General features: G+C 46.4%; 1 protein-coding gene across 2 annotated transcripts; it reads right to left on the reverse strand.

Annotated features, from left to right (window-relative positions):
- Positions 1–47,007: 47,007 nt before the first annotated feature.
- Positions 47,008–102,772, reverse strand: KCNJ3 (potassium inwardly rectifying channel subfamily J member 3). 2 transcript variants are annotated; one of them, XM_037398318.1, is made up of 3 exons: positions 101,974–102,772; positions 95,654–95,870; positions 47,008–51,339 (listed from the first exon to the last, which is right to left on the reverse strand). In XM_037398318.1, exons 1-3 carry the CDS (start codon positions 102,649–102,651, stop codon positions 50,756–50,758), a joined length of 1,479 nt encoding a protein of 492 aa, XP_037254215.1. In that variant the 5' UTR covers positions 102,652–102,772; the 3' UTR covers positions 47,008–50,755. The 2 variants fall into 2 exon arrangements, with proteins under 2 accessions (XP_037254215.1, XP_037254216.1); XM_037398319.1 differs by lacking the exon at positions 47,008–51,339 and adding an exon at positions 86,116–87,059.
- Between the last annotated feature and the right edge of the window lie 19,124 nt (positions 102,773–121,896).

Genomic DNA, 121,896 nt, shown 5'->3' on the forward strand with positions numbered 1-121,896 from the left:
TTGTCTAATTGCTCTGGTGCACAGCCAGGTCACAGCCCATGCACTGTGGATGGGGGCTCTGTTGTCTGTAGCCAGTTGTTTTGGAGTTAATTTATTGTTTGTGAAGCAAGTAGTGAGTGTTTGTCTTCTCCTGTGTGCTTGTGGTGATGCAGCCTCATTTTCTCCCCTTTATTAGGGAATGTTGTTTAAGTCTGGAAGTGTATGAACACAGAGGAAAAAGTTTAACTTATAAACTTCAGCAGGCTGGCATTAATGGAATAAATAAGTCTATTTGTAGGCAGTTTTCAGTACATGTTTCTAAAAGTTTAATCTTCTGTGAAAGTGTTTTTTTGTGGGCTGTCTGCATATGTACATACGTGAACAAACTGACACACACACATACAGCCCTAGGTCTGGGCACAGCCTTCTGCAAAGTGGCATTTCAGTCTCCACAAACAAGAACGGACATTTCCAGAACTGCTTTTTCCTGCTCTCTTCCTTCTTCAGGATTTTTTTTTTTTGGGGGGGTGGGACGACACACACACGATGACACACCAAACCATCAAGAAAAACTACTTCAAACCCCTTGGTTAATCTACTAAGTTTTAAAGTAGTAGTTAAAGGCATTATTGCTGCTCTCGGGATGTTTTTCATAAAATCTGTTGTACCTTGTATTTCCTTGCTTCCGCTGTGGTACTTGTTTGGCAAAGTCTTGAGCAAAGATTTAAGGGTGATTTTTATAACTTTTTACTAACTACAGTGTTTCCTCAGGGTGTTGGCAGGCCAGTCCATAACTGACAACCTCTGAAGCAATTCATTGAAAGGTAGCAGAGATGAGCATTTTTCTCTGCCTACAGGATTAAAAAATAAAAAAAGATCTTTTCCTAAAAATAATAATAAAAAAAACCCCAACAAATAAAATTCTGGACCAATATTTTTTAACTGATGAATGGTTACAGGAGGTTACCAGCTGGCAAATTCCACAACAGGTTTCCCTTAGCAGAATAGAGATTCAGCAGCACTTGCTGTTATGTTGCATTTTGGATAAGGTGAGACTTGTTCATAGTAATGTAGTTTGCAATGTGTAGTTACACCTAGCATTGTAGGTTGGCGGGGGGGGGGGGGGGGGGGGCATCAGAAAAAGGCAATTCTGCAATTTTCCATTAGAGTTCAAGGCTTTGGGTGGTTTGAAGAAAATATAAATGTATTCAGTGTTTTGCTTTTCCACCTTTAAAATGCAAAAATGTTGGCTGAACCAAAGTTCCACCTACAGCAATGCTCAGAAGGCTTTGACCCATGGGCAGCTCAGGAATTCCATCCCCCTTGATCTCTGTACATCCCTAATACTGACAGTGTTTCTAAGGGTTTTTCTTCATAAATGTGAATTATTTTTTCTTACCTGTTACCAAGTGCCATCTGTCCAAAGCCAGTCTAGGTGGGGTGCTTGCGCATTTGTCACTTCTCCCCCTCAGATTTCAGCTGGAATAAAGTGGCACCTGATATGGTGTTAACTTTGTGTTGAGAAACAACTGTTCCCAAGCTGTGTGGAGTTGAAGGCAAGAAATAATTCAGGACTGGGGGTGCCCAGCAGGTCCATCGCTGCAGGACAGCTGCCTTTGCAGGGGCTGCAGCCTCTGTACCCGCTGAGCTGCTGGTTCATGCTGAGGTTTTGCCTCTGTATTTCTCCTGCGATGGAAAAAGCTATTCCCATCTCCCAACAATAGTCCTAATGCCAAACTTGACATTTTGCCTGACAAAGCCTGGTGATTAGGGGACTTGTTTGGGAGAGCTGGCCCCTTTTGGATGTCTCTAATTGCACCGGGGAAGCAATTGTAATGACCAAAATATCTCTTCCCCAGTCCGAGAATACTGCTTGGCAGTCGCTCTCCAAAGAAGTGACTCATCTCTGCGCTGTAAGAATAGCTTTTTGATGTTTTTCTATTTTCAGTTGCCAACACTGATGTAACTTTTATAGAAATGTGTTATTAAGAATTACCAAATGTAAAGATTTTTTTTCCCCAGAAAATAAAAATTCCTCCCTGTAGGAAAGTTCATTTACTACAAGTCTTCCCTTGGTCTTTGAGCTGACTGGAAAGAGTACTTACACTTGTGTGTGTGCCTTTCTTAATTTTTTTTTTCTTGCTCTTAACAGTTTACTGAATTATTTGCATTATAGTATTATGTTCTATATTATAAGAATGCTGCAAGTGGTGAAGGTGGATGTGAGTGGAGCCCATCCCAGCATAATATGTGATGCTGTAGCACTCGCACATTGCTCTTGGCAGGCATTTACACGTGAGGCACAAGGAGCTTGGGGACTGCCGACTGCAAATGTTTTCTGCCCCTGAGCCAGGAAATATCTGAGTAAGCAGGCTGACTCCCATCAGCCAGACCCCTACAGGTGAATGTCCCTTTTCTTTCCTTATTTTTTTTCCCCGCCTGTTTCATGATGTGTGAAAAAAATGTGTGTGGCAGCTCCCAAGCTGCCAAACCTACTCATGGCCTGGGCAGGTGATGACCATCAAAAGGGGATGAAATCAGAGCCATCTGTGTGCTTTAAAGACATGTTTGCATGTGGGGGAGTGATACAGACTATAGCGTGAGCATGCAGAATTCCTGTCTGATAGCACTGCTGTGTTCAGGGAGGTGTTGCTGGAAGCTCTTCCAGCACAATTTTGAAGAACTGTGTTTTGAGATTCTTGAGTTTATTTAATGTTGTGTTCATGAACTGGTTTGGGTGTGTTGACTTTATTTGGTCCCTGACCTTCAGGATTTGCATCCTACTCTAGCCGCACAAAACCCCATGGCGTGCAACAATCTCCAAAACTGCACCCGTGAGCTTGTTGTGGCACAGCTGCAGGTACCCATGGGACTGGCTGGGAAGCTGAGGCTGGCACTGGGGAAAATCTGGCCCAGTTTTTTACTTGGGAGCAGAGCCTGACCCCCTGCTGGCTGCAGCCCCCTTCCAGGGAGCTGTAGGGAGCGATCAGGGCCCCCCTGAGCCCCCTCCTCTCCAGGCTGAACCCCCCAGCTCCCTCAGCCACCCCCCACCAGGCTCGTGCCCCAGCCCCCTGCCCGGCTCCGGCCCATCAGTGTCCCTCCTGCAGCAAGGGGCCAAAACTGACCCCAGGGTTTGAGATGCAGCCGCACCAGTGCTGAGCGGGGGGGGGGGCATCACTGCCCTGGTCCTGATGGCCACACTGTTTCTGACACAAGCCAGGATGCTGCTGGCCTTCTTGGCAACCTGGGCACACTGCTGGCTCATGCTCAGCCCCCTGCCCACCACCACCACGCCTACCCCCCAGGCCCTTCCCTGCCGGGCAGCTCCCAGCCCCCTGCCCCCCGCCCGCAGCGCTGCCTGGGGCTGGTGTGCCCCCCGTGCAGGACCCGGCACTAAGCCCTGTTGAACCTCCTGCAGCTGGCCTCAGCCATCGGCCCAGCCTGCCCAGCCCCCTGCCCTCCGGCACATCAACACCCCCCAGCCCGGTGTTGTCTGCAAACTGGTCGAGGGTGCCCTCGATCCTATCAATATCGATATAGATGCTATCGATAAAGATACTGAATAGAACATGCTTGGTGCTGAGCCCTGGTGAACACCGCTTGTGACCAGCCACCAGCAGGACGTAGTCCTGTTCACCACCACTCTTTGGGTTCAGCCATCAGCCTGCTTGTCACCCAGCGCAGAGTGCACCCATCCCAGCCATGTGCAGCCAGTCTTTCCAGGAGAATGCTGTGGCAGACTGTCAAGGGATCTACTAAATTCTAGCTAGGCAGATCCAGCCTTTCCCTCATCCACTGAGTGAGTCACCTTGTCATAGAAGGCCATCAGGTTCCTCAAGCACGACCTGCCTTTAATAATCCTGCTGGGCCTGATATCCTGGTTGTCCTGTACATGCCACATGATGGCACTCAGAATGATCTGCACCATGAAATGATTGTGCTGAATGAGATGTGGAATCCTGAAAGTTGGTACAGATGGTGAACCTTTGCGTGTAAGAAGGAGGTAAGATTTAGCTGTAGCGTTCTGCTAACAAAATACACAAAGCCATTGTATGGCTGCTTGCAGTGAGACTTGGGGCTGTTTTTCAGAGTTTGAATGTTATTTTTAAGTACTCTTCAATACATCTGAGCCCTCCCCTACAGAGCATGTGAACTTCCACGGATGATACATCCACCCTGTAAATTACTGTGTCATGACTGCTGCATTCATATTTCACCTGTTTTCACCGTCTGAGTGTTTGCTGCTTTAGGATTATGATGTGTTTATGTTCTCACAAGAGGGATTTTGACCACCCGCTGCTGATCCTGAATTTGATGCAGAAATACCCTTACGCAAAACAAAGCCCCCAGGAAAATAAAGTGGCAATTCTCAGACTTCTTCAAATTGGTGTCATTTAGCATGCAGGCCAGAAGTACTTCCAAAGGAAAACAAATATTATAACTAAAGGGTAAAGATTATATATTTTGGTTTGAAAATATAATTACAATAATTATGTAAATAATAAAATTAATTAAGAAATTTCTCCCGATCCAGAGGTCCTTGGAAATTCAGCTATAAAACACAACACAGCAGCAGGTGCAGTTTGACATTAACAGGTAACTACAGCTAAGCGTGGCAAAGGTTGCTTTCCACCTAGGTTGATTTATTTTTCGAGGCAAAGCGTGTAGTCATCTCGTCTGTGCCCATGCCTCCCTGGGACCTTGCAATGCAATGCCTCAAGCATAGCAGACAGAGGGAGAAGTATTTGGAAACACATCTATGTCATGAGGACATTGCATCTCCCTTCACTGAATGGAGGAGGATGGGCAGTGGGGAAGTGACAGGGTGTCCCTGAAGCCCTTTTATTTCTTATAAATAAGAATTTTTTAAAAGAATACTTTAAAAAAAACTTAATTATTTTTTTTTTTAAGATCACAAACAAAAAAACCCAACCCATGACCACCATGGCTCTGCCTGGACCATTGGCAATGGCATGCTGGGGCTGTCTGCACTGGGAGGTGAGGGCGTGAGGGGGCTGGTGCCCCCTGCCCACCCAGCTGAGCCACAGGGCTGTGCCCAGACCCCACCGAGGTATTGCTCCGGCACAATGAGTCAAAGTGGTGGGTAAAGCTGACTGTGTTCGGGCTGTAGGAAATGCATAATGACAGACCCCAAAGCTGCGTTACATTCCCACATAGAGAGTAAACGCTGTTCAATTTTTATTCATGTGTTTTCCTCTTTTTTTTTTTTTTTTTTTTTTTCTCCTTCTTTCCACAGACGCTATGCAGAGGTATTTTAATAAAAATCTCAGTGGGGAGAGGTGAGGGTTTGGTGGCTGCATTCAGATCTTTCAGTATTCTGTACTTGCTGTGGCTGCTCCCAGCACCCAGACCAGTAGGAAATAGGGTGAATGTGGGGGTCCTCCAGCCCCTAGGAGCTTTGTATGGGAGGGTGGCAGGACAGTAAGTCAAAGGAGAAACAGAGTATTTCTTTGGGTTTTCTCTTCCTAATAGGTAAATTGAAGGTGTACCTGTATTTCAAGTGTGATTCTGACACCCTTTTCCCTTATCCAGGGTCTAAGGGACTATTGGAATGATAATTGCTGTTATTTTTCTCTAATCTGTTAGAGTACGGAGTGATTTCTACAGGGAAAAGTAAGTAGACTATGCTTCTTCAGTTGAGAAAATGACAGAAAAAGCACCTGAAATGAGTAAGTGGGATATAAAATGGTCAGTGTTGTAGAGAAGGCAATAATACGAGAAACAGAAGACACAAAATTCATATGAAGCCCAAGGGAAGATGTGGAGGAAGAATAGGTTATTTCATCTTCTCTAATGAGGTTGTGAAACTCATTGCCCCAGCAAATTTGTTTGAAAGCCAGATTTTATAAATTATTTAAAATTAATAAAAAGCAGACAAATTGACGTTGCTTAGCCTCAGTATTTGAGCTCCTGGTGAAGTTCTCGGGACAGCAGGAGGCTCTATATTTAGGAAGGGCTAATGGGAAGTAAACCTTTAGTTGGCTTTATGTACTGATGGGAACAAAACCCGGAGTTTGACTTGATTCTAGCTTTTTATTTATTTTCGCAAAGGCCAAACCTGAGTGGAAATATGTTCCATAGTGTTGGAACAACTTTCAGGAAAGGCAAATGACTAACCTGTAAACAGAGCATGGATGAACTCCCTGGGATGACACAGTGTGGTTGGTACCACTTGAGCTGATGCTGGAGGTGTATGGGGAGTCCCCTGCAGTGGTAGGGGATGGCAAGTATTGAGATGTCCTTGCAGGACCTATGCATTGAACTTGCTTTATGGTTTATATGTGCCCTAGGTATTCCTTTCAGGTTGGGACCTTCTTGGGAAGGTCCTGCTGCTTTTACGTGGTAGTCATAATTAAAATGAAAAAAGCTAATCATTTTTTGGGGGGAAAACACGCATGTTAGTTGAAGCTCTAATTGAGAGCAGTATTGACTACTGCTTTAAATCTTATTAGTGTATTAGCACCTGGGAAAATAATATTTTTTCTTCTTTAGTTTCTGGGCTTGTGGGTATTCATAAAGCAAATTTTAACTGTTGACAAAAATTAAATGTTGCATTGATATATATGTGTGGCCTAGCAGAAAATGCAAAACATGAACATTGAAAGAGTCCAAGGAGATAAACAGAGCTATCTGTGCAAGATCTCTGGGATATGGAATTACACATGGGACTTTTAAATTTTACTTTACTAGCAAATCTGAGTAACTTTAATGTATGGCCTGCACCTTGAATAAGAGGTGTTATTGCTGATAACTCCTGTACTTTTAGAGCTGTTCCTTCTTTCTCCTGCCCCAGAGCTGTACATGTGGTCTTTTCCTGCCTGTCACCTCAAAGGTGACATGGTGGTGGTCCCCAGGCCCACAGGCTGCCCACTGCAATGGCCTGGGAGATGCTGCATGGCCGCAGAAGGCTGAGGAGCATTTTCCTTTTGCTAAACGCTTTGACTATGCAAACTTGACCATTTATTTTTATAACACTGTCCCAGTACTGCCTTGTTTTCATCTATAGTGCTCAGGGCTGCTGCAGTGATGGGAGCTGAAGTCCCTGCCATATAAACGTCACTCCAGGCAAGCTCCCTAACTGGCATTTGGGCTAGGTGTTATTAAGAACAGTTTTCACACACACACACAAAAAAAAATCTGGATTCTAGTGAAGTGCACAAATACAGGAATTGCACCACATGCAAAATATGCCCCTGTAGAAAGGAGCACAATCCACTGCGGTACTTCACATTAATGGAACATTAAACACCATCCTTTCCATGCAAGGTTGTTTCTATGGCAACTGGACACGATTGCTGGGACCATGTCTGTCTCTGCTCCGTGCACCCATGGTGGGAATTCTGTTCTTCCCCCCATTTAAAAGGCAGCGTGTTGCAGTCAGTGCAAAGGGTGGTGGTAACCTTGGAGCTACAGAGCCTTTCTCTCACATGCTCTGCCCATTTACTTCTGAGAGAATTGCATGGGTTCTGGATACAAAAACTTGCACTCCCATCATGGGCCTGCAGTTACTCATGTGACTGAGGTCTCTATTGCACCTTGCCATGATCCTTCCCCCTGGTGCCAGAAAGCCCCAGTCCCTCCAGCTGCAGACCTCAGTCGCTCTGGCCACCACTGCCCATGCCAGCCTTCAGCATGCCCTGAGCTCATTTAGACAAATCAAGACCAAAATGCTTGCAATATCCTGGCGTGTTCCCCTCTGTTCACCACATGGTTTTGCTTTTGTTTTCAAGACTGGTTCAAAATAGTTTGGAAAAATCTGTTGATTGCAGGTGACAGGGCTGGACTTGGAGCTGGTGGTCCTCATTCAAAAGGGAAAAGTAGAAATGCTTATTAAATGGCAAGGTCCTGATGATTAGATTGAACTAATTGGTGAGTGCTATATCCATGATGGGCAGTAAATACAAAATCGTATCATTTTATTGTCTATTACAGAAAGAGTATTTCATGAGGTTTTGACAGTGTAACACTGCCACAATAACACCAACTGCTGTTCCAGGTGCATTGTGCCTTTTTATCACTTTTTTTTTTTAACAATAATGATACAGATTATGTATACAACAACGCTTCCTTTTAAGAACTTGGCAACAGAAAAAAAAATCCTTCCCTACTTTCTGTAACTTTTGAAATGTACTTTAATCAGGATTACTGAAGTACTGCATACAAAATACAGCACATCCCTAACAAGAAATTATAGATGTGGAACGATGCTTTGACAAATCACTGCTCCCCTTTCTCAGAGGACTGAAGCATATGCATGGTGTGTAGCTATAACCAGTTTTCCCTACGGTGCATACTTTATGGTCTTGAAATGGAATGTGAATTACCTGCAAATATCTAATGAGCCTCAGCCCATGATAGGAAAAAAAGCAGGGCAAATAAATCTTTCCCAAATAGTGTGATTTAAGTGCCTCCTGGAATAGGGAGCTTTCATACAGCTGGCAAAGTTCAAAGTGTGTTCATATATACTTCAGCTTCTGTGCCAGTTTGTAGCTCAAATTATTCGTGCTACCTGCTGTGGCTTGGGTTCTAAAGGTGGAGCTTGACTTTGGGTGGCTTTTTTCTTTTTAATGCCAGATGTAAAGATTTTTTAGGTAGTTTGGGTTTTTTCCTCTCTCTCTCTTTTTTTTTTTCTTTTTTTTTTTTGAGGTAAATGCATTTCCATTAGTGGTTGCACCCAGTGATACTCTCCAATTAAATTAAGCCTACTCCATCCCTTGGCTGTCATAATGGGGAAGCTAGTCCTTGATTGCAGGGGGAGCTGCCTCTTGCCTTGCGGGACAGGGGGACAAGCAGGAGAGTGGACATGGGACACAGTGCCCAGCTCTGCCCAGAGAAGCAGGAGCCCAGGGGCACAGCCCTTAGGTTATGCAACCTCTTTATCAACAGTTATTCACTGATTAGACTCAGCTGTAAACTCAATCTCAGTGGATTACAATTATCCAGCATATTTAGTGCTGCCTACTGTCCTGGTGCCTTGTCCTTTTTTCCTCTTTTTATAAACGTTTATAAACATCTGTCTGAATCAAGACAGACCTGTCTCTATAGAAACAGATTCTGGGCTTTTCTGCAGTCATTTCTTAAGTGTTTCGTTTAATAAATGTTCTGAAATTTGAAGGTGGGGGAAGATATAATGAGGAACAGGGAATGATTGGTTATGAAGATATCAAATCGTGAATGAAGGGGGTGTTTTACCCTAACGGAGGGAGGAAAGGGGAAGAAAAATTATGGTGGGTTATATATATTTCATCAACATTTTAAAATACATGGAAGAATGGAAGTACTTAAATGACTTTTTAACCAACAGCAGCCATCTCAAATAACCAAAGTTTAATGGAAGGTAAATACAAATTTTAAAAAGTATCAGTCACTGACAGATTTATCTCTGTGCTGTCGGTGTTTTCCTCCCCCTGAAGACAATAGTTCAATGTTTCTTTGGTTAAAGCCTCCACTCTGTTTATTGTACCTTATGGTGTTTGGAGAACTATCGGTCACAGGTTTCCTGCCCAATTCCCAGCAGGCGCTGTGGTCCATTTCCATACAGACTTCACTTCCACCTCGGGGGGAGCACCTACCAAACATGGATTTTCCTTGGGGAAACTGAGGGAAACTCGGAGCATCCCCCCTCTCTGCAAAGGGGGGCTGGAGGGGGAGATCCACGGGGGCTGGGGATCAGAGGGCTCCATCCTCTGTGGGACCCCAGCTGGGCTGTCCCTGCCCATCTCACTGGCCCCAGCACCCATGGTTCCACCCAGCCATTGCATCTCCTTGGAAAATACTTGACTAGAGCCTTATTTATTCTTCCTTTGAGCAGATGCCATGCAGATGCCATATAAACATCCATGTCTTCGGTTTAAGTTCCTAGGATATTATTCAAAAGGGTGAATTGGCTACATTTTGTTTTAGACTGATCTTTTTAGTGCATGCTTTTAGTGAGTGATAGCAATCCTAATAAATGCTTGTACAGTCTATACTTTCAAAATACCCTGAAAAAAAAAATTAATGCACTATTCTAGCTATGACATTAGCAGGTACCGTGTGGGCAGTTGATTTACAGAAACAGTATCCCTCTCTTTAATAGCATAATGAAAAATGAAGTAAAAAATACAACGTTTTTACTGCTGCAAATGACTAATTTTAAAAAGCCTTTATATGCTATGTTGTCTTCTGCAGAAAACAAGCTCTTATTGGAAAACTTTACGTTGTTGACAATAATGTCTAAGATAAACTGAGTGGTAAATATTTAAAGCATTCATATAAAGTTCACTGTAGAAACTAATTTCAGCTTAAAGTTATGCCATGTGGTCTGTTTTATTTGGAGTCATGTAAGTGCCTGGTCCTCGCTGGGCTCTTCAGTAAGAGGTGGATCCAAAATACCTCATGGGAGCAGAAACACTTCATCCTTCCCGGGGTCAGGAACAAAGCGGCCGTTTGCCTTTAGGTTTGGCTCTGCTGGACTCCATGAGGAGCCAGTGCTGCCTTTCCCTGTGGAGTGACGTGCCAGCCCGTGTGCCTGCTGACTGCCTTGGGCTGATGTCCCTCTTGCTCAAAATGCTTCTTGGGGAGGTGAAATGAAAAGAGAGGGAGAGGGAACAATCCCGGTATCAATAAAAAAAAGAGTTCCAATTAGAAACTGGGTGGGGGGAACGAACCTCTCCACATATTGCTTCTGAGGGCTTTTTAAAGATGATTCTAGAGAAGTCTGAAGACAATTCAGAAAATAGCAAGCCTAGGAACTCCAAAACCTTCCCAACCTTGTAGGGCTCTGAATGACACGCATGCAGCAGTCTGAAAGTACTTGGTCTGAGCTATTTCTCAAATCACGGTTATTATCCCAGGGATGTGAGCTGCTAATGTGGCCATCAAAGCCTGTTTGGAGGAGGCTGAAGGTCCTCTCTGGCACTGCCTGACCTGCTGGCTGGGCAAGCGCCAGCCCCTGGGAGCTGCAGGCTGTCGTGGCCCAGCCAGCACCTCTGCCTGGCTTTGGCTGCCTCATCGTGCCCTCCTGAGAGCTGTAATTTCTCTTTAAATAAGTGAGCTCATACAGAATGTACTGTATGTTTTGACATGAATTTTTTTGTCTTAGAAAATGTATGCATCTCGGAATAATTTACCAAGAGGAATTTACCTTTGCTATCAAACTTGCACCTGTACTTTAGTCCTGAAATTATCTAGCTCATAGCCATTGCACCGCCTCGTACTTGTCTGCAGAACTGAAAAGCTTTTCTCCTCCTGTGAGCTCTTTACATTTCCTTGGATGAAATCTGGGAAGCTTTCACAACAAAGCCTGTTTTTCTGAGCTTAGAAATCATTCTGGTAGCTTCCTTCTGGCACCCCTTTAGATACATCATCTTTTGCTATAAGCCAAAAGACCTGCAAACTATTTCACTTCAAAAATCTGATCTTATTCTCTATTAATGAGTGCTGTCATCCTGTTTTTCTTTGTAGCCTCTCTGAGACTGGCTCAGACTCTGGTGAAAACCTGCTGAGGCATTGCCTGTAATTGCTTCTGTCTGATTTTGAACATTCCAGGGGTTTTTAACTTCATATATTTTGGTTTTATATTTTAACATAAAAGTAGTTGCTAATGGTTAATACTCCCACTTTTTCTCTCTGATTTGCTGGCAAGCTTCAGTAGATTAGACTCACAACCAGCACCACACTGAGATGATCTTTAAGGTCCCTTCCCACCCAAACCATTCTATGATTTTTGCAGTGCCATGGTTGATCTGGTCTAATTTCCCCAACAGCTCTAGCTCAGCAGCTCAGTAACAAGTCCTCAGCAAAAAAGCCTCTTCTTAAATGGCTAGACATTTGTATAACAGGAGGAGGTTTTATTCATAGATAATGGTGCCATCAGTGTACTAGCTTGCCGCTGCACATGATAGGATTGCATCAGCCAAATAACACCCCCGTCCAAGAACGCTCTTGGTGTCCAGAGGATCTGCTGTCCTCTTTGGACACCCACTGGCTGTTAAGCCTCTGCCTCTGAAATGGATGCTGAAAGTTACCCAGGTGTCCTCTCCTACCCTGTCTGGTATTTGTAGAAATCACCAGACTTGCTCCTATGCTGATTAGCTAATGGTAGCCAGATATTGATGTCCAACTGAATGGAGTATTAACCATGTTGGTTATTATGGAACTCTAGTTTACTCTAGTTTATTTTACTACATGGTACTGAATGGTTTTTTTTTTTCATTTAAAACAAAAAGTACATTTCCATAATAAACTGATTTCTTATTGGCCAATTATTTTCTTAGCTGTTACAGAAAACATTAACACCTCTTTAGCTGTGGTGTGGTTTTCTTTTTTTTTCTTTTTTTTCTTTTTTTTTTTTTGTATTGTTCTCTGGAGTGTACCTTGTTTCTCACATTTTGTAATGGGCTTTATACGTGCTGGGATTTTGTTCACAGGCCCTATAAAATTTCTCCAGGGATGATGGCACTGATAATATAATTCAAGGATAACACAATGTAGTTTGCTTAAACTGTCTAGTTTGCTAAGAAATGACAAGTATGAATTTTTCAAAGTAACTTCCAAAAGACCAGTCTTTGAACTAAAGCCTTGCCCTGGACTTTCACGACATGGTATCTCCTTCAAATTTTGGCAGTTCCAGCCTGAAATGACTCTGGGCAGGTGCCTCTGGCTTTGTAAGTTGACACATATGACTTGGGGCATTTGCTTCCTCTGAAATACTTCAGTGCTTTGCTGTCTTCAGAGAATTAAAGACTTGTTTCTCCTGATAGTCCAGTCTATTTTGGGGAAGATGCTGCTCTTCAGCTGCCACCTCCTTATAGGCTCAGATCTTTTAAAAAAACAGTTACCCCCATAAAGACTCTCCAGAAGGGAGGTCTCTACCTTGAATTTATAATGCATCTAAACACAGGTTATCATATGCAAAATGGCATGAACTCTACCTTAGAGCAGGTTTCTAAATAGCCTTAACTTCAAGCTGGGCTCTTAATTGTGAGCGTGTAATTCTGGTTGCTCAGAGGTCGTACACCAGCTGTCAGACGGTGCTGTCTGACTGCAAAGGTAATCAAGGGAAATACTGGGAGAGCTGCAGGCGGTTAGTTTTATACTCTAATTACTGTCCTCTCTGCTGGTTTTCTTCATAACCCTTGTGATGGCTGCTGTTTCCATCAACTGCGCATCCTGCAGATTTTTCTATATCCTCTGCTGCAAGCAGAACTTCAACAGAAACTTCCGAGACTGCTGTAGCCAGAGCTACGCTAGTCTTTTGGCACGACAGCCAAAATAAAAATGCGGTCAACTCATCTTAGCAAAAGCAAGATTTGGTTTTGGTTTTTTTTTTCCTTTTAAAAATATCACTTTTTCTAAATGTCTAGTCCATACAGAAAATAGCATTCATGGGATTTCTTTTGCATCCGTCTCAATGGTGGAGAGCCTCCCATCCAAGTAATTCGCGCCTGTTTTTCACATCTAGAATGTAATGGCAACTGCAGATCTGAATGAGGTTCTCTCTGCATCTCTCATGGAGGTCAGAGCTTTTCTGTCTAAATTAATTTTTCAAATATGCATTTTAAAAGGAAGCACTCAATTTTTGTTTGACATTTGCAGGGTCTGTTAGAACTTGCACACAAACGTTGCCTTCCCTGAAGGACACAAATTTTATTTGTATGCTTCTAATAGAGCTTGAAATGACAAGTAAATAGGCTTTGGCCTCATATACATTAGCATCTTTTAATATTCCAGACATTACCATATAATAGCTTCATAAAATTATTCCAATTACATCTAATTTGTGCAACTGGAGCAAGCAGAGTAGATGCAAATGACCAATAAAGCAGAAGATTTAAGATCATTCTTCAAAGTGGTGGATCTCATGCAGTCAAGTCCTTCAATGATGCGTTACTTGCAGATGGAAAAAGACGAGTGGTTAATGTCAGCTTTACTCCTCATGGCTCCTTAGACAGCAGGAACAGGTAAAGGGAAAAAAATAAATAAGTCTTCTAAGAGGCTGCTTTAGTAATTATTCTTTCTACCAAAATGTATAGACTGTCCCTGAAAACTTGGATTCTGTTGTATCCCATAAATAATAATAGGGGATAAGACACATTAATGTGCCATGTAAATGAGGGAAAAGAAAATTCACAACAGAGATCTTTGCAGCTGGTAATGGGAAGTCCAAAATGTACATCACCGTTTAAATATTTACTGCAGATGTGAACCAGGGCACCGCCAATGACAAATATCCCACCAAGCTCGCTCGGGTTCCCAAAGGAGGCTGTAATAGGCCACATGCAGGAAACTCCAGCTCATAAAGTATCTATGACAAAATCTTAGGTCTTGAACTTTCTAGGTAACAGACCTACTTTTAGCAATAAAACTCCTTTAAATTTGGTTTTACTGAGGAATTGTACTCAAGTTCCCTTGTGACACTTGGCCATGCCAGGGTCAGGGAAAAGCCCCATGCCTGTTCTGCCCTGAGAACTGAAGCAATTAAGATGTCCTGGGGAAACTGTAGAGAAAAACCTTTTAACTAGAAAAAGTATATGTATTTTTAACAAATATTCTATTCCGGCCAACCAGATCAATTCCCAGTTACACCTCCACACTCCAAATATGACTCACATAAAAACCCACAATTAACTCCTTACTCTGCTCAAACCTTGTGTTCTTGCCTGGGTTCAAAAGCTGTTAAATAGGGAAATCTCTAATGTCAATGCTGGATGGAAGCGCACTGAAAAACAGTGAAGGCGAGCAAGTGCTTGCCAGGTTTGTAACAGCTCCCTTGAGGTCAAGCCTATGTTTCTGGTGGGTAAAAACACAAATGCTTGAGAAGCTTTGTTAAACTAAAATTTTAGAGAATAACCTCTTTGGCCCTCTGTGCCCTGCTGTCTGTTCTGCTGGCTGCCTGCTCTGCCTGCAGTCTGGCTGCTTAAATGGGGTGTGGAGGGAAAGAAGGAGCTCAAGGAGATCAGAAATCAGGGATGCTGAGCACTGGAGACCACAGATGCAAGATCACCGCCGAGAAGCCTTCCTTAACATCAGCCGTCATGATTAAACAAGAAGTTTTTGAGGTACCTCTAGGATGACATGGAAAGGGTGGTCAGGCACTGGGACAGGCCGCCCAGGGGGTGGTGGGGTCACCATCCCTGGGAGTATTTAAAAAGACATGTAGACATGGCACTGAGCGACATGGTTTAGCAGTGGGCTTGGCAGCGCTTGGTGAATGGTTGGACTTCATGGTCTTAAAGGTCTTCTCCCGCCTAAATGATTTTAACCACCCAGCTTGGCACTGCTGCCTTGTAAACATAATCATAGATAGTGGAGTAGAGGAAAACCAGCTCCAGAGACCTGGAGAGCTACTGGGAGTGCTTTCTCAGGCACAAGGAGTCACAAAAGCAATGCTGTGGTTATGCTTCTAAGTGTTTACCCCAGGTAGGAGGCTCCCCCCAGCAGCATCACTGGCAAAGCCCAGGGCCCCTTGTCCCACTGATACCCACCCAGGAAAACATTTTTAGGGTTTATTGAGGAGTTTTCTTTCCCTAATCCACAAATACAGGCTTTCTAAACTCCTCTGAAGCTTACGCTTAAATTTCAGTATGAAACTCACTGCAAGGAATATCATCTTGTACGTGTAGAAGTTTGCATGTGGGAATATTGCATTAATTTTTTCCTTGTTACAATGAGAGTTGCTTTTAAGCTATAAGAATAAAAGAAACTTAGACACAAGTATTTATTTTTTTCAGCTCTATGTGGTCATATTTCAGAAGAGCTATCAGTGTTGCATGGTTGTGTTCTGTTACAGAGAAGTGGAATTTTACACCTGTAAATGCAACACCATGGGTTAACTCACTGTGTCTTTTTCAGGTATAATTATTTTCACTGAAGTAACTAATACTGAAAGCATAGTGAAATTTTTTGTGATGCTAATTGTGAAATAGTTCCGTTGCTTGCATACGTGTGCTTTATATTGGAAGCGTATTAAAACACATAACAAAAGGGGAAAAGAAGAATGTCCCAGGGTGGTCTCCTCCAACCCAAGAGCACATAATCCCTTGAGATTTGCTATTAGAGTAAAACCAATGCCCCGTGCAAATTTAATATTTGCGTCTACACATGAATTTCCACTTCTCTTGTTCGGCAGCTGTGTGTGGATTTGGGATGTATGGCTCAGCTTTGTCCAGATAGCCACAGCTGAGCCTCTCCAGGGGAAAATGCAGAGGGGTCATCCTGCAAGGGGAGAGCTTCGGTAGCGCAGAGTATGAAAGGTGGTAAAAGCAGTGAGGCTGTTTCTTATGCTGAATGGATTTGCAAAAGCAGATGTCTGAATTGCATATCTAATGATTATGAACAGAAAAAGTCTTTTCAGCAGAAATATGGCTGCTTCCTTCCTGTGCTCATCATTGGGTGCAATTAGAATCTATTCTGATCAATACTAGATATGCTTGGTATATTCAGAGATTTAGGTTAAATTGCTTTTATTACAGCTGGACCACATTCCATTTCATTAGGTTGTGCTGCTGAATCTTTACCTGGAATAACTTTGTTGCCTATATGTTCATACATAAAACTATATAAATATTTCTTTATAATGCAGGACTGCAACGCCAAGGAATGGATTTTATGTCCTTCAGAGCTCTGTAGAGTAAATAAACAGCAAAACCAAGTTTTCACTATTTAACTGATGTACAAAATGAAGTCACGATCTCGTTATAGCCGGTGGCCAGCGCGTTCCCTGGCAACCAGCCTTAACCTCTTCCCTAACGATATTTCTTGCAGTTGATTTTGAGGAGCAGAGCAAGTGCTGGTGCATGATGCGCTGCTGGGGAGGGTGCCCTGCACCACGGCCAGCTCTGTTGACTCCTGGTCATCATGTTCCACAGCTCCAGAGCTTCAGACCTGTCTTTCTGTGTTTAGCACAAGAGGTAATCCAATTAAACAACACAAGGCATTTATCACTCAGCTCAATTATGATGTGAATCTGCAAAGAATCCAATTAAAATCTCAGGATGAATTAAACAGACCTTGTCTATTGTCTGGTCTGGTACCTGCCTTTCCTTGCAGAAGCAGCACCCGTCAGCCCTTGCTGCCCTGAGCGGTGTTCGGCTGTGCCACCACACCGGGTAGTCCTCAAGGCAATGCCATCTTCCCAGCAGGACCAAAGGGCTGGCCAGCATTTGGGATGGTCATCTGAGTTTGGGGGGAATGGGATGGAGAATGAAAAAGATGTTCCAACCTAGGAAAGATACCCAGGCATGAGTAATAGTGTTAACGGTGTCCTCAGCTCGTTAGCTGTGTTGTATGGCAGCTGACCTCTCAGTAACAAGGACAGTAATCTGCATTTTCCACTATTTCTTTTCAAGAGCTATTAACCAAGCCAGTAATGAAGCCTGTCTGTCTTAACACCTGCACATGGCATTAAAATCTTGCTCAAATCCCAATTACTGCCCTCCGTGCTCTCGGCACTTTTCCCAGCTGCACCCATGCCCCTCGAGGACGTGGGCCCATGTGGTTTTTGCAGCATGTCCAGCCATAGTCTCCATGTCAGACCTTTTATTTGTGCTCCTCTGAACGATCCATCCTCACTGCACAACTTCCTTGGGAGAAGCTTGCACTAACGTCTCTGCTTTTTCCAAGAGCTTTCATTCCTAATTGACCAGCATGAATTTTTAAAGAGTGTTTTTCTTCTGTCTCCTGTTGCCTGAGCAGCATCTACACTAGCACAGATGGTCCCACCAGGGTCCTTTCAAGTTGTGGCAAAATTCCGAAGGATTTTATGGTAAAAAACTTTGTAATGAATTTTAGGGAGTCAGAGGGAAGAGGGAACTGAGAAAAGGAGCCGCACAGGCTTTCCCTCCCACCCCACTGCCCATGGGCAAGCCCCACCACGGCTCCCCTGCCCCTGCGGCTGCTCGCTGGCTCCTGCATGCTGCCATCTCTCTCCCCTGCACTGTGTTTTGGGGACCAGCAAAGAAAATGTCTAACTTTAGCATTTTACTTGCATGCTTCCAGAATCCAAGTCCTCATAAAACCAGCTTATATACTTAGAGTGAAAGCCATCACCAAGATTTCTATTTATATAGTGAGAATGATTATAAATGAGTAACAGTAACTCTGCTGTTTTGGGGGGATCTGGGGCTTGTCTTTGATATTTATCATGAAGTTAAAAAAAATATATTATCACAACAAGCACAAGTGGAAGCTTTTCTGTACAAAAAAGCATGACTTTTACCTTTCCTTAGAATTTCCTGAATGCTGGCTGCCTTTAATGTCCCCATTGCCAGGGGCAATGGATGCTCTGCTCTGGCAGTTTTGCCCATGAAGGTTGGGAACTGGCTGAGGTTGGGGTGGCTTCTCTGTGCAGCAGTGATCTTCCACCACTGCAGGAGCTTTTGTGTTTGGCACCCTTGTGTTTTCTGGTGATGTATTTCATAGTAGAATAAATTAATAATAATAATTTAAAAAAGCAGTATCCACCTAGCCCTTAACCATCAGCATAAAGAATACTTGGTTTACATGGAGAAATTCAACATGGAGTTGGTGCAAACTGAGCAAAGTCTGACTGTGGGGCTGGCAGGGTCCTCTTTCTCCCCCAGAACGCTGGTGAGATTTCGGTCTGGGGACAGCAAGCAGGTCTGCAGTAGGAGCTGGGGGTTGCATTGAAGGACAAGGGAAATAAGTTTGCAACTGGCCTGAGCACAGTGAGCATGGCAAGGCTTAGGGATTTGTGGAATATCTATTATTTGGATCAAAAGGGAGTGTTTAACTCCAGGTAGCGGCTGGGGTCTAGTGGCAGATCCCGTGAGGGGTGGTGAGCATGTGCAGGGGTTGTGTCTGGCCCTGGCTCGGGGCTGCGGGTCCCTGCTCAGCCCCAGCTCCAACCCTCCTAGCAAGCCTGCTCAGTGACTCCCACCCCACACCTGCGGCTTGACATTTTATTGTAAATAAAAGTAAATTAGGCCAGTGCAATATTAGCCCTGAGCTATGCTTGTAAAATGGTTTTAGTCTTTTTAGTCTCTTAGAAATAACAATGACAGAAAAGCATTCTCTAAAACGTGCTTCAGACTTCTCAAACAATCAAGTACAACCAGTGCAGTAAATGGACTGTAGTTTTATGTTGCCCCTATATTATTTTCTTTTTCCTGCAGTCACCAGAAGGCTGTGTCTCGTAGTGTTCTGGTTTGCTAATTAATTTTGCGGAGAGGACAGGTACAGTGGGTTGATCAGTCCATCTCCCTGTGTGCCAACCTGACCCCATGCAGTCTGCCAAAACCACTTCACCAGGGAGCTTTTTGTGCAAGAGATTGAACCAAAAAGGAGAAAACGTCACAGATACTTTATACTTCAGGACTGGCTTCATTATTTTTGACCTGTGTATTACTAAATTTGGGAGAAGGAAAACAGTCAAATTCGATGTGTTTTGAGTTCTTGATTATGCTGTTTCAGGAGAAAGGACTCGTTATAGGAGCAGACTGTTGGAAATGGCACAATCGAAAAAGGAAAACTAAGTGTGTGAGAGAAAGCTATCATCACTGCAACCTACAGTAAGGAGAAGGAGATAACGGCTGCAGTGTGCTCTGGGGAAATGTGAAGGTATGTGTTGAATGGAAATCAGAAGATTTGTTGAAAGTTATAGTTCTTTGCTGTTGCTTGTTTGGGAATATGAATAATGCAGTCTTCAGAGCCTTTTTTATAAATGACAAAACATATTCTGGGATGAAGTAAAGGGAGAGACCGTGGACATACCCGTGGACAAACACCAGCAAAAATGGCAGGGGTCTGAGGAGCTGGGGTGGGGAGGTAGGGTGTGTGTCAGCCAGGAGAGGAGGGGGCTCAGGGGGGTCCTGATCGCTCCCTACAGCTCCCTGGAAGGGGGCTGCAGCCAGGGGGGTCGGGCTCTGCTCCCAGGTAACAAGCGACAGGACCAGAGGGAACAGCCTCAAGTGCACCAGGGCAGGTTTGGATGGGATTTTAGGGGAAGTTTCTTCACAGAAAAAGTGGCGAAGAATTAGAACAGGCTGCCCAGGGAATGGCGGAGTCACCATCTCTGGGGATATTTAAAAGACGTGTAGATATGGTGCTGAGGGACATGGTTTAGTGGTGGGCTTGACAGTGCTGGGTGAACGGTCGGACTCAATGACCTTAAAGGTCTTTTCCAACTTCAATGATTCTCTGACTGCCTGAGGTCCCTCCTTGCCAGGGAGCAGTCTGCCTACACAGCCCATCCCCCTGGTGCCATGAGCATGCTCGGATTAGCAGCATGGGACGCTTTATGGCTTTCTTAGAGGAAAAAAATATAATTTTGTGTATACATGCAAATACTCAAATTCAAATACATTCCCACTCCTGCTGGCTTGCAGGTCCCTGTAGGGTGATAACCTTCCCTCACCTTCTTGCCACTCCTTTTCCTGGGCAGTGGTTCATGTTAGCTGCTCCATGCCACAATGCTGTGCCGTGGGGTTTCCTTGTCTCTCAGAAGTCATAAAATTGTTTTCTGGGGTGGCACTTTGGAGTAAGCAGCCCTGGGACCCCATCTCCTGCTCTTCTGGGTCCCAAGCTTTTATCCATCATCCTAACTTTAGTCTCGAAGTGCAAGAGGTGTTTGGCATGACCCATCCCTGATGCGATCGCACAACCAGCCCTTTCTTCCCTTCTCTCCTTCAGTTCATCAGATGAATCCCCATTTATTTTGCCTCTGTCTCACTCATACTGCTCATTATCTGGAACACATCATTACAATAACAATCATTCACTTTTCTTGGATTTAATGTGAAATAACATGGAGGCCACTCTCTCACTTTAATCTTGAATTCTTTGATCTGAGTTAGATACAGTGCTACAATTTAACGAGTTTTTGTATATGCCATGTCCCTTTTTATTTCAGTACATAAATATATTTCAGAGTGTATATAACCTGAATTGTTACCCACAGATGTAAGACCCAGTCAGGGACCTTCACTCAAACAAGTTTCTTTTAGCTAACATGAACTTTTTGTCCAGGTGAGGGCTTCAGATTTCAACTACAAAACATCAGGCTCCAACATTGTCCATTTTCTAAATGCTGACATTCTTCAGCAAGAACAGGAGCCATCTGTGCGGTGTGAGGTTCACAGTGCCACAAGGTAACAAAGCAATGTGTGGGTTTAAAAATATTATTAACTGTTGTTACCTGGTGGCCTTGCCTGTGCTGTGTACGAGGAGGAAACCGGCAGTAACTCCCTTCCAGTCCTGCTTGCTCTCGCTGCCAGATAAGCCTGATTAGGCTGCAACACACTCTGAGGAGGTAGTTCCCCCCTATAAATGCAGTTTAGGATGCTGAGGGTCAGGGTAACAGCACTGCTAGGGAGAAAAAGGAAAGAAAAGAATGAAAATACAACCCCAGAGCTGATCCACTCTGGGGAGGGTTCCTGTGATGATGTGGGAATATACTTTTTAAAGGAAAGAACACCCGTGTCCCTGCATTTTTATGTGACTAGGTGCTTGCAGATGCTGGATAGTATGGCTGCCTTGAACACAATGTTTATATGTTGAGCAAATGCAATAAAGGTTTATTTAAAATACCTCAATGCCACTTCTGTCCAAACAGATCAATTTAATGGTTATTTAGTCGAAACAAATTCAATCTGGCACAACAGAAACAGCAGCAGGAGAATCTAAATATAGCTGCCGCAGGAGCAGGCCCTGGTGTGTCATTTTTTTCCAACTGCCATGTTGTTTTTTAATGGGGCAAGAGGCATAAAGGAGCTGGATTGCACCCACAGCCTCCCCACCAGCACACCTGGCGTGTTCAGAGTTGGAGAGGAGTAGACCTGGTAAGAAAAAGATAAATCATGGCTGTAATACAAAGACAATCTGTCCTGGAAGAACTGATCAACCTAAATGTATATAGGGGATATAGGAAGCAACCTAGATGTATCCCCTAGATGTAGGGGATAAAGGAAACCTGCATAAAATGGAATGATCAAGTAGTTGCATAAAAGACAGGAAGATGTTCTTAAATGCTAGATTTCTGATTTTTTGTAGTATTTGTAGTTTAGTTGCTGTAAATACTTTTATAACATAGGGACACTTCAGGTAAGCAAAGCATATTAGCTAAGTAACCAAGCAAGGGGTATCAGAGGAGCACGTGCCTGTGTCTGGTGGGTGCTGGCAGCCAGGGGAGCAGCACATCCCTGGCCTTTCCCAGTTCCTCTGTCCTCTGACAGGTGGGTGGCAGCCACCCTGGCTCTGCTTACCCCTCCCAGGTCGATGGGTGGCTCTTCACATAGGACACATCTGCAGTCATGGAACAGATGTTTCCCTGCTTTTCTTCTTTCCAAGGGGCTTTCTGCATGCACAGAACCAGGCAGCAGGATGGTGCTGGGGGTGACTGTGCCATCTCCTGCATTGGGTTCTCAGTTTCTGCACTCAAAGTTCTTTCTGTGAAATGCTTAAACCACCTCTGATGCTCCAAACTGCCATAGGATGCAGCCAGGAGCAAATTGCCAGCAGTGTCACCTCCAGACTCTCTGAAAAGGTGGTGCTGGGGGGTGAGAAATGCCAGCGTTTTTCTCAGCAGTTCAGGCAATTGTGTTGATCATATTTATTCCCATCTGAGAGCACAAACTCCTCCTTGTTCCTGCCTCTGCCCTGGACCTGCTGGGAGCCCAAGCTGGTAAGGGAAAGACAGCTGCAAGAATAAAAGGCACAATTTCTGTCTTTCTGAGCATCCCAGCCTGCACACAGAGGGACCTATCCTGCAACAGAAGCACTTGGTCTGCAGGTCCAGCAGAGCCCCGAAAAAGTTGGCAGTTTCAGACCATTAAACTAAATTAATTTTGTATTATCATTACTAAGTTACCTGTTGGAAGAAGAATTCTCCCTTCTTTGTGAAGGACAGATTTTATTTCTGCCAAAACATTTGCAGCTCAATGAATAGAATTAATCTATAATTTGGCAGTTAATATGTCCGCAAGCTCTCATGAAAGAAAAAAAGCTTATTAAACTTAATCGGGTTTTAGGTTTTCATTATTTCTGCTCTAATAAACACAGGAAACCATACTGCAGGAATGCAAAGGCTGAGCACGCTTCCAAGGGGAGGGTTGTGAGGGCTCCACAAGCCCAGAATGAGGGGTGATCCCTGCGTGGCTGGGATGGCTTCCCCTTGACATGGGGTTACTGCAGGCAGCTCAGTACAACCCCTTCACCTTTTCTGCTGTGCACATACACACACACACAAACACACACACATATATATGTTTTTATATATATAAAAAATTCCCTGACATCATTATGCTAGTAAAAAGAATGTATTTTATGTGTATTATATATATAAAACTATAATGTTAATAGTATAAATTAAATATAAATATATGTTTATATTCTCCCCCGTGAGGGTGGCGAGGCGGTGGGCCAGGCTGCCCAGAGCAGCTGTGGGTGCCCCATCCCTGGCAGTGCTCCAGGCCAGGCTGGATGGGGCTGGGAGCAGCCTGGGCTGGGGGGTGTCCCTGCCCGGGGCAGGGCTGGGATCTGGGTGGGCTTTAAGGTCCCTCCCAAACCAAACCGATCTGTGATTCATTCGGTATAAATGTTGATGCTGTTTACTAGCATTGCTCCTTTCCCAGGTAACTGTTGATATTCAGGACCTTGCTAATTAATCTCACAGTCAGAGCTGAAATTAATGGTGCAGAGTTAGACATTTTAAATTCTCTCTCTCTTAGTTGTTTTTTTTTACCTAGACACCTAATTTGTTACTCTAAGGTGAGATATTTGGGCCTGTGCTGGGGCTCTGCTGTGACACTTCTTTGGAGGTGCTGGGCTGGGTCTGCAGGGGCACTGATGCAGTAAGGAGTGGTTCATCCCAGGAGGGATGCGATGGCCCTGTGCTAATGCAGAAGAGCCTGTTCTGAAAAGACTGGAAAAACTATGATATCATTTTTTAAAAAAGTAATTTGCAACCAATGAGTAATTTTAAAAGCAATCCTCTCCATGGCAACCCTCCTGGATGGATTCAGTGCCGGGTGCTGGTGGCCTGTTGCCCCTGCAGTGCTTAACATCTAGTCCTGCCCTGCAGTCCTGGGGGAGCTGCCGCATCCCAGCCCCCCACCCACAGCCATGGTCAGAGCTGCCTGGGAGCCCACGCTCGCTCCTTCACATTTAAAAGGATAATTTTGTTCCTTCTCTACTACCTGTAGTATTAAGATCTGATTGTGTCGATATATTCATTTAGAGTCACTTCTCACAATGACCTCCTGGAGCATAGACTGAACGTTGTTAGTGATAGCTGTGATTTACAGGTCTTGGGCACCTACACAGAGGTATAGGGTAGAGATGATCAGGGGTTTGAGCTCGGCAAATCTTTTCTCTCCCTCCTGCACCGATGTGCTTTCACATCTGTGGTCTTTTCTTGCTGAGTAAATTGTTAGCGAACATCTTGTTCTGGATTGTTTGTCTTTTCATGTTCAAAGTATCTTTTTGAACAAAGATGAAACAACAACAACAAAAGGCCGCTTTTGTGTCATGCATGAAATCATTATTTAAATGCCAAAAAGGATTCTTAAAGAATTTGGCTTATATATGTGAAGTACTGGTAGGAAATACATGTAATGAAGCATATTTAAAAATGACAATTTGAAACAAGTGTCTGCAGATAATAAATAAAACCAAAGCTACCAGGATGCTGAGGGAAAACCAAAGATGGTAGGAACATGTGAGCATATTTGATTATAGAAAAAAGTTACAGTTACATTTTAAAGTTATTTTATACTTGGATGCTTTTGGACAAGGTTCTGTTACTTTAAATCTGGAACATCAGTCTGGATGCTTGAATTGTCATGGTTAGTCTGTTCTTACCGTTGACCGCTTTCCAAGCATCTTGCGCAACACCAGCCCTAGGTATGGTGAATATCTGCCCCATCTACTGACCATGATGGTCTCAAATGGTTGTTAGTGTAGGTGTGAGGCGGGCTGTGCTGTATCACCAAAACACCTGGATGTTTTGAGGAAGCAGTGTAATTTAGTGGCTGTTGGTATGTGGTGTTGCTCAGCCAGAAATATCTTTAATTGTAGTGGGTGAATCTGGTATGGAAAAAGATAATAGAAATATATTCTGGTGTTTACTATGAAAAAATAATCAAAATTGATATTTCCATATAATTACTTAGAGTAATCTATTGGCAGCATGATACTAAAGTATAGGACTATTGGGCATGAGAAAGAGCAATAATGTGAGTGCATAAGCAGCAATTATGGGCACACATTTTCATGGCATTGAGACGTTGAGAGCTGCTGGTCTGCCCCTCATCTTATCCACCGTTATCTGGAGGAGTTATCAACAGCATGCAGAATGCTGTGGGAGGATCTAGTTACAGGACAACTATAAAGGAGCCTCAAGTATACACCTTCTTCTTTTCCTGCTGTATTATTTAGGTTGGCAGTCCTGCCACTGGGAGAAGTTTCCACCTCAATATTCGGCCAGGAGATCTGTGGATCCTCTACTGACCGTGTGGCTGTGATTTCGTGAAGAAAACCCTACTGGGCGTGCATCACGGCTGGGCTGTGCTCCCCGGATGGCTGCTGCTGCCATTGCTAGGATGTTTCTAGAGGAAACCTTTTGGATGTCCTCACATAAAGAAAGGTTTGGAGTCATCCATGTACCGATAAAAATTGAAATAAATGAAAAAAAGCAGTGATTAGTCCTTGAATCACTGTCGAGTGACACTGGCCTCCCAGGCTGTAGATCAGGGTGTCCAAGCAGAGGTGGGGCTGGGGGCGTGTGTGCCAGGGGGTTTGAGGAAGACCATCTTTTGGAGGGGGTGCTCTGGAAGTTGTTATCATTGTAGGCATTGCTCCTCCTGGTAGGGTTCTGGCAGAGAAAAAGTTGGCTTAGACTCAGGAAAACCTGCTTAGGCATTGAACATCATAAAATGATTATAAAATATCTACACATAATCCCACATTGTATCTATGGGATTTTGTAGCTATGGTATATGTAGATATAAATGCCATCGTGTATGTGTGTTACATAACCAAGTGCACACAGTTATTAATTAAAAGGCAATGTATGGCTTTAAATGGATTTTTACATTGATCTTCCTCCATTATAGAGAAATCAGAGAAAGTATGAGATTTTATCGCTGACTTTAGATAACAAAAATATATTGTTTGGATGATCTACTGCTGAAAGAGGAACATATTACCTAACACTAGAATTATGAGGGACATACTTTCAGGGGGAGCGGTGCTGGCAGAGTCCGGGAAATGGTGCAAGTACCCAGCTCCTGCAAAAGCAGGGTTTTCAGAAGACAGAATGTTTCTGCTTTCCTGCAAAAAGTGCCGTTACACAGCTTTGTTTAGCTCTCTGCTGGAGAGGTCCCTCCCTACAGCAGCTGTCCTGCCAGAGAGCTGCTGGCAGGGCACAGCCCCAGAGCTGCCATGGTGGAACCCATGGGTGCAAATGCTGTTAGGAGCCACCAAATACCACTTTTAGGGTTGTGTCTTGCAGTCCTTCTCAGTGTGATTCTGCATGAACTTGCTGTGGCTGCAGTTTTCCCACCATTAACCCTTGGAGTTAAGATTTTTGTAACAAGTTGCCTTTACATTGTGTTGCAAACCTGATGGGTGAGCGGGAGCAATCTGGCAAGTCACGGAGGCAGTGGATGGCATGATGATCCCACTAGGATGGACAAAAAACACAGATTGGCCTCACTGGCCACAGGCTGGTTTCTAGCCCGGAGTTGTCTTTGGAGTCATGTTAAATTAATATATATCCTTGTGCTTTGCCTCAACGTAATTCTTACATAACGCTCCTCATTCATCCACTGTCCATCATCAGGCTTGGCTATTAAATTTAACAGTGTATTTACCAGCTGTTTTAATTTCTACCCTCATACCACATGTTTTCACATTGGATCACTTTCCTGCTAACAAAAGGCACAGGGAATATGTGTTAGCCCCATGCTTTTGGAGATAATTTACTGAGGGATGTTAGGCAGCTGCTGATGCTGCTGATTAATGTCTTCCTCTGAAAGAGAAATAAAATTGTTCGTGCACAGTGATAGCAAAGGATTGCAGGAGCTGTAATGGGTTTGTGATACAAATGTGTACAGAAATGGTGAAATAGGGTTCTGAGGAAAAGCCTGTTGTGAAGAGAAATGTTCAACAGCCGCCTTTCACACCATGCGTCTGAAGCTTGTGAGCCGTTCTCTAAGCTCTTTAGACATCCTGCAGAACTATCTTCCCATGGGAGACACAGTGTTCCCAATTAAATCCCTCAGAAAAAAAAAAAAAAAAGAAAAAAAAAAGAAAGACTTGTGCTTTTTGGAGCAGTTTCCATTTGAAAGTAACGCACATTTTCCACATTCTTTGTGTACATCCACATTTCAGACAGTTACACAGCTTTTCCACTGTGTTGACAGGATATAAAACTGCTCTGTGGTTGTTGCAAGTTCAAGCCAGATGCTACAGCATGTGCCAGAGACCCAGCCGTTCGAGGGGCATCGTGTCCCCTGGAGTCCCCCAAAATGCTGCAGCTTGCATTTGCCTGCCTCCCTGCAGTTCAGACATTTTCCACAAGATTTTTTTTATTGTTTTTTGATGATAGTCTAGGTATTTTCCTATCAGATTTACCCAGAAAAAATTATCACTGATGTCAGCTCAAGAGTTTTATATATAAATATATATTTTATATATATATATATATATATAAAATGTAATCATGTCGGGGGTTTGAGTATTACATGGGAAGCTGATCTAATGATTCCCTACAGTTATACTACGGCTTTCTTTTTTTTTCTTCTTTTTTTTTTTTAAGACCAGGAATGCTAATTGAAGTCAGCAAGTAGCTAACTGCAGCCAGCAATCCAGTACTTCTGTCCTACCCAGTGCAGCATGGAAGTCGCTCGGTGTCCTGGCCAGCCCCATGTTTCTCCACAACTAGTGTGGGTTAATTAGTAGGGGGAAAACTGCTTGGTCCTGGGTGCAACCTGTTACCCAGCCCGTCCGTAGGACGGGGCTGCGTGCTGTTATTTCACTACCAGGACAGGCAGATAGCCTATTAGTCTTCGAACATAATGGAATATTACAGAAATAATTACGTTGATGGGTGTTTGCACAGGCTCAGTGCAGTGCCTTGGTTCACTACTCAACAAAGTGGGAGAAACTACTCCAGCTGGGAACTGAGAGGTATAAAACTAACTTAGGACCCCTGGCTCTGTGCCTCTCGTGCTCTTCCCTCCCCATCTCCCATGGCTGCAGAGGGAACCTGGGGAAATTAATCTCTTTTCCTTTTTTTTTTTATTTTTCCTTCTCTTTTTTATAATCTTCCTCTCTATTTGTCCAAATATTCTATTCTTTTAGTTTTTTTCTGTCTGCTGAATGTGACAAACTGGTCGTATTTCACAAACTCAAACAAATGAGAATTCGTAGGGGTCAAATATATTCAGGAATACCTCCATACTTTTTGGTTTTTTTCTATTTAATTTTACTTTGAATTTAATTTTCAGAATATTCTTTTTTCAAAAAAATAAGTAGTGGTAAGTGACTGTAAAATCAAGAAAGGCAGGCATCAGTTGTGGGAAGCAGCAAGAAGCGAGTACGTTCTGGCCAACGCTCACAGAAGGGGCTGGGAATTTGGGGCGCTGCTGGGCCAGGAGCATCTTCAGGCCTCTTATTGCAGGAGATGGGGTAAGAAAAAAAACAAAAGCCCACATGGACAGTGACGGCTCCTCCCCTTCCTAAAAGAAACATGAAGGTTTTCTGCTCTTTATATCCCAAATTAATGCCAGGCAAGCAGGGATTTTTGTTCCTGTCTCTCCCCTCTCCCTCCCCTCCATCACTCCAGCAGTTTGTGTCTCTCCCCGCAGTGGGGTTAATTATGGGAGGCTGGGGGGAGGAAGCATTGCCAGGGAACAGCTGAGAAATCAGACTTGTGCACCTCACACCTGTGACACTTTGCTCTCCTAGCTAATTAAAAAAAGGTGATATCATTTTGGCGGTGGCATGTGGGTGAATGTGGCACACAGGCCTCTAACTCATCTGTTTCTTCTTTTTTTTTGCTAATCAATTGTAGCATGAGCTTTTAAAAAAGCAAAGATTTTCCTGTAAAAGTCAATGATCAGAGAGATTTCATTTCCATTTGTTTAGTAAGTTATTTTAAACAATCTTCCCTTGGATAATCTATCTCTCCTGGTAGTGCCTCGGTGGGGTATTCTTTTCCCCAGGACCAGACCAGGGGTTGAATTCCCATCATACAGAACATCTCCCATCCCTACCCAGACTGGAGTGCACCTCCTCTACCACCTCCCATGTCTTGTTTCCTGAAATTATCCTAATTTTTCCTAAACTTCTCAGCTGTGTGTGAACCCCCTGGGACACAGCTGGGCTTAGGGAAGGAGTCCACAGCAGGATGAACGCTCTGTTTTCTGTAGCTTGGGAGACATTTATGTTGAGCCTGAAAATGTGTGTCCCTCTGTCGGTCCAGATGTGCAGAAATCTGAGGGCAACTGGGAAGGACATGACATGTGGGGTACTGCTTGCAAAAGAAAAAAGGAGCAATTTGCTATTAGTTATTTAGTATTTGGTGATTTGGTATTATGATATTCAGAGTCACAATGACATTGTTTTAATCCTGCTCCCAGTCCTCAATTATAAAAGGAAAAGTTGGAAGCTGAAGATAGTTTTGAACAGGCTGAATTTGGATTCCAAGCATGTGGGGTTTAAGAGAAAATTCTGCCCAAAATGACCAACACTTCCCTGTGGGCTCCTAGCGTTGCCACTGGAGCTCTCCTCTCTATTGAGCCACGTGGATCCTGCTGTTTTTCATGCCAGCAACTCCCATCAGAAATTCAAAATCAGTATGTAAATCATGAAAGCATGCTGAAGCTCCAGCTGATGAACCTGGTGTGATAGGCACCTGCTGCAGGCTACTGAGCCTGTCCCCAGCAAGCCTCTCCAGTGATGATATTAACTGTACTGGTACACCTCTGAAGTAAATATTAAAAATATTTTTATATTTTAAAAAAATGACAAAACACCACCTGATACTGTAACAGTGGAGAGAGGATGCCTGGTGACACCACGAAGTACAGCAGAGCTGGAAGGCGGCACTGGTTAATTCAGTGTTGCAGTGATGCGGGCTGGCTGTTGGAGACGTCCCTGTGCCCTGCCAAGGGACAGCGAGCACCTGTCCTGCACCCATCCCCAGCCTCGGGTGCTGCACCCCTCTCCCCTGGCAAGAACCACTCCTGGCCCTGCAGAAGCCAGGGCAAAACTGTATTTGGCAGGGGTGGGGAGCGTGTATGTCAGTGATACACCTTTATCTTCCAGTAGAACCAGTTATTTCAGGCTGAAATCCTATGTGTTTATGCAGCTGACCTCCTGGGTTTATACTGGGGGATTCTTTTTGATCATGTTATATCATATATATATATATATATATATATATGAAAACCCATAAGTATATCTATATATAACTATGTAGATCTATTTTTTATATATGTACAAATAGATATTTTCTAGATATATTTAAAGGCTTGCTAATCTACATGTGCCTCACACCATTTTATTCCTTTGCATAGGAGGTTATATTTTTGTTTATGTATCTTGCCCTGTGATATTCACTGACACTATTTCAGCTAATGAAAAGATCGTTAAGCATAAGGTTATTGCACTTCAGAAGCTTGAGGAATTCAGCTGCTATCAGTGCTACAGTGATAATTCAAATTGTGAACAAATCCCTTTATGTAGGCTTATTATTACTCCAATTAATATTATTTTGCAGGGGAGTTTGTTTCTAATAAATAAAAATGTGATTAAAAATACTATGTCAGGAGGGTGTAGCGAGGTTTAGTGAAAAATCCATCTCTCCAGGTGTACACGTTTATGGATGCCTGGACTGACAGCTGCTCCTCCCTGACACTGTTTAGTTATTCTGGTGGCTTCACTGCAGACAGTCAAAGCCTGAGATATTTTAATGTAAGTACCTGAAGTCTTTTCACTATTAACTCCTGCCACGAGTAGGGTTTCTGCAGCTAACCACCTGTGAAATGTGGACCCACGGTGCCTGCAGCTCCCTGGGACATGCTGAAGGCCCCCTGGGGCTCCACAGTGCTACTGGAAAGCCGGAGGAGCGTGCACTAACTGGGAGTGAGTTATTCCCAGCTACTCTCTGGGTGGGAAGGATGCATTCCTTTGCGTTCCTAGCACAGATATTTCATCTTACTGTGCTCAGCCCTGACCTCTGCCAGCTCAGAAGCTGGTGCTGCACAGGTCGCCTTTCCCTGTTGGGGCTGGCTGCGAGCTGCTGCTGGGAGAACTGGGTGAAACAGGCGGGTGCTGGAGGCTGGGGGCTCGGCCGCCCTCTGCACCGTGCCAGGGCCACGTGAGCACCCTCCCTGCAAAGAGACTAACACAAAACCAAACAGCACAGGTGCTTGTGAATGAAAAAGGGAGAGCGATGAAGGGAGACGTGGCACTTAACGTGAACAGTAACTAGAAATCCCATTTGAGATTATTGCCTTTCTCCACTTGAATCCATAGCTACATACCTGCGGCAGGTGCATAGCTTTTGACATGATTTTAGGATACAAAACTGGAGGCACTGCTTCTTCATAAGATCTCATAGGAATTGTTGTCATGCCTAAAAAAAACATTTTGCTTGCTGGAATCTTTCTGGAATATAGCATTTGCCTGTTTATAATGTACTGACTTCTAAACTGGTGACAAAAAGAGAATTTCACAGATTATGGTCTGATTGGTGATTGACCCCAGTAAGCTTCAGGCAGAATTACTTTTTCTTTGTTTTTTTATTGCTCAGTGTCCAAATTTTCCTGTGGCTGAAGTGAACTTACAGCCAAAGCAAACAGATGGAGGTGCTGTGTCCCCCACTGCTGAGGCCTGATTCAGCAGAAATCTGGATGAACCCAGCACCAAAACTTTTGCTGCTGCAGTCACCTTGGGTCCATTGATTTTTTTTTATTTTTTTTTTTTTATTTTTTTTTTTTACAATTTTCAGCTATTCCGTTATTAAACCTGAGTCCTCAACGCCAGGCCAGCAGGCTGTGGCCTGGGCTGTGCCAGGCTGGGGGTGCTGTCTACGCTCTGATGTCCCTGTACGCACATCCTTGGAAGGGTCAACATCTTGTGAGTGACACAACATTCACAGCCCAGTCCCAATGAAACCAGGGATGGTGCTCTTCCAATTAACATTTAAAATTTAGAATAACGAATAAACCTTGAGAAATTGTTTTTTCAGCTCTCCTATCTCCATCGTTATTTTGCATAGCAAAGAGTAACAGCCAGGGAACCTGGGAAGATAATTAATGATGTTATTTTTTCCCCTTTCTCCCATAGGAAAGGAAATTTCCTGTACTGTGCGTAGGACTGTTCTTTGGCTGAATCAGTGTGAATGTAGTCTCAGTGAGGCTATATATAATCCATTCCTATGCTAACTTCAAGCTCTAAAAGATGGGAATGACATTTAAAAGGGAGCAATAACAGCAGCTGCTGCCGTGTGGGGCGTTACCCCTCCTCAGCCTGGTGTGTTGCATGGGGCTTCGAGAGCGATGCTGGCTGGGGAGAACCTGCTGCGCCAGGGAGGCTGGGCAGAGGGGGGGTCCCTTGGCAGGGTGAGGGGCCACCAGCCCACTCAAAGCATTGCACCCGCCTGCTCTGCTAGGCTGTGTGTTTGCTCTTTTCTCAGGGTTTCCTTTTGTGGTTTCTCCAAGGTCAGTTGTAATGCAAAATCTACCATAAAGCTTTTTTCTTAAATATAATTGTAGATGCATGTAATATATGTTTTTGAAATAGCAGTACTGATGGTTTTTTGCTCTCTTTCTATGCACATACCCATGAATATAGACTGACATGTTCACAGATGCCCATTTAGTATGTGCAGATACAATATAAATGCACATAAATATATTCCAAAACTTCTGTGGTTCTTCCTAAGGAAATGTAACCCACCTTTAAGATGTAGAGCTTTGTGTTCTTTAAATTTGTATAGCTGCTTTTTAAAATTTTAATTAACAGATTAGAAAGTAAGGTGAATAATAATGCCAAAGTAAAATAGCTGTAGATTAACACAGGGCATTTTAAGTGTGCTATTTTTGAATCTTTAAAAAGTCTGTCTTACAAAGCAATTAACATTGTTTTCATGTACGTGTTACAATTATGCAGGCTTTCCCTGATTGTATAATATGTGTTTCTTGATAGGATTCACAGCCAGGGTTTGTAAGAGCAGGGTTCCCTAGAATGTCCAGTGTGTTATTTATGAATGTACAAAACCATCCTTGCTTCTAGGGTGAGTTTGCACAATGGCAAATTAGAATCACAGGACGGTTTGGGTTGGAAGTGACCTTAAAGCCCACCCAGTTCCCAGCCCTGCCCCGGGCAGGGACCCCCCCAGCCCAGGCTGCTCCCAGCCCCATCCAGCCTGGCCTGGAGCACTGCCAGGGATGGGGCATCTCCATCCAACCAGTCTTCGGATTTTTTGTTTTCTTTTGATTCAGCAAAACTCTGTCCTCACCGTTTCTGGTTCAAGGTGCAGTGAGGTGCAATAACGCGTGTTGAGACTGGCCTTGATTGTCTGCACGCCAAGGCTGAGTGTGAGCTGGGTGTTGGGGGACAGCATGCATGGTGGGACAGACAGAGCAACTGGTGGGTTTCCACTAGGTGCTCTCCTGGCCTTTTGGGGTGCAACAAGACAGGGGTCCTTTGTAGTCTGCCAAGACCAGGCTTGGTCCTGCTGGAAGTCCTCTGGGAGGGCTGGGGGACTGGAAAGCTGCAGAAAGGTGTGCTGATGCATCCCTGTACTGGTCCTCTCACCACTTCAGAGGACAAACAGAGATCTTGGGGAAGCCCAGCAGCTTTATCTGTCATGTTTAAGAGAAGGGAAAGGGTTCTAGGCCACAAAGAGCCTCAAAAACAGCTCCCTCACACTAGCTAAGAGCAAAGATTTCAGTGTAGCCAGGTCTGGTTTATGCAACTAAATATAAAACTAAACTACAAAATAACTAGCACATTATTTCCCCATGGAAAGCCCAAGTCTTCTTGGCTTAAGTGTTTGTCCAGTGCCCTCAGGATATTTCCCCTTTGCTCTCTTCCCCATGGTGTTCCCCCATGCAGTCCAGATTGCCAGGTCCCTTCCAGGAGCTGCTCATGGGGCTGAAGACTAAAAAGTGACAATCCCAGTGACAATTCGTTGTCTAGTGGTAAAAAAATTGAGGTATGACATTTTATTATTATTAAATACCCCAAAGTCTCAACAGCATTACCTCTTCAGGGCTGGGGGTAGTGAGGAGTGGGGATGCTCACATCCCCAAGGGGCAGCCGGGGGCTTGTTCCCTAGCTGAGCTCAGTTTACTCTTAAAACAATTCTATGTCCAAAATGTTTGCTAAAGCAGCCATTACTTAAAAGTTGCATATTTTGCCAAAAAGGATGATTTTAGGTAAAACATTTATCAGAAATATTTTCAAACGCTTATCAAATTGGTTCTGAACACACGGGTGAACTGAAAAACTGTTAAGATTTTGGTAAAGGAATGTTGGTTATAAGATGGTTTGTGGTAACAGTTTTGACAGACACATCGGTAGAAACACAAAATGAATACTGAAAGATCATCCAAGTTGCAAACTTACAAACCAGCAACATGGTTGAAATTTTCCAGTCATTTAAAAAATAAAATTTAAAAAAATCAATGGAATACTCTGTGGGCTGCTGAGCTGCTGGACTGGAGGCCACACTCACCCTCCCCAAGGCACTGCGCATCCCCTGAGGATGCCCCAGGCAAATGCCTGGGACAGGGGGACTCTGTGGCTGCTGCCACCTCTTCCATCTCCGCTGCAGTGCTCTGGGTGCAGGGCACTGGTGGCAGCATCTCGGGGCTGCTTGTTGAAGCTGCTGGCTGAAGCCTTGGCTGGTCGTCAAATTTGATGAGCTGCAGTGGGGTTTATTATGATTGCTGTTTCTTTCAGTTCTCCACATTAAGTCTTTTAAGGACTGCATACACTTCTCAAAAGCCCACATTTTATACAATTTCATCTTTTGATACTTCTCAAAAGATATACACTATATACACCTTATATCTTGTAGGGTCCAAATTGTTTCAGTAAATAGGTTTGACATGACTTTCATGCTGCCACCCCCCAAAACAGTTTTTAAAAGGCTGGCTTGCCATTTTCAAGGATGGGTCAAGGAATGGAAAAATGAAAGAATAAAGAAAAGCCAGCAAAGCCCCTCACCCCAAGCCTCCCACCAAACCAACGCTTAATGCTGTTTACACATCCCAGCAGTCAAGCTGGTGCTCTGGCAGGCTCAGCAGCGATAGGTAGGGTTTCTAATGATAATGTAAATGAACAAAATCTCCAGTGAGATGGTGAGGTGCAAGTCAGAGCAGCCACACCACAGCAATGCTGCTCTTGCTGCAGCAGGATCCTTATGGGCACCCCTGGGACCTGGAAATCCAAGCCCCAGATGAACTCAGCCATGATTCAGGGGTGCTTGGGTGTGCCAATAAAACAAATACACTTTGGTGATTTTTTACAGCAGTAGCAAATCCTTAATAAGATGTGTGATGTTATAAAATTCTCTGGATTTACAGGGAAGTGGGGATGATTAGTGTGCTCAGAGTGCACCCCCAACCACTGTTTTGGAAGAATGGTTACAGAAAAACCATTCCTTAATCCTGGTCTCCCCTGGAAACCCCGGGAAGCTTTTTATTCACGGATACCTGCGGGACCAGGGCGGGTAATCTCCTTTTTGTTACTGCTCTGCGCTGAATAATTAATCTCTAAACGCAAAATGGAAAACACTGGGGATAAAAAGGGGAGCTGTTACCATGGCACCACAGGATGGGCTGGCTCCATCCTTTCCCACGCAGCCGCCAGCACCCGGGCGGCTTGTCTCAGCAGTGGCTCAAGGCCGGAGGCAGCTCCAGGTTCCAGGTGGCAGAGTCTCTGCCTGCCCGCTGCCGGGGGCTCCCGAGCCCCCTGTGCCCCCTGCATGGCTGTACGGCTGGCCAGCACCCCCAGACCTGCTGGGGTACCCGAGCGTGGCGGGGTTGGTGCTGGGGGCATGCAGCCCTGGCCGGTGCCTTGCAGCGAGCAGGAGCTGGGATGCAGTCGGCAGCCCTCTCCTGGTTACACAGCTGGAAAAAAAATTGGAAATTAAGCCTTAAAAGCCGCTGCGAGGTCTGACATTTGAATTTCTCTTCTTCCCCTTCTGCTTTGGACCAGTTGAAGGTTTGTGCCTAATTGCTGCGCTTCATGCTGTCAAAGGCAGGGTGCCAGTGCTGTGAGAGGATAAATTCGCATCCATAAATAAGGGATGTGTGCTAAAATTCTCTACTATTAATAAAGTACATTACACCAGTCTCTTAGATGCTGTAGTGCGTAGGTCGTACATACATAGCTAACGAATTGTACTCCTACTTTTCCATAAGCACATGTACTGTGCTTATTGCTTATTGCTCCTGCACTATGCCTTTAAAAAAATCCATCTGGTATATTAGCATTTCTTCTAATTAATGTCAGCTCTAATCACAGCCACCTACATAGAAACACAAAATACTGGGAAAAGCTCTTTTACAAATAGTGACAACATTTCAAATTGGCCTGGCTGCACATAGCAATGCACCCAACAATTTTATTGAGAGCATAAAAAACTAAAGTACGTGTAATGTTTCATCAAATGTGAAATAGTTGCTACCCCTTTCCCAGCACACAGGCAAGGATGAAAATAAGAAAACTGTACACAGGTTTTAGGAAGGCTAATAAGGATTCATTAGTGTTTATTACATATTGATTACTTTTACCAGACGTGTTCTGAATACTTGATTTGTAAATGATAATATTAACTTAAAAGGTCTTAACAAAACAGTTGTTGGAAGTATCTACGTATGACTGAAAAATATACGTCTATAGGTTTGGGGCCTGGAAAGGATCTCAGAGATCAGGTGCCGAGCACGTGCCGAAAATGCTGCCCCGATCTCTGCACTGAGCCTAGACCTGCTTCTATTAAGAAGAGATGAGCCTGAATTTAAATACCTGGGGTCAGACTGATGCTGTGCCTAGCAATGCTTTTTCTCTACTGGCCCCCTTGAAACTTCCCAGTTTGGTGGCTGTTCCACCAAAACATGAAGACACAAGCAAGACACAAACAGACCATAATAAAGGTAAGGCAGAGAAAGGTCTGATCAAAACAGTTAAGGCTATTGGTCAGAATAAACATTTTTTTTCCATCCCCAAGTCAGATTATATAGGTGTGTGCACGTACATGCATGTGTGTTTATATTCTACTTCCATAAATGATGATGTTGTTGTGTATATATAGGACAAGAGGTAACGGCTTCAACACCACGGGGTCGGGGGGAGGTTTAGATTGGATATTAGGAAAAAATTTTTCACTAATAGGTTTGTCCAGCACTGGCACAGGCTGCCCAGGGGGTGGTGGAGTCCCCATCCCTGGAGGGATTTAAAAGACGTGTAGATGTGGCGCTTGGGGACATGGTTCAGTGGTGGGCTGGGCAGCGCTGCGTAGATGGTTGGGCTCGATGGTCTTAAAGGTCTTTTTTGACCTCAGTGATTCTATGGTTCTATGATATATGAGTAGATATAGGACATTTCTCATTACAGCAGCTTGTTGCTTATTTATACTTACTGTTAACATCAAAACTTTCCAAAGCAAAGCACTTCATTGAAACAAATAAACATTAAATTGTACCTTTTAAAGACTGACTAAATGTTACACATGCCAAGAAACCTGTGCCTCTCATCTGCTCTATGTGGGCTCTTTGGCAAGCATACCCTTGGTGAGAAATACTCCATTTGAAGTGGAGCTCATCTTTGTACCTAACTCCAGGTAAGCACAGACACTCCTCACTGAAATAGTGAGCTCTCCTGCTCCCTAAAAATGTAGTTTTCCAGTCACTCCATGATTTTAATACTTTGGGGACTGAGTAATCATATGATTCACATTTCTATTATTTATTTCTTATTTCTACAAGTGAAGCAAACGGTAAGCTAGCATTTGGAAGTGTAGCACATTTAAATATTTCAATTCTACCTCAATCCAAAGGGCAATCCTCCTGAGTGCTAGGCTGAGGTTTCTCCTTCCAGGAAAGAATTATCTAAACATGCATTTGAAATACTAAAGATTTAGGAGAGGTGTGATGATATCCGCTGTGGCTGCCAGTTGTGATGTGAATCATAAGAGGATAGGAGGATAATAATTCGGTTTTTCCACCAGCAAAACTTGCATTCCAAGATTTTAGATAACATTAAGAACAACTGCAGTTCCCAGTGGTGTTTAACAGGGGTATAAGGATTTAATAGTATTTCCATTTTAAAATCTTCTGACTCCATACACAATGTAGAAAGCTCTCTGGATGGATGCGCAGCTCCCACTGGCAGCGCCGGCCTTGGCATATTGATGTGGGAGCCAAACTGGAAATGGCAGATTTCAGATGCAAGGACGAAAGGGAACTATTTCAGAAAATGCATGCCTTTTTTAATTTCAACACCACCCCTCCTCCCACTCCCCCCAAATAATGTTAAAGCTTTTAAAACTCATGTCTGCATCGGCTTCCTTTCTTATTACTATGTAGGGCATCTATGGATTTTCCAGTTTCCTATCTGCCTGTGACAATAGGATATTTCTGGCTCTAGAAGACCAAAATTGAAAAACATCTTTTTTTCTTCCCCTCCCCCCCCAAGTAATTCCTATGTCGCTGGCATCAGGCTGGTGGTTATTATTAACTGTGCTGGTACAACCTGTAACTTTCTTGTGCAGTTTTGCCACAGTGATTTTTCATGGGCTAAAGCCTGTGATCTTGTCTATAGGTCTCAGCTGATGATCCACGGGGAATTAGATGCTGCATTTTTACCATTGATAACGGAGACCTTGCCGAAAACAGGCAGCTGAAGGCAGCCAGGACCACAACACATTTATTCCAGTCTATCACCATAGAAACAGATAATCCACAAATGGTCCATTTCTACAAAACCAGTTTGCAATATGGAGCAGTAAGCAGGCTGCCTTATTAAACAGCGTTTCGCACCCTGTGTTGAATGCACCTGAGAGGTAAAAGTCTGGAAAAAGGTGTTTACACATATAACTGGCTCTGACACCTATGTATAGGTGATGCAGGGTGTGCACCCAGGCAGGCCAGATGTGTGATGGACCAGGTGGATTTTACTTCCATTAATTATCCACTGGTGACAAGAGGGACAAAGAAAATCCCTGGGATGATCCCGTATATGAATTTTCTACATATGAGACCCAAGAAACTCACGGAGGAGAGTGGCTGTCATGTCCCAGGGCCAGTTCAGATCCTGGTCCAGGCACATTCTGCTCTTCCCAGAGCTTGGTGTGTCACTGAAAGCTTTGCTCACGTTTTACCCAGATGTTGCAAAACTGTGGAGCCTGATAGAAGGCATTCTTCAGGAGGAAAGTTCATCGGGTAGGGAAGAAGGGACCTTCGCAGCCTGCACTGTCTTGTTTAACCTGTAATACAGCTGCTTGCAGCCTTATTAAAAAGTGTAAAAAAAAGAGAAAAGGAAAGTCTAAAGCAGGAAGAAGTTGCAAAATTAAGTTACAAAATCTTTTCCTCTGCTTTAGAGAAACATTTTGCAGTGAATAAATAAGATGAAAGAAAAGATGCTCTGCAGGAGCACCAGGGGTTTGCACGGTGGCAGCCAGGCTGCAGGACACCCCGTCTCCAGTGTGGCTGATGGGATTTTGGAATGATGGCTTGTAGTGTGCTCGTTCCATGCCAAAGCAGCTGTGGGAACCTCGGGCTGGAAGAGCAAAGCTCCTGGCTGGGGTTAGACTGGATGGGGTGGGCAGCATGCCCCAAGGCAGAGCCTGGGGAAACGTTGTCTCCCTCTCCATCCTGAAGAACTGTGATTTTTCCTATGATTTTTTATATACTAGCTCCTAAAAACTTGGAAACAAAGTTCAGCTCTCATAAAAAATATCCTATATATATAACTTTTATTTCTGGACTCTTTAGAAGCAGTCTGTATGCTCCAAACTACTTAAAAGGCACTGAAGCAGAGAGCTACAAAATGTAATTCAAGTTTCCATCTCTTAAATCCCTTCCATTTTAATACGAAGATAAAGTATTTATGGAAGCAGCAGCAACCTGACTCCCAACGGCAGTTGGCCTAACCAGGCTAACTGAACTTTTTACGATTGCAATAATTGCATTAATATTTGCTTATTTGTATAAAAGTAAGGCGGTTCACTGGAGACACCCATGCCAGCATGTCCTGCCAGAGCAGAAGGCCTGACCGCTGCTTAAATCCTTCCCTCCTATGGACCCTGTGCAAATATTTTTTATTTCATTGTAAAAAAAAGGTCTTAATGAAATAGAATATATTTTGTGCTCTGCACCCTGCCTGGGATTGCTCACCCGCAATCCAATGGCAAATAGACCACAAAACTGAACCCCACCATTAGAACACACTAACCTGGTGCACTGGTGTCTCCACTGTCAAAGGAGGTAACAAGGAAAATGTAAAAATATCTTTTTTTTCCCACTTAAATATGACAATTGCTAATCCCCAGAGCAAGGAGTTTTATGCAAATCCACCATCACCACCCCTGCAAAAAAACCCAAAAAACCAAAAAAGCCCAACAACAAACCAAACAAACAAAAAAAATGAACAACACACCCCCCCCCCCTCCAACAACCGAAGGGCTATCAATGAGCAGATTGCACAGCATTTAAAACAAAACTAGAAGGGTATTTTTCAGTTTAAGCTGGAGCTGGCAGGCAGTCAGCACTTCCTTCACCTTGGGGGTGATCCCTGCCATTCCATTTACCCAGGACTCTCCTTTTTTTTTTTTTTTTTTTTTTTTTTTAATTTCAGATTTATCTTTTTGACTACAAACTCATTTACTGACTTATTCAAATAGTTTTCTTTTTAACCACTCAATAACCAAATACCGTAAAGCCTTAAGTCACTGGCATTCCCAATGTGCCTCTGCAGAAGGACGCGAATGGCTTATAAGCTTATTACCGTGCAGGGGTTTTAAGCCCAAGGCAGAATGATGTGCAATGCCAGAAAGCACCCAAGCACTTCCAACTCACTTACTACTGGAAAGAAAAGGCAGCCTGAGTAAAGAGGACAGGGACGGACAGCTAAATCAGCATTCTTTTTTTGCACATCCAGTTATTTATAGGATAAGATTCTGAGGTCTAGATTTAAGAAGACAATAAATTGTCTTCACAAAACCTAGACCTACAAGCACTTAAGAACATTCTTCTGCTATTGTCTTTCTGCTCCATTAACTTTGGCACTGACGTATCGGAGCAGTATCTGACATTTCTTACAGAGTGTGCCATTTCCTTAGCATAGATTTCCTGAGGGCTAAGTAAACTAAGTATGTATGCACAAGGAAAAATATAATATAAAATACATAAATTATGCAATAGTATTAAGGTATCGGTATGGAGGCCCCGTGGCCTAGTCGAATATTGTGTGTGTGCAGAATTGTAAATGACTGCTTATAAAATATTTGCACCATGCAGGACCTGCAGCGCAGCTGACACGAGACCCTGATTTTATAACAGATATTTTAGGAATATGATATAAAAATTAAGAATAGGTCTTGTCGAAGGAACTGTTATTTCTTGCTTTTTTAATATTAAATTATAAATTATGCATTAGGAAGGTGCCATTGAGTTCTTTGAATGTTTATCAATAACATTCAGCATACATTTTAAATTGTATTTTGTGTCCCTTATGAAGTGATACCCCTTCCATGAACCCAGAAGAGCAAAGCTGAGCGCTGCCAGCGCTGCCAGGTGAGATCTCCATTCCTCTGTGGGAATGAGAATGGGTTCCCCCCCAAGAAGGGAGGAGGGAGCCTTTCCTTGAGGAATGCAGCTGGTGTTTGTACCCTTGTGGCATCACTATATATTGATAACTAAGGCAATGCAACTGTTGGTATTAGGACACTTTTACTGAACCTGAAGTAAAAGGTGCTTGAGCTGTGTGTCGAACAGAGTAATCGAAAATAGATTTGGTATATGGACATAGAGGTGGCCGCGCTTCCTAGGGGGTAAGTATTTGTGATGGCTTTTATCTGTGATATTGCAATGCTGGCTATACTAGACAGCTTCTTCGAAAATGAGCAAAAACTACATTTATACTAGCCACCATATGAAATGGGTACTTTTATGCACTGTGGTTTTGCACTTGTGTGTACATTTAGAGTACATATGACCTGAGTATCCATATGCTCCATACCTGAGTATCCACGTGCTCCCAAAGAGCTTCAGCAGCCCTCGTTAAAGCCCCCAGTTCCCCTGAGCTCCCGGCAAATCCCCAGGGAGCTTATGGGGTAAAGCTACTTGTCATGTGTTGTCCAGCCACAGCCCAGTATTAAAAATAATAAATTTTTATTTTACTGTCTCGAGCTCTAGTGAGAATGAGCTGAAGGGTGCTGCTTTTTGACTTTCGGAAGCAGGGAAAACCAGGTAAACTTGAAGCTGCAGGGAGCCCGTGCAATGTTGCTTCCTTGCCTTGCAGTGTTTAACTGCTGCTCCACGCGCGCACCCTGCCTGGCTCTCCCCTGCTGCATACCATCAAAAGTCAGTTAAAGAGAAATCAATTATCTTCACTTAGAGCTTTTCATTCACTTATACCACTGGGAATGGCTGAAGCAGAATAAATTACTATATTCCTGTAAAGATCAATGGGAAATTATATTTATGTGCTCTTTGGATGCACATTTGTATTTTAGGATTGGGTAATCTCATTACTGAGGCTGTAAGATTTGAACAAATTTGGTAGAAAGATGGATGAGACAGACGTGTTTATGAGATTTTTTTGGTTTTGAACTCGTCTCTTGCGATGCTTTTGGCACCGGTACTGCTGCTGTGACACTTCACGCCACGTTGATGCCATTTTTACCCTCTGTGTCCCATGGAGGTGACAGAACCATTGCGTTGCGTCACCTTCACTTGCAGCTACCCTGCCTGGAGCCTCTGTCAGCAGACTGGGGGCGTTCTGCGGCCAGTTCAGAGCATGCGTGCAGCAAACATTGCACTTACAGTGCTCTATTAAAGCAATGTGGTTCAGGAGTCTAAAGGCATGGTTAAACTGTAATGATAGTCTGAAAAAAACATACCTACATTGACTCTTTAGCACTCCACACTTGCTTTCAAATTGTCTCAATGTACAGGCATTGCCATTTTTTTTCTTATTAGCATGGAGAATTTTGTGACTAAAAGAACAAGGTATTATCAAATAATATATTAAGCAAATACGTTGAGAGTTTTACCCAATTTGCATAAAATGAAAAATATAAATTCATAATGAATTAATCAAAAGAACAAAATACTTTGTTTTATTATCTCAAAGGGAAGCTTTTCTAATTTATTTTAAAACTAAATTAATTTTGTTATAAAGTGTGGATTTATCAATATTGTCAATCAGTATATTTCATATAGCTCCTTCCTGGAGTGGGGCATAAGGTCATGTTTATATTCATCCTGAGCATCATCCCAGCCTAGGATGTAATTTTGTCCCTATTTTGGGACATGCGTTAATTTGGCTTTTCTTTTCTTTGTTACTGACAAAGGTTCCTAGAACGCTTAAGGAAACAATGCCTGGAGCCTTACCAGGAAAAATTTGGAGGATGCCAAGAGAAAAGTCTCCGCAGGTTACTCCAACAGCGAGTGATGATGCCGTGCCCGCGCTCTCCCTCGCTTTCTCTCTTTCGCACACTCGTCCATCTGTCATGAGTTTTCCTTCGCATGCAGTCGGTGTGGAACAAGTCCAAAGACCTGATTCCTGAGGCAATGCCCAAAAAGCTTATGTAAACCTACAAACACTTTAGAAAGAAATACACGTAAAAGTTTGGAGAGTGAAAATGGGGAATAAATCTGAATTACCAAACAGTAATCTTGACTGCTGTTACCTATAGTATTATGGATACACAGATGTCACAGATACACAGATGTCACAGATTATGTGTTTTCTTAGGAATGTATATGTAATTATTATGTGCACACTGTGTACTTACTTACCTGAACGTTGCCTTACCTGGATAAACGGACCAAGCTCTGCTGAGCCCACGGCATTTGCAATCACCAGCATGTCTCATCCTCACGTCATGCTCATGCTGTTCCTCAGACCTCCACCAGCTTGGCAAAGCCAGTCACTGGGGTGAGCGGAGATGGGCACTGGAACACAGCTGCTGCGTGGGGCTGCGCTGACACCGCCAAGTGCCGGTGGGGCTCGCCACCTGAGCTGGCAAGCAGTTTCAAAGACAAATGGCATAACTGGTTGTCATGTGTGATGTTCTGCTTGCTTCTTATTAGCGTCCCCCATTCGACAGGAGGAAAGTGATGGTAGCCTCAGTGGTTTCATTGAGTTGCCCAATTGTCATGACCGTAAGCTGGGCTTAGTAACGAGAAAATGCTCATGGCATTGGGGTTATCTCCATTCATCATTTGGTGATGCCCTTCGTCCACGAGTATTACGAATAGACCTGTTGGCTTTGGGGGGGACACTGCATGGTAACAGTACTTGGGTCTAGACAGGTCTGCCCTGCCCAGGGAGATGCAGGTGTCTATTCCTGGTGTGGGTCCCTGATGGATGAAGCAGAGAAGTCTCAGCCAGTGGATGTCTATAGTCAAACACCTGTAGCTTTGAAACGGGAGAACCCTATTTCCCTGCCTTGCTCATAAAGAAGGGCAGCCAGGTGGGAGTGACAAGATGCCTGACAGTCCCCAGCCCATACCAGCCCATCATTGTCCCTCAGCCGTGGGTGGGTGGGTGGGCTGTACAGCATGCGCGATGCTAACTGAGCACATCCCCTGCTGGGTCTCAGACCACATCCTCAGCAGCAAAACTCATGGGTGCTGCAACAGCAGAGGCAGTTGGGATAGACCACCCTCTCTCTCCCTGTGGCTTTGGGGCCAGCTCTGTCCGCAAACCTGCTTGCCCTCCCAGAAGCAGCTCACCTGGGCTCCAGAGGTTAAAAGAAGCAGCTCGATGCTGTGCCCAGGCATCACCCAGCACGCTGCAGTGGCGGGGGCTGGGGGGGTCATACACAGCCGAGCACAGCAGTGAGGGCCTCCCAGCCTCTGATTGATGAGGCACAGATGTTTGTCTTGGGAATAATAATTCAAGTGGATTTCTGCAGCAATCAGAGAGTGCTTGGAAGTGGTGTAAACAGATTAACAAAACCAGTATTGCACTTAGGCTAAATAGCACTTATAACCATAGAAAAATTAGGCTGCCATAAAAGGATGAGTTCTCTCTGTCTGTGCCCCTCTTTTTCCCTTCCACACTCTTTCCCTTCCCCCCTTCCCCTTTTTGTAACATGGAAATGTGAGCATCATAACTGTAAATCACCTCCATTCCATGGGGGGTGGGGGTGGGGGGTGTAACTATTTATCACACGTGAATACCGCACTGCCCTTCCTGCTCCCGCTCAGTCACAGGGCGGCTGGTGTGAGCTGCAGCGCCGTCAGGAGCCACCTGTCACCCCCACCTAATGCTTTAAAAAAATATATGGATGCAGCTGCCTTCAGTAGTGACCTGATCCATAAATCCTGCCCGTGCTGGGGTTCGTAGCTCAAACCACTGGTGGGGCCAGGGCTGCTGCTGGGCTGCCTGGGCAGCAAATTCCCCCACTTCCCCAGCAATGTGCCCCACATTCTTCCTTGCTGTGGCAGCGTAAAGCCCTCACACTTGATTTAGAGGTTTTTAAATTCTCCTCGTTTACCCTGACACAGGATGAGAACGTATTTCCTCTTGAGCTCGTATACCAGGGATGCTTCTCTCTCCTTGTCACCCGTCCTCCCTGGCAGACATGTTTCCTAGGTAGGTATTTAAAACCTACCTCCAGTTTCATTGTCCTATCTCCCAGTAAATACCGCAAACTCACTTGTTTCAGCCACGGCTGAGGAGATGAGCTCAAACGCATTCTGCGCCTGATGCTGCGGGGTGACTGATACAGCCCCACGTGGCGTGTCTCCATTCTGCCACACGTGGTAACTCAATTACACCAAGCGCAGTTTGCAGCCCAATTACACCTCAGCTTGCAGCGGTTTTAACACAGGGAGCAACAGGATGGCTCCTCAATTCCCCAAGGATGCTCCTTGCAAGCCAGGATCTCCGCTAGCTGATACAGGTATTCCTGGGTGACCCCAGTTATGCTGTACCAAGGGATGTGGAAATAACCCCAAGAATAAAACTCTGAGCAGAAACCAGGTGTGTAGGCAAAGAAACCTCCAACTTTTACTATCTCATCACTTCTAACCGTATGGAAAAAAAAAAATACAGGGGCGATTTATGGTGGACCAGCAATATAAGGTCAGGACTCAGAGCAAGGCGAGTGGTTAACGGGTTAAAAAATAATGTGGTTATGCTCTAGTAACCTTCACCCAGCAGCCTCTTGGGGGGAAGAAGTTAAAACCTCAACTCTCAACACACACCTTTTGTCATCCTTTTATTGTGTTAGAACAGAACATATGTTGCTCACCCTCAGAGGTGATGCCCAGCCACTAACAGGACAATTTATAGTAAAAAGCAGAGAGGAAGGTCTGGTCTCCTAATGGGGAGAGATTTGATAGCCTCTATTGATTTCTGGAGAATTAATTCCTGGGGCTGGATGGGGGAGGTAATGATAAAAATTCCCAGTTCTCTATGCAAGGGGAAGGAGAGCTCCCCAGCTGCTGTGCTACAGACGAAATAGTGTTTCATAAATTCAGGTAAAGTTCAAAAATTCAGCAGGAGATGGGCACATCGGGGCTGCCCGTGGGTGTTCTGCACGTACCTCAGGCTCTGCTCTCAGCTGTCCTTCAGGAAGGAGCTGGCGGACTCCTGACTCGGTGTTTCTGGGCTGGGCTCGGCCAGACCACCTCCAAGGACCCTGAAAACGCAGCTCAGCTAAACTCAGGTTTTATTTCTGCTGCTTTTAAGATCAGTCAAGAGCTTGGCCATTTGCATACACTAAATGTGAAATCAGGAGCCCTTAAACAGCTTGAATACAAAGTCATTTATTAAAGTGATAAAAAGTGGACAGGACAAAAGACAAACACATTTAAACCAAACAATTTTTGAAAGTTTAATATAGCTTTAGATAAAACTGAGCTTGCAGTATTAATGAATACAAGAGTTTGTTATTTTGTATAATTCAAATAAACTTGTACATTTATACAGTTATAGACTGCATGCCAGAAAATGCATTTAGTTTATTCTAATCTGAATATGTACAATTTACAATATAATTCAAGCATAAATTCAGCAGTAGAGAACACAGACCGGCTGTGCAATCAGTTACTTTGTCTTAGCACAAGCGTTAGGGCTGGGCTAAAATATCAATTAGGGGGGGAAAAAACTGGCCACACCAATAAAAATGAAATATTAACCAGAAGTAACTTCCTAAAATAAATAACTAAAGGAAGTTATCATCCACATTTGTACTTTCACTCTTATTAATGAGACACATACATTGTCATCTTAACATATGTAACACACCGCAATACAAGCCACAAGCCTCAGAAATCTTGCACCCATCAAGGATGGGTGCATATTTTGATTTTAAAAAATCAAACTTTTCAGTTAATCGTAACTTAGTATTTTCTATGGCATTACTTTAATAAAAGCCAGGCTACTTCTCCAGGGTTTCACACACTTTTGCATGTTTTATACAAGCTACTGAGTAAGCTGCAGCTGCTCAGACTGCCAGCTACAGCACTTTGCCCTGTCACCTATTTTAAGTTCAATCTGTAGAACACATTCACACTGCTCGTACTTAATTCACTCTTGTACACAGACTCAATCCAAAGTTTCCCAAACAAAAACGCCACTTGGCTCTCCCGAAGGCAGGACTTTGCAGCTGCTGAGCAGCCACCTGCCCCACGCCAGGCACGAGAAGTCCAGCACCTTCCCTGCAGCTCTTGGGAGGGAAGATGCTGGTGGCCCCAGGGCACGGCTGGTGAAACAGCATTGCTCCTAGGCTGGGGGCACGGCACATTTACTTTTCCATAAAGAAAAGTCAACAGGACCATGAGCCACCCCCCATGCTGATGGCAGGAGAACTCAGCAAAGATGGGGAACCCCCCAAGGGACCCCCACCTTGCACCTGCACTTCCCTACCAGAGCCACAAAAATGCAGGCAGCACAGGGCAAGATATGGAGTGCAGCAGAATAGAAAGAAAAGGAAAGGGAAGGGAAAAAGGAGAGGAAAGGGGAGAGGAGAAGGAGAAGGAGAAAGGGAAGAAGAAGGAGGAGAGAGAAGGAGAAGGAGAAGGAGAAAAAGGAGAAGGAGAGGATATTTTCAGTTGGAAGGGATCTACAGTGACCACCTAGTTCAAGTACAGTGTCACAAGAGCGCAGCCGGTTGGCTGGGTCACACTCCGGCAGCATCCCGGCGAGGAGGCAGTGGTCCCCCATCCACCCCAAACAAACCAAAGGAGGTTTGAGGAGAGGTCAAGCTGCTGGAGACCATTCTTTCAAAACCAGAGCAATCTGCTCAAGCCTATTGGCAAGACTCATCACTCGGCTGTGCCGCTGGCCAAATGTTTACCACGCCAATTAATGTTCTGGCTCTCTGGTTTGGACTTGGTGGCATTTTTACTGTTGACTTGTACATGGCTATTTTTGCTGTCAGTCAAGGACTGGTAGAAGAGTTACGTGTGGTACAAAAGTCTGCAGTATTTTACAAGACAACCTGAGGAAGTGTTAGCAAAGAGGGGAAAAGAAGTCCGGATTTTATCTTGCCACATCAGCAATCCACTCACCGCATGTGTAGAGCACTGGATTGGCGCACATAGGGAGCAATGCATGACCTTCCCTTCAACAATAACGTGCGGAGAATTGAAGTATAGACAAAGGTGTAAAAAGCATGCAATGCCACTCAAAAATCATGATAAACAATGAAAAGAAACTTTGGAAGTTAGTATAAAGTCCTTGGGTGTGCAACTGACCAGTCATACATTGCAACTTCCAGTGAAAGCCCTGAGCCACAGCGGTGTCCGAGCCAACCCTCCAGCTGTGCTGTTTCTAAGTTCTTATTCCATGCCAGCGTTTATAACAAAACCATTTTTTTTTCCTCAAAGATTGCCATATCTGTTGTTATTAGTCATGTATCAAGCACCAACATTCGTGCAGGATGGTCCAGAGCCCACGAGTCAGAAGTGCCCATCCATGACTGAAGCTATGCATGCATCTCCTGACCCACACGTGTCCATGCCTGGGACCACGTGGCTGTGGTCTCAAGGGTTTTACATGCAGACAATATCATGCAGAGTCCTTTTCCTGGTCGCTGTTGGTGGTGGCTTTCGTACCCAGCTCTCTGTCAATGCTGCTCATCACTCCATCTCGCCTAGACCTCCTCCTCCTCCAAGAAGGAGCCTCTGGGAAGCCATCGTGACCTGGCCCCCAAATACAGACCCCAGACTAGAAGTGTCCCTGGGCATCGCAGCAGCCTCCAGCTTTTTGTGGAGGGTCCAGAGCAGTGCGGGATGCTCCAGCACCGCAAGCCATGACGATAGGGGCACCCGCACAACACCCAGCCCTCCTGGCTCGACCCCGCTGGAGCAAAACCAGATGGATAAAGGAAAACCCAAACACAAGCACAGAAGGATATCAAACCAAACATTTATACAAAGTATTACTCATTTTGAAACCCACAGGGTCAACTTCAGTTAAGAACATCTTTAAACATCATTTTCACCATAGCAAAAGCAGTAAGGAGTGATGCCACCGGCAGCGCAGCCAGCAGCAGGTGTGTCCTGTGCCCACCCAGGCTTGGGACTTGCCGCAACTTCGCACAGCTCCGGCTGCAAGGTCATGGCTCACGCAACCATCATCTGCATCGCTACCGGCCCAACTGGGCCGTCAAAGCAAGAGGGAGTGAAATCCGGGCACTGCGGAATTAGGGGGAATGATGACTCTGCCTTGGGATGCAGTTCATCAGGAATAAATGCCTGCTTGGCTTCATGGAGACATTCAGCTGTTTTGATGTTTAGCTATTCTATCAACATGAGAAATCAAGCACGTCCTGCTTATTTATAATGTTTTTCTGGCACATATATTATAAATCACAAATATTTTTAAAAATTTTTACTAACTGTATCTAAAGTGTGAATTTTATTCCTTTATTTACGGTTCTGCCGAGGCTTATTAGTACAAGTTTCTTCTCTAAACAATGCCTTATGAAATACATTTAGATTTTTTTCCAGTAGCCTAGATGCAGGAAAAGAAACCCCAAGAAAATGCTAAAGCAAAATAGAAACCAGCAGTTAATTTAAGGCTAGCAGATTTGATGTTCAGAATTAACGAATACACCTTCTTTTAAGAAAAAAGACATGCACCATAACTACTTTGTTGAACAAAACGTCACAATCCACATCAGGAAAAAAAACCCAAACCCAAAACATTTTCAAATGAAATTATAACTTACCCTGAAAGTTACCCACTTGCATGTTTTACCTACTACTTACTCTTAAGAAATACAGGGAAAGGAATGCCCCTTTCCATATTTTTCAGAATATACAGTATAAATATAGTAGGAGTCATGCCATAATACTATATGCAAAAATTGCACACTATTATTGCATGCATGTTGTGATACTACATGCCAACGAACATCAGCTCGCCGATCATCCCGTTGTTCATACTTACAGCACAGCCACCGCTACAGAGGGGATGCTCCTGCCTCCCGGCGCACCGGGGACCACAGAGTTCAGCACACCTACGGCTGGTGGAGGGCCAGCTCTCCTGCCCACCCTGCCCTTGCCAGTAGCAGTTCAAGCTCTAAACGATAGCTAGAAGTCCTGGCGGGTTATGTAAATCGATCAGAATTCATTTTTCTCAGTTTGGGTGGAAGGTTCCCTTCCATCCTGCCGCCGCCCGACAGCTTCTGAAGCTTGGGCGGCAGGTCAGCCACCGACTGGCTGATGGGATCTGACATCATCTTTGTGGTTTTAGACACCAGTTTCTCCTCCGAATTCCCAGGGACCGAGCTGATCCGCTGGAGTTTCATGGGCAAATCTCCCATGCTGTAGGCCTTCTCAGAGGTGGTGGAACTCATCCTGAGGAGTTTTTTTGGGAAGTCTTCCCTCCCAGTTATTTTCTGCAGTTTTGAAGGTAGTTTTGTGCCAACTTCATCGAGACCATCCAGGCACTCCACCGAGTTATTCCTTTCTTTGCTGTTGCTCACCGCGGGTGCTATCAAAGGAGAGGACATCAGCAGCATCTCCTCCTGCTCCTTCACACTGTATGGTGGGGTGGGGACCTCAAACGTCGCGTGGAACTGGGAGTAATCGACTTTAAAGAACCCCTCTTCCAAGGAGATAACAGGGAAGAAACGATGACCCCAGAGCACCTCATCCTCGGTATAGGATGTCCTGGCTTGGCACGTCATCCCTGCAATGAGCAAAGGAGAAAAACTCACCAGCGGGGTCAACTGCAGATGCACGTACATCTTAAGGGTTTTTTTGAATGTTTCAATGAAATATATTCTATGTTTTTAAATGTATAAAAGAAAAGGCATTTGCATGCCTACCATTTACATACAGTAGCTATTAAATTGTCATTCTCAAGGTGAAAGGAGCCAACAATAGAGGAAGGAGTGTAACTGAATAATTCACAGCTGCTATTACGGGCACTTTTGAAGGTTCTGCTGACAAAGGGAAATACAGGGCTAACTGATAACCCCGGTATTAAATTAGCAAGAGCTTCTAATTGTAATGTAAAGATGGATCTGTCAGGATCTTAAAAGTATTACTGAGTTATTCTGTATTTTCATCACATTGACGAATGCGCACAAAACCAGCCCCTACGCTTTATGCATTCCAACCCACCAGCGAGCTGTAGGTATGTCCTACGAAATACATTTATCCCTTTTTAAAGGCTTCACCAGCAATCTGCTCACAGATCCATCGCTTCCAGGCTGAGATCCAAGCTTCAAAAAATTAGCAGGGAAGATGAAATATGACTAAGAGACTGCCCTTCCTCCACCACCTCCAACCACAGAGAAAAGTCCTCCCCCCCGATTACCCAGACTTGGCCATCCCAGTGACCCATCGGACCTTGGAAACCAGAGGGGAATGATGATGGTGGATTGCTGGAGGCTTCTAGAAGAAATCCTGCTGCTGCTATTTTTTTTTTTAATGGTATCTGTAGCAATCTGTAAACAGAAATATCCTGCCATTTTATCCTAGTATATAAACTGGAAATATGACATTTGGTTTTCAGGAAGCCAAATCTACCTCTGCAAACACATCCTCTGCTTAGCTGGCAAGAACGCCTTTAAGTTGAGAGAAAATTAAAAGAAACCTTGGAAGGCACAAGACAAAAAAAATGGCAGGGCTGTAGCGAGGGGGAGCGGGGGATGGATATGTGCCTGGTGACATACAGCCGGGAAATTAAAATTTTATTACACTTCATGCTACTGCTTATGGAATCAAAGTTTTAGTTCTGCATAGCGATTTCCACTGCTAATACAGCTGGGTGTATAACAAGACGTAACACTCAGTTTTCTGTTTTCTCTCTTAGGAGATGAATACAACCCTGGGTTTGGCTGCACTGGCCGCACTGCCACCAGCTGGGCAGGCACCTCTCCTGAGCTCCCACCTGCAGAAGCACACCCCGGGACCACGCAATCCATCCCAAGACCATGCAACCCACCTCAAGACCACACAACCCATCCCGAGACCACGCAACCCACCTCAGGACCGCACAACACCCCCCCCCGCAACACCACCATCTCAAGCCTCACCAGGACAGAAATTCATCATTTATGATGTACTCTCAGCCGGTCACCATGTGTTTCAGTTGTGTTTACTAAGTGAAGTGGAAGCAATCACATACCTAATGGGTTTAGAAAAAAACCTGCAATTTTTAGAAGAATGGTAATTAGAGTGAGTACTGCTTCCATCTGTGTCCTTTCCTCTACAGCTGTTCGTTCGCCGTACCTTCGTACCTTCGCTGCGAAAGCCCAGACCTTTCCCCTCTGCTTCTTCAGACCTGACCTCTGAGGGCGACCTCATTAGCGAACGAATGCATCTAATAATGCATGCAAATAGCGCAAGCTGCGTTTGGAATTGGGTCTACAGTGCCTGTGAAGCAGATGGCTGGTTAACTCCGGTGACCTATGCTTTAGGTAACAAATTGCTTAAAATGCAAATCACTCTGTACAGGAAAGTTGGTAGCTGTCGACCTTGCTGCGCCGCAGGCTTTGCTGCGGAGGGTGACCCGCGCCTCTGGCATGACCACTGGGCTCCTGTGCTCCCATGGGAATACTGCTGGCGTGGCTACCCCAGCCATGGCAGCGCTGCTCTGCAGGGAGATGGCTGCTGGGTGGAAATCCCTTGTACAGCTTTTCCTTTGCATTGGCAACACACCAAAAAAAAAAAATAATTAAGCTTTATCATAAAAGGTGGCTATCAAAATGCCATGGGGGGGTGTAACAAGGGGTGTGAGGAGAAAAACAATGCTGCCGGGGCTTGGGGAAGGGGAGCAGTGCGCAAAACCTGCATCCACATCCCCATCAGCCTCCCCATCTGCATCCGCACCTGCAGGAGCCCCCATGGCCAATGCTGCACAGCCAGGGCAGTGCTGTGTACGGAACCACCGCCGGCCAGGTCAGGCTCTCACATTGCTGCCAGCTGCAGGGCTGCAGGGCTGTTTCTGCCTCCTGATCTACTTCCCGAACCTGCTGCTGCCAGTAGTCTTTCAAAGGAGGAATTTTATACCTGCTTCCTATCGAAGAATGTATTAGCTGGATCTCAGGAAAATCAGCTTCACATTTTCTTCCACTGATGTAACCCTTTGTAAGCTCACTGGAGAGATAAATATTCACAGGTATATAATTTTTCTTTAAAATCAATTTATCTTACTCACTAACAAACCCGAGGGTGCAAATTATTTAACAGCCTCTCAGGATGAACAGCAGCAACTAATATGCTTGTCATTACAGGGAATACCTGCCATGCCAGGCAGACGATGCTAACAGGTGCTAACATGCTCTGATAAGCCCTTAGACAAGAAATCAATTCTCAGGTTTTCTTCCAGCTCTTCTGCATTTCCCAGCTCTTCCTTCCCTTTCCGTTTTCTCGGCAAAGCCTCAGACTCCCAGCTACAAGCTCTGCAACGCCTTTCTGCTATTACACGCTCCGAGCAGCCAGCTCACAACGGCCCCTGCTGTAACCATCTCCTTTGTATTATTACAGCAATAACAACAGAGTTGCATAAGGCACTTGATGACCGGAGCCATTATCCATGTCCTTGCGCAGAACGAGCATCAGCCCTTTGCAAGTGTCCTTACACATGGCTCGTGCTCCCAGTCAGGGCATTTCCAGCTGGCAGCAGCACACAGACCGGCACAGTCCTGGGGCTGCCAGCCAGCCCAGGAACAGCGCGTACATCCCGCACTGGGAGCATCCCATCTCCCTTGGGCATACATAACCCGTTACGTTGCTTCTCACAGCACGGGTGAAGCTAACCACGGCCGAGGCAGGTTCAGACATCACGCGCAGCATCAGCATGGCGCGGGAAACACATCGCCCACAGCTCGCCTGGCCCCATGCTTGCACCAAGACCTGCCTCTTCAGCAGGCTGCTTGGACGGGAAAGCACCACACCAAAAATCCACGGGTATTTCTGCATTTTCCCATAGGAAAAACAGGAGTACCTGGGTGCAAGCCACCACTGACAGCCCTTCTTGAAAACTACCTCAGGATTATTTTCCAATTATTTATGCCCAGGTAAATACAGGCTTTTTATTTTAATGCAGATGTAGTTTCTTTCTGACCTGTAAATAAGATGCATAAAGCAGGAGGCAGCTGGCAGCCGTGCAGGGCTGCACCAAGGTGCAGGCAGGTGCGGGGTCGGGCTGCTGATGGACACCTACAGTGGGACAGCACACTGCGGTGGGCATGGCTCAGCCCAGCAGCCTCTAGCACAGCATTATATCAGGATGTATATATATATATAATATATCAGGATATATTATATATATCCATTAATATCAGGCCAGTAAGTTGTCTTCTCCTTCTCTTGGTACAAAAAGCTTTTTGGGGTTTTTTGTATTTTTTTTCTCTTTCCCTATGAAGTTATCCATCAGCAGGGTACACAGCCAGCAGATCCTTTGATGCCTTCGTCACGCTAATGAGCCTGTTAAAATTTTACCAACTTGTCTATATTATTAATATTCATTTACAGTATAAATTTTAAACTCTCGTTTGGAAGCAAACACACTGTATGCAGTGCATATCATTAAAAAGCCATCCATTTGTCAAAGTAAAAGGTTTCCATGCATTTTGTTCATCACTCCTAACACATGGTTCCATCACGACGTGCTCTCCAGAGCTGTTAATAGCTGGTGACAGCAAGGCACATTAGCAAAACTCTGCCTGCATACAAATCACAACAACACACCTGAAAAAGAGGTACGCTGATGCATATATTCCAGCATAAAACCCAAAGAAAATGTCCAATAAACCCCTCTCTATTATTTAAAAACAGAGGCTGCAAAAACATTCCCTATGTCCAAGGGAAGCGATTTCCATCCAGGAGCACTGCTCACAAGGGGGTAAGTGATGCTCTTCTGTCTGAATACCCCCTGCTTTCACAAAACTCACTCCTGTGCATTTGGGACCACCCCTACCCAGATCATCTCTGGCTGTTTCCAGGAATTGTATTCCTTCTGCAGGAACCAGGAGCTGACTCTGTTTCCAAAGTATTATGAATAATGAGCTTTAAGAAAGGCAAGAGCAAAGTTTTGGGACCATCTCCTCAAAGGCAGAGGCTGAAATGGTGTAAGAGAGAGCTTCAGTATTACACATTTTTAGAAATTTTGCTACCGATTAAACTCAGTCATTTACAGCCACCTGTAGTGATCCAGCATCCTTCTGCAGAGTCCGGCACATAATGCCACAGTCCATTACACAGGAAAATCCCAGCCATGCATATTTAGGAAAATTTCCCATTAACCTCCTTAAATAATGTGCAGTGGAGCAGCTCTGGAGGATGAGCACAGGTTGAACTGATACATTTCTCTCCTTAAGTTTGATATGAAAATAACTTTTAAATTTTATTTTTTTTAATAATTATGCCTTCTCCTTTCAGCATCTGCTCTATTTGAAGGAAGTGCTATCACTGGGGGAAAAAAAAGCAGCATCTATCTGTCATATCAAAAGTTATTAGTTACAAGTTGTTATTTCTAATGAGGTATTTCTAATGAGGTTTTAGAGCCCTAGCTGAGCTGAAAAAATGGATGCAATTATCCCACCCTCAGCCAAGCAGCAGACTATTTAAGCTTCTGTTTTTCTCTGTCTCTGGCAGGTTTAGACTCGACACCCCATTTCCAGGAAACACCAATGAGAAACAGGGTTGTGCAAATACTCAGACACAGCTGACGGGGACCGGGGCTCCCAGCATGCTCGCTCAATAAACGTGTAACACTGAGAAGGCTCGGTGCCATTGGGATGATGCTGGGGTCGGAATTCCCCAGCATCTGAATTTCTAGTAATTCACTTAACAATCTCAATAGCTTCTAGCTTTGCTACTAGAAAAGGCCAGTTCCCTGGGAAGGTGAAGGCATCCCAAAGGGCAACGGCTGTTGCCACCAAACCCATCAAAAATCCAGCGTCATCTTGCAGCACCCAAAGTCCCGTCCCATGTATGCTGGCCACGATGTCCCCATCGCTGGGATTGGGTTGTGATGGGCACTGCACACCCTGCTGAAGTTATTTGACACAGCTGGATGTGGACAACCTGTCCTTCATCCCCAGGCTGGGCTCTGTAAGCCTGAGCTCAGCTACAGGCTGGATGGGGCTGGGAGCAGCCTGGGCTGGGGGGTGTCCCTGCCCGGGGCAGGGGGTGGGAACTGGGTGGGCTTTAAGGTCCCTTCCAGCTCAAACTGTTCTGTGATTCCATGAAACAGTCACCACTGTGGTTAGTCCTGGCTCTAGACATCTAGATGGATCCTGAAGTACCCAGGTACACGGTCCCTCCTGAAGCAGCCAACGATGACAATACAGCACATCCCAGTGCTGCGACTCGCTGTCAGCACAGCTGAGAGCTGCCACCCCCAATTAATAAGGGGGCAGATGAAGGACAAAAAAATCTGTAAATAAATGCTTTGGCTAATTCTATCCTATAATAACCCTCAAATTATTTCTAAATTTCTAAAGTACCCAGATGGAGCTGGCTGTATTCAGGCGATTTCTAGAACTCATAATATACTGTCTTGAAAAAAACAGAAGCGTGCTGTTATTTATATGGCCCTCTTACATTTTATTACAGAAGTTGGCTGATAGCTGACAAATCATAGATCATTAATAAGCTTTTAACAGCCCCCCTGTGAAAGCCTTCGGAAGCAATTTAGGCATACAAAGGTCACACGGCTCTCTTCTCTCTCCAAGGGAATGCCAGAGATTTCACCTTAAATCTTTTTGTGCTTCTGGGCTGCAGTGTGCTGGCCAAGAGCTGGGCGCAGGGACACCAGGAGGTGTCCTTCTTAACACGGAAACATGGAAAACTTAATCTGAGCCAGTTGGGGACAGAGATAATTATTTTGGCATTACGACGACTCAACAGCACATCGTCCCAAAAGCACCAAAAAGGGCATCTTGGCATCCCACTCACCAGGACTGGTGCAAAGAGAAATCCTCAAGGAGAAGTTATTGGCAAAAATACACAAATATGTTTGCATTTTGTCAGATTTTTTTTCTTTTTACTTATTCAGAGCTTATGCCCTGCACGTTACAATGCCTGGAGCTGAGCCGGGTCCGAGAAGCTGCCTGCGCAGCCGGGTGGCTCTTCCCTTCACCAACTTCACTGCACGCTGGCGGGGTGCTGATCTCCCTTAAACCTGCAGGTTACCTGTAAAGCCTCAAAAACACGTGTTAAAAATGGATCAGCCAGCAATGTTATACCAGTTACTAAGAATTAAGCTCATTTACAACTGTGGTCTATGGCCCATGAAGGCAAGAGTAAAGCTTGATGTGAGACTCGATATAAAAACACACCACCCTCATCCCACACTCCTGCAGGATTAAGGAAAGATTTACCGCTGTAGAAAAAAGGAGATGCATTATTTCCACAGAAATCTCTCCTCTTCCAGGACTGTAGAGAAAATACAGGCAGAGAAGCTGAATGGGTTGATCACATTTAGCTAAGTAACAGCGTGCTATCCTGATGTTAACACCTGGCCCCTGCACCAGCCGGTATCTGACATGCCAATAGATGTCGAGTTCTGTGAAAAGCCAGAAAATGGGCACCTGAAACGGGAGGTCAGAAACCAGACTCGGAGTGATGGATGTTCCCAAAGCTCCTCCTCTCCACGTTCACTGCCACATTATATTTTAATGTAAGTTAAAATGACAAGCTGTACTGTGCATGGCTGAGAAATGTACAGCCTGATGGAAGAGTTTCTAAGCAGACAGAAAGCGTGGTGTCTAAACTCTAACACTTACCATTTGGAAAGAACAGCTATTTTTGGCATTAACGTTTTCCCATCAGAATTTCAGGGGGTATTTTTTTTTATTGAATAGTTTGAAGTGCAATAAAACTTTCTGTCAAATTTGTGGTTGTCAGCCTCTGCCGCTGTCTGCTGTCAACGCCTGCTTTAATGCACCGGTGCTTTTGCAGCTTGCCTTTCTTTAGTGGAAGGGAGATGGCCAGCTACCTTGCATCTATCCATTTAATGCGCCTGATTACTGTTAAAGTAATGTTTCAGTAAAAAAATCCCTTTTATTAAAGAGCAAAAAAAATACAGCTTCTCCTGCAATGCAAGAGACAAAAAGAGTCTTAAAGGTAACAACTATAAAAAGGTGCTCTATGAATCCAGGAAAATGTAAGTATGTGAATTCCAAGCCCTGCCTGCAGCTGTGAGGGGATGCTTCAGGTGGTGGGATGCAGGCAGTGCACTGCACTCCCAAGAGCCAACGGATCTGCTGCCCATTTTGCTCTGCATGCTCACCTCTGGTTTCCTAGATCATGGCACAACCAGGTCCTAGGATGAGACACCAAGCAAAGTGGTGGCCCTCTGCATATAGCTCCACAAGAGCCACGTCCTTGAGAGCTAGAAATTGCCCCAGTACAAGGAGGCCAGAGATTAAACAAGTGAAATGTGCATGCAAACGGGAACCAAGAGAGCAGAGCGGCTCAAGGATCGCAACACACACATCCGTGCAAGAGTCAGACATCAGTCTTATGCTAAACGTTTTAATTTCTCATTGCACTGAATAGCGAACCCAGGCTTCTGCTCTGCTACTCAATTTAGACACGTTGTTTATGCACCGGCACTATAAATACCTCCTGGTTTATTCAGACTGTGCTGTTCTCCCAGGAGCTATCTTGACACTTAAAAAATAGCGCTGACAACAAAGGTATTTTTCTTATCAGCCGGTCCTCTTCTCAGGGCAATTTTTAATCACTCAGACACACATAGTTTTCTGACATCTTGCAGAGAGTTTGCCTTGATGCTTACCAGGACCACAGCTACCCAACATCAGCACAAATTACAGCAGGTTTTGAAAATGTCATAAAACCAGCATGTAAACGCAAGGCACCGCTGCATGTATTAATACGGTTCCTGTGTAAAGGAACGCAACAGGCTGCTGTTCAGGAGAGCTAACCTCCCCTATCGTATTAGCCACTTACGAAAGAAAAGGAGAGGGGAAAAAAAAAAAAAAAGGCAGCCTTCAGCACTGCCCTCCTGTGCTCAGCCCGCAGACCTCTGCAGCAGTATTTTCCATTCTTTTGAAAAAAACAGAGCCAGAAGTTCAGCTATCTGAACCAAACTGCCTAATGCATATTTAATGCAGCGACAGGAATTTATACTATCTGAGAATCTGGCCTGGTATTTTTATTCTCTCTCTCTCTTTTTTTTCCAACCCAAACCCCCATATTATTCTGAAAGACTCCCATCCTTTCCTTTCTACCTATGTGCACGAGTGCGTCAGGGCTGATTCCAGCCCCTTCAGCTCCTTTCTTCGAGCAGATTTTTTTTGCAGAGCCATCTGCCACATTCCTGGTTTTGCATCATTTCCCTCCTACCGGGATGTTATTGAATAAGCAGCCGCAGCACCAAAATGGAAGCATTTAATTCCCTGCTCCATGCAGCTCTCTGCTAGGGTGCATCGTGAGCGCTGCTGGCATCGGGCATGGGCAGGGGGAAAGGGACAGAGGGAAGAAAGGAGAACAGTAAGTGGGGAGAGGCAATGCACCCATTCCCAGTGGATGGGGCTGTTTCCAGGATGCTCCTACACAGAGCTAGGGATGTTTATGAAGTGGTACTACGACAAAGAGCTGCCCCTTCATGCCCTGACAAAGTGCTGCAGATGCTCTCCAGAGCTCCCGTCCAGCCTCAAGTATTCTGTAATTTTTACTGATAACACAGTCCTATGATAACTTTCCTCATGCTACTAGCTGTCAATATTTTCAAAACCTTGGAGCAGACAGAGGAGGCTCACCAGGGAGCTGAGTGGCTGGGGGCAGTGCCGGGAGGTCGGGATGCCCTCACCCACCTCCGCAGCCCCAGCCTGGGCACCACACACCCCATAAACGTGGGAAATTCTGCACGGCTGCGTGCATGCTGCAGCTGGCAAGGGGGCATCTTCAATAATCCTGCAACTCTTTCCAGCTCTGGGCTCGGCCAGTTATTGTAAAGTAAGTGTTTCGGTTAACATTAGTCTATGCGTAACTCCTATCATAGGGGAAATAATTTCTAAAAATAAAAAGGAACACTTACCTGAAAATGCACGTTTCAACATAATGCGATAATGGAACTTCCCCACCGTGATGACACTTTTCTTGTATGGAAAATATGACAGAAATACGTACAAAACACAATTTTGTCATGAATTAGACTTCCCGTAAGGAAAGGCAGCCCCCCTGGGACCTCCCCCAGACCCAGCTCCCCGGCCGCTGGTGGCAGCAGCACTGTGCCGGGTCCTACATGCCGAAGTCCCTTTGTCACCAGGCTCAGGGCTGATCTGCCACAGGTGCTGCAGCACCAGCCTGCGCAGGGACAGTTTAAACGGGGTTTTGCTGCAGAGGTGAACGGCTGTGGAACCTGAGCGTGCTCTTCCACATGTACACGGAGACCCACCACCCAAGTGGCATCTGGAGAAGCCTCGTGGCAAGCCCCGGCTGCCGTGGCCACAACCATGGCCATGCCAGAGGGCAGGGATGAAGCCACAGCTCTTCTCTTGTAACTGCACGTCTGCTCCATCCATTTGATTTAAAAGCAAGAAGTTCTCAATTACCCTGAATTAATATCAGAATATTGTTGTTTAGTATCAGAAGTGATTTCCCTTAACCCCGAGACTGCCCGAATCACCTCCTCTCCTTGCCATCTCACAGGAGAGCCCAGGGTAGCTGCCTCTGTGCTGGATTTCTCTTCAAATTGCAAGTACAGTTTTTCAGTAAGAATTAAAAAGCTGGTTTCTGCAATTAATGGAGTTTGGGCTCCAAAATACAGCCCAAAATGCAGTGGTTTTATTTGCAGCACAAGGTAACTGTCCATTGGAGATGCTGGGGAAGAGACACGAGAAGAAAGAACTGTTGTGTTAAATGAGAAGAAAATTGTTTGTGGTCAGAGGATGCCTCAGGAACATATGGCTACCATGAAACCTGAGAGGAACCTACCCATCAGTCAGTTAGAAAAGGAAAAAAGAAGAAGAAAAAAAAAAATACATTTAAAATAAATTCTGCTCTTCGAATGAGAATATTTTAATTATGAGGCAAGAAACACAAACCCAGACCTCAACCCTTCCCCTTGAATACACGATTTCTCCAGCAGCCCCATGCCTCTCCAAACACCCACCCAGCCATATGCTGCTCAGCACCAAAATAGAGCACTTTAATCTTCAGGGTTTTGGCAGACCTAAAAAAAAAAAAAAAAAAGCCTGAAGATTTTAGAGACTGCCTTTCTGGGATGGAAAACCTATTTCTCTTCATACTGAAAAGTACCGTTTGCTGGTGCAATACAATACGGCCCCACAGTCGGGGCATTTTCAGGCTCTGAGTTACATGGATGTGTCCCAGCTGCTGCCCTGCAGAGAGGAGGGAGACCTGCTGCAGCACCGGCTCCTCCTGCCCAGCTCCCCTGCCGGCATCCACGGCACGGGAAAGGCTCTCAGGGGATGGCTGAGAGACTTATTTAATTACACCATAAACCTGGCAGCCAATTTTTAAGCTGAAAATAATGTGCCATTTGGTATGAACTGTATCAATAGAAGGGTGAAATGCGGCACAGAGCTGTGTTTGGAAATAAACTTTCCTTATTTAGTGTTGCTGGTCTAATGTATGTATTAATCTGTCAAGTATCTTTGCAACACTAAACATTTTGAGGCAATCAATTCATCAGCTGCTTCAAACAAACCTGCTCCTGTACCACCATGACTCCTGCTCCTGGCCCGTGGCTGCCTCGAACAGAGAATTCAGGGTGAGACACCCCCATACAGACCGTGAGCCTCCCAAGAAAGAGAGGAAATCTCACCTACCACCCTCTCTCGGTGTACTAGCATTTAAAAATAATATTATAGAATTTAATTAAAAAAGCGATCACCAGCTGCCCTGGCACTCCTATGTACCCCACAGGTGCCTCAGGGTTAGACCCAGGGGTGATGGGGGTACTCAGCTGGTGGAAACCAGGGGACAGTTGCCAAACAGGGGATATGGGGGACAGATGACCTCCCGCTTTGGGAGAGGGGCTGCCTACGGCAAACCCACCGCATATACCTGGAGAATGGGACTGCCTAGTGCTGGCAACCCCAGCAACCCCGAAACCGTTTCTGGGGACTATTCTGTTCCCTTCTGATACAGGCAACTTCTGACGCTGTGTCTAAACCAGCTTTCCCAGCTGCAGCTCTTTCACCTGCACCCCAGAGCGCCCGTCTTGCACTTGAAACATTCACAGTTCCAGGCTCCACCACCAGCACCTCCCAGCCTGGTACAGCTTCTGTCATGTATTTAAAATTATATGAACAGTGCTTAACACAAGATCCCTTGAACTAAACATAGCATTTGCTGCACAGTCTTCGGGTTTAGCTGACAAACATTTCTTGCAAACATGTCAGGCACACGGAATTTCCTAGGGAAGAGATGCATCAGTTCTGTCAGTGCTGGGGGAAATGACTGTCAGGCTGGACTCTGGGCTGTAAAAGCCTCTTCAGGGAACCAGACACACCTTGCTGCACCATATATATAAATAAATTACATATATATATATATATATATGTAAATTACACACACATATATATATATACACACACACATATATACACATATATACCAATATATATTTAGAAAGCAAGTTATGCTCTTCAGCATAGTGCTGAATGCCCCTTGGCAGGAGAGCAGCCTTCCAGGTTGCTACAGGGACCCAACCACCAGCACCAATTATCTGTACTGTCCTGCCATGTCAGGAATTACACTTAAATTTACAGCAGAGCCACAAGAGCAACATTATTTGCACAGCTTTTCAGAGGCGATCCATGAGAAGAGCATCTGTGCCTTTGCTGGGAGAAATGGGATGCTTCTGCGGGAGAAGCCAACGCCCAGCCAGGTGCCCCCCCAAAATACGCAGTTTTAAATAGTGCTCTTAGTCCCGGCAGCTCCCACAGAAAATAAACACAGCTGCGTGAAGACAAGTGGGAAACCAGGCAGTATAGCCTTGCAAACACACAGTTGTTCATTAGGCTTCGTTTCCTGACAGCAATTTCAGGTTTTCACGACAACTGTATCTCTATATAGGTCCAGAAATGCCCCTGAGGTTTCAAAATGATCACGAAAACACCTTACAAATCAGGATTTTCTCATCTTTATGCAGTAATTTTTTGATGGTATTGTTGCAGGTAGTTCCTGGAATATGTATGAGCGTATCCACCTAACCCAGCACGGATTTACATTTTGGGAGGCAATGAACATTCACCCCAGGGTTCCCTCCCTCCCCGGCGCGTCGTACGCGCTTCACCACAGGTTCCATACAAACCTGACACAAATCTGCCGTGCTCCCTTTGATCAGGACGTTTCACTTCTTGTTTTCAGTCAGATGCTACATCTCTCAGGTGTTAGTGAGGCGGCAAAACGATGTTCTCCCTTGTACTTCCAGCGCAAATCCCTCTACCTAAGTGTAAAGAGGCGAAAACGACCACGCACACCACTGCCTGCCTCTGCGATCAGCCATGCATGCTCTGCTCAGCCCGACCAGGTGGGAACACTGCTGAAATATAAAGTTGAAATGGCAATATTTTTTGATTTTTTATTTTAAATTTTAATATTTAGAAAAGGATGTCCTTTAGCACGAATCACCGGGAACGTAATGGCTTTGATATTGCCAAGAGCCATGACTGAGCCCCAGGCACCCGGTGGGACATAGCTGGGTTTTGTCCTTCCCACCTGAGCAGTCCCTGCGCACAAAGAGCAGTGAAATCAGTCACCCATCACCTTGGGCTTCCAGCCTTCAGGGACGCAGAACACCACCATGCTGGTCCCTGCCCAAGGACAGTCGCTAAGCCCTGGCCTGGGTTCATAACGAGTCGTTGTGAACTTCAAGGCAGAGAGGATGGAAGATAAAAGATGCCTTTCTTGGAAAAACCATGGAACTACTTCACTTCCCCCTCACCCCTCAGAAGAAGCGTGCAGAGCTTTGTAGCTACGATGACATAGATGCTGGCGACGTGAAACCACGCACCATGTTATCTTAATAACAACAATTTTAAAATGGACCCAGCACAGAGAGATTAACATTGTCTTGTCTCCGATGCCCATGGCACAGCTTCGGCAGCCTCAGACGAAAGCCCAGAAGAGCTCGAGTGGTGGGCTGAAGCCCTCCAGCTGGTGAGTGGTGGGATTGGCCCTCCACCCACGCAGGGGTGCTCTGCAACTTCAGCCCTGGGCTCCTCCTTACAAACAAGAGACCCCGCTACCCCTTTTACCCAAGGACGTAGCAGTGGGAGTGTTAACCTGAGGAGTGAGCAGGAGGACACCACAAGGTACGGTCCTGGCCACGGTCCCCACAGGAGCCAGTGAAGAGCATTCCACTGCTATGCGCCAGCAGTCCCAGAGGATGAGCTGTTAGAGGTGTTTTATCTGGGTGGTTTGGAGGCAGGCTTAGACTGGAGCTTTCGACACATGACCATCCCTGGAGGTATTCAGAAGATGTGCAGCTGCAATGCATAGGGACCTGGTTTAGTGGTGGGCTTGGCAGTACTGGGTTAACAGTTGGACTCGATGATCTTAATGAGCTTTTCCAAACTATCTGATTCTATAAACAGTTTTAGGACAAAAAAAGAAGCTAAAAGGGACAGCTCACCTTCAGTATTTCTGCCCAGAGATGCCTGGTCTGTCCTTCTCCATCCCCTCCTGTACCAGCCATCCCACCCTCTGCATGGAGCTCCCCACAGGACCCACCCATAACCCCTTCCTTGGGGACCACGGGGGTATGCAGGCCTCATGGCCCCCTGGAAAGGTGAGTTTTCCCTCAGCAGAGCTTCAACTTCTCTGTCCTCCTGGAGAAGCCGTGGTGGAAGCTGACTGGTGGTAGGGTGAAGGACCCGAAGAGATACAGGGACCACCTGGCAGCTTTCTTCCCTCTGAATTAATGTACCGGGTCAAGGTCTCAATGGCACATGTCAAGAAGATGTCAAGAAGCCTTACCACTCGTAACCAATAAATAGTGGGTCTTTCCACAGACTGGAGATGTGACAATCAGCCTCCCAACCCAAGGTCTCCCCTTCCTACGCGGTGAGCAGGGCACCTCAGCGTTACCTACAGAGCTCCTGCTCCGCTAAACCCACGCTTCCCTGCGGACAAAGTTCCAAAAAAGCATCTTCATGTATTCAGCAACTCCACATTTTTTTTCTTCCCCTTTGGTAATATATTTGACTGATCTCTACAGATTTCACAGGTGCATTCACATCACCAGGTGCACAACATTTCAGAGCAGATCCTTCATTTGCCACGTCATCAAACCTCTCCCATATTAAAATAAAAATAAAAATCTCAAAATAAACCAGGGCCAACATTTCCTGATGCAAAGGCAGGAAAGGCAGATAAGGCTTGGAGTTATTGAATGCCATTTTCTTCGTATGGCCTCATCTTCCATTATGGTTTATATACAAAGCATCAAGAAGATAATATAGCAGAAAATAATTTCCTGCGGCGTGCACAGGAGTGAGACTATTACAGCAGTCAGTGAAGGTTAATTAGTGACTATATATATTGCAATGTGATGTCATGCAGCGTACTCCTTATTTCCATGTGCACCCCAGGAGAATAAACAAGCCACAACTCAAAGCTGTACTGTACAAATAGCCATATGCCTATGAGGAGTTTCTAATTTTATATACAAACACTCTTCCTTACATTCGGATCGCACTGGTATTAACTCTCAACAGGCTGGTTTAAAATCCTGTAAGTCTGGGCCCTTTTTGACATTTCTGGGAAAATCGTTGAGTTTTCTTTCTGAAAATTTCAAAAGTGAGTCAGTATTTTTGACATTTCCTTGTGAATTTTGTATGGTATTCTTTTTCACTTCCAATCCTAAATGCCAGTGTATGGCTTTCTTTCCAGGAAAAGACCTGTTGGGCGGCAGAGGTGCCTCCGCACATTCATACAGTCCGAAGCCGAAGGAGTTAACAAGAAGTGCTTTGAGCTGTTTAGGTGGATCACCACCAAAGACCTGATCAAATTCAAGACCAGCATTCACCAGTTTCCAGCACTTGCCCAGCTTTAGGTTAAATGTGAAAAATGAAGTAAATCCAAGAAAGTAATAAGAAAACCTTTGATGTACACTTAAAATCTAGCAAGCATGACAGAGCTGAAGACTCTTCCCAATTCAAAGAATTGCTAAATATTTCTCAAAATATGCTGGTGGAATGGGTTGACTCCTTGGGGACAAGCACCTGCCAAGCCACCAAGGGAAGGCGGCGTGTTGGCTTTGCCCACGGCTGCAGGAGAGACCTGTCTGGGCAAGGGTGAGATGGAGAGGTTGAGGAGGAGGGCAAGAGATCGAGATGGATGGGCAAGAGAATGGAGGAGAAGAGAAGAAGGAGGAGAAGGAGGAAGAGGAGGAGGAAGAGGAGGAGAAGGATGTGGGAGAGGATGTGGAGGAGGAGAGGCTGCCAGAAAGTACTCAGTTCACCAATAAGTGCTCTGGAAAACCACCACCACCATGAAGCACTCTACGGAAAACCACCTCTCCTTCACCCCCCACCCCAATTTCTCCCTTTCATGATATCACTGTGTTCAGAAATTCAAGATGGCACAAACACTGCCAGGACTGTGTGAATTATCATTCTTTGCTATAGAAAAGTCATTTAAAGGTGGTATAGATTTTTCTTCTGAGACATACAGCTTTTTAACCCATGGAACGACACAACCAAATGTGCCAAATTACAACCGCCCTACTCCCATGTCCAAGTGGGGCCCCACAACCTTGGGCCAGCACTGCGGCACGTGGTCGTTCTCCTCGTTCCACATACTTCCAGCTGCTCCAGTCTTTCCTCAGAGCCCGTTTGATACCCACAGATTTGCAGGGCATTGATTAGCCCCCCCAGACACTGCTTTTCAATGCAGCAGCAGCAATGCTATGCCAAAATGAATCAGATTTCCAACAGAGACATTATAAAAAAAAATACAATGTAAATATTCTGAATTATTAGGTGAAAAAGGGTGAGTTACAGCAAAACCGAAGCCTCTTCTCCTACTTTGAACTCCGCATGCTGGAGCCAGTGAAGATGGACACTCCACTGCAGTTTTGAAGGCTGGGGACCTGCTGCTGAGATCACAGCTAATCCCTCTTACACAGCCCGCCAAGCGGTGCCTGCGCTCCCCGCATGCACGGCAGCAGGACAGAGGGGCTGGCACTCACCTCCTTCCCTTAGCAAGGCAAAGAACACAGCACTTTTATGGCAAAATTCAGTGATTTTTGTGAAAAACAAGACCAGAAAGAAATTAACAAAACCATTCAATAAATACACCATTTATCAAGAGTAATTTAAAGCTAAGTGAACCAAGAAGAACGTTGCTGTTTGTTAGCCTGGCACCATGCACGTATAAAACTGCAAACTGCCCTTTTGGTTAAATGCCGCAGCCAGGAAACACAGTGTTAGCCTCAGACTAGAAAAGCTGATCTTATAATCCCAGACTGAGTTACAGCAAGAACATTTTTCTAGTGATATCCTGAGCATCGGGAGGAAGGAAGGAAAGAGCGTGATGCACACACCCCCCAAGGGCAGCTGCTTCCAACCTGGCACCGTGCTTGGAGAGCTAACCAAGATTTCACTTCAGGAAAAGATAAATCTGATTTACCTATATTTTGGGGATTTATGCTTGGAGCCCGGAGGCTGAAGTAGGGAAAACTTAACTCTGACAATAAACACTGTGAATAATGTTGCCCTTGACACAATTCTTCCTCCATCCCTCCAAGGACAAACAACCCAGGCCATGCAGGTGGACTGCTACAGCAGCTGAGGTACAGCCTTTAGCAGACCAATAAACTTGTTTATCTAGTCCAATTTGCAGCTGCATTATTGTTAGGAAAACGTAACTTTCCAGGTTTAATAAAGATACGCATTTTAATGAATAATCAGTCTCCAGATAGATAATGAAGCAAGTGGTACTTGCAGATCCGACTCCCATTTTTCCCCACCTCTTCCTTACTGTAATTTTTTCCTGTATTAAAAGTCATGTACAGCAACTTTAGAAACACAAAGTATAGCCAACAGAAGAAAGAAGTATATAATTCCAAGGACAAATACCCAGACTGACACTCTCCCTGGTAACTGCTGAGGACAAACCTTCAGTCTCAGAGGGTCTTTAGTGAACACAAGGAAGAGGGGCTTGGGGAAGAAGTAGAGGAGTTCGAAGAGCCTGAAGGTGACGCCTGCACCCATATTCCTCTGACCATCACCCCCATGGCAGTGGGAGGACGGCACACGGCCGGATCCTTCTCCCAAAACTACGGTCCTACCCAGGCTGCTGGTCGCTGCTGGGTGCAGTGGACACATCCCTCCTGCGCTGCCATGGGAAAGGGGTGCGCGGCCAAATCCCCCCTCCAGACCCAAAGCCACTCCGGCAACCACGAATCTGGCCCAGACTGACTGCTTTGCATTAGACACCATCTTTCCCCTGGGGATTCCGACTCTTAACGGCTGAGATATTCCATCACAGGTTTTCCTCACAAATGCACTGTGAAAAAAAATGGAAAAGTGTTTTGTCAAGAGCCAAAGCGCCTGCTGCATCGTGGGCTACCCGGGTGCCCTGAGCATCCTCCACCCCAGCCCACCGGCACCGGCGCCGGCTGGCACGCTCCTTGGCACGCCGAGGCTGGATCTGGACAGCACATAGCCAATAGAGTTGCAGCATTAAAAATAATCTGACAAGATACTGAAAAATAACCCTGGGAAAATGACCCACAAGGAAATGCAGTGGTCACCTTAACTGCAGGCTTGGGTTGGTTTGCCACTTGTGTTAATGTGTAGAACATATATAATATATATGTATAGTATCATATACCCAAGAAGGAAACGGAAAGCTGTGTTCCCCTCGGGCTTTCCCCTTGGCTGCCTCTGCACAGAAACGCAGCAACACCTCCCCTCCGAGCACCCTCAGCGTGCTGGCTGTTTTGGCACCAATGCTGCTGCTTTTCAAGCTCCCAGGTATCAGATGAGCCATCTCCAGCACAGAGGACAAGGTCCCACCTCACGGGACACCGTGCTCGGTGCCTGCACCCGGCTGTGCAGTGTGGCTTGTGCCCGAACCCAGGCACGCACCCTCACCCAGCTATTCCTCGGCGGGATTAAGCAGCACGCTGTGGCAGGAAGCACAGAGAAGTGACCGCTTCATTTGGTGGGGAATACATTAAATGCAGAAAAAATAAAATAAATGAGTTTACAAGCTCCTGTCTGCATGGCCTTGTGCACTTTCTGCAACAAAGGCATGGGGTCATGTGCAGTTTTTCTCCACAAACCCCACATCCCAGCTTCTCAAGTACAAAAAAATGCCATTGCTCAGTTTCTGTAGTTTTAAGCAGTAACATTACACTTCATATACTCAGCTTTGCAACAATCTGGATGCTCGTGTAGGGACAAGTTGAATTAAAACGTTGTTAATTTTAATCACTAAGTCCAACTGCATCTCAAAAAGCCTGGCTTCTAGCAGGAACTGTCCAATGATGTGACCAGATACTCTCCAGAGTGTATTTCTGCTCTTTGCGATTTGCAAAAAAAAAAAAAAAAACCACATTCTTTTTTTTTTCTTTTTTTTGTCTATTACTCACTTCTCTGTGCACTGAGGTATGAAAAGCCATTTTGTGCATTTTCAAGCTATTACCCTTCTTCCGAAAGATCCAATGTTCCTGACACCAAAGAGAGGGACGGGGTCTTCTGCTGCTGGGTTGCTGCTGCTTTTCTGTTGCAGCCCCTCACATAAACCACAACACGTACGTGCACCTCATGGACAGTGTACGGCACTAACTACAGGTGTGAGCATCATTTCATGTAGCACTGGAAAAGCCCAAAGGTCTGCTTCATCCACTGTGCTGGGTTCATCACCATGGCCACCTACCTCACTATCACCAGCAAACCATCTCATATTTATATTTTTTTATAACCTTCTGGATAGCAGGCACTGCTGCTCGTTTTACACATTTTTTTTTTTCCAAAAAAACACATGCCTGTTATTTCCACACACCTGTTTTGCGTCTCACAGGGAGGAAGGTGTTCATGCAGTGCTGCAGGCACCCAAGTAGGGGCATCTTACCCGCTCTGTGCAGTGCCGGTTGCACATCACCATCTCAGCACCTTCCACAAACCCCGGGGAAGTTACTTTTTTCAGTAGCACAGCCAGAGTCCCCCAAATCCGGCTGTTCCAAAGCACCTGGGCCAGACCCACCTCCGTGTTCAGGAGGAGCAATCGCAGCAGCCAGAATCGCGTATTGCACTACCTGAAAGTCATTAATTATTTTGTTTGTGTTTACTGATGTTCTCAGGTTGATCTGTTCAACACTAATGAGCCATTTACTCTCAATTAAGAAGCCTCTCTCAGAACAGAGCTCTAATTCCAGTGAGTTTTGCTGATGAATTAATTACAATGTGAGCTCAGCCTTCTGCAGGAGCCTCTCCTCCCCTCGGAGTGAGGTCCCCTGAGCCACGGCACCCAGAGAATATTATTTACCTTAACGCTACTGCTAGCGACACATTTGCATAAGTAATATACACCAACAAACATACTTAAAAGTGGAAAGACGGGATGGTTTCACGGGCATCATGGATCACACAACATCTTGAGGCATGTTTGTCAGGCAGGCTTTAAAGTCTTAAGCTCTTCCAGGTTAAAAAAAAAAAAATATATATATATATAAAAAACCCTCCGCTTTTTGTTATGTATGAGGTACTTAGTATAAAGCATTACATGAATTTCCCACAGCTTTAAAATCCTGCCCAGGTCTGGCTGCTGAGCAATCCTGTAAGAAACAGCCACAAGCAGAAAAATCCTGCACTGGGATGCCTGCTTGAAAAGAAATATTAATATAAATCTGTGCTATTTCATCACGCAACATTAAGTCAGCAATGTTCCACTGTGGGAAATTTCATCCCCATTACTGTGTACCGCGTGAATTTAAAGCATCTGCAGCATAATGAGGAAGACGAAAGGAGCTCCAGTGAAATACTGTGAATATGCTTAGCACTACGGTTTGCATCCCGTTAGATGGCTGCAGCTAATGTATGTGAAGTGTCATGCTACAAAATAAAAAGGCAAAAAAGGATGAATAATTAATAGGGCCCTGAAGGGTAGTTTGGAAGATAGCTATATTTAGAGAGAGGCTCTAGGGTCTGCTTTCTATCCGGTACTTGGGCTGTGGACCCTCAGTCGCTGCAGATGGAGCGAGCGCCCTGCGAACCACTGCACTGCGATGCATCGCCCCACCACTGCTAGTAACACCTGAGGTTTTAATGAATGTTATTACAACTTGGGGTACAACCAACTTGTAACGAGACAGTGCCACCGGAGATATTTTTCAGGCGCTGAGGCATGTATCAGCTGGAAGTGATGGCCCCTTCCTCTGTGCCAAAGCACAGCTCCTGGGGACGAAGCTCCAGGTCCGATGGCTGTAAGATGATGGGCCAGCTCGTGGGCACACCAGTGCGAGGGAAGGATGCCCAGGTAGCCCCGGAGAAGGTAGATAACCCCAATATGTTTCCAGTGAAGTTTCTATACTGTAGCCATCAGCATCTCCAAAAGGTAAAATTGCCGTTCTGAGATGCAAAACACTTGGGAGCAATTTCTGTGCTACGTGGAAGGTGACAAAATGGAGACGAGGAACTAAGAAGAAAAGCAAAAACCAACCTAATTATTGTGCTGCAGAACCTGCTGAGAGGCAAAAACTGTGAGATACACTAGGCTTGGTCATGTCACGACAAGACGGACGGTTCAGCCACCTTGAGCTGAAGGGAAAGGCAGATGAAATCCATTTCAGAAAACTGCCAGCCCAGGCAAGGGGCACCCAGTGGCACAGCACCCACACGGCGCAGCATCACCCTATCACACCTAGCTGAGCTACCGCTACCGCTGCGAGGACCCACATCCAGGCAGGAACCCCCCAACCTCAGAAGATGCTCACTGGGGCTTTTCGGGTTTACTGCTATCGTAGCTCAGTGTGCTGAAGATGTCTCCAGCAACTCTTAACAGACCATTGAGAAGGCACGTCCCTGACTCAGCCCCAGCCTGGCTCTTTGCCAGTTACAGAAAATAAGGGAGGCGATCAATTCTGCCCAGCTCTCCACAACTGGAACTCACGGAAATTAACATTTCAAAGAGCAACTTGCTGGTGAACGTGGATTGCTGAAGAATTAATTCCCATGCAATGCATCATCCAACTTGTTGGAAAAGATACGGCAGTAACACGTGCCATGGGATGGAGGCACAAGCTTCTAGCCATAGTTAGACATTAAAAGCTCATTTCAAGTATTTCCCCCTGTGGGCAATAGCTATTTAAATGGACAGTCCTGGGGGCAATGACACCAACTTGCACACCACCGCAAAGTAAAGGCCACCAGAGACTCTCCTGCCTATTCCCACCCCGTGTATTTTGGGAGATCCCAATAACCTTAACACTTCTCAGCTTCCAAAACACGCCCTGTGCACCCCTGCCCAAAGCAACCCCTGCTACCCACTGCACACCCCATCCCAGCCGGACCCCTGCAGAACCAGCTCAAACTCTGACCCATAAGCTGAAAACATGGGCAGACATGAAAATCCACTTGAAATATTTTGGCTTTAAATTTTAAAGACATAGATATTCACTCCTAGAAAGCACTGCTGCCTCAGGTGCCAGAAGGCTTATTCTGTATCACCTTGATCAGGTGTTTCTAGGAAGCAACAGATGGGTTTCAGCTTTTCTTGGGCAAAGTCCCTCTATGTTGCTCTCCTGAAAAGACAGGAGGTGAAGAGTTGTGTTTTCACAGGTGAACTAGAGGAAAGGCTGTCATAAGAGAACAGAAAATTCATATCCAAATGAACCCAACACCAACAGTACCACTTGGAAACATAATTTCCCATTAGGAGTAATAGTAATAATATGACTTGAACAATAAATCTTAATGCCAGAGGGAGCCACTTTAGGAACACTGCAATCTGCATGCTCTTCAAGCACCAAAATTGGGCTCGTTTACATTAAGAAAAATATTTTTTGCTATGTATTATTCCTGCCCACACTCCTTTTGGTTTTAAATATTTTTCTAATTCTTTTCTCTCTTTTTCTTAAGCCATTTCCTTCCTTTACCAGCAAAATACTTATTGGCACATTCAAGCTCCAATCTGGCAGCAAAACTCCAAGAGAGAGGAATTCAGAGGATGACGCCAGGTACCAGCTAACTAACGATTAACTGCTCCATGGCCCCAAGCCACCCGCAAACCAACAGCTTCCTCGGATATTTTTTGCCTAAAGATGTGGCAGTAACTGGGGAGGATTCAGTGGGACATCCACCCCTCTGCTGCTGGTCAGTCACATCCAAATAACTGGTGTATTTGAAACAAAAGTCAACTTTAGCCATAGGAATAACAAAACACAGAGAAAAAAAAACAGTTTACTTTTTGCAAACCTTTTCTCACGCATCTATTTTTCATTAATTACTGACATTTCTGTCAAGTTCTGTGTGATTCTGCATTTCTTTGGTAACTCGCAAGTTCTTATTGGCAAAGCACATTAAACACGACGAGGGGGTGGGGAGCCAGAGCCTCTCGGGTGTGCCGCGGATGCACATGCTTTCTGCACTGGATCACCTCTGGATCAGTTTTGGCCTCTTTACTGCCTCTTAGCTAGGGTAACGATTCCTAAATTAGAGATCTTGCACTTCCAGTGCTGTTAGAGCATTTATCTTCACAGCTGTGAACTTGGTGGAAACACAGCTTTTAATGTGGGAACTAAAATTACAGCTCTGGGAGCGGCGGTGAAAGGGGGATGACCAGCAGAAAGCGCCCAGGCAGTCAATGGGCTGGGAACATCCACCTGGATGTTCTCCACATGGAAAGGAATCTAAATTCAGCACCGAAAGCAGCACTTCACTGATTCCCAGCTCCGTCCAGCCAACTCTTTACTACCCTTGCACCTTCCTGTACTCTGAGGTCATAATTTTAACTCTGAAGTTGTTCCAGCTCCCAGTTACTCCAGTCCCCAAAGCACTCTGGGAGCCAGATCTGCCAGAAACCCACACCCACCCCACGTTAAAAACACGGCGAGGGGCAGGGAAAGCCTCCTGGGTTTGCTGGAGAAGCCACTTTGCAATGCAAAACTGTGAAATGGCTAACAGCAATCGATCAAAGAGAGACTGAAAGACCTGAACACCACATAGCCTAGTCCGACATGGTGGCGTAGACATGTCCTTAATCACAAACAATTAGTCACGCTGTGTCCTCGGTTCTTTATGCAGGAGATGGGAGCGCTCAGCTTTGTCCTGAATTATCCTGCTGCAGACGCAGATCAATATCTTAACGAGGAGCAGAGGAAATCTTGTTAGAAAAATTGTTGCTCCAAGAGGCCACTTCATTTTTAACTACATTTATTTCTGCGTTTCTGAGTTCTCTTCCCTTAGACCTGCCCGAACGAGACACGTGCTGGTTCCCAGTGGGGCTGGGGTGCCCAGCTCACACCGAAGCACCCATGGGACCCCGCAGCAGCACTCCCACTGATATTCCTACAAATCCCACTCTCCGCCTGCGGAAGGGATGCAGACACGAACTCCCACCGCAGTAGCGACAAGTGCAGCCGCAGCCCCTGCTCCTCACGGCTTTACCCAAAACGCGCGTCCCCCCATGCCAACACTGTTCCCCGCAGCCCCTGGCACGGGCTGGAAGCAGCCAGGCAGGGCAGCGCTCACCTCTCCCAGATGTTCCAACCATTTTCCAGGTATTTTTACAGCCCCCACTGTACCCACACATATGCACTTCGCCCCTGACCCCGTGCTCTCCCCGCAGGTCACGGTACCACCTCCTCGTCAGGGACTGCTACTGCCGCTGCTGGCGCTGGGGGAGCCCGTTAGGGTGAACGGCTTGGGGGGGTAACTACTTTTTTAAACCTTTGCCTTTTTAACAGGTAAGTAGGCTTTTCATATTGTTTGCTTAGCTCAATCATAGGTCATTAGTTTTATTTTTATTTTAAGCTGGCAGAAGCGCTGCCGGCTCTGCAGGGGCAGAGCCAACTGCACATGATATACATTTAAAAAAAAATTAAAAAAATAGTAAGAGTTGCTAATCAGCATCCCATTAGTCCTCAGTACATATAGGCGTATTTCCCCTCCCTTGCTGAGCATGACCCGACGTTGCCGTACCCTGCACTGCCCCACCAGTGAGTGCGCAGGGACCCTGAGGGTGCTACTGGCAGGGGGGGCAGTGGCTCTGCACCCCTGCAGCTGTTCCCTGTGCTCACACTGGGCTGCAAACATCTTTGTACACACATCACACCTCCTGATTAATGTTCTGTCACCGGCACATGCATTCTTGTAATTGCTAGTGATATTTCATGCATATTATGTTAAGTTCTTTACTTTCCTTTTTTTTTTTTTTTTTTTTTTTTTTGCCTTAAGTATATCAAGGAGTTGACTTTCTGTGAGTACACAAATTTTGCAAGCACATATGGTGCTGGCAGAACAAAAAACCCAAAAGAAACAAGCAATTCCACCACCAGACAGTAAAAAGGTCTATAAAGTCTCTTTATCCAGAGATTTATTGATTGTGGGATTAGTGCTGGTTCAGCGCGTTATCTGTGTGAGACCGTGGCAGGCATGATGCAGTCCTGGGCTGGAAATCATCCGTTGTTTATTCAGCTTCTGGATTTGCTTTATGCATGTGCCCTACCAATTGTGTTTAAATTCTTCCTGTTGTTAGAAATTTATTCCATTCCTCTCCTAGAAGGATTCTTTGTGCTCAGGTGTTGTCACAAATGATAAAGATTCATGGAACCATTGTATGACGAAGGTGCTAAGACCTTGGCAATGAATTGTGTGTGCTTACATGAGTGTAGCGCTCCCTGATACACAAAATACCATGTTATCTCCTTATCCTGTGTCCAGGCACAGATAACGACAGTTTTACGTGTAAAGTGCAGGCACTCGCTGCATAGAGAAGCTCAGTAGCACCAATCCAAGGCTTCACAGCACAGACCTGGCCAAGGAGTTCCGGACAACATTTGTGAGGGGTCATAAAAAGAAAGAAATGCAAATACGACCTACTCGAAAGGACTGCCTGGGGGAACCCCAAAATGCTGATTTTTCTTCTCTGTCTTGCAATATTTCAGTGCCAAATCACCATGCTGGAGACATGCCCGTTCCAGTCGGAGTGTGTAACCAGACTGCTGCCCCACTGCTACAAGATAGAAATTAATCCCCCCCCACTTCCCACAGTTCGCATTTTGGGGCTCAAGGAAGGCCATGGCCCCAGGGCGAACATGCGGCCGGCTCCCAAGGCATGGCACAGCGTGTGAGGAGCATCACTGGAAAAGCATGCAGGAGCTGCCAATTAATTAAGCCATAGATGCAAGGAAGTATTTAAACCATGACATGATGATCAGATCCAAACGGAATTCCCAAATGCCCCAATAAAGCACAAATGTTGACTTTTGCTAATAATCCACAAAAGCATTTTAATGTCTTTGTGATAACTGCCCCTGAGCAGCACGGGGGCTGCCTGCACTGCGGGAGCAGAGATGCTCCCTGCTCCCCTCCAGCTGCCGCCCGACAGCACTGCCAGCGAACGCAGTTCCCATGGTACCACCACAGACCAAGAACCTATCCCCTCTCAGAAAATGTCTGGTCATCTCCCCCAGGGAACAGAAAAATGGGCTGAGTTCTGTATCTTCTTTACAAAATAAACCACCGTTGCCCTTCTGGTGACCTGTCACACTGCCACCGGTGATCCGGTGGATGCTGCAGATGCCAACAGGGCTCAGGTCCAGCTGCTCATTGAAGGAGGCTGGCAAGGAGACAGGAGAGCTTGAGTGTGCAGAAGAAAGCTCTATACTCAGATGGCCTCCGAGACACTTCACTTCCACACCATAGGTAGACAGGCAATAGTGAAGGCTCGTCATAACTCTGCTAACACTTATATTTAGCTGGAAAAATCAGACCAGGCACATCAGTTACCCGATCACTGTATTTATCGATGTTTTTGAATGCAACAGCAGTTACAGTACAATGATCAAACACCTCTCTGAAGCCCCTACAACCATGCATCACCTTGGCTATGGCTTAGCACACTGCATATTTATCTCCAAAAATTCAATATATTGCATAAAGGCCCTTAATAAATAATTGGCCAGCAGCAATGTGCGCCAGCACCCAAGCAGCGCACGCAAAGGTGCCGCCTTGTATTTTCTTTACACAAGTAATCCAAAACAGCAATTCCTACCAAAAAGCTTCTATACTGTAGACACCGAATATCAAACAACAAGCAAGGTTCTTCCTAATGCTCACTAAGAAATTAACTCTTAGATATCAGATAACTATTTTTTTAAGAAGATTGAAACTTTCTAGAACTTCTGAGGTGAATTCCACAAGCTCCTAAACATTTTTCCACAGAAATACATCAGAAATTGTGCTTCATGATATGAAACGCATATCAGTATTTAGGGATCCTCAGGTGATTAAGAAACCTTTTAGCAAGTCATACATGACAGGAGACTGAAATCAGGTCAAATTAAGGAACAAAATTATTTTAGCAAAGTTAATTCTATCTCTTTTGCTGCATTTCTGCTCCCTGCCTACCAAGAGAGCTGTCTGTACTGGCCAGGGAATGTGCAGTTGTAATACCACCAATGCATAATCCACAAAAGGCAAATATTTTTTTGTCTAACAACTTGCCAAAATATATTTTCCTCCAAGCAAAGACCAAGCATAAAGAATTTCAGTCTTGGAAGTTAACTGGCTGGAAAGTTATAAATAACTGGAAGCAGAGAATTACAGCTCAAGTACAGTCCTGACCCTAGCAGGAAGGAGGGCAGCCAGTGGCTACGCAGATCTCCCAACAAGAAGAAACGTTCCTCACTTTGATTCAGAAAATGAGAATTTACTGAAATAAGAGGGGAAATGTGCTTCTTCATGCGAGGTTCGGCCATCCCCATAAAGGCAGGGCTGGCTGCCTAACACTCGCCACCTGCAGCTGTGCCTTACCCAGCGCTGTCAGGTCCACGGCCGGTGGGTGGGATGGTCTGACAGCGGTGGGGACCAGCACCCCGCCATCCCACCTCCGTCAGTGCTTGCAGTCCCAGCCAGCTGCACACCCGCCGGACGCATCTGGACACCCTGACCCAACGCCTTGCTCTGGGTGACCACATCCTATTGCCCTCCACATCAACCTACCCAGACCCAGTCTGCAAGGGTTTACACACCACTGCTGAAACCAGAAGGACTGAGTTTGCTATGCAGTGCAGTGAGATTCATGACTTATTAATCTACTGCACAAGTAATATGTTGAAGAGCTACAGAAAGTTAATAGGTTGAGGGAAAAAAGACAATGAACCTATAATAAATATTGCAATTGGAAGACACACCGTTCCTAGGTTCCCCAGTATCTTCTATCAATGCTGTGATGACATACAGATAAAAAATTCTTTGCCCCTCCATGTATCCAGCCTGCCCTGAAGCCTTTCACTCATTGTAAGGTGACACACCAGAAGCAGGTCAGATCAAAAGTGCGCAGCCATTGTAGATAGCCACACAGGAAAGTTTTCATAGAATCACAGGACGGTTTGGGTTGGGAGGGACCTTAAAGCCCACCCAGTTCCCAGCCCTGCCCCGGGCAGGGACCCCCCCCAGCCCAGGCTGCTCCCAGCCCCATCCAGCCTGGCCTGGAGCACTGCCAGGGATGGGGCACCCACAGCTGCTCTGGGCAGCCTGGCCCACCGCCTCGCCGCCCTCACGGGGGAGAATCAGTAAAGCTTTAATCCCCATCACATTTGCTAATGGCTTAATTTTTGACTTTGAGATTAAGTCAGTATAACAAGCCGAGATAATAATCTTTATTGGATACCTCCAATACCAGGTCAGTCTGAAATACCTCTATCGGACTTTGTCTCCGGAAGGTAGGATGGCTCCTGCGTGCAGAGAGCCAGCAGGCGGGCTGCACCCGAGGGGGCGGGCAGGGGCTACAGCCCACCGCCCCCCGCAGCACTGTGCCCGCAGGGATGCAGCCCACAGCCCAGGTGGCAGCACCCCACGCTGCCCTCCTCACCACTCGCTCCTCTAGCTGCCCCCTCCAAAGCCCGCAAAGCCAACTCAGACAGGCAGGGGAGGCAGGCAGGAGGAGCAGCCCCAGAAAGGGAGGGTGTTAGAGCCTGCCCAGGGCTGCCTCCCCACCTACGGCCAGTGCCCGCAGGCTGCTCCTCTCGCCCCAAACCCAGACCGCAGATGCTCTCCCCCCGCCCCCCCCTCCCCCCCCCCCCCGGAGCTGTTCTCAGCCCAAGCATGGTTTTCCCTCCCTAAAATTCAGGACCTCCTAATTACATTTTGGATGACTCCCTCCCCGGCGCTCTCCTGAACCACCATAGCATTATACCCACGACAGGCTTTTCCCCCTTCTTCCTGCCAAACAATTTTATTGTAAATTAGTTAGCTAAACGCAGCACTCAGTGAAGGTTTGATTTTGTTATCACACGCAGCTAAAACAGCTGTCCTCTTCAGCTTGAATCTCACCTTGCCTTGACAAAAAACAACAACCAAACAAACCCCAGACACATAACAAGGTTTTAAACAGAAATTACAACTACTTTATGCAACGCCTAAAACTATGGGAGCCCAGCAGCTAGTACAAAGTGGTGGCAGCAGGCTGCAAATCGCTCCTCCACCTGCAGACACAAGAACAAACCCTTGTTGAGGTTTTTCCATTTAGAGATGGACCCCCAGGTTTTGTAACCCAGTTACGGATTGCTGGCAGCTGTTGGAAGCTGGTGTGACTTTGATTATGGTAAGGCCGCTTTGCCTGATTGCTCTGGGATGTAAGGATGCTTGGTGCCCTGCCGCCAGCACAGAAAGCCCCTCACTCGGGCCAGCGCAGCCTGCGCCCTGCATGCTCCCTCTGCATGCCCCTCAGGTTTAAAAACTTCCAAATGGCAAAGGAAACAAAGAAGTTAATCAGAAGGAAGAGGACAGGATTATGTGCCAATGAAGCCTTTTTCAGAAACGTACATCAAGCGCTGCTGCTCAGTGATGACACTAATTGCACCGGGAAATCCATTTCAGCAATTTGGGAACACAATACTGGGGTTAAACCAGTTTTCCAACTCAGAAAACAGCTGAAGCCTTCAGAGACCTTCCCATGCTGCACCCCACGCAAGCAAGCTTCTGCAGGGAGGTTTTGAGGAAGCAACTATAAACTACAGTCACGCAAAACTACCACATTCAGTGGACCAGCGAGGGATGCTGAGGCACTGCATCCCTCCGCATCCGGATGCTTGCATTGTCGGCAGAACTGGGACAGCACTGCTTCTCTTACTGCAGCTGTAGGATTTCATCTAAACTTGCCTTTTGCTCGGTGATTACGAGTTTTGGCTTGACAAGCAATGTCTATGCTGAAGATAGATCCAGCATGCTGGTTTCTGACGAGGAAAGCTTTGACATAAATACTATTTGTAGTTGTAAGCAGATAAAGCCCTTTGTGCACCAGCCTCCCAGTGCCTGAAGGAGCCGACAGGAAAGCTGGGGGCGCTTCTTACAGGGAATGTTGTGACAGAGCAAGGGGGGGTGGCTTTATGCTGGAAGAGAGTCAATGTAAATTAAATATTAGGAAGAACCTCCCCCCGTGAGGGCGGCGAGGCAGTGGGCCAGGCTGCCCAGAGCAGCTGTGGGTGCCCCATCCCTGGCAGTGCTCCAGGCCAGGCTGGATGGGGCTGGGAGCAGCCTGGGCTGGGGGGGTCCCTGCCCGGGGCAGGGCTGGGAACTGGGTGGGCTTTAAGGTCCCTTCCAGCCCAAACCATTCTGTGATTCTGAGACGGCACAGTAAATCTCTCCTTATTCCCCAACAGTGATCAGGAAATGCTCCCTGGCTCATTTTTCTCCTTTTCCAGCTAAGTATCTCCAAGACATATTTTTAATTCCATGAGACTCATGACCTGTGCCCATTATTTCCAACACTGAAACAGTTTCAAAAATGAATTCCAACATCAATACAGGATGTGTAGGATGCAGATTTTATTTCTCACTTGCAGGTCCTGACTTCCCTGCCAAACAGCAGCACATTCTTTTTCTAACAGGGCAGCTCTAGGGACTCGTATCAGCTCTGATGATAGAGACAAATGGGTGATGGGCCATCCGTTTGTGGTCTCACCCAGGGTTTGCCCCCCCAAACACCTCACTGGGACTGTCCCAGCAAAGACATCACAGGATTCAGGATGACCCAAACTCCATCACCTTCCTGGGCAGCTGCCCAGCAGCTACAAATTAAGGGAAAAGCCAGGCTATACAGACTGAGCTCTCAAGAGCAATGAAGACAAGCAAGTCCATGATGAATGAAAAGCAGCCCCACAAGAGAGCCAGCAGACATCACTTTATCTTAACTAAGTTTAATAAGTATAATTGCATTGTTTCTGCCTTCTCAAACAGGCTTGCCTGCCCTTCCTCCCTGACTCCCTCATCCCAGAGGACTCTTCCCTCCATCCTTCCCACTGGGAAGGCCACAGCCCTGCAGGGCAAGACCCATATCCCCTTCTTGCTGCACTTCACTCAACGGCCGAAGCTGGAAGGAGGGTAGGCTGGGCTTAAAAAGGGTGAAATGCAGCTACTTATTTCTTATTTTTCCCCCAGGATGAAGCAATCTCTAGATGCTGGCCATGTATTTTCCAACCAAATAACCTGTTTCTCTCTACCTAAAGCAGAAATTAAGATAATATACATATCATTGAATGTTTTACACAAGGTACATTATTGGTATAGAAGCACAGAATCATTGAGGTGGGAAAAGACCTTTAAGACTGTTGAGTCCAATAACCCAGCGCTGCCAAGCCCACCACTAAACCATGTCCCTCAGCACCACGTCTGCATGTCTTTTAAATACCCCCAGGGATGGTGACCCCACCACCCCCTGGGCAGCCTGTCCCAGTGCCTGACCACCCTTTCCATGAAGAAATGTTCCCCAGTGCCCAGTCTGACCCTGCCCCGGTGCACTTGAGGCCGTTCCCTCTGGTCCTGTCGCTTGTTACCTGGGAGCAGAGCCCGACCCCCCTGGCTGCAGCCCCCTTCCAGGGAGCTGTAGGGAGCGATCAGGACCCCCCTGAGCCCCCTCCTCTCCAGGCTGAACCCCCCCAGCTCCCCCAGCCGCCCCCCATCAGGCTCGTGCCCCTGCCCCTGCCCGGCTCCGGCCCCTCAACATCCCCCCTGCAGTGAGGGGCCAAAACTGACCCCAGGGTTCGAGGGGTGGCCGCACCAGTTCGAAGACATGTCTATCCACTACACAATTGTCTTCTGTTGGTACCACAAATCTTTTTCCTACTTAGTCCTGGAAGCTGAATTCGCAATGGTACCCAAATGAGTTATTCCAAAGCATTGAAACTTTATCTGACACTTCCCCAGTCATACAAGACATGCCACCTATGGTGAAAATACGGGTAGCTGGGTGGTCCTTAGGTTCCTGGGGGCATTCCTTCCCTGCCTGATGTTGACTGTTGGTGCAGTTATGAGAAATACCAGGTTTGCCTGGATGCAAAAGCACCCAGATAAACAGCAGTCCCTGTCCTAGCAAGCAGAAACATCACCCACCCATGCCGTGGTGCACGTGCAGACAGAACTGGCACGTGTGCAATATCTGAAAAAGTAGGAGGGGAAAAAAAATCTCATTTTTTCTCTCTTTTGCAACACTTTTGTGAGTTAGAATAGCTTCAATATGAAGTTTCACTATGGGAAAAAAATTTAAAACAGAACAAGTTTTCAGAGACCTGGCTGCAGCAATGGAAATTAAAGAGAATGCATTTCTGTACCTAATGAAAGAAATAGATCTTCACAAGACCCTTCCACTGTGCTGCTTAACCAGGAGATCTTTAACAGCACAGGTTTCCTCTGCACTCCAGATTTCAACTCACATCCTTGACATAAATTAAAAAAAGCATCTTTTCGGTGAGAGGTCATACAGGTTTGCCCCTCCACCTCCACATGCTCTTTGCTCCCGCCCGCAGCCACAAGGCTGCCATTAGGACATGGCATCCCTTTGCACCCTGCCAGCAGCAAACGCACTAAATACACTGTACACTACAGATCACAGCTTTGGACATCAGCCAGGGATGTTCACCTCATTTACCCCTCCACAGGACTGAATTTGCTATAGTTATATACCTATACATATTACTTATATACATTTACATACTATATTTATTATACTACATTATCACCCTATGATCTGGCCCAATATCAGCCAACAAGACTGACCTGATAAACATACAAAAGCAGCAAGAGACTCTCTAAGAGCTGAAGCTCACCCCAGTGCCTTGATATCAACAGTCTTGGGAGGGGTTGTGAAATACTGTAACTTCAGTAATTTCAGTATAGAATAAAACACCTACACAACTTTTAACAAGTTTGAAAAGTCCACGTTAGTGATTAGGCAGAAGGTAAGGCGGATGGAAAGCCTTTGTTAATAACCACAGCACACAGAGAATAACCACTTATTTACTTCTTGGGAACACATGGAAATCTTTGACAGCTCAGAAGCATCCTGGAAACTCCTAAAGAATATTTTTAAAGTTTTTCATTAATTTAAAAATAAAATTGGCACTATCACTCCTCCCGGTAACAATTCATACCGAATCCTGCAAGAAATCAGATAAATGTAGGAAGTGTCAGAAAATCAGGCTCCTTCCTTCCCCCTTTCCACCATCGTGTCCCCTTAGAAGAAACCTGCCACCTGATTGATAAAAGTGCTCCTTGGCTAAGAAACTCCCAAGGAAACTCCACGCAATGCAGACTCACAAATCCTCCCATGCCATCCCTGGGCAGATCATTCCTCGGCATCGTACAATGGCAGAATTTAGGAAAATCCTACTAATAATACAATAGCATAGCTGCCTGCCAAGGGGCTGGGGACTGGCACATGGCACAGCCTCACCTGGTAAATGCCTTCCTGAATTAGGACTGTTTACTTAAAATTTGTGTGTATATACTATGAGAAACAGAAGGATGTAAATCGTAGGCAGCAGCAGCTATGCTGGCAAAGGTTACAGCAAATTACAAGCCTTGATCTACAAGGAGCAGAAGCATCTGAACAGAAAAGGTATGAAAAGGTTCATCTGGTCACTGCTGCTACATTAGACCACTCCAGAGGCAGCCCCGTGCTTGTGCTTATTTATGTGAATGGGTTAGGACTGGATTACTAGGTCTAGCTAGAAATCATTCCATGATGAGCACTTCACATCTTCAGAGCTGAATACTCAGGCAAAAGAGTAAAACCTTGGGTTTGTAAGAAGTAAGATTAAAAGCAAGAAAAAACATCTGAAGACTGAAGGATGCTGATGCTCAGCAGCGACCTTCCAGAATTGTACCAGTAACAAAAAGGTACAAGGAATTATTTTAATTCAGAAAATATTAATATTTCTGATCACGTGAAAGAAAGGAACGCAACAAAGTACAAACTGCCCTAACCCCTTGTTTTGCATCAAGGTAACACTAATTAACCCTGGTTTACAAACCAAAGTAAAGCTAGAAGGGCTTCACTGAGATGGCTACCAGCTGCAAGCTACCAGCTGCAAGCCTTTTCCCAGCATTACCAGTATTGCAGCTTTACTTTCCATTCTTATGGAATCCATATTATGAAATTTTTACTCATTTACCACCCCATTGCTCCTCCACTGCCTCAGAAACAGGCGGCACTTGATGCACCCACCACCCTTCATTTCATAGGAGGTTTGGGTTGGAAGGGACCTTAAAGCCCACCCAGTTCCCAGCCCTGCCCCGGGCAGGGACCCCCCCAGCCCAGGCTGCTCCCAGCCCCATCCAGCCTGGCCTGGAGCACTGCCAGGGATGGGGCACCCACAGCTGCTCTGGGCAGCCTGGCCCACCGCCTCGCCGCCCTCACGGGGAGAGGTTCTTCCTGATCTCTGACCTGCATCTGCCCTCTCTGCGCTCAAAGCCACCCCCGTGCCCTGTCACACGTGCCCCTGTAAGAAGCCCCCCCCCAGCTTTCCTGCCGGCCCCTTCAGGCGCTGGGAGCTGCTCTAAGGCCCCCCCGGAGCCTGCTCTTCTCCAGGCTGAACAGCCCCAGCTCTCCCAGCCCGGCTTCCCAGGAGAGGGGCTCCAGCCCCTGCCCATCTCCGTGGCCCCCGCTGGGCTCGCTCCCACAGCTCCGTGCCCCCCTTATGTTCGCAAAGAGCAGCAGAGCAGCACATGGGTCTCAAGACCTGCGAGGGGCAGAGCCTGCACTATGGGAGGTGGGCAAGGCAGGGGATGGGTAATTACAGCCCATCAGGCTAACCACATCACGGAAAAACACCACGCAAAGTAATCAAACAATTTTCATTAGCTAGAAGATAGCAAGGTTGCAAGCAAAGGCCAAAACAGATTTGTCAGAGCAAATCAGGTCAAATGGACTTAATTTCCTCCTAAGGCAGAGGAACGAGGCTGCTGAGTCAAACAGAACTGGACTGCCTGCAAGATGACATTTTTTTAAAATTTATTTTATAATAATACTAACAAACTAGAGGGGAAAATGAGAAAGATGCAGTACATGAGGAAACGGCTAAAAAGTGTGGCTCTTGGAAGTAGGAATGCATCTGTCGCACCAAAGAAAATAGATGTTCCATTTATTTCCCATTAAATTCTATTTAAGGTAATAGCTTTGCTGGGAACCCCAGCCTGGTCTCTAGGGTGGTCCCTGCTGCAGCACTGCCGCTCAGAAATGAGCATCTCCAGCCTTTAAAGTGGCCACACCTGGGATTTGGGGTATTTTTGGACCCCACAGCCCCTCAGGCAGTCCCATCCAGGGGTTGGCACCACAGACCCCCAGGCACTGGTATCTCCCACTGCTGCTCCTGACGCTGCTCAGATGTGCTTGTTCTGCACAAATGCAGCAACTAAAACACAGGCAACTTGGCCTGACTGCATTTAAATTAGATCAGTATTAGCAAACGTCATTTTTGAGGGCTTCATTTAAGGCAGGGTTAAACAATAAAGTCATTTGATGCAAACGGCAGGAACTCCTGAGCCAGCAGCCATCTCCTCCTCGGGTACCACCACCCACGCTCAGCCCGGGAGGAGCTGCTCTTCTCTGAGCAAAGCTCCTGCACGGGGAGATGTGGGGACAACCCCAAGCAGAGCTACCACAGAAAGAGCTATTATAGCAAATACAGACGTGGCAAAACCAGGCATTCAAACTGCACCAGCAGTTAAAATGTTTCCTGCATTAAGAAAAAATTAGCCATCTTCAGATGAGTATTTTCATTCTTTGTTCAAAATATTTGGCAGCAACCTTCTTATGCCATGCCCTGCTTCCAGATCCCGGCAAATGAAATGTCCATCAGATTCATGGGGGCTCAAATTCAGATCCCAGCACAACCCGTACATGCACATGAGTTGAACAGGTCTTTAATCCCATCTTCTCGCAGAGCCACAACAGCATCCTTGTGACTCCAATCCTGGGGCTGTTATAGCCAAAACTTTTTTTCTGTCCAGAAATATGAAAAACCAGTAAATCATTTATACAACTCAGTAGGAGAGGCGGTGATGACAAGAGGACAAGAATAAAATGAAGACCTCCAATTTATGCTTATTAGCTGAGAAAACAATAGGCGAGAAAGAGCACAATCTGAGCACTGTAGAATTTTTTTATTTGCTCATGAATTTCTCAGAGAGGAGCAATTCGGGTCTATATTTAGCAAGTAGCATCTCCGCATCCCTGCCTGCTGGTGGGTTTACAGGAGCGAAGTATTCCCTGCCCAGCACTGCAACACGAGAAAGCAACACCCCTCACAGCCACAGCGCATTTGCTCCATGAGAAATTCTCAAGCATTTTGATTTCCACACGTTTCCAGCCAGCATCTCTGACCTGCCAGGACTCAGCGTGTGCTAACGCTGTCCCCCCACCCCAGCAGGGAGATCCTGCCCCCAGCACCTCCACAAGCGAACCCATGCGGCTCCAGCCGCAGAAGGGACACGGCTTGCACGCTTGCGGGGACCGGGTATGCCTATTTTTCTTCTGAGATATGTTCAATTTCCTGGAGGCATGGTGCAGATTTGTATCAGAGATCAAGTTTTAGTGCTCCTGAGTTTTCTGGATGATCACACGTGTCACTCACCTAGAGATTACCAGCTTGTGCTTAGACCGCCAATACTTATTCATGGAAAAAACTGAAGTACACATGTAGACTGATGGTACAAGGTCCGTCTGTGCCAGCACACGCAGCACAAGATCAGCACAAGAAGGCTTGTTCAAGGAGAATGTATTCTGTTTGATTAAGCATGAACAAGTATTTTTTGCAAAGACATGACTACTGATGAATCACCAGTTATTCAGATTGTATATGGTGAAAGGAAAGCTTCTGCAGAGCTCCAGATTAAAAACAACTATCATTTTTCTCTGCTGTATCTCCGAAGAGATCTAAGGGGAAAAAGGAGAAAGAGCCACGAAGGCTTTCTGCAGTGAAACTCAGTACCTTGGTGAATTGCTGCCGTACTCAGGAGAAGGGATATGCTACTCAAAACACAACAGCTGCAAGTTACCTAAGGGATGGAGTTACCACAAACCTTCTCTCCAAGTTGTGCCTCCTTAGAACCAGCACCCAAACACATACATTTTTGCTACATTTTCCCAGAACCTTAAATCTTTTCATTAGGATTAAACCCACTTTTTTCCCCCCTCATTTTTGGTCCAGCTCAGCCCCTTGGCTGTGCTGCAGCTGCAGGAGGGGCAGAGGGAGGCTGGATGATGAAGGTCCCAGTCTCAGCACACCCATGCTTTGACAGTGACAAATGTCTTTGCTTGCATGACCAACAAATATTGGTTTTTCCACTAACATGTTTTATATAATGGCAGCACTGGAAAAAGATTTGCTGCACTGTTAAGACCACAAGATTTTTAAATTAACTATTTTGTCATGTTTAGGTTATGCTGAAAAAAAAACAAAAAGAAAAAAAAGCCACTTTCATTATGTAGAACTGCTGAATTGTTCTTTTCCTGTCACCTTCCCGTCTAACACACCTTCCTGATGTCTCAGCACATATTCAGAAGCCATCTAGACATGGCCCTGGGCAGCCAGGGGTCCTGGTGGCCCTGCTTGAGCAGGGTAGTTGGACCAGATGACCTCCAGAGGCTCCTGCCAACCTCAACCATTTGCGAATCTGTGACATTTTGCAGAGAAGTGGTTCAGAGACATGGTTTCTAAGCAAATTCAGCCACTGAGTTCTCCTCAGTGAAAGCTGGCTTGGGGTCCCCAAGACCCCCATCTCCTCCCACCAACGCAGAAGGTAAGGAAGGACTCCCTCACCCTTTGCCAAACCCCATGACGAACAGGTCCACAGCACACGTGCAGGTCCATACTCCACCAGACCCAAGCTAGCCATGGCCTCCAGCCATGCTCATGCAGACAGGCAGACGCAGAGTGAGCAAGGACCCATCTGTGGCAGCGCGACGCCAGCAGTCACAGCGCTGCACAACCTCTGCTCCGGACCTCCAGCTCCTCGCTCTACCTCTCTGCACAAGTTTCTGCCCCATCAACTCAACAAGATCGATGATACCCTATGAACACCAAGACCTGGCCACAAAATCTACTCTGAAACAGGCAAGAAGGAGAGCGAGGGGATGGACCAGGTTTAATTTATGAAGTCTACCAGCTATCAAGTGATGCAATGCTTTGATTTTGGTTAGCTCCTCCATGAACTCTGGAGTATTTCCCCTCTCTTCTGTCCTTGTCCTCTGCCCACAACACTTTGCACAAAAATACCCAAATCTGAATGGTAAGATAAAACCCGAACAAATGTATGCTCTGCCTTTAAAGCTGCTAAATTCATACTGGGGTTTCTTTAAAGCTAAGCAATCTTGAGAATAACTCATAGGAAAGACATTTTTAATTGGCTGTAGAAATTGTCTAAACCACTTTAGTTTTCAGATCTGTATTACATTGCTTTGTTCACTCAAGTTGTTTCAGTTCTGAAATCATTCCCACGTATCTGTTTCTGAGAGAAACCTTCCCGGGGAGGCCCACAGTTTCATAATTCAAGCTATTCATGTTTTTTAAAGTAAAACCAGTGGAATATGCCTTTGATTCCATCTTTATTTGTTTAATTAAAAAGCCTGGCAGGCTTTTTGATTTCTTTAATCAGAAAATGATGTTAAAAGGTTTCCAAAATAACATTTAATGAGTTTTGAAAAAGGATCCATATGCCATTCCTGCCAGGTTTCTGTATGTTTCAGGTTCTTATTAGCTGTTAATTTTTTTAGCCGTTTCAGCAGCTTATCGGTAAGTCACAGGCTAATGCAGCAATTGTAAAAGGGGATGTACTCCTGAACGCATGCAGAGGCAAAGCCCCAGAAGGGGAAGCCAGAGTAAAAGTCAAAACTTGTTGTCCCATGAACACCACCAAGAAGGTTCGCTGACAACAGAGCTTAAAATTCTCCATCACAATAATGTGAAATCAGGACAATAGGCTTTGAAAATAAACGCTTTGAGTGTTCTTCAAAATTATATGTTATCATAATAATGGAGGGGTTGAATATATATAAAAAATAATCCTAAAAGTTTAGCAATTACCCTTATGAATCATAATGATCTTTGGATTCTGAAAAGCCATTTGAACATCTCAGCTGTGAAACTCTCCCACTGCTGACTGACACGCCGGAAAAAAAAAAAACCCAACCCCAAAATAAAAGGGAAATAAACCAAACTCCAGAGCCGGTGCTGAGCATCCTCCAGCATTCCCAGGGAAAGCTCCTGGGCTCTGCTGTTGGGATGACCCTGGAGCACTCCCCAGGCACGACATTTAGTCCACAGGCCATGCAGGAGGTAGAGAAGAGGGTCCAGAGCCACCCATACTTACACCAAGAATCCATGGCCATGCCCCCTCCCGTGACCTCCTAAAAAAAAAAAAAAAAAATCTGTCCACTGAGATGTTTTGCTTCTGTTTCCTAAAAGAAATGGCTGGCTGGAAAGGGACACCTCTCCTCTGGGAAGGGAAGGGGAGACCGGCTCCCCCCAGGGAGGTCCAGGAGGGGTCAGAAGACCCTGGCTTCCTTCCTTGGGGATGCACAGGGGCTGCTTCCCACTCCCCATCTGTTGTTATCTAAACAACCCAAAAGCTGTAATTAAGAAGGGTAAGGAAGGCATAAAGAAATGTTTATACTTTCAGAAATTAAAATTTCAGTGACGAGGCAGTAAATTAACTTAATCAAGTTGGGAGGCATCTATGAGAAATCATTTTTATATGATTTAATGAGAGAAGGCATCGGAAATGGTGATTTTAATCAGCCAAGTGGGATTTATAAGCAAGAAGATCCTGTTTAAACAACTCATTAAACTTCTCCAAAAAGTCTTTACTGTCTCTGCAGACAGTCAAAACAAAATTTATTGTATATATTTACTAATTCTCTAAATCCCTTGGTAACATTGCATATCAAAAGTCAACTGATTAAAGCAGAAAACAAAGTTAAAGAAAAAAAATCTTCATAAGCACCTGCTAGAGAAAACCAAGAGGCTCTAAGTCCCTACCAAAAGACAGAGCTGCCTCAAACCAAATGCTATTAGGACGCCTAAATCCCTATTTATTATAAATACAAGGGCTATATTAGAGCAGGAAACGTTCAGTACCTTCTAATACCTTTTACAATTTGTAAGGCACTGTCACCCTGGCCTGCACCACATGGTGACAGCTGAGGACTGGGACAAGAATAACAGGGGAAATGGCAAAGTAAAGAGGATCCTTCAAACGACTTACCCTCGAATTGCACTCTCCTGGCTTGACCTAAGCGGCGTGACACGCGTCCCAGACGCTATGTCCTGTGGCACCGTACGATCACACGTCAACACAGGAATGCGACAGTATTGCTAAATATATTTTGAAATCATGATTTACAGAACAGTTCAAGGTTGAAACATTTCAAAACATGTCAAGAGCCCTGAATCCACCCCGTTGGTCCTTCCAGTGACTTTAATTCTCTCTTATTTTTCTTTTCTTGAACCAGAAGTCTGCATTTGTTTTTTTACAGGTAGTTCTGCCTCCTTCAGTTTCAGACCAAAGGCTGTTTCTGCCACGTCAGTACAAACAAAAGAAAAGAAGTGCTAAGAGGACACCATGAAATAAATGTCTCTCTTATTTATTATTATTCACTTGCCGTCTAATTCTTGGCAGCGGGGCCAGCACATACATGTCCATAGGGCCCAGAAAACGCGTGAGCAACTCAGGTTTTTATGAAGGATGCTGTAGGGCTGAGTGCAGTTCCACAGCACTTTTCACACCGAAAATAATTTCCTTGAAAAAGCAACCAGGAGTGTAGGCTGAAAGCACTAGCTCCCCCTTTAAACTCTGAGAGTTGAAGAACTTTGATGAATATCAAAGCTTTTTTCTATTAAATATGCTACAAATTACCACGAGCAAAGATCAGGGGTAGGACCCTCGTGCAGAGCCCAGGCAGGGGCTGCTCGGCTGTTGCACGCTGCAGGATGTGGCAGTGGGGAGCAAACTGCAGCTCCTTCGGTCTGCATTTCTGGGGCAGGGAAGAAAACAACCTATAGCCACGGAATTGATGCTGTTCAAGTCAATTTTACCAAAAAAAAAACCAAAACAGAAAAACCCACATCAGCTTTAGAAAACTGGCTGTATTATAAGGTTACTTAACGCCTACGTGCAGAAGCCATGCAATTTCATCAGATCCCCTGAACTGGTTGTCAAGTCAGGAGACGCGGCACAGAAGCCAAGCAGCACATCTAGGGTGGGGGGAAACTGTCTCCTGAAACTGCTGAAGACATCTGAGTGAAATTAACTATCTTCATAGGGAAACATTAGAGCTGGAATTCAATTTTAAACCCAAGAAACAGTCCCCAGGCAGGATCTGCCAGAAGATGCCCTAACAGAGAACGCTGCCCTGTCCTGCCACAGCACCAGGACGCAGCCGTCACTGCTTCAGCACGGCAGAGGACACGCATCCCTACCCAACTTCAGTTTGGCTTTTGGTCCTCTTGCCTTTGGAAAGAAACCAAATGCCACTGTACAAATTCATCCACCTTCACTGTGTTCTAGTATTGAAATCTAGCCTTCTGTGTTTCAAAATCCAATTCCATTTCAATTCATTGATACAAAATGATGATGACTTTTTTTCATGTAGTAATTGATAGGAGGGTAACGGGTTCAACGGTAAAGGGTTGAAAGAGTTCTTCACTCTGCAGTAAACACCTATTTTACTCCTGGGATGCAAAAGAAACCCATCATAAGAACAGGACTGTAGAAAAGACTTGCTCTCCGGAGGCTGCTGTCCTATCTGCACAGGTTTCACTCATAATTAAATTAAATACCGCTCCCAGTAGGATTAGCAGAACATTGTGATTGCACTTCAAAACTCAAATAATAAGGCAACGCAGCCGAGGTCTAAGACAGCAGCCATCAGAAGGGACTTCCACAGCGAGTGGGAAGCTGGAAGGGCTGGAAGCAGGAGCACTGCCCAAGCTACCAGCTGGGCTGATGCTGGCAGCACGAGCCACCCCACGCCTAACCCAGCCTCCTCCTCCATCCAGCCCTGGCTCTGACCTCGATAGGACCAGACACAAAGAGAAACCCTAACTCCCTCTCCCATTCAGTACAAGTCAGTCTCTGTTTCAAACGCTTTCAGCTGTAACTTCGGCTCATTGGCAAATCAACCGCAGTTTATTTAATCTTCCTCCAACCTACACCCTGCAGGCTACATATCCATCATCTGCAGGACTCTCCTGAACCACATGCAGATCGATGGGGCTCGCCCAGCCCCTGTGAGACCCACCAGTACCATCACTGCTCTATCTCCAGCTAGATGCAACCGAGATCAATTGGAAAAACCTTTTCAAATGTATGACCTATTCACTGAATATCCAAGGCAAAAAAAAAAGAAAAATAAAATAAAATAAAAAAACCAAAACGAGCATCATTTTTACACCAAACCAAAAATAGCACCCTGGTTTCCAAAGAACTGCAAGTTATTTCTGTTTTTTCCATGCCAACAGACATTTCAGACTTGTACTGCATTTCTGACACCACGGACACACTACAGTGAGGGCAAGAAACTGTCTTACACCAAGGAGGAAGGAGGCACAGACCAAGTCTCCTATCCATTTTATCTACAAAACATCCAGCAGAGCAAGCTGCAAATTATAATATTTCTAATAATCCCCTTCAAATTGTCACTTCTGTTCTGGGGTGACTGTCACTGTCAGATGTAAACCGTAAGTTAAGATAGCTTAAGTGGAAGATTTCTGCAACACATTGTTCCCACAAGGAGAAGAAACCTCTTCTGCGTAACCTGTACAATCCACGCTGAGGTTGATGTCCCCTGCCCGTCAGCCAGCCCTGCTCCAGCAGTCACTCTTTGCAGCATGACACCCAACTTCTCAGAAAACTACCTCTGAATTTTTTACCTTAGCAGAGGTATGTAACCCCTAAGAAACGTTTCCCGTTTTTCTTGAATTATAATGCATTCATAAACCCGAATCACACCCACCCGTGTACGCAGGGAAACGTATGTTCCCAGAGCCAGATCTCAGTCCTGCCAGCTGTGTTTTGGCTTTAAGGTGAATGATGTTGGGGACAGAAACAGTAATATAGAATCTGCTGGGAGAGCACCTTTGACAGAGAGAGAGAGATCTCTATATATAGATATATAGAGGATAGACAGGATGGGTCCTGACCTTCTGCAAGTTGTAAACCTAAGTGTCCACACCTCCTCTCTTCAACAAACAAAAAGGACATCCTTTAGGTGAGATTGCCCTGTTCTCGCATCTGTTCTTTTCCTCTCTTGAGCCAGGCTCAAATAAAATTACCTAATGGAAACCATCAGTGAAGAAGTGCTGCAGCTTATAATTGACCCCCAGTGTTTGCCACAAAGCAAGGCAAAATTTGCCTCCTCAACACCACCTGCAGCACCTCCATCTTTGTATTTACATGCTCTTGCCATCACAGATACTGGTTCTCCTCCAGTCCAGCTGCCCTCCAGCTCTATACTCTCCTCCTCTCTCATTTAGTCACATTTTTGAAGATTTTTTTTTTACTTTAAAACCCTTTCATCCCTCCCTGTTTCATCAAGATAGAGCACATTTTGCCCTATTTTACCCAATATCCATCTCATCTCATCTAACTAGGTCACAAAATTTGCAAGCTTATATGAGTTCGGCTTTACAGTTCCAGAAAATGTCTCTTTGGTTGGTTGTTTGGGGTTTTTTTTGTTCCATGTATAATTTCTAAGCCTGAAATATGTAAGAAAATAAACTCAAAAGTATACAAGCACACCACTTTGTTTTAAAATTCTAATGAGTTATTTACAAAATGCCTTTTCTTCAATCTTTTGTGTTTTGAAACAGCTCTGCTAGGAAAAAAACACCTGGAGTCCTCTGGTCTGCCTGTCAGCCCTGCAATCTTTACATGAGCCAGCTATGCTAATAGGAGGGAGTTTTCCTTGAAATATCAGGGAGTTTCTCTTGGAGAGCCTGGATGATTCACCCCTGCTAGCCCCAGCTTCCCCGAGTACCATGCAGAGTTACTGAAATACCGCAGCCTGAGCCTCTTGGAGGTGGCCTCCTGTGCTAGAAAAGCAGCACAGCGCAGCAACACCAGGACACCAGCATATGGACTGAAAAAAAAAAATTAAAGATATTCTGAGTATCCCTGCTAAGTGCTCCCCCATGTTAGGCAGCGGCTGGGGAAGCAAAGCGAGGCGCTCGCTGGCCGAGGGAGCATCTACCTTGGGCCAGGCTGGGCGATGCCGGGCGATGCAGCAGGGCACGCAGCACACCCGACCCTGCTGCAGCATCCCCGCACCACTAAGCCACGGTGGCAGCCACGACGGAGGTTTCTCCGCCTTGCCGGGAGCACCGAAGTACATCACCTTGGTAACAGACACATTACCAAAAATCCCTCAAACACTTCCACTTTGTAGGAAAACATGACTTCGGCTGTCTCGAAGCATTTGCAAAATGTGACCACCTCGTCGGGTTAAACGGCAAGCTGAAGCACCCTATTTTTCAAACGTGGATGGAAAGACCTGTGGGGTGACATCTGCTTCGTGCAGCATTTGCTTTCTCTACTCACCCGTCGTCTCCACGATTCCCTCCAGGATGACGACAATCTCAAACTGCTCCGTTTGCATGCTGCGCTGGGAGAGGTCATAGAAGGGGCTCTTGGCATCGATCACGTGGCAGATGGTGAGCGGCGACACGAGGAAAAGCTGGTCAGCCCCTGTGCTGAAGCCCACATCCAGCTCCAGCTGATCGAGCGGGAGGAACTCACCCTCTGGGGTCTGGCGGGACTGGATGGGCAGCGCAGAGAGAGACAGAGAGAGAGGTGACACTGGAGCAGCCATCACCGAGGCACCTGACGGCACCCCGCATCCCTCCCAGTGCCCGGCACCACCCGTCACAGGGGGCAAACCCTTGGGCCAGCCACATGGCCATGGAATGGGGGGAAAGCCCGCCTGGCCGTGCAGAGCAGGGCTGAACCATTTCTACTACACATCTTACTGCAATTGTAGCTCACCATACAGAAGCCCTGGAGAAACGCTGGCCACTGACACAGATGATGGCTCAGCCACTGCCCCACAGCATCACCCACCAGAAGACAAAGCAGGCGCACATCCAGTCCGCCCTTCACCCAGCGCTGCGCATCACCCCTTGTACAACCAGCATGCCCAGAGCAGTGTGCCCGAACGAGGGGACATCATCCCTCAAGACACCCCAAACCTCACAAAACCCACGCTGCCACAGCGACCACAGCTGAGGGCTCACAGCTGCGGCCCCTCTTACGAGGGACCCTCCACGAGCTCCTCATGGGAAGAGGCTGCAGTCAGATGAACTGCCGGCTCCTCCCGTTAGGAGAGCGTTCCCCACCACCCACTAACGACAGCTAACGTCAGCCCCGTGTCAGCTGAGCACACAGGTCTCCATGGAAGTTTTTAGATCACCGCCTTTTTGATAAAACAAGCCCGGGGAAGGGGATGCTGCCTGCTAAGACACTAGGAACCCCAACTAAAGAGCTACCTAACAAGTCTATAAAGTCACGTTTGGAGCTGAAACCTCAAATTCAGCGCTCCGGCACCTTGCTGCAAGCCACGCTTCGCATCCCTAGTCCTCCAGGAGCCCTGTAACCAGCACAGCCCTGCCCCAACGCCCCCTCTCCGGCTTTTACTGCTTCTCCCTCTGTTATGAATAGGCACGAAGAGAACATTATAGCCCTTCCTGGTCATTACTTTTATTACAGAATTTTCCATTATTTGCTATTGAAATTTTAAAAAGAAGTTTTACGAACTGTTGTAGTCACCACACACAGCCAAACCCAAACATTAAATCACCACCTGAGATGCATTTCCATCATCCCCGACATTTTGAGCTGATGTGAAACTTCCCATCTTAAGCCACAGTACTGACTTGAAATGGGATTTTTATTTTTTTTTAAATGGGAGCACAATTATGCTTGCAGGATAAACTTTTCCTCTGTTTCCATTTGTGTCATTATTCAGATCTGCCGCGCTACGTGTGTAATTGCCGGGGGGTGGATGCCCCGTCGGGCAGGGACCAGCACAGCTGTTACCTCCAGACCATCAGTGTTCCTACCAGTGACACCAGCAGCTCCCAGAGAAAACCAGTCCCATGCCACCCGTAGAAAAGCCCCACAGTGGCAGCTGCAGGGGTGGGAGGATGGCAGGTGCCCCCATGGCATGGGACAGCCCCCAGCAAGGGTGTGGGGGTGCAGCTCCAGCCGAGACCCCCACAGTCAGGAGCCTAAAAGCAAAAGGCAGCAGACAGAGCAAAAACGGATTATGCACCTCTCTTAGAATTTGGTTTCTATTTTTTAAATTTTCCCTGAATGGTGGCTGGATTTGAAGGAGATCTAATCCCAACAAACAATCGTGTGTTTCACTGCCCTGAAGTTTTGGCTAAGAGGTTGTGCTTTACTTTTGTGTGTGAAAATTCAGATTTATCACACCTGCCTCTGCTACCCCCATCCTAGCATACGCCATGCAGTTTTAGCTAAAGACATCAGAGCCAAGAAACATCTAGAGCACATCTGCATAAATACCCTGCCTGCAGGGTTTTGTTTGTTCTTTCTTTAGAGAGAAGTCTACTTTCCAATAAAAAGACAAGAACACAAAGCAAGCACCAAGTAACACCCGTAAGCAGGGCAAGGAGCAGCTCTGGGGAGGAATCTGCTCCCGTCAGACATCTCACTCCCCTACAATATTGTTGTACCCACAGGGAAGGCAAAGGCTGGCCCGGTTCTGGGTGACACAGTCGCGCTGGGGACACCCAGACCTGTGCCCTCAGCTTGGCTTTGGGACAGAGGAACACGGTGGCCCTGGGTCGGACCCAACAAAATGCAATTCTGAATCGCACGCACCAGGCTTTGTTATGAATGCAAATGGTTTGGAGAAGCCCTTTAAAGGTCTGGTTGTAAAATCGTTGCTACTTCTCCCCTTTGGCTCCTTTATTTAGGTCCTCAGCTACCACCACTGCTGTCCGAAATGTTTGGCTTTGCGTGGCGCTACTCCACGGATGCTTCCCAAGGACCACCCAGCCATACTTGCCCCAAAATCCCAGTCCAAGCCAACCAGCCAACCCCCCCCCATCGATGCACAGGAGAGGAGGAAGAAGCAGGGATAAACTATTATTTTGAAAAAAAAGTCCTAAATAATGGCCATCTTAACAGATGAAATAGTTATGAAAAAGAGTGAAAGACAAAGACAATGCAGCACTTGAGGGACACGGCAAAGACCAGAGAAACAGGCATGAACTACAGACAGGGGTGGAAAGAAAATGATGGGGAGAAAAGGTTTAAAGCAGGCAGGCTGCTGCCTGGGTGCCCGCGAGCTGTAACCACTGCTGTGCCACTGGGGGGGACCCTCCTCCCACCCCCATGGCACCCTCACACTACCACCACCCACCCTGGAGCTCCTGGGATTCCCGGGGAATCTAGCACCTCCGCCACAAAAAAACCCCTATTTTACAGCTGCAGTAAAAAAATCAGGTGTTAGAATATTCAGCTCTGAAGTCACACACAATGTGGGATCGCTTCTGCTCCGAGGGAGCCGAGATAAAGATTGAGAGCTAAAATGTTACAGACAAACCAAATACTGTTTTACAACTACCCCCGAGGTATAGGCAGTATCAACCCAAGGCAGGGTGCAAGAACTCACACGACTGACTATTTTGCTATTCGAGCCAATACATTTATCAAAAGAAATGACCTTGAGTAACTCTTTTGACTCAAGTGTAACGTAAGGGAGAACAGTCCAGGGCTTCTAAGTTTCATTCAAGTTCTTTCCAATCTTGGAGATTCATAAAAAAAAAAAAAAAAAAAAAGTCTTACAGTGAATGAGTCTTTGCACTAACTTGCCACTTCTAAGGCTTTCGATTCTTTTCTCCAGTATGATCTAAGCCTACTAGGGGAAAAAAAACAGCAAACAAACAAAAGAAAACAAACAAAAAACCCCACTGTATCGGGATTTCCAACTTCACATAGGTTTTACAAGTAGAATGACCTCTTACTAAAAAAGTAGCATTTCACAAGAAAAATCTGTGAGCAGCCCAGTAATTAACTCTACCCTCCCAGTTTTGCAATAAACCTGCAGTAAAACGTTATATGCAAAGCAAAGCAGAGACACTGAAGCAGGAATTACCCCCCTCAGGACCCCACACTCATGCTCCTGCAAGTCAGAAAGACTGTCTGTGTGTGGCAGCACCCCCTGGAAGAGAGACCGCTCTTCCTGCTGCAACTGGGGGGGTGAAGGGGAGGGTGTTCTTTTTTTTTTTTCCCTCCCCCCCCTTTTCCTTTTTATTCCTCCTTCCTTTTTTCCTTTATTTCCTCCCTCTTTTTTCCTTCCCCCCTCCTTTTTCCTCCCCGCCCCCCCTCCCCCCCTTTTCTCTTCTCTCTTTCTCCTTTTTCGCCTCCTTTTTGTGGCCTGGCCAAGCGCTGCTCCCCCCCAGCAGCAAAAGGATGCACCGCACAGAGATGTTTGGTAGGGGATGCGCAGAGCCAGCTATAACTGCATCCATAGAAAAGCCACATTTTAGCCCTTTATTACTCTCCTGCCTCCCCCTCTGCGTTTGTCGCTGCCCCTGCACAGAGCTGTTGGGGCTGGGCAGCCCCTCGGCCTGGCAGGCAAGGGATGCCCGCAGCACAGTGCGCCACCATGGCCACCAGTGCCCGTACCCACGCTGCTGCTGTGCCTCACGGATGGCCTTTTGCGGTGACAAGCGAAGCCCACAATGTGAGGCCAGCTTGCTCCGAGCCGCTGCTGTGGCAGGGCTCCCTGGGCTCCTCTCCGTTTCTTGCTATTTTTAAAACAGTTGCAAAACCTTCACCCCTCCAACTCCAGCACTGCTTTCGCAAAAGCAGAAGAAATGATGGCTGTGAAGCCACTCTTTCGCATATTTAATATTCAGGAAATTTTTTGTAGCCACACTAAGTTTTTAGCTCCAACTTTTCAAAATCCCCCGTGGCATCTCTGGATACAAAAAGCTATTTTCAAAATTTGTAATGGAAATGACAAAATCTGATTCTTTAACGCTATTAAAGAGCTACGTTAAATATGACTCTCCCTAGTCAGGATGGCCTCCTCCCACAAGGCAGATGGAGGGGTCACCGTGGTGCCCCCTAAAGACTGGATGATTACTTACCAGACTAATTACATGTCATTCAATTTACCCATCTAAACTTCTGACAGGAGGAAACAACCAGGGATAGCTCCTATCAGGGAAAAGCGTAACTGAGATTCCAGCTGATTATTCAAAAAGCAAAGACCAGGAACAGATGTCTCCAGGTCAGCTGCACCTTCGTCGACGTAAGTCCCCAGATACAGCGATCATCCAGGCACGGCAGGAAGGAGACAAGTGAAATTATGGAGGTTCTTTACATTCCTCTTCCCCCCAGCTTGTCAAGTGCAAGCACGACCCCTCCTTTCAGCCACGGACTCATGGTTCAGGGGGCCGTGGGGGTTCTGCAACCCTCACTGAACGCAGCAACGATCCTGCCTGCAAATCCCCAATCGGAAACATGTATTTGGGCCAAAACACGGCAACTTCAGAAGCCTTGAAGCAAAATGCATTTGTGCTTCACTGGATCTGGGCGCAGCAGGCGGGGGATGAGCATCCCTCCACGGGAGGAAGCCAGGGGAGGGGGGAAAAAGCAGGGCAGCCCTCCAAGTGAGGCGCCCCCCTGGCAGGAGGACCCTGCCTGCCTCTGCAGAGCACCCACCCCAAGGGCAGAGCACCTCCATCCCCTGCAGAGCACCCAGCCTAAGGGCAGCGCACCCCCATCCTCTGCAGAGCACCCACCCCAAGGGCTGGGCACACACATACCTTGCACAGCACCTGCCCTGGGGGCAGGACACCCATATCCCCAGTGGAGCACCCACCCCAAGGGCAGGGCACCCACCCTGAGAGCAGGGCACCCCTATCCCCTGCAAAGCACCCAGCCCAAGGGCAAGGTACCCCCATCCCCTGCAGAGCGCCCACCCCAAGGGCAAGGTACCCCCATCCCCTGCAAAGCACCCAGCCCAAGGGCAAGGTACCCCCATCCCCTGCAGAGCGCCCACCCCAAGGGCAAGGTACCCCCATCCCCTGCAAAGCACCCAGCCCAAGGGCAAGGTACCCCCATCCCCTGCAGAGCGCCCACCCCAAGGGCAAGGTACCCCCATCCCCTGCAAAGCACCCAGCCCAAGGGCAAGGTACCCCCATCCCCTGCAGAGCGCCCACCCCAAGGGCAAGGCACCCACATACCTTGCGCAGCACCCACCCTGAGGACAGGGCACACCCATCCCCCAAGGTGCTCCACCTTGGGGGCAGGGCACCCACATTCCCCGCCAGCCATGGAAAGATGCAGGATGCTCTGCATGTGTCAAACACCACCCGAGCCATCCCCTTCCACCCACTCCACCCTCATTTCACCTCCCCAGCACATACGCAGCCCTTATAGCAAGCCTCAAATAAACACCCACTTTCCCAAAGCCCTACAGGGCCACCAGCACCATTTTTAAAGGTCTAACCCCAGCATCCTGCCTTCCGTCAAGTTCATGCACCGCATAAATAAAGTTCTGCCTGAGCGGCCTCGCCGTCACCCCGAAGCGCAGCAACATGCCAGGCGAGCAGCCAGCACGCTCCGAGGGGCTCCAGCTACAAAGCTGCGACTTGTCAGCCAAACCTGCCCCTTTATAGGGGTATATAAATACGCGTGTAAACCCTGTCCTGAATGTGCCCGTTACCCTGCAAGGCTGCGGGAAATCAGGTGGCCAAGGGCAAACGTGGTGCCTGAGGGCTGAGCCCGGGGGGATGCGGGCAACCCCAGTGGGCCAGGGGCCAGGGGCGGTAAAGCCCTCCCCGGCCAAAAGGGCGCTCGGGGGGGCCCAGCTCTGCACTTACTTTGAGCAGCTTGCAGCGGATCTGCGCTGAGACCATGTGGCTGTTGCGGAGGTTGCCCACCCGGAACATGAGGGTGAGCTTGCCGTCCCGCATGGAGATGGCGGCGTGCTCGCTGAACATCAGGGTCTCAGCCCTCTTCTTGGGCTGGGACATCTTGATGAACATGCAGCCGATGAGGAAGGCGTCCACGATGGAGCCCAGGATGGACTGGAAGAGGAAGAGGATGATGCCTTCGGGGCATTTGTCTGTGATGTAGCGGTACCCGTAGCCGATGGTGGCCTCAGTCTCTATAAAGAAGAGGAAGGCAGAGGGGAAGTTGTAGACGTTGGCCACGCAGGGGGTGTAGCTGTCATCGTGCGCCTTGTTGAGGTCGCCCCGCATGTAGGCGATGACCCACCACATGGAAGCCATGAAGAGCCAGGCCACCGTGTAGGTGAGGATGAAGATGAAGAGGTTCCAGCGCCACTTGAGGTCCACCAGAGTGGTGAAGAGGTCCGAGAGGTACCGGCTGGTCTCCCCGCCCAGGTTCCCGTGCTGCACGTTGCAGCGCCCGTTCTTATCCACGAAGCGCTGCCGCTTCCCCCGCGGGGCGGCCCGGGGGGGGGGCAGCCCCCCGCCGCTGGCCGAGGTGCTCACCACCTGGTACTCGTCCCCCAACTTCCGCCGCAGCGCCGACATGCTCCGCGCAGCCCCGCGCAGCCCCGCGCAGCCCCGCGCCCCGGCCCCGCCGCTCTGCGGGCGCGGAGGCACCGCTCTGCGCGGCCGCCACCCACGCGGAGCCGCCGGCAGGGGCGGCGCGGCCCCGGGCAGGGCGGAGCACGCCCCGCGCTCCGCCCCGAGCTCCGCCCCGCGCAACGCCCCCCGCGCAACGCCCCCCGCGCAAAGCCCCCCCCCGCGCTCCGCCCCGCGCAACGCCCCCTGCGTAATGCCCCCCGCCGCGTAATGCCCCCCCGCACAACGCCCCCCGCAAAGCCACGCCCCCCCGCGTAACGCCACGGCCCCCGCGCAGCGCCCCGCGCGACACCGCCCGCCGCAATGCCACACCCACCGCGCAGCGACCCCCGCGCAACGCATCCCCGCGCTCCGCCCCGCGCAGCGCTCCCTGCACACAGCCGCCCTGCGCAGCACCCCGCGCAACTCCCCCCCGCACACAGCCCCACGCACTGTCCCGCGCAACTCCATCCGCTCCGGTTCCCCCCCCCGCGCACGGCTCCGCGTCTGTTCTGCCCAACTCCCTCCCGCACCGCGCACCGCCCCAGCCCGCCCGGCGCCCTCCGCACCCTCAGTGCGCTGCTCGCCCTCCTCACCCTGCGCGCCTCCTCCTCCTCCTCCTCCTCTCTGCCACGGGGCTGCGGCTCCCAGGCACCTGCCGGGAGCGGCGGAGGGGAGGCCGGGAGGGCTGAGGGAAGGTGGGGCACCCCGACTCCGGCACTTTTATATTTTTCCATTTTGTTTTTATTTTGTTACGGTTGCAGAAGCTGAACGAGGTTCCCAGCCCGCAGAGGGGAAGGGCTTTCCCACCCCCCAACCCTCCTGCTGCACTCGGGGACGGGAAAAAAATAGCAGAGTAACAAAAAGGACCAGGAAGCCCTATGGCCAGCAAGGCTGCTCAAAAGACCTGTTAGTAAGAGCAAAAAATAAAAAAATAAAATTCTGCAAACCCCACTGCCAACAATAATACACAGAAGGCTGAAAATTTTAAGTGTCTGCGGGAAAGCCGGGCGATGCAGCCGTACCCCCAGAGGGTGTTGGGTGGCTTGGCCGCAGTACCTAGCACAGGGGATTTTTAAAACTGGTGCATTTGAGTGTTTCTTGGTCACTAACAGCCGGTTTTAATCACTCTGAAACAGTGTTTCGAAGCACAGAAGAGAAGCATCTCTCTGAAACGAGCAGCCGAGGCCATGGCAGCCGTCGTGCCAGGCAACGGGCATGGGCAGGACAGCCCTGTAAGAGGGTAAAGGGCAGGGTGGTGGTGGTTCATCGGCTCGGGTTTGTGGAAAATAAGTGTTTTAAAACCAACCTGCTCTGCTTTTTCGGTTCAAAGAGCAGTGAAGCACAGCCGGATGTGAGCGCGGTGGGATGAAGGCACACCGTACTCACCGCTCGGGAGCCTGGGGCTGAGAAAGACTTGGGCAGAAAAATGTGAAAATTATGTTGTGATCGGAAAAATTCTCACGTGGCGGGTATTTGCAGACAGAAGCAAAGCAGAAGCGGGATGAAGAACATGTCATTAGCACTGCACTTGGCAATTACATGAGTGCAAATGGGATGCCGTGTCCAGTGCTCATACACATCGCTCAAAAAGAAGCAGCCACAGGAAGGTGAGCGGATGGGAAAACGGCAGCAAGATCTTTTGCATAGCAGAGGGACACAATTGCATAGCAGAGGGACACAAAGTGCAGCCCCTACCTGGCTAGGGGCGGGGAGGGGAGGGGAAAAGTCACCGAAAAAATTCAGACAAGTACATATTTTCAAGCCGAGAGAGAAAAAAGACCCCAAATCTGGAAATTGTATCTAGGGTATAGTGGATGTTTGGCCACTGGGCATTTTTTAATTTAAAAAAAAAAAAGCAAAAGCAGAGGACCATCCAGTTCAGAGACAAAGCAATTGAGGTCAGCACGGGCCCGAGTTAAGAGGGTCACAGCCATCCCCAAACCCTCACCAGCCACGTGTGGGCAGTTACCTTACCTGGGGACATGGACCTTGTGTGTTTGCAAAGGCTGCACGCTGAAGAAGCTGAGAATAATGTCAGCTCAAACGTTTGATTTCAAGGCAGTTTTGTAAAATTCTCTTGTGGAAATTCTGACCGAGCGCGTACGTGGTACAAGCAATAACCAGACTTTGCTGTGGTTTGGCTTCAGCAGTCACAGAAAAAGATCTTAAAAAATCAGGTAGCGAGGCAAAGTGAAAAAACTTGGGTAGCTCCATGGTGTGGGGTGGCAGCAGCAGCGCATACCCTGGGAAAGGTGGTGGCAGAGCATCAGCTAATGATTCTGGCGCTTTCTCATATTTCCCTTCTGTAATAAGTTCAATAAAGTTTCGTAATAGCTTATGCAAACCTAACAAAGTTTTCCCACCTGATGTTCCCCTCTAGCAGCTGGTGCTGCCGTTGTTTCCCCGATACCCCTTCCGCTTTCCTCGCACCAAGCTGATTGTGTTTTCTCCTTTTGCTGTGCCCCGGTGATTCCCCGTAATGCTTTACCCCCACCCGCCCCTCCTCCCGGCGCCCCTGCCACCTGCACACCCTGTCAGGTATGAACGCAGAGACAATTCGCCTTGTCAGCTGTTTCTCATGACATAAAACACAGCCGTACCTAATTTTCTAACCGTTATCGCTTCATCTTCATCAGTGCTAGTTGCCTAGAATTCCCCCTGCCACTGCATTTATGTTTCAGATTGTAATTTTTTTTGTTGCAAAATGCATTTACTTTCACCAAAACGAGCCTGTCCTTGCTGTTTTCTATTCACTTTCAGCTCCCCTCCCTTACTTTTCTTCCTCTAATCTACAATGTCTGGCAGTTTTCCCCCACAGGTAAAGCACGTGCTCGGTGAAGTTCATCCCACGCTATGGCTACGCGGAGCGATGCTATTGCAGCCCCCCCGGCCCAGAGGCCGGCTGCCTCCCCCGCCTCCCCGCTCCTGTCCTCGGGTACCTCTTTTTAATTCCCCAGTTTCCCAGAGTGGCCTCTCTCACCTTTTCTTTCCCTTCCGTAGGCTAGATGTGGGCGAAGATTTCATGTTATTAATCACAGTATTACAGTTACAGAACTACAATGGTCTAAGGGGAGCTATTTCCTTCTAATTACTGAAATGAAAAACAAAATTAATTATTGATTGGGGGGGGGGCAGACACGACGTCACACAAGCAGATTGACAACATACTTGATCTGTCACCCATGGTGAGGTAAGGAAATAATGTAAGTGGAAAGGAAAATGATAGACATTTAAAAGAATGTCCTCCCTCATGTGAATGGTGTTGGTGACAAAAACACCCTGCTCTCAAGAAAGCACTGGAAAAAGTTACTTTTCCCCAGTCAGGAGCCCCAAACTGGTAGACATCCCTGCTGATTTCATTACACTGTAGCTGCAGGACAACGTGAGAAGACCCAGGAACCAACTGTGCCCTGACCTCTAATTCCTCCTGATGTCCGTGATGCTGTTCCCTCCATGCTCGCTTCTCGACTCAACCCAGATCTCAGCAGCTACAGAGTTAGGAAGGAAAAGCCCAGAACACACATTTCCCCATCCAAACCACAAGCCATTTTTTTTTTTTCTCTGCAATTCAGTGTGCCATTGATACAAAGAGTCCTGCCACCAGGATGGGAGGAGGCAACGATGCCTGGCAGTGCAATGAAATGTTTACTGGGATGCAAAGCCACTCAGGAAACCCATGTGGGGATTTCCAATTCAAATTCAAATTGAGATTCTGAATGTTCTTGGGTTGCAGAACAGAAAATTCCACCATGAATCATCAAATTAGTTCATAAGCAAATGTGTACCAAAATCAGAAACACAGCTAATGCTGCACGGTGGGCTGAATTTCTGCGTCCCAAGCGGCTACCTAGCTGCACCGGCTTCCATGTCCTGTTGTCATGTTGTATGGATGAGTCTGAAGGGGGCAAAAGCCCTCCCGTTGAGCCACGAGGGTCAGAAAGGACCCCCTTGCTTCCTAAACACCTTCTCAGAGAGGGGTCTCACTGTGGCTGGATCCAGTCCTAGTCCTAGACGTGGCCAGCGGTTCAGGTCTAAAGGACGACGTGTAGAGCCACTCACAGCGCTGCCGTTGGCCTCTTGGAGTCCTCGCATGGGCTTTCATTGAGACACCCACGCAAAGTTGAAAAGGAAAGATGATTTATTAAGGCAACAGATAGAAGAAAGTCAGAATTTCCGTTGATAAATGCACTCACTGCAAAAATTGAGCTCCGGTTAATAGTTCAGTGCTTTTGCTAAGAACACTTTCCCGGGTAAACTCTGATGTAGTCAGGGGTGTGAGTCCTGCCAAAGAGGCGTCCTTGCTTGGGGAGGAGAGAGCTCCTGCCCCCACCAACCTGAGCTCTCCTCCTCAAACTCAAGGGTTCTAAATGCCAGGTTTATGCTCATGTCGAGGTGGGACTCAGTCCGTTACTGCGCCCACTGGCCATAGCAAGTGTTGTCAGTTCTGGAAGGCCCTTGGGGACTGGTGGTCCAGTGCAGGGCAGGGGATTCGGTGCAGATGTATGGGGAGATCCCCACTGAAGCAACACGGGGCTGTGAGCCCCCCACCTCACCCTGGGCATCACTCAGTCCATTGGCGCCTGTTCTGCAAGATAAACATGTTGTCCAAGTCAAACCCCGCTACTCCCTGCTGACTCACAGTAACATCTGCATTGGGCATCCACAAGCCCGGTGTCACACACCCATGGCACTGGTCATGGAGAGTCCAGCGTCAGTTATCTCGGAGGTCAGCGCTGGTTACGTTACACTGCAGCAAGTGCCCTCTGCCTCCTGGTGCACTCCCTGCCATGGGAACAACCTTTAGCTCTTCCTCTCACCTGAAAATGAAACTCACAAATACAAAAGCCTGCTAGCCACAGTGGGATGCCACCTGCAACAGATACATGGGACGTGGTCCCAGGCGCCCTGCTGCAGCAGTGGCATTTTGCATCAGTGCACTGAAGTAAGGGATTTGATTCCTTACTTCCTAAGGGATTTGCAGGAAGCACTGGGTAAATCTGGAGAAAAACCCACGCAGTGAGAAAGGATGTTAAATACAAGAACAAGTGTTATGAATAATTCTGGTGGCCTGCCTGAGAAGACCCTTCTGGACTGTAACGTTCAACTTAACCATATGAACATGATTGTACCATCCTGGCCATGGTCACCATCATCATCCTGGTCACAGTCCATCATCGTGGTGGAATCACCATCCCTGGAAGAGTTTAAAACACATGTAGATGTGGTGCTTAGGGGCATGGTTTAGTGGTGGGCTTGGCAGTGCTGGGTTAGCAGTTGGATGCAATGATCTTAAAGGTCTTTTCCAACCTCAGTGATTCTATGACTATCTGTTTAAACATCTGGTATATCTGAAGGCTCAGAAGGAAATCTGGAAGTGAAGCTCTGATGCTTTTGAAGTCCAAGGCCACTGACTGCAGCCAGGAAGGTTCAGCTGAAGCAGAAAAATGCAGGAGATGTGTGTTGCTGGGTCTTAGAGAGCTCTGGGAAGGGGCAGGATATTCCCCTCCCGCTGGCATCTCCAGCTGCCGCCCAGGGCCATGTTTCTGAGCCTTCTCCTCAGGACAGGCACTGCACTTCACATCTCACTTCTTCCCCATGAGGCAGAAAACTGCGGTAACAGCAGCATGACAGTAATTGAAACTGTTTTGCTTACAACGCCTTGTGACAGCAGAAATACGGCAAATGAACTCGTTTGCAGCAGTGCTCACAAACCAGCAGTGATGGCACGGCAAGTTCAATCAGCATCTCATCATCTAAAATACAAGTCACGTCTCACATTAACTCATTTATGCTACACGGCTCGTGTTGGAGGGGCCAGGAGTTATCCTCAGGAGCCCGGCAGGATCATGCTGCCCTGCTCCCCAGCCACCCAGACGGCTTTCAGGCACATCTAATTCTGCTGTCTTCAGAGGAGCTCCATCTCCATGATTTTTCTCCAACTAATGTGTAGCAACAACAGGCTTCAAAACTTTGAGCTGTCAAATGCAAATGGACACAAACGCTGGTTTTTTTCTCCCCTGGTATTCTCAAGCTAACATCAGTTTATGGTTACTGGTAAAACTTGGCAAATTAATAATGCCTTGTAATCACTTTCCAAAATTAGAATATTTTTATCCAGTTTCTGCTGGGAGGAGAAGGCAAATGAAAGATTTTTCTGAAAATCACAGGTACCCTGCCAGAAGGATCATTGCCTCCTTTGCATCCCACACAGGTCTGGTTTATTCCTTGAATTTTCGGAAGGCAGGAGCAAACAGCTGGCCAATGGATGAGGCAGGGAGCCCAGCAGCAGCTGCAGGGCTGCAGAGCCGGGGAGGACTTTGCTGCGGCCACTGGAGAAAACCAAAGGTGTCCCACAGCTCTCACAGCAAACCCCCAGCTTGGCCCATGAACACATGTCGTCGTCCAGTGTTCTCTCCTCCCTCACTTCTAATACAAAAAAAAAAAAAAAAAATAAAACCAACAATCTAAAAATTTGTCTTGACCAATATGGTAAAAATATTGGTCAAGTACAGTCTTGACCAAAACAGTACTTTTTCCAACGTGGAGGGTTTTTTTCCTCACTCATGCTGCTTTCAGGCTCTTTTTGCAGGTTTGAAATGAGCTGCTGGCTATGCCAAGGCTCCCCTCAGGTTTCCCCCATTACGAGGGCAGCGTTGTTTGGCTGGAGGAGGCATCAGGCTGCCCTGAGTAGATCGTCAGAGCGATTGATTTTATTGAAGTGTGTGCATTTGCATTGGCACTTGGGAACCTTTGCTTTAATGATCGATGTCGATTTGCCACTTGGTTCTCCTGAGGTCACACACAGACCAACATCCAAAGGGGGGAAAAAATAAAAAGGACGTGTTTCTTCATATGCTGCATATGCCAACCCTTGCTGCCCCGTGGGACTCCTCACAGGGTACCAGGAAAGCTAAAAATATACCTGGGTTCGATAAGTAACGGGGGAAACTGGGTGAAGATCTGTCCCAGAGGAGCGGGCACAGAGATGCCACCTCCAATCTCCAGCGAATGGGTTTATTTCACATTTTGAACTCAAAATAGTTCAGAGTAGAAGTGGTGCCAGAACAATGTCAACCAAGGAATAAGATGCAATTCCCCTGTGAGGATGCTGCACGGGACGTACATACACTAATTACCAGAAAGCATCCCCAGAACCATATTTCTTCCAGTGCACTGTGCTTAACTGTCCTCGTAAATCCAAATTATGATATCATCAATTGAATTTTTGACAGCCATCATGGTTTCTGAAATATTTTCTTTCCTGTAAAAAGTGCAGTGTGTTTTGTGCAAGTTCTTGAAAAGTTGCAGCTGGTGTCTGCCAAGATTTAGAGGCTCAGGGCTGGACTAGAAAGATTAATAACTGAGTATCTGCAGCAGCTCCTCTTGGTTCCAGGAGAAGCCATGGATGAAAAAGGTGTAAGCAGGGGTATTAAATTTACAAAACAATACCATACGTAGAGGCAGTACAAGAAGAATGAGGACAAAAGTAGTATTTAAAATGTTTTGACAAATTGAAATAATAATTTGGAATTAAAAAAAAAAAAAGTACAATTCAATAAAAAGAAATTCAAAGTACTAGACCTGGGGAGGAACCTTCAAACCACCACCCACAGTGAAAGAGCGACTACAACAGTCCCATAAAAGAAAGACAGTGTGGCATATACTTATAACTAACTCCAGTTTAGAGTAATGGTTCAGCAAAATGCACGGGTAAAGCTGGCAAGTTATAGAAAATTATGGCTGTGTTGATCAGAAAATCAATCTTCATTTCAGATAAACAGTTATGGCAGAAATGCAGCAAACATCTTTTTCTGCGGAGAATAAATGGCTATTAGCTGAAGACAAGCACTCAAGTAGTCTCTACATTTCCCATCTGTGCTATTAGCAAACGAGTATTTTCCCCATTTTTCCTATAAACCAAGTGCAAAACATGACAATAAAATGCTGTTGCTATCAGAAGTTGTTACTGGGGCCGGAAAACATTTTCTCTCCTGCGGTCGGATGGGCAAGCTGCCGCTCAGCAAAGAGCACCCACCTGGGGCCAGAAATGAACCCTGCCGCCCTGCCCATGGGCAAGGACAGCTGCCATGCTCCTGGAAATGCACCTGTGGGAACAGATAACCGGGAATCCCCTTTATTTTCTTGTTGCTCTCTCCCCTTTCCATCATAAAGAAGGTCCCAAAGGTGGGAACCTGCTGGACGGGGACCTGGAGCAGCCCCCTACCCTGCTGGTGCCAGCTTCCCCTGTTCCCCAGCCAGCCCCAGCTCCCTTTGCTGCCGGGCGAGCGGCCGACTCTTTCCTCAGTGATGGCTGGAAACATCCCTGCTTTCAGCTCTCTCTTCTCTCCTCATGGAGAAAAGTCCTGGTAGAGGCAGAAAAAACAGGGGAAGTAACCTAGTAAAGAAGTACCTGGATTTTCCTTGTGCAAAAAAAGCCCCCAGAAAGCAAAGAAAAAAGAAAAATAAAAACCAACCAAGCAACCAACAAATAAAAAACCCCAAAAGCCAACAAAAGCCCTCTGGAGGTGGTTCTTTCCCTGTTCCAAAGATGTGATGTTGAGCTAAAAAAAAAAAAAACCAAAAAAACCAAAAAAAAGAAATGAAGTAGTTTAGTATTTTGACATGAACTGCTCCGGCAGTTGGACTAGATGATTGTTGTAGGTCCCTTCTAACTGAACTATTCTATTCTATTCTATTCTATTCTATTCTATTCTATTCTAATTTAATCTAATTTGTTTTGTTCTGTTCTATTCTATTCTAATCTAATTCTGTTCTGTTCTATTGTAATCTAATCTAATTCATTCTGTTCTGTTCTGTTCTCTTCTCTTCTCTTCTGTTCTGTTCTATTCTGCTCTGCTCTGCTCTGCTCTGCCCTGCCCTGCCCTGCCCTATTCCATTTTTGTGTTTTTTCATGGTTTCAGTTTCAGGGCAAAGACAAGGAACCCTGAGGAGCCCCAGGGATGCACACAGACAAGAGCTTGAGAGGCCCTTATGGGACCCCTGGGTACAAGAAGTTGTGTCAGCAAGTGGTAAAAGGATCTCTGCTCCTGGGGGAGGATGGGAGCCCCAAGCAGTGTGGCAGCGGTCACTGTGCTGTGTAGTTTTCTTCCAGTAAATTAGTCTTAATTAAAGAAACTAAAATGTGCTACTGTCTGCTTTGTATTGTACTCACCCCTGGGGCAAAGGAAAGATCTGCTCCATCGCAGCATTTCAGCTTGTCTTGTGTCCTTCCACCACCAAATCTTGAAAAAAATACTGTATTTAAATCAGCATACTGCAGTAAAGACAAGAGTGGAACAAATAACTTGTGCTAGTATTAGAGCAAAAGTCCTGGCAGTGAATCAAATGAAGGAGCAAAAGCTAAGATTAAGTGTGCAGCATTAATACAGATTGGGAACTGCAGATTATACTTTTTTTTATTTTTTTAAAGTGTGATCCACTTTTGAAAAAATTTCTATCAGCAACACCAGCCCCAGCCTTCCCTTGTGCTGCTACCTTCTTTTCAGACAGTAAGGTTAATTTATATTCTGCTATTCACTGAACGTCCAGGAGACCTGGAAGGATCTGCTCTATTGTGAGGCTTTTGTTTTTCATGCTAGGTTGAGACGTCTCCAGCCTAGCAGTTAAAGATGCGATCACAAGTCTAACACAGAGAGCTGTGCATTCCTCCAGAACCTCAGATCAAGTGGTACAGCATGGCACCGCTGGGTAATGAATTAGGGGATGCCAAAGCAGTACCGGCTTTTCTCCCACGGAAGAGCACAGCTGTGAGTGCTAAGGGCAGCCAGCACCTCGCACTACCCTGGGGTCTGACCCAGGTGCGGGGGTGCCGTGCTGGGATGGCTGGGGAGGCGGGCGGCCGCCCGAGTAGTAATTCACTATTATACCCCATCCACTAAATCAGATCAGGCAATGAAGAGCTGCTTGCAGGAAAAAGAAGGGGTATGTAGCCTCAATTTGCATAAGATTAAATATCATCGGACTATTTTAAAGCCATACTAAGCAGAGTGTATTACAAGAGCTTGTATTCCATTAAAGAAAGAAGGACTGCAAGTGACCTCCAACGAATATTACCAGTTTCTGCTGCAACATGCATAATACCTTTCAGCGGCTTCAGGCTAACACCCATTCGTGACAACTACATGAATGAGGAAAGCTGGATTTGTTCTGTTCTCCAGCAGCGTTTAAGGTACAAACCCAAACTACACACACACGTAAGTAACTGCCTATGAAATGCATGCCTCAGCAGGGTTTCTTCCAGCTCTCTGGTGCTGATCCCTGAACTGCGCCCATCCAGATGGTTTAGGGGCAGGGAAGGGATGCCACTGAGGGCAGGGGTTTGCAGGGATGCTGCAGCGGCTGTGTGTGCGCCTGCATGGGCCCTACGGACGTTTACATGGATGTGCTGAGGCAGAGGGATGGGAGAGTGGTTTTGAGGTTGGGATGGGCAAATAAGGGAGTCCTTCATGAAAAAGAAATGTTCCCATTTACGCACCACCAGCCCTCCATGCTGAGGACCCTACGGATGTGCCTATGTGCTACCCGCTATTATTCCCAGTCTGAGCTGCCTCGATTCCCGATACACCCACTCTTTAAATGAAAGGCTAAAATCTTTGTGCTCCACAGCAACAAAACCTGTCCGATATGTAACAGCAGCAGGTTGTGATGACTTATTTTTGATCTACCTGCCATGCCTCCCGTTCCTGCGGCAGCTGTTGAACTCCTGCATCCCCTTTCAACCCTTCTGCCACTCATACTGAAGTTTGCGAGACACAGCAGCGACATTTGATAGAACAAAAAGATTCATGCAGTCTACAAAAAGGGAAAAAAGTTTTTTCCAGCTCTTTGACTTCCCTTATAAATGTTTTTTCAAAGTTACAGTGCCAGGGAGTCGACCCTAGGTCATTTGTTGGCTTTTATGAGCTCCCTATTTGAAGTCTCGAATCATTAATTCTTCCCCAAATAAACTCACACCTTGCAAAAATGTGCAGATAGTTCTGTTTCTGCTGGAATGTGTACCCAATTATTTCTGCTTGAAATGTCAGCACAGACAGGTCTGGAAATAATTCCCTTCCCATCACATCTTAAATAAACTAGCCTAGGTCTCCTCCGTGGAAGAAAGTTTTATTTGCTCCTGAAAGCTGAGAGAGAAGTGGATGTGAATCCTGGCACAGGGCAGGATACTTTGAAAAGCTTGCAGGGAGAAGGGAAAAAAAAAACCCTGAGTTTTGTGGAGTAAGCTGGCCTCTGTCCTAAGTCAGATTTCTTGAACGTATGGATCAAAGGAGCTGTCTGGGCTGCAGCACCCCTGTGGATTGCAAGGACAGGTGGCAGCAAGAAAGGATGGGCTCCTTCCCAGGTGGGGGCAGGGACCCCTTGCTAGGTCAGCGTCGGGCCACTCACACCCCACTCCTCACAGCCACAGCAAAAATCACACACACTAAACCCACCAAAACATTTATATATATATATTTATATATATGTATGTGTGTGTGTATACATATTTATTTTTTTTCTTCACAGGGAGAGCATGTGTGCTCTCTCCTGGGACTAAAACCACTGTGTGGGGTGGGGAAGAGGAGGAATCACCCTTTTTGCAGGAAAATCTCTTTTCTGCTTCTCTACATCTTTTCCAGCTGTAATGCGCCCCGGCTGTAACCCGCCTGCTCTGCTGCTGCCCCATCCTTGGTCCCGTGTACTCAGCTCTTAAGTCAGGATGAGGAACAGAATCCTAGTATCAAGAAAAATCGGTCAGGCTAAATGCAGCTGCAAACCCCGTCTTAGAGCAGCTCGAGAAAGAGCACAGACGGTGCTGGCTGGTGGATATCTGCACTAATCGTAGTGACTTAATTCGAGATGGAGAAGCTGCTCATTTACATTTTATCTGATTCAAGGCACTGGCTTTCCTCGGGATCATGCTCAGTTTAACATAATGGCAATGCTTCAACTTAAGCCTCCCATGTTTAATTTATATCGAATAGGCGTTTTTTAGCATTTCTCAGCCGGGCAGGCTCCTGGTGTAACATCCCTTTGGGATGCAATTGCTAAAGCCTGTAGAAGGCAGCGAACCTTCCACGCCGTGCCTCAGTTTACCTGTTGAAAAGTGAGTTTTATCAGCTGGTGGTCCAGTTCGCTGGCCATGGAAGAAATTGTATTGAAAGTGCCGCTCCCTGAGGCCGTTGCTGAGGGGATTCATTATTAATCTCAGCAAGCATTTCCTTATGACTGTGCAAAAGTCTGTCCCCTCCAGCGTACATTTTGGCTGCTCAAAATATTCCTGCAGACATTTCTCTTACAGCACCTCCCAGCTCCCCCTTTTCCTCACTCAGTACCTTCTGTTAGCATGCCCGAGGAGATAACATCACACTAATAGCTAATACCACATTTTATGGAAGATCTAAGGGTAAGTTTACAGTAAAACAGAGCCAAGTGGAAGCAGCAATGGCATTGCAGCCAAGCATCGGGGCAGCTGCAGCACTACGCAGCAGCACCCCAGCTGTTGTTTAAAGTGTCACTCTCAGAAAACCAGAAGTATCCACCAGAAAGATGAAAGTGTCCTTGTGCCTAATTTAAGAAAAAATACCCTAGAAAACAGCTCCCGCTGCACCTTCAATAAAAGGCTGCATCCCAGCCCTATTAAACCGCTTGCCCAGGACATGCATCTCACAAGTTATCTGGGACCAGAGCTTCTGGCTTCCAGCTGCCCGGCACTGCTCGGTGCTGATCACTGCAGTTATCATCTCTGTGCTCAGTCCAGAGTTCCATTATTCAACCTGCCAGCTCATCCTGTCAACAGTTTTCAGCTGCTTCATCATTCAGACAATTCTAACTGCTATGATTAAAGATTGCCGACGCTAAGTGTCCGCTGGAAGTGATCCATTTAAAAAGAAAAGAAAAGAAATAAAGCCAAAGTGAAATATTTTCTAAAAAATATATTAAGAAAATATACAGTTTTGTACAATACATTCCTGGGAAGCATATGTATTTTACTTGCATAAATCCTTCATGCTGTTCATAGGCGGGGTTTGGCACAGGAACATGAGGACTGTGACTGCTTCTGCTGTGACATTGTGTTCAAACATCATCAAACACGGGAAAAGGAAAAAAATCCCAACCACAAAGAACAATTTGTGCCTGTTACTTAGATACTTACCCAGTGTTAATGGGGGAGCGTTTGCAGGTGCTTGCATATTGCAGCTTGCCCATGATGGGACAGGGGCTATGCCAACATAAACCAATAGAAGATGTGAGAAGTTGCTTGTCCAGAGTTCTGGTGGGATATGAGGGGTGCTGAGGGTGCGGGTGTGGGTGCCCACCCTGCTCTCACTGGGGGCGGTGGGAATCACATCCCCAGGGAGATGGGATCTGGCGCATAATTAAATGCCAGAAATTAACATGTTTATGCAGCCTAAGTTTGCTTCCCCCTCCTCTCTCTACAGCAGTACAATGTCATTTTTCATTATAAGACCCCGTGATGGTTTTTTCCCCACTCCTGGCTTTCTGTGCAGCAGTGCTTTTGTCCCTTCCTGTTCAATGTCTTGCCAGGCTTTATTTATTGCACATAACTCAAACTTTATTCCAGACAGAAAATTATAAATTTCCCCCCATGTTCCTCTGTCATGCCTGTCATTACGTTATCAGTGAACTTCGTAAAAGCTAATTGGTTTTCACCAAATCCCAGGAAGGCAAACAGATTTTATCTTCCCCTAATTTTACAGGCTGGAGCTTAAGACAGAGGAATTGAGGTCGAAAATATTTTGAAAGCCCCATTTAAAATATCACAAGAGTTCTCTTTTGCACTTCTTTGCACTGTCCTGCATTTGATGTGGTCAGACAAGGGCTTCACCAAGGCCAGCTGCAGCACTTCAGCAAACAACACTTTAGTGCATCAACCCAAGCCCACAGAAACCAGGAGAAAAAAAGTCCATTTGACTAGAATATTAAAAATTTCTCCTGCAAGGAAGAAATCAGACTTCTAAAGCACTGAAGTGGCGATACTTCTAAAAAAACTCAGGGTGTCCCAAAACCCACCCGATGCAGTGGGGCAGAGCCTGCCCAGGCAACCCCGAAACCTCCCTGGGCACACGCGAAAGGCACAGCAGCACCTAACTGGGCTTGGCATCCAGAAATTTGGGTAATAGAAGGGAAAAAAAAATGAATGGGTTTGTTTCTGGCATCAAAGAAATGAACCAGTCGTATTGCCACCAAACCAAATTCATCCCATGTAGAAAAACAGAAAGGACTTTTGAACGTTAAAATTATTCAAATTGTGTTGGAAGCCTTTATCACAGATTTGAACCCAAAATTCTATTTCAACCCTATATCCATTCAGTGGAGGTCTGCAACCACAATGCTGTGTCCCCTTCAGAAACCTATCTCAGAGCGCTTTGCCCATGTGGCACAACTTGCTGCGCTGCCTCGCACAGCTCCGTGTTGCTCAGGGTCAGAAGAGGTGCGACCTCTTCTGTTGACCATCGCCTGTTGGTGGGGTCAGCAGTGTCCGCTCCCCCAGGCTGTGCCCTGCGTCCCTTCACCACGGGGAACGAGCGGCTGGAGCTCTGTGGGTCAGCCGTGCCCGAGGCAGCTGGCCGGTCGGATGCCCGGCTCCCCACGATGCTCCCAGGGCTGCAGGAGGAGCTGCTGGAGGGGAACACACCCAGGCAATAGGTAACCCAGAAAGGACCCCAAAGTGCCTGGGGGAGCCCTAGCACTGACGCAAAAGCATAGAGGGACTCGCAGCCCTGCTTGAAGGAAGCAGTTGGTGTCCACTCGGGTCCTTCAAGACAGTGATTAATTATTGTTGCTGCTGTCTCTGGCAGAAGGAAGAGACTCAGCATTTTCATTCGCTTGAATATTTTTTAAAAGAAATATGCCTTACCTGGCAAGGAAGGGCTGGGCAAGCCACTTGGGACAGTAAAAGGGAATGCTGTGTACTGTGGGCTGCTCCTCGCCGCTCCCCGTTCTCATTTTAGCACCAGACACCATGAATCATGCTGCTGCATGCATATTTTATGACCACAACCATCAACGCAAAAGCACAGCCCCATAAAGCCAAGCGGGACTTGCAGAACATCCTCACCGCCTCCACGGATGGACCGAGGAGGGTGAAAACCCAGCCTGCTGAGCTACTGGGAGGACCGGGACTGCCTAAGCTGACTTTAAATCCATGGAATTGATATGCTCCATCCCTGGCAGTGCTCCAGGCCAGGCTGGATGGGGCTGGGAGCAGCCTGGGCTGGGGGGGTCCCTGCCCGGGGCAGGGCTGGGAACTGGGTGGGCTTTAAGGTCCCTTCCAGCCCAAACCGTTCTTTGATTCTATAATTCTCATTGAGTCTCAGCACTTCTGTGACAAAAGGAGGAACTTTTACCTATCTTGTATAACAGCACAATCACATGAAGGCTTGTAAGCTCTCAGAAGCAAGTGACCTGAGCAGGACATGGGGACTCAGGAGTCAGAGGCTTTTAGACCATCTCAAAATCACTTGCAAACACAATGGGAAGGAGAAAAGCGAAAGTGTTTCTTTGCACAGTCTCCACACAAATTTAAAATGTGCTGATCTCTTGCAAGAATAGTTTGGGACTATTATATGCTGAGACGGTACTTTTTGTAAGAAGCATTTAGAACGCTACTGCAGTGAACAAGCTCACCTGCAGGACTGAGGGCAATTCGCTCCTGGAACGATCTTCCCACCAAAGCTCCAAATCAAGAGCTGATGCCTTCTTAAAATGCATTTTACCCAAACACAGGAGAAGTGGGCTGATGCCCTCCAGCCTACGCCGTACTAGCTAGCCTGACCCTTACTCTAACGATCCCTGCTTGCCAAAAAATCTGTGAGTCTCTACGGGGGGGGGGGGGGGGGGGGGGGCAGTGCTACCGTTTGCTTTTAACAGCTGGGTAAATGGCCAGAGACAGCAGGGTGCTGCTCAGGCTCTGCCTGGCAGCTGCGAGGGCAGACCCCGCGCGGAGGGTCCGTAGGGACAGCCTGGCTCCCACCCAGTGCCCGCCGCACTAATGCCAATCACTCCAGCGCCAAGAGCAATATTTAATGGGATTTGAGAGTTGGTGCCAAACCAAATACCTAATTGATTTTTCTTCACTAATACCACACTACAGGCCTAAGTAGAAAGTAAGCAGCTCAAAGGCAAACGTGGGAAAATTAGAGCGCACCATCAGCACCGCTGCGGGCTGCAGTCCTGCTGGCCTTCGCAATCCGACTTAGGCGAACTTAGTATGAGCCTTCACATCTTGACAGCTCTTTCCAAGGAAGGGAAAGCCCTGCTAGAGCATTGAATCATCACCTACTGGATCTGGATAGGAAAGCCCAGCTGGTGAGCAGCTTGTCCTCTGGGGAGGGATGCTCTGCTGTACCCCCTGCATCTGGGAGCTGCTGGGCTATGGCTGCAGGAGCACCATGACCAAGGGTCCTGTGCTGCTGAGCTTGGTTCCCATGTAAATAACACTGTTATTCTGCTAAACTCTGCTGTTTTTCAAAATTAAATCACTTAAAAGCCATTACTAGAGGTGTTTTCATGCAATATTCATAAGACCATTTATCTTAGAATATGCTGAAAGCAAAGCAAGTCACCTGCGACAGTAACATTAGCAGATTCCCTCAGCTTTAGTTTGACCTTCAAAACAAATTCCAGTGAATAGTGCCAGCATGTATAAAAACCCAAGATATGAATACAAAGCATAATTAATCCTCTGACCCCCATCAGGAAGAATTAAATGGCCCCAGACCCATAAAAGACTTTTCTATTTTCACCAGAGGTAAGGTGACACAAAAGACAAATTCAGTTCAAATTCACTTGACTCTTTCCACTTTTTTCCTTTTGTTTACATTATACTGACCTAATTGACTTTAATTACTGTGCACATTATACTGACCTAATTGACTTTAATTACTGTGCACATCCCCCCCCCCCTTTTTTTTTTTTTTTTTTTTTTTAGGAAATAAGAGAGCATAATGTAACTAACAGAGGAAATACCACAGTCAGAACGGTGTGTTCACAGTTATTTCTGATCACCCAAATCAGAGGCTCTAAGTGATGTAGAAACCCCTCCAAGCCAGGGAGGGGGTGAATATGCAAACTGTCTGACAGCCCTCGGCAATATCGATCCCGAAGTCACTATTTCTCAAGGAGACCCTGAGAGAGGAAAGTAAATTAAAAACAGGTATTTTGTTGCATGGAAATACACCATGAATGAAGCAAGCCCTCGATGAATCCATACCTGGGTTTCGTCCAGTCTGCCCAGGGTTTGAGCAGGAGTGGCAGGACTCCATCCTGTGGATGAACCTGGAATTTAATTCATTTGCTCTCCAGAGACATATAATTCCTTTCTTTAATGTTCGGGCTGTTTTTGCAAAGAAATAAAACTTTTTTAATAGCCACTAGCTATTATGGCAAGGCAGGAATTAGGAATGCATAAACGGATTAGAGGATAACTTTGATGTGAAAACGAAATGCTACGTATCCCAGGCTAGCTGGTATTTCTGGGCACGGAGCAACGCACTTGCGTTTGGAAGAAGCAGATCTCCTCGTTTGCGTGGCTCAGAGCCGGGCTTAGTCTGGGAACTGCAGACTCATGTGTGCAACTTGGGCTCTTCCAGTTTTCTCACACAAATTTTCACCCTTTTCCTTTCAAAGTTATTGAGAAGTTGGGGGTTGGTTTGGGGTTTTTTTGGTTTGGTCTTGGTTTGGTTTTTTTGTGGGTTTTTTGTTTTGGTTTGGTTTTTTGTTTGTTTAACACAACTTGCTGAAATTTTTGCTTATCCACATCTATTCAAAACTTGTTGCCATGTTGAACTATTGACTCCACTGTGAAACACTCACCAGCTCAAGTGCTTTTGGTCTGCCTAGGAAGGAGGGCAAAAGACCACTGGTGGCCAGGACAACTCCGTGTTTTTTAAAAGCCAGGCAACTTTATACTTGAATGTACTTAGGATACTCTGCCACGTCATGGAGCCACAGCCCTCCCAGCAGGGGCTTGTGGCTCCTGGTGGCTTGTGGCACAGAACAGCAAAGGACATGTAGGGCAGGGAGACTATAGAGGAGATGCAATAAAGTAAAATAAAATAAACACAAACATAAAGTAAAATAAAACAATAAAAAATAGAAAATAAAATAAAATAAAGCAAACTGTTAAAACTACAAATATGAAAAATCCCCCATCACTTATCTTTGCTAATTAAACCCTCTGAGTCCAACTGGTTCCAGCACTGTTGCAATGTATGGTTGTTTAGGGAAACACTTGTCCTTTGGTATTGATCTTTCCCAAGCCACTGCTGCAGTGCCCCATTTCCCCCACACCAAGCACACTGGTAACAGCTTCCTCACATGAAATTTAGTGTCATGGGGTTGTTCTGAACACCGTGGGCCAAAAGTCACCCTATAATTTCTGCAGAATTATGATGACAGCCAGTATTTTTAAGTCTCCTTGATGGATGCATGGATGTTGTACAGTGAGCAGCTTCCTACTGGTCAATAGGGAGAGCCGGGTTTCGCCGAAGGTGTCTCATCCCAACGGACATGGATTTGCTGGCACTTGTAGGCAGCAAACAAGACCAGGGCAATTTAAGGATGGCCAAGAGGGTGGTAAATAGGGTCTTACCTTACGTGAAGCCATGCTAGCACAAAGGGAAAGTCTTATCCTCACAGTTTTCCCACCAGATTAGTGGAAACTCTGTTTTCCCATCCAGTGTTGGGTTGAGCTGAGCTGAGCTGGGGCTGGCCGAGGAAGGGGAACAGGAGGAGGTGGCTGCCGAAGCCCAGGCAACACTGATGGGAATGATGGCAAATCAATGAAGCCACATTTTCCTGGGAAAAGAGGCTGTAAAGTAATTAGTAAATACTCCTGTTAAACTCTGAACGATGTATACCTCCCAGCACTGACAGCTTACTTTATGGACAGCAAATGGTCTTCATTCTGTAACAGAAAGAAGTTTTTGGTATATCTTCACGTCCTCACAAAAATCCCCTGTTGCTCATCTGAACCTATAAAACACCCATTGCAGGCATAGGGTGGGTATGCATCATTGCAAACACAGAGAATTGTCCCAGTGTCCCAGCTCCTGTGCCCTTTATTTCCAAATGTCACCCTTTAAGCTGCACCCTCCCGCCGTGCCTCCAGCACCTCTCGTGCCTGTGCCGCACGGCTGCCGCAGCTGCACGCTCCATCCTGGTCGGATGTGTCACCCCGGAGTGGCA

This window comes from Falco rusticolus, chromosome 8 (genome assembly GCF_015220075.1).
Source record: "Falco rusticolus isolate bFalRus1 chromosome 8, bFalRus1.pri, whole genome shotgun sequence".
Classification (NCBI taxonomy): Eukaryota; Metazoa; Chordata; class Aves; order Falconiformes; family Falconidae; genus Falco; species Falco rusticolus.

What these genes read in the sequence shown, in the direction of transcription:
- KCNJ3 (XM_037398318.1), bottom strand. Translation starts at nt 102,651, where the DNA reads ATGTCGGCGCTGCGGCGGAAGTTGGGGGACGAGTACCAGGTGGTGAGC. An exon ending in TCCGCTGCAAGCTGCTCAAA is followed by an intron (nt 95,871 to 101,973) that starts GTAAGTGCAGAG and finishes CTGCCCATCCAG; the next exon opens with TCCCGCCAGACCCCAGAGGG. An exon ending in GGGAATCGTGGAGACGACGG is followed by an intron (nt 51,340 to 95,653) that starts GTGAGTAGAGAA and finishes TGCTCATTGCAG; the next exon opens with GGATGACGTGCCAAGCCAGG.